General features: G+C 40.1%; 1 protein-coding gene across 5 annotated transcripts; it reads left to right on the forward strand.

Annotated features, from left to right (window-relative positions):
• Positions 1-5,868: 5,868 nt before the first annotated feature.
• On the forward strand, positions 5,869-106,627 carry tcf12 (transcription factor 12). Of its 5 annotated transcripts, XM_054770159.1 has the most exons (21): positions 5,869-6,065; positions 6,781-6,869; positions 7,098-7,170; positions 19,924-19,997; positions 25,454-25,556; positions 49,257-49,318; positions 53,711-53,843; positions 55,866-55,918; positions 84,867-84,966; positions 85,330-85,469; positions 88,093-88,234; positions 88,364-88,434; positions 90,684-90,828; positions 94,266-94,339; positions 96,004-96,075; positions 96,505-96,696; positions 101,033-101,141; positions 101,231-101,381; positions 103,072-103,301; positions 103,636-103,789; positions 104,897-106,627. In XM_054770159.1, exons 2-20 carry the CDS (start codon positions 6,798-6,800, stop codon positions 103,776-103,778), a joined length of 2,139 nt encoding a protein of 712 aa, XP_054626134.1. In that variant the 5' UTR covers positions 5,869-6,065; positions 6,781-6,797; the 3' UTR covers positions 103,779-103,789; positions 104,897-106,627. The 5 variants fall into 5 exon arrangements, with proteins under 5 accessions (XP_054626134.1, XP_054626135.1, XP_054626138.1 ...); XM_054770160.1 differs by lacking the exon at positions 96,004-96,075; XM_054770163.1 differs by lacking the exons at positions 5,869-6,065; positions 6,781-6,869; positions 7,098-7,170; ... (2 more) ...; positions 49,257-49,318; positions 53,711-53,843 and having other exon boundaries at positions 55,890-55,961.
• The last annotated feature ends 574 nt before the right edge of the window (positions 106,628-107,201 follow it).

A 107,201-nucleotide genomic window follows, 5' to 3' on the forward strand; every position in this document is an offset into this window, starting at 1 on the left:
AATGATTATTGCATCATGCGTTTTCCGAAATCGCATTTCATGTAAACTTAATTATTATTATATATTATTAAAGTAATGACTGGCATGATGTGAATACAAGGTAGTGTTTTTATTGTTTGTTTTAAAGCCACTCAATAGGCAACAGTATTTAGTTCCATTTTCACGCAGCAACAATCCATCCATCCATCCATTTTCTATTCCGCTTCATCCTCATTAGGGTCGCGGGGGCATGCTGGAGCCTATCCCAGCTGACTTCGGGCGACAGGCGGGGTACACCCTGGACTGGTCGCCAGCCAATCGCAGGGCACATATAGACAAACAACCATTCACACTCACATTCATACCTATGGACAATTTAGAGTCTCCAATTAACCTATCATGCATGTTTTTGGAAATGTGGGAGGAAGCCGGAGTACCCGGAGAAAACCCACGCGCACACGGGGAGAACATGCAAACTCCACACAGAAATGCCCAGGGGAGAATCGAACCCAGGTCTACACGATTTCCAGGCTGTTCCTGTATTGGCCAACGTGCTAACCACTGGACCACCGTGTGGCCGCGCAGCAACAAGACATTTGATAAATGTGCAAAAACAACAACTTAACTTGATAGAAACAAACCATTTAAGGCATGCTGTACGGTCCAGCATACCCCCCGAATTAGTGGCATAGAAAAAGAATGAATGAATACTCTTCTGTATGACAGCATTTTTTTTTTACAAACTTGTACAAGTACAATTCCGTATTGCAACTGACTACAGCCTTCCAGTTCCAAAAAAAGTAAACACCTACAGAACTGAGCTGACCTAATGTGCAATGTGTATTTTACCCCCAGTTTCCCAGTGTCACAGGAGCAATCGGATTGTTTTCAACTGGGCCAACCTACTGTGAGTGTTACATGGGGTGTGGCTTGCTTGCGCTGAGCAGGAAAAAGGCAGGATATAGTATGTTTGAATGTCACTGCCCCCATTGCAATACCCAACCATGACAGACAGCAACTTTAAGGTAATCACTAACATTTAACAACTGTTAACACAGTTTCCAAATAGAAGTTCTTCAGGCCCTGAGTGATTTAACCTGTTTCTGGACTTCTTTGTTCTTTTATCCTAATTTTACCAAGGGAATTACTGCAGTTAATCTAATAGCAGTGCCATTGGTTTAGCAACTAAAATAGTATACTCTGTCATGTCTTTTGACGATTGGATTTGTCAATGAATGAAAATATTTACAGGCATTTTATGATTTCATGTTTACAGTGTTTACTAATGAATGTATTTATAACACATTTAAGATACATGGTGCTGAAATGTACTGAATAGACAACTCTATAACCTCAACTAACCCAACAAGAGCTTTAAATAACTCCAACCCTGAAGGTTTGCAAATATCTTGCTTGTGATTGTTCACTGCTACCGGTATAATATTTACTGCTAGTGAGTTGTCCATGCAACAGTCAGCATATAGTATGCAATTCACTATTTGATGCAAGAGAACATAACAAATGTGCTAAAGGTCACCTTTTACAGTCACACTCCAAAATGTTTTTAACATTTATGAAAGACGTCATAGTACCCAGTACATTAACTTTTAAATCTGCCAACAAGAAAATAAAGTTGAAATGGAATCATTATGTGGAAATATAATTCGTCATCACAAAAATATTTTTTCTTTTTTTGTAATTCTCACAGACTCCCTGCAATGATACTACGTGACATGTCATTGAACACAGTGTTGCTCACCTTCTTCACTGGGACAGGGAAGGGTAAAGTTATGGGGAGACAGGCTGCTGCTGACTCATCTGTTGTTAAAGCTGGTAAATGGGGGCGGGACAGCTGATTTAATAATAAATGCTAAAAATTTACCTGTGCTGATTAAATGTTGGTTAAAAAGGAGATGTAAGCTAATGCAACATGCTAACACTCAGCTTATTTCATTGTGGACATTACGTTAACAGGTTCATTTCCACTATAGACAAGCTAGGCTAGGCTACAAAAAAACGGGTTACATATTGACACTCTTTTCAATTGTCTCTCTTCTCTTTCATTTGTCTCTTCCCTTTTTTGACTCCCAGGCTTTATTTTACTTGCAGTATAGTTTCACTCTGTTCTGCTGCAACTGAGACTGACAGGCAACACGCTGCAGTTACGAAACAAAGTGAAAGCAGTAGTGGACCAGTCAGTCAGTGGTCAGTCAGTATGGAAGATTACTTTTGGTCAATGTAGATATTTAACTGTTACTACGAACTACCATAAGTTGTTTAAATTGTTGTCTGACTATATTAATACAAAAATCATAACCTGAGAGCAAAATTATTTTGCGTATTTACTGACAGGGACCCTTGGAATTGTCCTAACTTCCCCCCCTCCTTCCGGCCCCCTGAAAAAAGACATTCACACTTATGTTTTCACAGTCTCCACTTAAGTATATGTTGGACTGTGGTTGAGTAAACTCATACAAGTGAATCAAAAAAATGAATCGTCACTATTAACATAAAATAACAAAACAGAGTTATTGAAAAGAAAGGAAAACACCTCCATCTGGTGGTCTTTAAGGGAACTGTTCATAATGCAGACGTTACCATTGAGTAGGCTCCACTGTGGTTGTCCATAGTGACGCATTTTTTAATTGGATGGGTCTGAATGATGAAGTGTGCGTTTATTCAGTGAGCTGTCTGTAATCCATTTAGTCAGTTTGTACAGATAGACATGGTCTGACTTTCAGTAATGTTGATGGTTGTAACGCTTCTGAGTGATTTGTCCAACAGGTGGCAGTCTGGAATTATGATTTCAATACAGCACAAGGCCGAGGGCTCCCACTAACCAATTTCTACGTAAGTAAAATACACAATTTGCTGCGAATTGGTTAGATCACGTGTGTCAAACTCAAGGCCTGGGTGCCACATGTGGCTCGCTACATCATTTTATGTGAACCGCTAAAGCCAGAGTATGTGTGTTCATAATGCACTTCACCTTTTCCCTTCTAAATGTATTTGTTCTTTTAATTTTGACAGGAAATTTGTACTACATGCAGCTCTTCTGAACTTGAATATGATCTAATCATGAAACAAGATATTCCAAGCGTTTTTTGTTATCAAAAATAATTACTTGAATGTCTACTTGACACCTTCACATGCCCACTTCTCTTCTCATTTCTAAGCAAGTTATCCACCAGTTTGTTTGTAAATTGTTTGTAAAAATATAATAATCAAATGCAATTGAGTAATAATACCATGAGCTTCTATTCATATTGACAATCATATATATTGACAGTTACAAGCAGCCCTATGAGGGCAACCCAAAGTGGGTTCATGTGGCCTTCAATGAAAATGAGTTTGACACCCCTGGGTTAGCACATTGGAGGGTGAACATTTATGACATTACACTCTTTACTGTACACTGTTGCTGACTGTCTTTCCCTGACTGAACTCGTTATTTCTTTAAGCACATTTGGATAGCATTTGGCTAGAATAATCAGGACATGGTGTACTCCAAGCACAGGACGTTGGCATTGACAATAATACTGTAGAACGCTATGTACTTTATACATAAATCCCCCCCTAATTTCAAGTGGGGAGGAATACTGGCTTTGTGCAAGGGTGAATGAATGAATGCACACATAGACACAGTGCATTGATGAGTGTACTGGTAGCTATAGTATACCTTCAACAGCTGATATTCATACTCCTTTTACATCAAGTTAGACTGAGCGTCCCGCTGGTAGCACCTTCATTTAGCAGCTTTTCCAGCACTGCTTCCAACTGTATTTACTGTGAAGTCAGCTTCAATACAAGTTCGCATCCACCTTGTAAGTACAGTACATGTTCATCATGATGTCATGCAGGTCTTTTCAGCCTCCCCCAGGGAATATAATACATTGATTTTCTTCTTAAAGGTTTTCTCTTCTGCCATAAGACATAAACACCAATTCATTTTGTCTCAGACATAATTGAAATTAGCTTTGCACATTTGAAAAAGATATTTTTCTTTATTTTTCTCAAGCTTCACCTACCCTGAAGTCCTGTGGCTCTTCCCAGTGGAGGCCCGTCTCACACTTTGGAAAAACCCTGATGTGATGTACTGTATTTTGTTGTTATTGTATGGCATCCTGATATGGTTGATAATGAAGCCTGTGAGCGAAAGACCACAGGTTTGATTCCCCTACTGGCATAGTCACTCGCGGTGCTCTTGAGCAAGGCACAGACGTCCTTGCTTTTTTCTGTGATGGATTAAATATCAACGTCCAAATTTCACGCAATGGATATAAAAACATGTGTTCACAACAATAAAAGAGTCATTTTAGGCTCAGGCTTAACGATGAAACACACAGGCCACATAAAAGAGTCTTAAATGAATGTACTGTAGTGTTATTTGTGGCTCCAAGCCACTGTGTACTTCCTGTGGGTGTATACTGGAGTGCCAAAAATCTTGGTGGACTTACTCCTCCTCCTTAGTGTAATGGACCTCACTCAATAAAACATCTGTAAAGAACAGAAGAGACAACTGTTGCTGTTGCTTAAAAGGTTAACACATGTTTTAGGCCTTACTGTATATGCACACATACAATTATTTCAACATGGGCAGTTTTTATCAACCTTGCAGGCAAACCTTATTAGCATACCTACAACTCCTAGCATGAATCCATCTGCATTGCAAGGTCAAGTTTCTTTATATTTCAATGGTTAGTCAGCTAAAAGGGGTACATTTAAATCACATTTGGGTGAAAATGTTTAACAGTAAAGCAGGTGATGTAAGTTTGAATGAGAATAGAACAAAATGACTGAATACAAATGCAGTTAAATTCTTTGGGCAAGCCAAATTCACTGCAGTCCCTGTAAGATCATCCATCACCCACCCACCAACCCTTTCTGCACTGTTTTTTTTTGTTTCATTTGCTTTTGGGTCATTCAAGGACAGCTCTTTAACTTCAAACAACAAAGAAGGCAAAATACCCCGATGAAAACAAAAATTAATATATTTTTCATCTTTACATTTTGAGAGATTATCTATGAGACGTTGAACCAAACTATTTCATAGAGCAACGTTATCTATCTGTAACAAAATCGGTGCAAGAAGCGTGTGTCAAATCAGTTGTCAGGTTGCGTAATATTCTTATTGTGTCCTGTTTTGTCACTTTTTCCAGTAACTTAACTTTTTCAATGTAAAATGCCCAATAGCACCAAGCACCCCCAATGTGAAGCCTTCAGCCAAAGCCAACATGAAACTTTACTGCAGTCCTCTGCTCTGGTTTCTCGCCAGCGCGGAGGAAAAAGTAGTTCCAAACAGTTTAACTGCGCCGTGCTCGTGTGCCCGCTTAAAAATACATTTAATTGATTATTATTTTTTAAATGTACATTTATATGCTACTCCAAAATGTAAATCTGGTGTTTTGTTAGCAGAATATAGAAATTAGCGCCGATCTGTCAGTTACAAATAAAAGATTTGCGTAAGGTTTGACTTACATATGGACACCTTTTATCATATTTGTGCTGGAATGACACTTGATTGTGTCTTGTGGCAATATAGGACTTTTATTTAAATAAAAATATTGCACCACAATTAAAAACACTATACTGTATGTGTTTTGTGCCTCACTGCCAACCACATCACATTAGTTAAAATGAACATTAGATGTTTATTCAAATGCACTAACTGGGACTTGATGATGACCAAGCTGTGTTTGCAAGCATGCAACCTGCATATATTCGACCGGGTCCGAAAGTGACCCAAGCGAGACTTCGAAGGTGATCATGCCGAGGTGAGACGAGTCCCCGCCGGTTACTTGAGCAGCATCTCCCACTGAGAGAGAGAGAGTGAGAGTGAGAGTGAGAGAGTGAGAACCATGTTCCCGTCCGCGGCGGAGGGATACACTAACCCCACCATGTCATCGTGGTGCTGGGGCTCTCGCACAGCAAAAATGTCTGCCTAAGGGGAACTCTAACTGGTACAAATACAGCATATTCCCCCTGCTATTGCCGTTTAAAGGCACATTTTACGCGTTTAGAGGTATTCAGCAAGAAAGCGAGTCTTTACCAGATCACCCTAGTTGGAATTTCACTCGGAAAAAAAGGTAAGATAACAGGAGGGGGGTTGGCGAAATGGGCTCTCGGACCTGTGAAAGAAGTTGGGAGTTGAGGAGGACTATAATTGCGTTTTGTGGTGTTGTGTCGAGGTTTGACATTGTCGCTCGTTCGTTTCTTTTCGAGTGTGTTGCGTGCATTCAAACAATAATGAATTAGTGTGTCACTCGCTGTAAGGAGGCGCTCTTCTGTGTACTAATGTCCAAAAAGCGCCCTGACAGCCTGCTAGCGCGTTACAATCCTTATCGAAGCTGTAATTGCAGCTAAAGGAAGCCACTTACCAATGTTACTCATTAGTAACCTTATTGCTAACACAACCGACAGCCTTCTATACATAACCGTGTTAAACTAATAACCAGTTTGTCACATAACTAACATAACATGCACTGTTCGATCAGGGAAGCGATGCTGATGCAGGTCCATCTTTTGCAGCGCTGTCATCTCTTACTTTAATTAACATGAATAATACATTTGAATGTGTGCAACATGCACGAATATTTCTACATTATGTATAACACACCTTTGCCACACACATTCAACTTTACCCCACAGAGAGTATGGTCTGTATATTACACTCACAATAAACACCTCCTGTGGCACTGATTCATGTATTTAATTAACAAAGCAAGTCAGCAGTGATGTGACCTGATGTGAGCGAGTTTGTGTGTGTGTGTGTGTGTGTGTGTGTGTGTGTTTTCTCCACAGGTCTCCAGCTCACCAAGATGAATCCTCAACAGCGGATTGCCGCTCTTGGAACAGACAAGGAATTAAGCGACCTGCTGGACTTTAGTGCGGTAGGGAAAGCTTTTTGCACACTTTTTGCAGCATGGTTCTCATTCTTGCAGCTCTGGTTGCTCAGATTTGTGAGAGCAAATGAAGTTCATACATCAGTACGCATTGTTAGTGATGAACAACATGAATGCGATGCTTGATTCTTGCTTGTTTCTGAACCACTGTAGTTGGATGTCTGTGAATGAATATGTGGATTTTTTTTGTTTATGTCCACACTCTCCCTTTCACAGATGTTCTCTCCACCTGTCAGTGGAGGGAAGAACAGGCCAACAACACTTGGAAGCAGCCAGTTTAGTGCACCAGGTAGGCCCGAACACTCATATCAGTGTTTTATACCACATGGCTCGCACACTAGTTGCTTACTGACTAGGGCTGCTTCGATGGTTCGGCCACCGGTTAGTATCAGCTAGGGATGTAAATCTCTTTGTGATAGATGATTTGATTCGAATCTAGATACACAGGTTACGATATGATTCAAAAACAATATTTTTTAATAACAGAACGATCGATATGATTCAATGAAGTGTACAAGCGTTACGATACGATTCAATTAGATTCGATTCAATTCTATGGTTAATATTTGTTGATGGAGACATGAATCTCACATTATAAAATAAAGATGCCAATCATATGAAAGTGGCATTCATACAGTATTTTCTAATGTGTAAAAGAGCACATCAGATCCCCAAGCATGCAATAAGGCACTGGCAAAAATACAGTCAACAGAATAACATTTCAAATGTATACTGTATATTGTTTAGACACAAACCAATAAAAAAGACCTGCGCTTTTCTTTGATGAGATGAATATTTTACATTGTGTATTTTATATCTATATTTTTATACCTGTTCAATTTGGATTTGCAACATTTAAGTTTTAACATGTCTTAATGTTGCTTGAAATGGAACCGAGGCAATGACAATATCCATCCATCCATCCATCCGCAATGAACACAACTCTTAACCTTCTGTCCAATTAATAATACAAAATAAATAAATAGTGCAAAGCCTAAGTAAATAGAAGTGCTTGCCACATGAGTGCGATGAAAATGCTGTTTTAGCTTGGAAAAGTAAACAATCCCATACTCTAAATATCATAATCATGGTAATCGTACAACATTTCAGACTGAGCGTAGTGTTTTCAACACACCCCCCTAGAAATGTTTTTTTTTTTTTTTACATTATTAGAGCCTTCTAGACATGAAATAACACCCCTATAGTCACTTTTACATTCCTATTACCCAATGTAGTAGACCAGGGGTCTCCAACGTTTTTTCTTGTGAGAGCTACTTTTACAAAATGAAAATGGCCAGGAGATGCTCATTTTTGTAACATTTATTTTCATAGCTTATTTCAACCCAAACAAACACAATATGCTTGCATTACCAGAACATTAACAAAATGGTAGTAACTACAACTCACATTTTGTATTTCAGAATGCATTTCTTTCTAGTGTTCTCACATGATTAAAAACCTGATGGAAAAGCAGTCTTGCGGGCGCCTCATGTAGTTATGGAGGCTACCCGGTGCCCGCGGGCACAGCGTTGGTGACCCCTGTAGTAGACATAATACTAGAAAATATGACATATTAGACATAAGACATAACATAGACTCACATATTAGCATTGACAGTGTACCTCCTGCGGTGGCGATTGTCTCATCATTGTAACCTTACTGACACCTTATGACCAGTATCCAATATTGTTTGTGGTTAAGACGATACTGACGATGCACTGCAATGGCTTTATTAACAAGCAGAGAACACATAAGCAGTGAACATTCACACACGAGCTGCTCTCAGTCACAACTCAGGTCAGTCTTGGAGCCACATTGCTAACTCAAGACGCTGCTGCTAGCAATCAGCTAAAAGAGTCAGCTCTAGTTAGCTAGTTAGCTGACGTCACACACATGTCATTTCCCAGGCCCCGTGGTCACAGATATTACGTTACAACATGTCTTCTGAATGTTTAATTGTATTTTTGTTAATTTAGTCTTTTTTATGCTTCAAAATGCTTAATTTAGACCAAGAATATTTACAATTTGCTTAAATATACATATATATTTTTAAATAATAGGCTGTAATCCTCCACAAAACAGCAATCATGAATTAATTATTTTGTTTAGAGTGGGGACGTGATGTATGTATTAATGTATTAATTAAAAAAAAAAATGAAGTAGCGGTGGTCTAGTCCATGGTTCATGGTTCATGGTTTTAATTCATCTTGAACATGCATGTAAGTCAAACAGTAGCACATCACATAATACAGTTCAGTTTTGCATGTCCAAAAAGGAGTAGGAAGAAGCAAAGCTTATTTAATCCTACCCCTCATCAGTTTCACATCAATTGCAATACATTTATTCACCTCTTGTTCTTCCAGGTATGCTTTGTAAGACTACATGACTATGTAGTGCGATCATAACCAAGGTTTTCACTTACTAAAAGGAAGCTACAGGCTTAATAATAACTGATAGAATGATTGAAGAAGTGTTTAATTGATAATGAATGACTACAGACCATGTACTCACCACAATGAAGAGTTAATAGTCAGTATAGTAGTGATTAGATGTTGTATTGTATGTACACAGTGGTTCAGGTCTCTTCTTCTTTGTATTTTGTGAACATCAACTGGTGGTACTTTTTCTTAAAATCGCTCATTGTTGTGCATTGTTTGAGTTCCTTACTCAATCCATTCCACAACTTGATTCCACATACAGAAATGCTGAAAGTTTTCAGTGTTGTCCGTGCATATAGGTGTTTTAGGTCCATGTTAGCATGTTGGCCACACAGTCAGGAGATCGGGAAGACCTAGGTTCGAATCTCCGTTGTGTATTTCTGTGTGGATTTTGCATGTTCTCCGGTTTCCTCCCACATTCCAAAAACATGCATGTTAGGTTAATTGGCGACTCTAAATTGTCCATAGGTATGAATGTGAGTGTGAATGGTTGTTTGTCTATATGTGCCCTGCGATTGGCTGGCGACCAGTCCAGGGTGTACCCTGTCTGTCCCCCGAAGCCAGCTGGCATAGACTCCAGCATACCCCCACGGTCCTAATGAGGAGAAGCGGCATAGAAAATGGATGGATGGATGGATGAAGAAGATGGATAACAAACATATAAAGTTAATATTTGCCATTACGTTTGAGATGCTGAGTTTACCCGGAAAGGGTTTAGTGGGTGAGGATCTGTGATGCTAATGCTTAATTTTATTAATGTATGTAATTTGGTGTGCGTTCTTACGGTTTCAAAACAATGTTTAATTATGTCAGAAAAAGCCTTCAAACTTGCCACTGTGTTTATTCTTACTTTTCCCGGTCCTCCTCTGTCTGTTTACTTTTACGTTTCTTTACCTGCACGGTGCGTAAAACTACTTCCGGGTGAACTCGGCGTATCAAATGAAATCACAAAAGTTAAGTCTATACGCTTGTATACATCTTCATTTTTGATATAATTTAATAGATGTAAAATAAGAAAAACAAAATGTTATTTCGATTTTTGTTTTAGTTTAAGAAATGAATTCTGAAAAAAACATGTCGTTTTGTTTCTTCTTTTTTTTTTTTTAGTATTTGGAAAAACAAATGAACGAATGAGATGCGGCTTTATAATAAGTGTGTGTTCCGTGTTTTGCCATGACACATGACATGGCATGGAAATACAAGTATTTTTGTAAATTTAGGCCCCAGGAAGAAAACTTGATTTATAAGTGTCCCTCTTTTATCACGGTTAATTGGTTCTAGACCCGACCACTATAAGTGAATTTTGGCAAAGTAGGATTTAATATTAATAAATGGAATAGTTTTGTACTTTGAGCATAGAAAACCCCCCCAAAAATCCCAACTATCCCTTTAAGCATATTAGCATGCTACCGAGCTAACTAGTTAGCCTCAGTTAGCCTTTATTTTTGCTAAAGGGTTTCAAACGGAGTGTGGAAGAAGGACAAAGAAAGAAGCCAAAAACTTGCCGCTTCCACACAAAATGGGAGAGCTTGTTTTCACTATGTCATGTCGGAGATGCCATGGCTGACTCCATGCAGTAATAAGGTAATGTAATATAAGGTAATGTCTCTTCCCTGTAACATTACTGACGCCTAGTGACCAGAATACTACATATGACTTATCTTTCAATATTTTTTGGCTAATAATACACCAACCACGAAACCGCAATCATTAATTGATTAATTAATAAATGATAATTAAAAATGCGATAGAGTGAGGGAGCGATGTTCGAGCCATGAAGTGGTGAGGGATGACTGTACACTTAAATATAAATAAGTAAAGTAATAATTTGCATATGTAGGTATTTCTGCATATACAGTATGTAATCTAACCTTTCACTGTAGAGTGCTGGAAAAGCTTGAAGTTGATTTTTTTGCTTGAACTCTCTAATTTCATCTTCATCAGTCATCTTGTTTGCTTATCAGAACAAGAAGGGGTGTGTTGTGGAGTGGGCATGGCGTGAGAGCAGCATTGTGTTTTGGGCCATAAGCATATGCAAATGTTTTCTTCTTTAATTGATCGAACAAGAATGGTGATGTAGATCACCCACCCCTGCCTGGGCACTGATAAAAGGTTGGCTGTGTTTTAGTGAATCACTTAAGATTATCCTCCCTTGGACCCATTCTCCAACAGTTTGACAGACATGTCTGTAACAGGATCATACTTGGAATTTGTGATCTTATGTTTGGTCAATTTTGCATACATTACTATAATGTTATTTCATTGAACCTTTTGATCTTGTCTGCTCATACAACGGCTCATTCGTTGTCTAGAAACGATTGCTCCTCTGATCTTAGAGCACCTTAACTGACAAACAAGTTAGTGAATGGTTTGTTTGAAATAAACAGAGGTCAGATTTCACATCTCGGCATCACTTCCTTGCCTTGAATTCTACAGGACATTAAACCGAGGCACATCTATTGTGTGACGCTAGAAGGCAAAGTCAACAAACAAGCATTATGTTTACTGAGAGCATGTTTTGTGTGCGCCCACAAAGCCGCGTTGTCCTCGGTTATCTGTGAAATGAAAGACACACATCGAGTGGAACTGAACAGAAAGACAAAGGCAGGAGAAAAGCGCTGTCATGCATGAACCGTATTGCCAGGGTGAATTTTAGAACACCTCATTCCCCCTCAGGAAAGAAAATTAAGTCACTCCCCACTGACACAGAATATGCATACAAGAATCCTTAATTTAAATTGAAGGGCAAGATCCACAATAGACTCATGGATCATGTGAAACTTTCAATGTACTCACTGATAAAGACAATACCTCTGCAGAGGATGTTGTCTCTGAAAGGAAAATCCCATGACCAGTTCACTGTTTCCTATGGCATTTATAAGGCAGCCATATTCCTTGATTACAGTTAGTAGGCTAATGCTGGTTAGTTTGAGCTTCAGTCATAACATGCTTGAGGTGAATGTGCAACAGGAGATGAGCTGCTTGCTATGTGGATTGTGTGTGTGTGTGTGTGTGTGTGTGTGCGTGCGTGCACATGTGAGTGAGAGTTACCCCATCCATCCTGTGCAAAACAGGCTAAGAGAGAAATTGTCTGTCTGGAAAAACAATAGCAGGAACTTATCATTGATAAATGTTTTCATTCAAAATTGGACTTCCTGAGAGAAAGATGCAATATAAGGATCTTCTCACTAGAGCATCAATTTTTTACAATACTGGGAAAACAGAACTGATAGCTTTATGCAGTTTTTGTATAGGATAACAGAACATTGTTATAGTATGCAAGCTGTTGTTGGATAACCTCAAGAAACAGAAAAAAATCAACATCTCTAATACAGTGCCAACTAAAATGTCCTACTAAAGTAGGGGTGCTCTGGGCAGGGTTTTATGCTGATGATTCCGGTATCGATCACCCATGAGTGAGATCGGGTGATAGCGATCGCATGGATTAACGATAAATTTCTTAATTTATTTATGAGTGCTATTGGCCAGGGGCGCCGTCTGGAGAGGAAAAGTTAGGACCCCAAAAAATGCTATTGGCCATATGATCTGAAAATACAAACCATAAAATCACCTTAATTTAGACACAAACATGTTTTTCATGTATCACTTGTGAAACTTACAGAGGATGAGACGCCTTCTTTATGAAGATTTTCAATGTGAGAGTACATTGTCTGATGGAGTGCTTCATGACAGGACTTCCAAGTAGCACGCAGTGGAGCTCCAAGTGAGAGAGCAGTCAGCGGAACCTGGTGTCTTCCACTGCTGAGGTGGTCATCTGGTCTGATGAATTCAAGTGTTTTTCTGGTTCTTTGCTTTGCCTTCTCACCCACATATGGGTGAGTGTTGCCCACTGTTTTGGCTGCGTTAGCTGCACTTTCACTGATGCTGCACCGTGAGCCTCGAAAACTCAGCATATTCTGTCAAGTGTTTGTACTTCAAATGCTTTATTAAATTACAGCTATTTACCGTGCTGCCCCCGTGAGATCTTTTTTGTGGCATGTGTTGCAGGATGCAAACTTTACATCACTCTCACAAATGGTATGTAAGTTCCACATGGCATTTTTGGGTTTGCTGCCACACACCTGCGCAGTGTGGAGAAAAGGGGGAAGGGGACACTACCACAGATATTAGAGCAGGGCACTACACTGCACACAGGGGTCTCTACAGGCTCCCATGGTACAAGCCAAAGGGGATTGTTTTTTCTGATCGAGAGGCATTGATTGGCATATGCCAACCACGTGATTTTCCACGGAAATTGTCCGATACTGATTGCTGGCCGATTGATCGGAGGATAAGCGGTATAGAAAATGGATGGATGGGTTTATTAAACAGCGGTTAACGTTCTTTTGTATATGTGTGACAGAATCTTAAGAATGTTAAAAAGATACATTACAACACTGCCTCTACAGTTAATAAAGGTTTTATCACAGCATCACCTACACTTTAGAACAGATAAAATTTCCATTTCTTTGGGAAAAACACAAACAGTAATCAATCAGTCAAACGTCATCCCAGAACCGAGTGTTTTCAACCGGAAGAGATTTTATATAGCTGTTTTTTTTTTTTTTTTCCATTCGAACGTAACGTGCATTGGGAGTGTCTGCATTGCCACTGTTGGTCTGCTCACACCTGACACATTGTGATTGATGTGTTCTTATGTTTTAAAAGCAGGGCCGAACTGCCACATTTATTAGAACACTGTTATGTTGATGACATAGTGCTGTGTAACTTCTTAAATTCACCTCCATGATGCATGGTTCGGAGACTGTCTTGAGGATGTGCGTAAGAGCCATAGCTCAGCACCCCAGTTACATGTTGTCTGGTAACCAGATTTTCTTTAGAAAATTGAAAGTGTCTACAAACTAGCAGTTGATTTCAACACTGAACATTGCAGTCTTTCTATGTATAACATAATATTCTGCTGGTGTGACAAATTCTTGCCGCATTCAAATAATCAGGATTTTTATGAGGGTGTCAGTAGTCTCCTTTTATGACTAGCCTATGCATCATGATACTGCAGGGTGACAATTTACTCAGGGTGTTTGTGTCAGACCTGACCGCTGTTGCCCTAAACACCATGATTTAGCATTGCATTGGCCACAATATTAGGAACACTTGCACAGTCTAATGAATGAATACAAAAGAGCTGTTCCTTTACAAAGTTAATAAGGCTCAGTTTTGATGGATGTTGCCAAAGATGTATTGATTTAACTGTTTATTATTGTGGTTGTTAGGGGTGCAACAATACGTGTATCTCTGATACCGCTCTGGAACACATGCTTACCGAACCGTAACCCATGTATCACACAATACACAGTTTCGTATTTATTTTATCAACTTCTGACGGCGCTCTGTGCTGAAAGCTCAGTGTATCTGCGATTGACTACTCTGGCTTAGGTTGCATTGTCCGCCTCCCACATTCATACCATGCTGAAAATGTTGACAGATGAGAAAAATGTTGGCAATTTCATTAAAATTCAAATTAAAAAAGGCAAGGTCATTTATTTTTTTGTACTGAACCGAAGCGCAAATTTTGTGTATCGTTGCACCCCTAGTGGTTTTACTTTGCAGCAGTGTAAAACTGTGACTGAGTGATTCTTCCTGAGGTTTGATATTAGGTTAGGAGTACTGAGGGGAAGATGCCTTAGTTTCCCCTTCACGTAACCAGCGCTTTATATCTTGTTCCTCATGACAAGTTGTACTTGTTTTTCCTTGGTTTTCACATTGTTTCCTGCGTTTTGCTCTTATTTTGGTTTCCTGTTTCCTGTTTGGCATGATGTGCAGCTGCTTTGCGGTCACTGGAAAGCGTGTCCAGCGCTACTATTTATGTGGAATCCCATTACGTGCAAAGTGCAAAATGTAATACCTTACAGTCATTGCTAATTGCATATTTGCTATCTGAAGGCGAAACTTGGAAATAGCTCCAGACTGCGGACATACTGAGCTTGTTGCTGTGTGGAGCATGTTATCACTCACTTGCCGATATCATTATCAGCAGTCAAAAATGATAGCTACTGTATATGATCCAATGTGTCATTTTTATGCTGAAAATATCGGTCGGTCAATATTATCGGACAGTGTTGACAGTCAAAACAAAACAAAGGTGCAGTGATTTAGTTGTGTATCTTTGTGTAAAATCCAATGAGTACAGGTAATACATTCATTTTTATTATATAAAAACTTAAGATGGTAAATCGTCTTTCACTTGTATAGCACTTTTCCACCTCCAAGGCACTCAAGGCGCTTTGACGCTGCTAGCACATCTACCTACTGATGACGCAGCATCAGGAGCAAGTGGGGGTTCAGTCCCTTGCCCAACGACACTTCGACACAATCACGGGAGGATGGAGAATCGAGACGACCACTCCACCACCTGAGCCATGCCGCCCCCTATTTCTTCGGACTATTTCTTCTCTTGCCTGGTGATTTGGTTTTCAGATAATTTTTTTAAAGGTGCTATCTGTCACGGTTAGGGTCGGGCATTCCGGTTCCTATTCAGATTCCTTGTTTCGATTCCAGGTTCTAACGATTCTTGAGTTTGATTCTTTTCAGAGGTAGGGTCATAAAAGTTTGCGTGGTTTAAATGACGGCGCTAACCAAAGTTCTTGGATGAAATGTCTGAATGTCTTTACTATGAATTTCTCACAGGGCCATTTTAAACCAATATATAAATATTAAACCATTGAACTTGAACATGTTATGTTCAATGTTTTGAAGTCTCTTTACATAGGGGTACACATTCACAAATTATTTTTATTTTTGGAAACCTCATGAAACGTCATGAAAAAACATACATAAGTACACAGCTTTACATTAGCTGGATTTGAGTTGGCCACCGTATTTGCAGTAAAAAGTATAATTTGTTTGCTGCTTCAATATTAGCATAAGATTGACAGAATCTGTTGTTTTACTTACCAGACTGGTTGGAAGAACTCTGGCGTAGCCTGTCAAAAACAGGGCACTGTACACCGTGAATCTGGAGGTGTTCATTCACGTTAGTGGTGCACACTCCTTTTCATGATATGGCGTTGCAAATGTTGCACTGTTTTTTGCAGAATTTTAGCCAAACCTTTGCGTGCTGCCGCACACTGTCCATGGTTGAAATGGATGAACACAGACGCGTCATTGATGTTATGCAGCCATTTTTTGCGTTCGGTGGGCTGGTCAATCATCGAAAGAAGGAATCCAAATAAAAAAAAATTAACGATTCTGGAAGAATCGGAACGTTAGTCCCAGTTCCCATCGATGCTCGATGCCCAACCCTAGTCATGGTTTGGTATTGCAATGGGGACGCTAGCGCTCGAACATACGGCGTCTTGTCTTTTTCCTGCTGAGAGCATGCAAACCACACCCCACATAACACTCACATGCAGGAAAAGGTGATGTGATCTTCTCTCTATGTGTATAGGTATGTGTATGTACACAACTAGTTAGAGCAGGACTGTGCCTGTGCACGAGCCATTGAGTGAGTGACAGACATTAACTCCACTCCACCTTTTCTAGATGAACGACGAACTCGTAATTTTGAAGAAGACAGACTTTTTATTGTGCAATCTGTTCTCTGAAACCAGTATGGTATGCCAGTGTTGTATTTTTTGGGTGAATAAAGTGTAATTTGGAGCCAAGGAGGGATTACTATGCTTTAACCATCTCATCCATCCAATTTAAGTAGATTTTGCTGTCACTATACTGTGAAGTCATAATATCCTCAATACCAACATATGCATTTTATATCTAAAGACAAATATTTCTGTAATCAGTGTAAGAGAGCACTTCCTGCATAAAATTATGACGACAAAATAAAGTGCTGAACCTCCAAGTATTTTATATCTAGCCAACAGCGTGTTACATCCCTCCTTCGGCCAGCCTTCCAGTTTGTCCTACTGTGTCTGTGATCCTCAAAGAGGGAAGAAGCGCCTACATAAGTGATTGTGAACATAAGGCGAGTGAGTGTGCAGACAGAGGTGTGGAAATTGCCTGGAATGAGAGTTTGGACTATTGCATCTCAGCTGGGCATGGCCAGATAATTGAGGCAGAGCGTGACCGTCAAGACGCGCCAGAGAAAGATGGATTGGAAAAAAATAGCCCCTGACAGAGATTCATCGCATCTCTCTTCCAGCTGTGTTGATGATGCACGTTTTTGAGAAGTAGCGACTGGTATTGCTCATTTTCATCTAGTGGGGTGCAGTGTAGTTTGCTTGGTAAAAAAAAAAAAAGGAACCGTAGGGTTATATGAGTCACTTGTCAAACATATTATCTCAAGTCTTATTTCATGAATTTAAGAAGTAAGCAAATATTAAATCAACACTATATGAGATGCAACAGTGTTAAGTCAGTTAGTCAGCTAGTTCTGGGCAGATTGGACCGAACTGTATGACATCTTTATGTAAGACACTTTTAGTCTTCAGTTGATCACAGTCTGTGTAGAATTTGCCTGTAGATGCGTCTATAGGTGAGTTTTATGCGAGCTGTGTAGGTCATAATCCTCCTGACACCATTGTCTTTATGGTTTCCAGGGGTTATTTAATATTGCCATTGATTTTTTTGTTGTTTGCATCTAATGCATTATTAATGTTTCACATAAAGATCTGTGTATTTCTCATAGCCACTGATTGATCAAACGCTTTGAAGACAATGTTGGACAAATGATATTGCATTTTTCTGAGATGTATAAAATAACATCAGGGACAAACAATAACCTGGAGACTTTTGATGTCACCCTGCAATTTCTTTGTCTGTTACAGCAAAAACAATATTGCAATACAAACAATCAAACATTTTACTGACTGTATCTCCCAAATCATATTTAAAAATCACATATGTGTAACTTCAACATATGCCAGATTGTCCGCTTTTGCAGTTATTGATGTTATTTATTTGTCTTTTTGACTTTTGCAACAAAGATTTTCTTTCATTTTGAGTGGGTTTGATCTAGTTTTAGTACTCAGCTGACTCACCTGGCTTCCATCAATGACACATGATTGGTTTTTGGCAGCTGTTTGTTACTTTTAGGTCGTGATTTGGAAATGTGCCTTGAAAAATAAATGAAATAAAGCTTGAGGTTAAACCCCTGGGCACTTTTTATCTCAAAGGAAATATTTTGCACTAATATTAAAAGTTAGTCCATTATTCACCCGGCAGGACAGCAAGCACAATTTCATATGGTATGCAATTTTATGTAGTCAGAAGTTAGTTATCATACCAATTTTTGATACCGTTCTGATCAGGTATCAACGCGGAATGGTCCAGTGGTCAAGTTGACTGGATGGTAAAAACCCCCCACAAAAACCCTCCGGTCCTATGCAAAAGACCACATTCACGTAAATGGTCAATTTAAGTTTGCAAGCCATGCTGTAAACAGAGACACTGCAACGAGCGTGAGTTAATTCGCTTAGCACCGTTGACAGCTGTGTTTCTTTGTGTTTCTCTGAGTTTCTTTCCGTGCAAAGAAGAAAAGTAGCTGACTGCAATTTGTCCGTCGTGAATGTCTCAAGGGATGTCAGCAGTATTGGACATTTCAACGCCACAAATTTGATAAAACATATGCAAAAGCATCAGGGTAAGGAGTATGCCGAGTTTTTACAGTGAACTAATGTTAAGAAGAAATTTGAGCCATGGCAATCATTCAAGCCACAGCTGCTTTGAAAGTTATCGAACGTATCGAACATCAGTTCATCCCTAGTATTGTCTGTAGTTGTATGGTCATGGGTTGATCTTAGAGCTGCAACGATTAATCAATTATTAATCGATTATCCAATTCAGCGACAAATATTTTAGTAATCGATTAATCGTTTCATTTAAAAATGTACTGCATATCCTAATTTCAGCCTCTCAAATGTGACTTTTTTTAATTTCCTTCGTCATATGTGAAAGCAGACCTATTATCTTTGTGTCAGGCAAAACCATTTAGTCACGCACATCAGCTTTGACTTTGGAAAAAAACAATAGTCATTTTGCCTTTTTCTGATATCTTGCAAAGCAAACCACTGCAGAGATATATATGTAGAGCGTTATTTCTTATTTATTTATTGGTGATGCACATGTAGCAGTCTGTGACAGTGACTCGTTGATTTGAGTGTTGATGATTGTCAGTTGATTGTACTTCTCTAGTTGTTTATACTTCTCTTCTTCAATTTTGGTGTCGGAGAAATTCCTGTTCCTCGCCTCTTTGCTATGATTTTGGGCAGGGAAAAAGTCCATTCACGCATTCTTAAAGGGACTGCTGCCAAGAGGCGGTAATTTAAAATGTGTGTGTGTTTTTTTTTAACCAGATTAATCAATTAATTGAAAAAATAATCGACCGATGAATCAATTATTAAAACAATCGTTAGTTGCAGCCATAACTGATCTTTGAATGTGATTGTGAATGGTTGTTTGTCTGTACGGTATGTGCTCTGTGACTGACTCACCTCTTGCACAAAGTCAGCTAGGCTAGGCTCCAGCTCACCTGAGATCTGCATCCCTTGGAAGTTGGACATAGTATATAGCGTGGATTCTGTGCTGGTGCCGCAGGGTACCACTGGGCAGGATCTTGGCATATGCACATTGGAGCACATGAGTCATCCTGACTTGTTGACTGAGTTGTGCTTGTTCTTCTCTGACAGGTATGGATGAGCGGACCAGCCAAGCATCTTGGGCCTCAGGTGGCGAGTCTAGTCCTTCGTACGAACCCTCCCGGGTAAGATGACCCACACCTTAACACCTCTGAATGCCCTTTCTGCTTCACAGCACATCATTTAACAGTCATCCCATGGAGGTGGTATATTAACCAGTGTAGCACCTGAATAGATATACTGTTTTATTCTGTGACAGGGAGAGCTGATTGAACATGAATGTACCGTAAATTCCGGGAATAAGCTGCTACTTTTTTCTTAGACTTTGAACCCTGCGGTTTATACACCGGTGCGGCTAAATTCTAATCTTGTGACATCGCCTTTACTTTAGAACTACTACTAATTGTTTAAATATTCTGCCAGTGAGGAAATGATAGCTCTTTCTTTGGTAGGAGCCAATCACTATCTAGTGATCAGTGCATTCACAGCGGGCTTGTCAACTCACTGGGGGACAGTGGAGGCCAGTATATACTGTATAGTATACCAGTATAACAACATGACAGTTGTTAGATCTAATGTTGTCATCTTTCAAAGACTTTCAAGACTTTACTAACGGAACTAAATTCATCACACAGCAACTTAATACTTAAAAGGTGTATATACAAACATGTCCCAATATGCGTTAAAAACATTTTAAAGTTTTCCCATAAGGCATTGCATCTGATGAACACATTCATTGGGGCGCTGCAATGACATCAGCTTCCCTCTGGGCTTTGGGCTCTGGGTCCTCTGACTCCCTCTGGTGTAGAGAAGCAGCACTATCCAATGCCCTATGCTCCTCCAATGAAATGGTTTTCTAAAGCGAAATGCATTATGGGAGCACTTTAAAATGTTTTGTTTTTCATATTGAAGTCTTATTGATAGATGTCTTTATATTTCTGAGGTATAACGTTTCAGTGTTAGTTGCTGTGTGACGAGTGTAATGTTTGTAAGACGAAACCATGAGTCAGACACTTATATTGAGCCTCCTGCAATTTCCAATGGGTTGACAAGCTCGTCGTGAGTTTTTTCACAGCTGATGATTGGCTCCTGTCAAATAAAGAGATTACTGGTCCTCACGGTCTTGTGCGTGCCACAATATGCCACTTTGTGACGTGGACACATGCGGCAAAATCGTCAGTCATTACTTTTTATTTCAACAACTCTGGTGTTTTCTCTCTTCTGAAATATATGCATTGTTGTACATCATCCAATCATGACACAGCACACCAGTGAATTGCTAACATAGAAAATGTTCTTGTGTTGATTAATGGTGTCCAGCATCCAGACATGCTGTGCCACCAGAAACTAAACTGTATAAAAGCAGCTATGCAGATTCAAACTATTTTTGTAGTATCTTTGCTGAGGGGAGTAATTTAGTGGACATTTTCAGCAAAGTACAACAGTCATTGCAATTTAAGACCTCCACTGTGGCAAAACTTCTATGTACTGTAGGCCTGCTAAGTTAGCGCACAAGCTACAGAAGTTAGCATTACTTCAGCTGTTTACATTTGCTAGACTAACATTCAGACTCATTCAGTAGATCCAGTAAGATATAGGTACTTTATTACATTAGCGGTCCATGCTTGGCTAATTATGTACCTAGAAATTAATCAATTAAATTGTTATTTTTTTCCATGGTTGATCAAGGAAATGTAGTCACATGTCAGTCCCTCCTTTTAATATTGAATCCTGGTAGACAGCTACAGGGAATGAGGTGTCACACTGAACCTAATTAAATTGAAATGATTGCTTTCTTTGTGTCAATTCACAGGTTTTCCAGAAATTCAGTATAGTTGTGCAGCCTTTTATTTCACTGATAAATTTAATTTAGGCCATTTATTTTTCCACAGCATACTTGTTAAACTCACATGCTGTATCATTCACTTTAACAAGAAATCTATGTATCAAATCTAGTCTAATCATAAGCAGGTGTACAGATGTACCTGGATGGGCTGTATGGGAATACATTGAATTGGTATTGGAATTACACAGGTGTTACCACTTGGCAAGAGCAAGCAGTTTGTCTAGTGGGTTAGAGAAACGGTTTTCAAAATGTGAGGCGGACCTCCCCTGGGAGGCGACAGAATACCTCAGGGGGAGGCACAGCAGTTTGAGAAAAAAATAAATAAAAAATTCAAACATGCTAAGCTAATTTCAGTCACATTTTAAAGGCAAACTTAATTGGTTTTAGTTCCTATGTCAAGAGAGTAAACGGGTGAGCGGAAAACGTAAAATATGCTCCAGAAAATCAGTTTTTGGGGAATAGAGGACGCCCCAAACAAATTATATTCTCAGAGTTGAGGCTAACTGTGCCACGGGGCAATATCTACTGTCTGCTAGGGAACGTCTGGATTGAATGTGTAGACACTGGCTGCAGTTCATATGAACAAGCGGTTAAATTCAAAGGAGAGGTGTGAGCAAGTGTGAACAGTTCTCTCCTCCTGTTTGTTTGCCCCTCACATATTGGTTGTTCTAGATGTCCTGTATGAATTTCATTTAATGTCAGTCTCCTGTCACTTTCTATCAGAATTCAGTTAAATGTCAGAGCTTCTCTGGCCGCGGCGCCTTGTTTATCCCTCTGTGCCCTTCCCGAATGAACATCTACAGGCAATGGTAACACTGGCAGCTTGATTTGAATTATAAGACAGAGAAGCTTGGGATATATTTGCTCCAGGTGCATATAAATGAGTGTTTGTGACATTGCAAGGCACAGCATCAGCCAGCAGACAGCTGTTTACTCCATCAGAAGATGTGCGCACACACACAGCTGCATAGGCAGCCGACATTGATAAAGACTTGTTTTACATAGCCTAGAAAGAATTACGGCACATTTTAAGACTTGAATGGCATATTTTCCTAAACCCAGGAAATACATTATTGGGAACGTTAAGTTCTTCCATAGTTAATTGTGACATACAGCCCTTAAGCACTTACAAGGTCACATTGAATGTTTCCAGTGCATTTTTTTAAACATCTCATGTAGCAAAATAAGCCATCCAAAATATGAAGTTTCACACCTTTCAGTAATAACACTGAACCCATCAGTTCTTCTCAAAGCTCAAGGATTTGGACAACAAAGACGTTTTCTGTGCTTTGTCTGCTACAAAGGGAATTCAGACTTTCTCAGCACTTGTTTGAGCCGTAGAGCCACGAGTATGTGATCAGTCGACTGTGAACAGTCCTCAGTCCTGCCGTGCTGACCTTGGCTTCCAGCCAACCGCTGTATCCTGGGCAGTTGTGGCTGTAGGCTGGCGCTCTGACAGCCAAGGCTGTGCCCGCCGCCACAGCGCGACAACCCCCCACATCCCATGGTGCCTTGCCCCGGCTTGATAGTTGACCCTGCACACATCCATCATGACCACATCATCGCCTCTCAAGCTGCAGTCACACACTCACCTGGGATATACCAGAGCGAGATGCCTTTTTAAGCACTGCTGTTCTAAGTAATTGGAGGGCAGGGGTTTGAGCTTCGGCCTACTGCGACAGTGATCTGACAGTTTATTAGCCACAAGTGCTAGCGTTGCCCCGTGGCAGCGATGACAGCATGTGTTAGCATCTTGTGTGGATGTAGGCCACCAGTCTTTGAGAATGATGAGGGATCTGTGATTGATGATCCAACAGTTCCAGAAGAGCAAATATAAGACTGACCATTATCCCCGCCCACTGCCTCCTTTTTCCATCCCTTCTCCAGCAGCCCAAGCCAGCCTTTTCCTGCTTCACACTGGCAGTCATAACAATTAAAGGTGACGTGTTGAGGAATGATTAAATTGTCCAGTACCAGAAGGTGCTTTCTTTCTGTCTTTCTGTCAGTCTTTCTTTCTGTCTTTCTGTCTTTCTTTCCTTCTGTCTTTCTGTCTTTCTTTTATTTAATTATGTCAGTAGTTTGGCGTCTTTTCCTGTGGAGAGGAAATTCTACTAATGTTAATTGTGGGCTATAAATCTGTATGTGTCTGTGTCTGTGTGTGTGTGTGTGTGTGTGTGTGTGTGTGTGTGTGTGTGTGTGTGTTTGCTCGATCTTCTCACAAGGCTGTTGTTGTCATTGACTGTTCATGGTGTGATTAACAGTGTGTGCGGCCTGGCAGCAGCACAATAGGGAACCTCTGAGGATTCCCTCCACACAGAGCAACCCTCCACTGCTTTTGACATTCCTTCATTGCCATCCACTCACAAAAAAGATGGATAATAAGATTTGGCTTTTTTCACTGTATATTTAATGCAAAGGATCTGAGTTGTCCAAAATATGTCTATAGAAATGCCAGCTAACTGCTGCTGGCGATCTCCCTGGTGGTAGCTAACGCAGCTTGGGGAGCTGTGTTTGACTGAAGCACATACGGATTTTCACAGGACTTGGGATTAGCACAGTAACAGAGTGTCTTTTATTACTTTGGACCACGAGTTTTCAAAAACCATGCTGTGGCCGATATTTAGACCTAAGCCTCTGAAGCAGATAACTGTCATGAAAAGGTACTGTTAAGCTGCAGGAGGAAAAAAAAGCAATTTTTTAAAGCTGCAGGTACCTTCGGATGATGTCGGATTGCATCTTTCAGATTCTTCCCCTTCTGTGCAACAACACTTTCTTAGGGTGAATGATACTTTCATATATGAAAAAGTGGTAGAATCAAAACTCAACACAATTCAGAAATGCTTAACATTTCAAATATGCAGTGGAACCTATGAAGTCAACCACAATCCCTTTCAGGATGATGGACAACATCAGATTTGCTCATATTTCAAAATGTTTCCTATCAGAAGTAATATAAATTGAATTACAGTCGTACCTCAGCACTTTGCGGTTTGAATTTTGATTTCATTCTATTATGGTTTTTCAAAAATGTATTAATAAATCATGTGGTTTTGTGGTAGAATACGGCCTGTTAGTGAAAGCATATGCACATTTAATCAAATTTTACGTACTTTTGTCTAAATCAGGACAATTTGTAGCATTTGTAGCAACAGTCTTATTTATGACTTACATGGCTTATTAAGACGAGTGTAAAGGTGACTGTGGGCTGTTAGTTCATGCTGATAGGGCTCTAATAATGTTAAAAACCTTATTTAGAAGATCACAAACAGGTTTTCTATGGTCTAACTACGAAAATATTCCACTTATAAATATGGAATCCTATTTCGTGGAAATTCACTTATTACGGTCGTGTCTGGAACCAATTAACCATGATAAATGAGGGATCACTGGACTTCATTCTAGGGTCAGACATGGACACCGTCAGGACAGAGATTCAAGTACAAATGACCAGCTGTGTCGCAATAAGATCCATTTTCAGCTTTATGGTCATCCCTGCTACAAAAGAAAAAGAGCAAAATGAAGAGAAAGCTACTTGTGGTGTTAATCCTTTAGACACTCACTGGGCTGAAGTCTCACCTATTGCACCTATTTTTTTTTCCCCACACGGAGCGTACACAACTGATTTATGCAACAAACCTGTTTTGCACTACTCTTATCTTAATTAAGGGTATGTCATAGGACTCAATTAGTGAAGTTGCCCGATAATGTTCTTAGTATTGTGATCTCTTCCCCCAGGCTTTCACAGATAGCCCTCATTATGGCGATCATTTGAGTGACAGTCGATTAGTGTCCCATGAAGGATTGTCCCCAACACCTTTTATGAACTCCAACATAATGGGTAAGTAAGTGATTCTCTTCAACTCTCTCTTGTCATGCCCTTTGGTAGTGGAAAGACATTGTGTTAAAAAAAGCCCTAATGGCGTTAGGGCACGTCATTCATCTGGCAGTAGCATCACTGAGGGGCTTTCCAAGCTACTGGGATATTTTTTCCCTCTCCCGCTGTCTTTATTCCCTCTGTTAATCCCCTTCGCCTTTCTGCAACTCCCCCTTCCACCTCATGCGATGACCCTCCCCCAGGCTAGAAGTCACACCATCAGTATAGCTTTCCATCATAAGAAGCTCTCCTGACCGTCACAAGCTCCCTAAGCTAGTAACATTGTCAACAGGGTGGAGGAAGTGGTGTGAAGGGTTAAACAAGTGTATTGTACCAAAGACCACATAAGCGTTACATGCTGGGAAGCTATTCTAGAGATTGACTGTTGCATTCCCTTAATTGGATCATCTCTTGGTTTGCTGAGATGTGTGTTTCTAACAGTGATTGAGATAAAAATAGTGTCTTCTTTTTCAGTTTTAACAAATTCATAATATTACTGTTTAATAGTGTTGCTGAATACAAGGTAGAGCAATTGTACTTTAAATGCGCTTTCGTCCACTTGCCTTATGGAATGCATGTGAAAACCCAGAAGATGTCAGGTGGGATAAATTGTGGTTGTCCACTGTTATGCATTTCTATTTTTTTCTTGCTAACTATAATTAGCCAATTAAAAGCTGCATGTTGTCCTGCACGTGTTTACATGTGTAACCACTCAACAGTTTTATGGCTAACCACATCTCTGCTCATTATTTCATTATGTAATGGCCCCAGAGAATGATTTCCTCGCAAAGTGATTTGTCCACAAATAGATGTTGCTGAATTGAAACAAAACATTATCTTTGTTGTCATTGAACACACACATAAACACACACTGTGCCTGTAATTGTGTGTATGAGCTGCAAAATATATAGTTACTGCAGTGACATATCAGGGCCAGGCAGCTTGATTGTAAACGTGCCTGTTGCTGTTCATGCCTGGCCTTGGAAAGGATCTTATTAATACATTTATTTGCAATGATTGGCGGATTTCTTGCACTCTGATGAAATCATGAAATGTTAAAGGTAGTTGCAACCAAATGGATACAGGACAATGCTGATCCAGAGCACTTAGCCATAACACTGTTCCTTCCAGGGATAAGTTGATATTTTTGGGCTGATTATGCACAGTATCTGTTGTTGTCATGTGTGTCGACGCTCCACCCACTTGTGCTACAATCCTCTCCGACAGGTGAACACCACATTGCTAATGTTTATAGTGCAATATATGGACAAGGCTTTCCTCATTGTTTTGATATGTGATACAGATGGTATCAACGAGCTGTCAGATACTGTCACAGAGGATAAAATCCACTGCAATATACTTCAAAGTTACATCAGGATTGCCTTAGATACTACAGATATTTGGATTACAAGGGTTTTACAGAATGTACCATTTGGAAGACTGGTTATAAAGATTACAAGGTTTTGAACACATGCTTTGCATCTCTCATTGTCTCATTTTCATACTGATGAAATTCACTGACTATCAGAACTTGATCTTAATTGTTTGACTTTTTAAAGTGGAGATGTGGCCCACATTGGTGGGATAGTGGGTTCATATTTCCAACAAGAAAAACAGGGTTTCCCCTAAGATTTTTTTTAAGATGTGGTGGTGGGCTGCATGGGAGGCGGACTGCCGCTACTGTGTCGTGCTGCTGCTCCGTCGCTGTGGCAGCAAATTTTTTTAAATATTTAAATTTACTGTCTGTAATAATGTCAACATTAGGGTCGTTTTCACAGGCTTGAACAAGAAATGCATTAATTAAATTTTAAATACTTTTCTCCTTGCCTTTTCCGCCTCTCCTTATCTGTTAAGTACCAACAGGGCAGACAGGCGATACCAGTGCACGTTTTTCAAAATAAAGCGTAGTGAAATATTTTTATGATGTTTGATATTGATATTTAATTTCAAAGTAATTGTCTTCAATCAAATCTTCAGGATCGGGATCGGCTGCTGATCCGCTGTATTTTGAAGATCGGATAATATCGCAGGCCATCAGACTGCTCAACGAAGCACTCACACACGCCGCACGCAACACACGCACACACTTATAGCACTTTATTGATTTATTTATTGATTTATTTATTGATTTGTATTATTTATCTGTATTAATGTCTCTTCTGTTGTTGCTTAATTTATTGGTACATATGTTTCTTATGTTCTTATTCTTTTTCTTGTGTTTTCTTTCTTTTCTTGGGAGAATGAACAGAATAAGAATTTCATTGCATAGTATAACTGCCTGTTTTACTATGCATATGACAATAAAACTCTTGAATCTTGAATCTTGAATATCGGCTTCCGACACTAAATCAGGCCCATCCGGTTGCCATATAATGTTCGTAACTCTGGGTCACACTCTAACATAGTAGGTGTGATAATGCGCCTCAAAGTTGGTTGCTACTCCACTCCCGCCACTCGCAACACCACCATGCAGACATGTCTGCGGAGTACCGTGGTGAAGTTAGTTTCACGTTGGACATTGGGTATTTGGCTACAGCGGTAATCCCCCCTCACGGTGCACGAACTGCTGTGTCATGGTGCGGGGAGCTCGCTTGGGAAGTGATTGTTCATACTTGGGGCCGTCAATAAATTACTATTGCATTTGTTAAAAAAGAATGTCAGATATTCTAAATCACACCACAAATGGATCTATAACCATGTCAAATTATTAGTCCTACTCTAAAAGTATTTTGCACGCCCATTTTTTCCTTTTTTATTAATCTTTTATTGGATGGAGTTTTATTGGATCTTTTATTGGATTAGGGACCTGACTCAAAGAGGTTTGTTACAAAAGCCAAACAATATTGTTGGTCATGCTGTGTAATAAAAAGTAAATTCAGCAATACTTTGGTTGCATTATTTTTAATGCTCTGAAGAGCTATTTTTATAAACATATTAAATTTCACAAATTCATGTTTGTAACAAAAGCTTATAAAAAAAAACTTGAAAAAAACAATAGGGATTGGATCAGATGGGAAAGACTATTTAAAAAATCAGATCAGAAGCCAGGGTTCAGTACTGGGGCCAAAACTGTATCTAAAACATAAACGATATCTAGAAAGCCGCAAAAGACCTAAATCTAGTATTATTTGCAGATGATACTACTGCATTCTGTTCTGGAGGAACCACACAAGAGCTAATTAAAAATAAAAAAAAAGTCACAGATGAAATGACTATACTAAAAAGATGGTTTGGATAAAAACTGATTATCCCTGAACCTAAGTAAAGCTAAAATAATGCTATTTGGTAATAGCAGAAAGGATACTTACGTGCGAATACAAAGAGACGGCGTGGACATTGCCAGAGTGAATGAAAATAAATGTCTAGGCGATATAATAGACGACAAAGTGAGTTGGAAATCCCACATTAAAAATTTACAACATAAAGTGGCAAGAAATACCTCAATAATGAATAAAGCAAAATTTGTTCTGAATGAAAAATCACTCCATACTCTCTATTGCTCTCTAGTCTTACCATATCTAACTTATTGTGCGGAGATATGGGATAATAACTACAAAAGCAGACTTCACTCACTAACTGTATTGCAAAAAAGATCAGTTAGGATAATCCATTATGCGTTTATAAAGAACATCCAAACCCTCTATTCCTAAAATCACAACTATTAAAATTTGTCGACCTGGTAAACCTTCAAACAGCTAAAATTATGCATAAAGCAAAAAATAACCTGCTACCCAAAAACACAATACAATTCTTCTCATCAAGAGAAGAGAAATATGATCATAAAAAAATGAAACTTGAAACACTTATTCGCCCGCACAACGCTAAATACCTTCAGCATATCAGTATTCGGAATCAAATTATGGAATGGATTGAGTAAAGAACTCATACAATGCACTAAAATTTGTCATTTCAAGAAACAGTACAAGCAGTTGATGTTTACAAAGTATAAGGAAGAAGAGAAAAAGGACCAAAATACTGTAAGTATTACATGTTATCATGAATATACCTGTTACTACATGGTCACAGCATGTATATAAAACCTTGTTGGCGGTTTTAGGAGGTGTTTTAATAGCGGCCTTTGTAGACGGTATAGGTGTGTCCCATTATGTACAGTAATGATGAGCTGTCTCTTTTTATCTGTTTTTATATCTTAACGCACAGAAAAAAAGAGACGTGTGTTCATGTCTCACATAAGGATTGTGGATGATGGGCAAAATTCCCCAAAAAGTGCAGTTTTCCTTTTACATTGTTTTCACGTAAAAAAAAAACAACTCAAGGTGTGGCACCAATTTATTTTACTGTGGAGTTGTGCCACGATCCATTACATGTGGCGGAAACCCTGGGATAGTGAGATGTAATTACCTAATATGATTTTCTTTCCCTGTGTCAGCTAGATGAGGGATATTGGGGTGGGATGTTGGAGGTGCTTAATATCAAGCGATGTGGATAATTACCATACACAATAAGCTCCCACTTAAAGAGCTGCACTCGCTCCCTTTTTACACCTTAATGCTTGCTTTTTAGTTTTTAAATGATTTACCTAATGGACTGGTATATTTTTGGTTTCTCGGGCTCTACCAAAGTTGATGCTTAGTCCTCACACTAGCAAACGTACAAAGTTATGCTTCATCATTGTCTCACTCTGTGATTGCCTTTACATTACCTGCTTCCATCCATGTGCTCTATGGCGATGATACAACTGCTGATTCAACATCACGTGTGCCTCTTCCATATTACACATGCAGCTTTGGCTCTGCATGCTAACTAATCATCTTAATGCTGTCCTCAACACTCATGAATCACACTCCTACATGAGAACCCAACTTGAGTACCTGTTTGTTACAAACATGAATTTGTGGAATTGAATATGGTTATGAAAATAGCTCTTCAAAGCATTAAAAATAATGTAACCAAAGTATTGCTGAATTTGCTTTTTTATTACACAGCATGACAAACAACTTGACTTTGACTTTTGTAACAAACCTTTGTGAGTCAGGTACATTATCCAATAAAAGTCCATCCAATAAAAGATTAAATTGGAAAAAAATGGGCTTGCAAAATACTTTCATGGTAGGACGAATCATTTGACATGGTTATAGATAAATTTGTGGTGTGATTTAGGATATATTACCTTTTTTTTTTAACAAAGTCTCTAAGGGCCCGATGAAATCCATTTTATTTTTTCCCAAATTCAGTTTTATTTTTGCTCAAATTCTGTTTTTTCCATTTAAATTTTTTAGAATTTCATTTTTTACCCTTTCCACTTGTTTTACCAGCATAGAGTGTGTGCTATTTGGGTTAGTGTATAAAATGTTCATGAATGAAATGCCTTTTATCTTGTAGTTAGGACTACTTGTTTCATTTGTCACACATCGTTCTTCCATCATACAATCTGACACACTGACACGTAAGTGGCCGAGTCCCAATGAGGCATGAGTGTAATGAGTAGCTAATGAAGATTAAAAAACATTTACGTTGGAGATCCTGCTCTCTAAAACACAGCGAGATCCACCCCGGTGGCATCGCCCCTCGAGGATGAGTGGATCTCCACTATGCAGTGTGCAGCGGGGGCTTTACTTTCACTTTTAATTTTCCAAATACCAGAAAACTCTCCAACGACGGCAGGAAAAAGTAGCTAAATTTATCGCTAGTCGCTTTTGAGAAAATATTGTATGTCGCCAAGAGGGTTTGGAATCTAGCCAGATTTAGCATGGACGGGGGCTGGGCGGTAGCCTCGCTCAGGGGCGCTGACACACACAGCAGCGAGACAGACCTGCGTGTCATGATACAAGAGAACAGCGCAAATCCAGAATCCAGAATGATACGTTTGTTTTTGTATATTGTGCTTAAAATAAATGTTTTAATAATATCGATACATCGCCTAGCCCTAATTCACATTCACACCCATTAACAATTTAGAGCCTCCAGTTTACCTAACATGCATGTTTTTGGAATGTTAAAAAAACCTATGCACGTGAGAACATGTAAACTGCACTCAGATGTTCATCATCAGATGTGTTGGTAATGAATATTTTTCCATAATGTCAATTTAAAACTTCCTGGACACAGCCTCCCTCTTCAGTTTAGTACATTTTTCAAAAGCCACATCACTGCACACATACTGTACATCACACTGGGGCAGGTCTTATGCGCAGGTGCTCTGTACTTTAAGAGCCACCTCTAAACTAGACTGTGGTAGTGTCAGGTGCTGTTCTGGCATCCACAGCACTGTGGGTCATTGGTGATGGCAATGCTTCTTGCTCTACCCCTCACCCATGCAAATTCACATTTATACACAGAGAGACACAAACAGCATGCACATTTTCTTACAATATGTGCACCGTTTCTCCCGTGAACTCGTGTTAAACATTTGTTTTGCATGGATGATTTTAAGTGACAACCGCAAAATGCACATATCTCCAGTTTATATGACAGGAACAGAGAGCTGCGATTGGAAGACGAGGCAATGTGGTGCAGTACAGTTTAGAGGATGGAGCCGGTCATTATGTTGAGCTGCAGGGTGTGCTTATCTATTACCGAGGTCAGTGGAGCATGAAGAGCTGGAGACGAGCTGAAAGAGTGCAAATCCTTTTTCTCCATCCCCATGCCGCCCACATCTCAGACCTCCCCTGCCTCCTGCTTTTCCTGGCCCATCTTGGCCTTGCCCGGCCTTTCCCTCCTGCGGCCCCGGCCCCCAATTGACTGGGGAGGCGAGCCAGCTGCAGAGGATCATCTGTAGTCTCAATGGGCCTCGGGGGGCTCTGTCTTTAAAGTGGAAAGAACTGAGGTTTGATCAAGATATGATGACTTAACGAGTCTCTAGGAATCAGCTGCATGGGTCACAGCTTCATGGTAATTATTATCACTGCAAAGGCGTGTTCTTTTTTTTTTTGGATCGGCTACATATTCTCATGGGAAATTAGTCGAAGATGAGCTCAAAAGTTAAGACTGTATTTTGTTTCTAATTCCTAATGTGACAGTCCAGCGACATCACCATATCTGCACCTGCAGTAGCACACGCCAAAAACATGATGGGCATGTTGTTCGTATGAGTTCTGTTCCAGGTGTAAGTCAGATCTTGTACCTAAATTATACTTACATTAACTCAAACCTTTAGGCGCCAGAGATTTTTTCAGTTTTGACATTACTATTTCAAAAATCATTTGCAGCGGAATCTTGAACACCACAGCTGCCTCAGCGGCTGTTATTACTGCTATTATTACATAGATAGATACTTTATATCTATCAATTATCCCTGTGAATATCGTCATTGTATTTTCAGGTCATATCTATCTATTAGAAGTGTATTTTTTGGCGAGGAGCCTCCCGCAGATCATACCGCGTATGCCACTATTTTTGCGTTTTTTAATTTTTTTTTTAACATTCCCGCTACCACCCTCACCAATAGCTGTGTTTTGACAACCCACCACATCGCCTACAGCCACCCCAAACACGGTTTAGCAAAGCATCAGCTCAAGTATGCTGCGTGTGTACTGTCATGGCGAGCCGACTCGCTGCCGCACGCACAAGGGGCTTCAAAGTCTATAAACTGATTAACTTTGCACAGAAACGCCCACAAATGTTGCTCAGATTGAAGTAACAGATGTTCGCCATCTCCTGGTGTAATGTATTAACTTCATGAGGCACCATATCCGCAGAAATTGCTTGTTGCAATTTTGCGACTTTGATACACAGAACACAAGTAATAAAGGACAAGTAATAAAACTCTAAATACAATAAATTAAATACAATAATTCAATGAAACAGAAATTTAAAAAAAAAAGCCAAAGCACGAACATTTCCTTGTCAATAATGACGACACTACACTGCTTGGGTATTACTGCCGCTTTCATAGGATCAGCTATTTGTACTGTTGAAGATTTTTTTTTTTTTTGTTTCCGAATGTCTGTGAACTTGACATGGGTCCTGAGTACATGTGTGTGGGTGCAGAGTGGACATTTGAGTTTGCTGATGTTGTTTTGGTGTGGTTCGGCTGACAGTAGCCTGTTTTGTTTTTGCGCTAAACAGATTGTTTATTGACCACCTCCTCATCGCCTTTACAGCATCCTGTTAGTCCAGGGATGAGCAAAGTGTTCGACCTACAGCTGGTTTGTCATTGGCGCGCGACATATTCTGAAATTTAAAATTAATTAATTGTTGGTAAATAATTTATTTAGATATGACGCAAATTTACTTTGGCATCTATAACACAAAGCTAAGCTGTTTTGTTCAAATAGCTTAGCATATTTTGAGCTACATTGTATTGGTGGTAGCATCTTTAATGCACAAAATGTATGGCACCCCGCATCCTTCAATTTTTCTGTATGTGGCCCTTACTAGAAAAAGTTTGGCCACCTGTGGGTTAGATGTTACACTTCGATCTTTAGCCTTACTGATGGCTGTGACAGTCAAGCAATTGAAACAAGTGCAGCCAATATTGAGCACAGTGTATTCTCACACAGCACACCGCGCTGTAACTAGTTCTTGAGCAAGTTTTGTGTTTACTGACCAAAATTAGTTTTTTCATTCATTATGGGAGTGCATATGTAAAGACAAAATACGGTAATACAGAAGGCTGTAAACCGAGGACCACTTGTTTCTAGACACCAAAAGGCTGTATTGTGGCATAATTTCAAAGCATGGTTTTGGAGACAGCACTGAAACATGTTATGATCAAAATAATGGATGGAATAACAAAGGAACGCTAAATATATGTGAGGTGTCGTGTTACTGTCTGCGGGAAATCCTAAAAAATGTTTGAGTGTAGGTTTACATTACAGACCTTGCAGCATTTTATGTAGGAAAACGCTTTTTATACGTTACAGCGTTATAGGGTAGAAGAAGCTGTTTTGTTGGGTATAAAGGCTCATCACATTTTAAGTTTTGAAACTGTTTTAAGAAGTTGGCTTTGAGTAAATTAGATTCCGCCCAAAAATTTTATTTACCTTTCACATTTTCACAATTTGGCAAAATAAAAGTTGAGGTAGGGGCTGGAGCCTATCCCAGTTGACTTATGGTGCACACACACTTACTATAATGGGATAATGGGTACTGCCCCCAACTCCCCCAACCACAAATTGACTATTGTCAGATGTTTGCTTGGGTTTTTTGCATCAAGAAATATACTACATTGTATTTGAAGCTGGAGCAGCATTCCAAAGCCATGTGTGGATCCCTCCTTGTCCTTCACCTCAGTTCACTGTTGTTTCACAGGCCAACAGTTGTTTGGCATCTGATACCAAACATTGACAAATACTTGATGTTTCATGCTGACTGGATTGTAATATCCAGCTGGGAGAAATTTCCTCGACTTGTTAAATGTGCGCTGGTTCCCTTGGACAGCTGGGAAAGTGATGCAGGGGAGCATGTTAGTGTCCCTGCTGAAGAAGCATCCATTACATCGTTGGTGTTAAAATGGTTGGAGGCGTTATTAGGGAGTGCATCACCTCTCACCTCTTAAGAGAATGGGCGTGTGATTATGAAGTCATCAGCCGTGAACCTGTGCGGCTTTGGAGAAGCACCCCTCCTCATCGGTCCTCAGGGTGCCATTGATTGGTGACCATGTGTTTGTGCCTGATAGACTGTGAAATGGTGTGTTGCTGCACGGCTGTGTCACACCTGCGTCCCACCAATGTGATTGATTGGTTTGGTCATGTGGAATGTTCCCATCTGGTCCACAGTAATGCATTTTTTTCCCTCATTTGTGAATAAAAAGCGTTGGCGGCAGAATAGCGGGGCTTGGGAAAAAGGCAAAGGCCATGCGAAAATATTTTCCCCTTTCCACCTCCCTTTTTTCCTTTTTGTCTTGTTAGACGAAATTTAAATTGACCAAGCTATGGCACCTGATTATCCAGGAGTGGGATAAACATAATCAGGAAATCCGCATTTCTACAAGAGATGGATTTTTAAGAGGAAATAAACATTTATTCTGGAGCTCGTGCAGCTGTAGATATTGAAGGAATACCTTCATTAGCAGTGGCGATAATCTTTTATACCCCCAAGCCGAATGTGTTATTTTTAGAGCTGTAAAATGATGAATAATGGTGTTTTGCATAATAAGTCTTTGAATCACTTAAGCAACCAAAAAATGGTGGTTAGATCAATGTCTCATAATGCCACATCTCAAGACATCTGAAAAACAGTGTTCTAGTATCAGGCATCAGCAACAGTTAATCAAAAGGTTAATGCATTGCAATTATGAGTCTGGTTAATGCCGTCTGTGTTGATTATCTGACGTTAACACAACAGCACATGTTTTTTGGTTCTCATTGTCACATTCGCCCGGCTTGATTTCTCTTAATCCTGATCCTTCTCCTTAAATTGATCTAGTTATTCAACCTAATGGCTAATTACACATCAGGCTGCATGAGCAAATGCATTTATCATCATGGTACATAATAATCAGTGACATTTCAACAAAAAAAAAATGCAAATTAGGAGTCATTAACATTTGCTCTCGCTGTGTTGAATAAGTCACTGCTGACAAGGCTGTATGCAGAAATTGGTGTTGAGCTTATGGCAACAGAGACATGTTTCCTCTGTATTATTAGCTCATCTCTTTTCAGTCTACATGTGCTCTTAGTGGTGGACGGCGCACGGTTTGAAGAGGAAGTTTATTTGATATCCTACCTCTCTCCTCTGCTTCTTCATCCAGACAGGCCTAACCTTTAACCCAGCCTGCTTTCATTTACTCTCTAACACAACTTAGAAGCATCAAAAAGCTTTGTACGTATGGATGGCGGAACAAAAACTCTTAAGGGAAGAAAACAAAGGGACTTTTTCAAAGGTAGAATGGTGCATACTTCCATCTAAAACAATTTCATTGAATAAAGTCCGAGATATCCCTGGATTATGTTTCTTACATCAATACGCAGAAACCAAGGCTTTATCCTCATGAAAACGAACATATATAATGGTCAAAACGTATTTTATATGTAGCTTCTAGTGTAGACAATGGCAGTAACATTTTACACACCAGCTGTTCCTTCAAAGACGTTTCTTTTTCAAGAACATTTAGATGTAGTGGTTCCTCAGTTAACGTCCTCCCCACGAAATTTTTACTACAATTTTGCCTTGTCTTGCGCTTGCCCGCTTGGTTAGTGTGTAATATGGGGCATGTAACAAACTGTTGCATCACGCCCCAAGACCAAATCTCGCAGTACTTCGTTCATCCTTCACTACGGTAGCCAGTAAGGCACATGTAAGGCATCCAGACAAACAATGGACTGATCATTTTAACCATATTCACAAACTCAGCAATTTTTAACATTTAATTTGGGATGTGCAGTTTTGACATTACGCGTGTTTGTTATTTAAATACACAGTCTGACCATTGATTGTTTGGCAAATTATCAGGCCTGATGGCCCCAGGGCCTCCAGTATGATGCATTAAATACTCACTGAGCTAAAGTCTCACAAGTCTCCCACAATGACATTTTGACCTTCAAGTTTTTGAGACATATTTTTGATAAATCTTTCCAAATTGTATGACTATGTACTCTGTGTTTTCTTGACTGACACTGTGTAATATCGCAGACTTAAATTGCAGTTCAATTTTTAATTTGGTCATCAGGTCTCATCTTGTTTAGAGCAGCTAGCATGCTGTCTTTTTTTGTCGGTTAAAGGCTTTTTTTTCACAAGGATCCATGCTATCCAAGCTAAGGTTGCCTTTTGTTGTGTAGAGCAGGACAGAGACAAGACAATGCAGCTTCGCTTGTAGCACGTAAGTTTACATTTTTTTAAACAATTGATTTTTTTTAGCGTTGATAGCACCATGTCTTTAGCAGGCATCGACTCAATCTGCTGCTGCTTCAGTGTCACGTGTAGGCATCGCTCTTGCCCCCTGCAAAGTGGTGGAAATACTGCATGAATGAGCATCTCTAGTTTGACTGAATGGTTTCATTATTTGCGTGGTGTTTGGCGATCCAAATGAAAAGCTTTGGTGTGCCGGATTTGGCCCAGTTGAATAGCCCTGGTTTGGACAGTCATCTCCACCAACACCACACAAACAAACAAATGCTTAGAGAGAGCAAGGAGGGTTTAGAGAAAAATACACACAACAGTTTTTAAACCTGCTAAGTATGGATGCTCCGATCAATTGGCCACCGATCAGTATCGGCCAATTTCTGAAAAAAAACACATGATTAGCATATGCAGATGAATGCCTTTCAAAACCGATCACCTGTGGCTCGTACTATTGCTGCCTGCAGAGAGCCCTGTGTGCAGTGAAGTGTAGGGCCCTATGATTTCCATGTTAACAGAATCTACTGTGTAAACACGGAATCTCGTGGACATTGACATAATGTGAATGAAATACTGTCATTGTGAGGAGGAATGCTTGTGTTGGGAAATATTTACCCAGCGGACCGCTCAATCGTGATGGCATCTCCTCACAAACACTTTGCCACCCCATCTCAAACTAAGCATGTAGAAACGGCGACCTGAAACACCTGAGAAAGTAAAAAAAACAAAACAAAACAAAAAAAAAACCTTTGAAATTCACCTCATACGGAGCATGAGTGGAATCTAGCGGGGTTAGCTTAGTTTATCAAAGCATGCTAGTGCTAGTGTGGCTGTGTGTGTGTGTGTGTGTGTGCGTGCGTGCGACTCATGCTGTATGAGTGTGTTTACACCGTGTGTGTTGTACTTCTTGTTAATGCAAATAAGCATTTTAGAATGCCTGCTTATATCATCTTAGTTCAGAGTGAAATAAGGATCAAAGCTACGGCAGCGGGGTTGCACTTTTATATCTACATGTCCAAGCTTGTTCCACTTAACAGTGAAGAGACAATCTCAACACACAGCACACCCCACCAAAATTAAAAATAGATGCCGAAAAACAACTTGCATTAATAACGCAATTGGAATTGCATCAGTCACTACGTGTTCTGAAACCACAAACATGGCCGTTACAGTTTGTTGAGGATGTTGTATCAAGTTTATTAAATACTGGACAAAATTGTCCAATGATGAATTGAATCAACTTAACAATATAACTTTCCTTCCTTCACACACCCCTGGCCAATAGCACTCATCATAAATAAATTGAAAAATTTACAGTTAATCCATGTGATCGGTATTGGTGTCGGCCGATCTCACTCATGGATGATCGGTATCGGAGTGGGCAGCATAAAACCCTGATTGGAGCACCCCCACTGCTAAGCTACCTAACCTACGTTAGAGGTTATCGTGATCGAATTTTACTTCCTGCAGTGTGAGAGTCTGGGAAGAGCAAAAATCCCCAGAAAAGTGACACTTAACACAACTAGGCCTGTCACGATAACAAATTTTGCTGGTCGATAATTGTGCTACAAAATATCAACGATATGCTATAATTTCGTCATATATTTTTGATGCCATTTTTCGTAGATCATGAGAGGTGTAACGCACATTTTAACCACTAGATGGTACTCAAGTATAGTGTACTCGTGTGCGCTTGTCAGTCACTTGCTTGACAGAAGTTCTGAGACCATTTTTTAAAATAATTTTTATGGCATAATGGGAGTACATCATATCAAATGCAATAAACTTTAATTACTCAAGAGTATTTAACATTATCGGAATGTCAAGAGGTTTTAAGTACAAAACATTAAACAAACATAATAAACAAGTTCTCCCAGGCAATTCGTACTGTCTGTTAAGCGTTTCTAACATTTTTCAAAATGTTGGCTTTTCCACCGCATTGAATTGGCCGTGGGGACGAAGGGTCTGTTGCACCTCCAGCGGTATTTTTTCTTCTCAGTTGGGAAAACTGAAAATGATGGTGGTGTTTCAGGTGAGCATATAAGTTGGTTGTGTTCCCCTGCTTCCTCGTGACTCCTTTCGAACAAATGCGACATGTCGGTGTTTCTGCGCCCATCTTGTGCATTCTGTTTGAAACAAAATATTCCCACACTACTGATGTTGTATGCGCCTTAGAAACTACCGCTTCCGTGCCTTGATTCATGCTAGCATATGCTGCCTCAAGGCTAATTTGGTCCTCTAGTGTCGCCACCTGCATCGGCTCACTAATAGCCCCGCCTCCACAAAGATGCTGAATGAGAGGACAGAGGGATCACTTTCAGCATTCATTCCACGATAGAATCAGCGCGCACAGACAGATGCAGAGTGAACCCTCTTGTCATCCAGCTTGTGTTGCACACAAAGACTAGCAGATGGAGCACACATACACGTGCATATCTATTTATCGAGCGCTCATAATTATCGACCCGGGTTTTTTTATCGTTCGATAAAATGATATGTCCATTATTGTGACAGGCCTAAACACAACCATTGCTTATACAGTGGTACTGTGATTTTGAATAGTTAATATTATTTATTATTATTTATTTTGTGGTAATTAAAGTCATTGGGAAAAATTATGGACAGCTAAAGTAAACATGAGCACCGTGAATGGAACATTTGGTTTCCCTGTAAACAACATTCATCTTGCCCTATATGTGTTTTTTTTCCATATCTTGGCTTTCTTCAGAGCAAGGGAAATCGACTCTATTGCTATGGGGGAAAAAAGGGCTCTTGGAATGTACCTCACGGGCACCGAAGCATGCTCTCTAATTGCTTGTTTTTGTGGTGAGGGTTTTGAATTGATCCCTGGAGACTCTTAGGTCACTACCTCTCGTGTTATCAAAATATGTGTGGCTCAGTACAATGGAGCTCTGTGCTGCTCTGCAGCCCTCAGATCGATAAGCACACTGAAAGACTGGCTGCCTTTGATTTTTCATCACCTCTTGTTTATTTTGTCGTTGAACTCTGTTGAGTCAGTTCGAGACTGTTTCCCAAAATTATTTTATATGCAAAATTACATTCAACCTAACTAACGACAAAACTATGTACAGACTATGTGAGAACTTGTGTGTTTTTGTAACGTGCAGTCATTTTGATTCATTCTTTGCAATTTAATCAGCAAAATTTTACTCTTAAGTCAATTGCTGAAACATTGAAACAAATCATTGCATGAAACATGACAGTAATTTGAGTTGAATATTTTCTTTGCCTGTGGCTTAAACACACCACAACACAACTTGAGCTACTTCTGATAAAAGACACATGACAGCAGCCTGCAGTAGAGAAGCAACGGCAGAAGTCTCAGAGCTTGAGAAAAAATCTTCTGAGGTCTGTAGGAACAATAGTTATGCTGCAACACAAAGTGCTATATTTAGCTTTTGGACTGGGCACAGACTCATCACTTAGACGACACCATCCCTGCTACTGCAACAGAATACACGCTCGGCACAGCACACTGTGGGAGACAAATAATGGTGCTGGTACTGTGTAATTATTAAGGCCATTTCTTTCTGCGATGTTTTCCATTGGTGTCATTTATCGCCTTGCATGAAGTTAACTCCTCAAGGGGGAGTTATATTCCGGCGTGCTTGCTCCTACGTGCTGGCTACGTGCAAGAGACACGTACATTGCCTGGCCGGATTTTCAAACCCACAGACAGCACGCAAAGCCCGTAGGAAGAAAATTGGGATTTTATTTTCTGCGTGCACGCAGGAAAGCCTTGCACGCAGCCAGGTCGCAAGAGCAAGGCAGAGGAGGAGTGCGTGTGTCGCAAGTTTAGAAGTACATTGTGTACTTAGCCCGACCACAGCAGCCTTCTCCCGACCTTCCTGGATCTGCGGAGGCTGCTCACAAGCCTTGTACGATGCCCACGCACTGTACGTCCCCGGTGAGTGAAACATACGACAGCCTTGCATGAAGCACACTTAGCACGCACGAGTCGCACACCGCACTCACGATCTAACAGCTACCAATAGAGGCCGAGCGACAAGCACGTGGGTGTCACGCATCACTTGCTCCCTAAGTATGACATACTTGCAACCCCTGTGATACCCTACTTCCTCTACGTGCTGGCCATGGCCAACAGATTTTCCAAAAATTGCAGAGCCTGTGTGTGCGGTAACATGTACGTCGGGATGTAACTCCCGCTTATGTTTAGCGATAGTAAACTTACTGGTAAATATTACTTTTAGGGATAAACATAGTAATGGCTTCAAGAATAGCTTGAAGAAACTGAGACAAAATGTAGTGCACCTCTTGGCTAGCGACAGCAGAGGCGGTATTGTTTAATTCAGCATGAAAGTACATAGCCGTCCCTCACCACACCGCGGTTCGAATCTTGTAGCTTCAGTCTATCATTGTTTTTCAAACAAATATTAATTAAATCATGCTGTTTTATGACTAGGTCTTATTGGTTAAAAAAAATGCATATTTAAGCAAATGTTATGTATGTTTTTGACCAAATTAAGCATTTTTGAGGATAAAAATGGCAAAATGAACTAACTAAATGAAATAAAATATAAATACAAGGCAGAAGATGCATTCAAATTGTGAATGTAGTAGTCTACATTGATCATTAGGTGTCAGTAATTGCTCAGTGAGACAAGCACCAGACTTGTTTGCCGGAGCAACAAATTTATTGCAGGTTTAAATTATCTCACAACAGGCACAATGATAATAACACAATAATCACAATAATAATAATAACACGGGCTACTGTTGTGGCTGTAACCCATGACAAGCTAATTCTCAACTTTGAACGCCCGTATCCCCACCCCCAGAACACATTTACTAACACAAACGGACACAAGTTTTATTTATGTCTTAAATGGCTTATTTTCTTTGATTATATCTACTATATTGGGTAATACTAATGTAAAGGTGACTATATGGGTGTTATTTCATTTCTAGAGGGTTGTAATCATGTTAAAAATTGTATTTAGGAGATCGGAAACTGGTTTTCTCTGCTCTAACAACAGAAATATTCTATTTACAAAGAACGAATCTTACTTTGTGCAAATTCACTTATCACAGTCTGGTCTGGCACCAATTAACTGAGATAAATGAGGACTCAATAGGAAATATTTTTAAAAGTAACAATCAATTGATTCATTTATTGTCACTGATGGTCTAGTGTAGGGGTCGGCAAACTTTAGCATCTAAAGAGCCATTTTGCCTCGCTGAACTATGTAGAAAACGTAGCCAACTCTAACATAAAAAGCCCATCAGAGTTCACATGTGTGTATGTCAGTGTGTCTGCTCAATATCGTTTACATCACTTGACTCATCACAGGAAATTCATGTCATCAATTTGCCAACTGGTGATGTTTGTTGCCATTCCATTGGCCCTGTTCTTGACTGTCTTTTGCAGGGAGGGGCATTTCTTTCATTTTCTGAAGAATTTCTAATAATTTCTTTATTTTTTAAATTCAGACAATAGATGCTGTGATATTTATATGAAAAGTTCTTTCATTTATTCTCCATTCCTTCTCCAACTGCGAATGGCTTCCTCCTACTTATGATCTCCAGTGCAGCCACAACGCTAGCAGCTGCAGTTGAGTTTGGAGCCTTCATCCACTCCTTGAAAGTATGTTTGCTCTGCTGAACCTTCCATAGTGGTTCCGAAATCGCTCCCTTATGTCCATCTGCAGTTTGGTACTTTTCAGAAAAAGCTGAGTGCTTGTTTTGAAAATGTCTTTCAACGTTACATTTTCTTGTTTGCTAATTTCGCCACACATCAAGCACACGTGTGGGGAAGCCAGTGCCATTGGCAGTGAAGGAAAAGGAAAATATGCACTCAGAATTAAACTCTCTGTTTTCTTGCAGTATTTTTAATTTTAGAGACTTATTCATGGTTATGGATAGCTTACCACGGGGCTAGCACACTGTCAAGACGTCTTGACACCTCTTCCCTTGCTCATCCAATCAGCAGTCAGAACGCAGTGTACAAGAATTCACGAACTAGCGGTGAGTCTGATATTTGAAACTCTTTTCGATAACGCACATCATTTCCTCTGTGTTAAAAGAAATCACAGAGCTCAGCATGGGAGTTGCAACACGGCGGCTGAAGAGCTGCATCCGGCTCCGGAGCTGCGTGTTGCCGACCACTGGTCTAGTGTTTGACTTGTCTGATTTCCGTTGCAGGCAGCTCAGGTTCAGTCCGTACGCAGTGACTCTGTGAATGTGTGTGTGAATCTCCATATGTGTGTGATTAACTGGCAACCAGTCTAGAGTATCGTCCGCCTTTTGTCTGAAGTCTGCTGGGATGGGTTCAAGCTCCCTGCGACCCTGAACAGGATAAGCGCTACAAAATGGATGGATGAATTGATGATTAATTTGATCAGGGAAACGTTGTCAATGCCTATACCTAATTGTTGAGGCTTTTTGAGTAACAATTGATGAGTCTCTAATTGGCATATTAATGGCAAGTCTGTTTGAGTGGATATACAGTACATAAGTGATGCAGGTGTAGGCCCGATTGTTCAGTTTTCCTGATACATGTTTTGACCAGCTAAAGATGGAAAAATACCATTGGTTGCTACAGACTAGAAGGGCAGATGAGTTCAATGCAGGAAGTCAAGTCCATATAAATCGGAGGAGTGGAAAGAAAAGATCCAAGATAAGATTAAAAAGGTCAGAGCTGCTGCACGTGGCCTGAGCTAAATGGACTAAGAGATCTGTCAATGCATGACCTCTGTACGTGGCGTAGTGGATTAATGCACTGCGGCCACCTCTTCATGGTCGGGTTCCATTCCTCTCTTCCTGCAGCAGATTTGTCGTGTGTGGGAAGGCAGAAAGTGTGCCCTATAGCTTATACTGGTACTCTTTGTGATTGTTATCCTCTTACATACATACATCGTGATCTTGTGCGCTACTCATGTCGCCTCACCTTGTTATGAACAAATACATTTTTACACTGAACTTGCTGTAGTACAAGATTACTGTACATCTCTCGGTCCAAATTTAAATCAGTGTGTGAGCTTTGTTGGATTTAGCAAATCTTGTTTTAAGTCCAAAAACCTATTTGTTTTGCTAGTTTGGACACACAAGCGATTACTTTATGACAATCCAGCTCGATTGTGTGATTGATTCAAACTTAGCACACTGGATTGATACAAGTTGGCAGTCAAACTGCGTATGAAAGGAATCATACTCTTTCTGCGTAATAATGGCGGCACGAGAAAGGCTCTCGGTGAAAGATGCCTTGTTGGCATTTCAATGTTTACGTTCACACTTAACAAACTTAATATGTGCACATTGACAATAAATACACAACAAATGTTGTTATGTTGTTACTAAGAAAACTGCATTTTTTTGGAACGTTGCCCATCATCCACAATCCTTACGTGAAACATGAACACACGTCTTTCCCTTTTCTGTGCGTTGTAAAGAGATAAAACAGTTCACACAATGTACACGTCATGCACACGTTTTTTTTAGAGGGCTTTATAGTCTAAATAGGTGACACACCTATTTTGACTATAAAGCCCTCTAAAAAAAACCTCCAAATGTTTTATTGTTTTATGCACATGCTGTGACCATGCAGTAACAAGGTACATTCATGATAACATGTACTACAGTATTTTGCTGTAGTTTGATCATTTTAAACATTACCGGAACTTCTTTCCTGGACGCATAGATTTCACAGAGCCCATCAATACGAACTAACGCTATTTCTGTCAACAATAGCGGCATAGAAAGCACTTGTCTGTTTGCAACTACTAATCATGGCAGACTTTGTGAGAGCCGCCACCGCCAACTACTTTTGGACAAATGAGGATCCAGAACCTTCTCCTTTTGAGCCTGAATATATGGAGGATGAGCTATAGGCTTTTAGAACCTGAGCCTGCAAGAAGAGAGAATGAAACTTCGTGGCAGATGGGGGGCAAGTCATTACACCGGCATGACTTGGTGGTGTAAATGTGGAGCTTGCCAAGCCATGCCGATAGAAATTGGGTGTTTCTGCTGCACTAAGTGGCATACATTTAAAAAAAGGTACAGCTTTCTTTTAATGTCAAGCTGCAACAATGAATTGATGATTAATTTGTCTAGGGCCTAACCAATTACTTGATTAATCAAAACAACGAGCTTCAGATTAACTCAAAAAAATAATTGTTAGTTGCAGCCCTACTTTATTGTTATTTGCCTTCTGTTTATCAATACTAGTTTCACAGTACGGGTCAGTATACAGTGCAAGCTCTCCTACGCTATCAGTAAACACCATAGCTAACACATCATAGCTTTTCTCAAGGCTCTAAATATTTATGTAAGGTTGTATACACTGTATTTCTTTGGTTTAACTCTGTTTACACAGAGTATAGGTATTGTTGTTTATTGAGTAGATTTGGGGATACTTCTCCTTGTCTACGCCTGATCTGAGTGGGTGTTTTATAAAACATGTTTGTGCCCTGGTGGGACTTGAAATTGCAGCACTGAGCATCAATTATTCACATCAGACACAGTGTGTTTGACAAAACACATGCTGCCAGTGAATATTTTACTCTGAACTTGATCACATTCAAACCTCTGAGGACATTTGTGGAATGACAGCAGACCCAGCTAGAAAATCAGACATTTGAAAAATAATTAAATAAAGTTCTGTGAAATGAGTTATTTTATCATCCTGCCATGATCGTAGTGCAAGGTGGTGGTATCCGACAACTTAATCCTTTTTTCTTTTTCCAGAGTGGTGGCTCAGAAATGTATCATATTACTGTTACAAGAGAAGCGGCTTTGCGAGATAAAGTTCTTCACTGATATACTCAGCTCTCAGTGTCCACAAATGTAGTTTAGCCTGAAAACTGCAACTTTCTCCTGTAGAACTGCTGACATGATACACGAAGCTCTGCTCACCTGCACTTGTCCTACACTTGTGAAAGCAAGTGTAGCAGAACATCCATGCAATGCAGGTTTTAGTTCACCAAAAATATTTACATGCCCCCTCATCTAAACAGAATTTAGCACCAACATTTATTATTAGTGGAAGTCTGGCCAATTTAATGTATGATGCCGTTAAAGTGATTCATCTTTCTCACGTTTCTTGGTGTGTTTTGTTTTTCTCAGCGACTAAAACAGCTGAGTTTAGATATTGTCATGTGTGTGATTAATGTACTTGTGTGTTTTTCTTTCTTCCCTGAGGGCTACATGTGATGCGTCCTCTGCGATGTGTGCACTGGATGTCACACTGATAGAACAGTAATCACTAAATTACTCAGTAGTAATTTCAATTTCATAAGACACACAATTAAAACCTCTAAATATTGTAGCACAAAAAAGACTTTTGCCTTTTGTGTATTTATTAGGGCTGTCAAAAATAGAGCATTAATGGCGGTAACAAATTTATTTCATTAATTACATTACATTTTTTTGAGTAATTAACGCATCCCCATCATGGCTCTCTGTTATGACGGCAGACGTAGTACAGTGTAGTGTAGTGTGCCAGGTGTTGGGTAAATAGATTTTCACACGTGTGCCATCTCTTAACTTGATTTGAATTTTCAATTAATTTGGCGCTATTAATACATATAAATATATAATCCTGCCCTGTCATTTATCTTTCTTTCAATAAAATACACTTAAAATGGGCATATTTCAGACAGAGTGTGACATGGTGATTAATCAATTTGACAAACGTGATTAATCTGATTAAACATTTTAATCATTTGACAGCTCTAGTATTTATGAAACACTACTTTGTGTTACATTTATTTTTTGTTTAATACGATTTAAGAGTAATTTATTATTAAGAAGAATAAGGAGGGAATTTGAGCGCATTGTATCAAAGTTGGTCCCAAGGTTTTTCTTATTCCAGTGACTCTTGAGTATTTAGTAGAGGCTGACCGATATGGGATTTTTGGGGCCGATACCGATATTGGGGGCAGAAAAAAGGCAATATCTGATATATCGTCCAATATCTGACATATTGGCCGATAACCGTTATATCAGACGATATAAGAAAAAAAGAGCATTGATATACACAGGATATATACTGTATATGAACATAAAATCTTGTAATACCCAAAACACGATTCAACACAAAGAAGCAGAAGGCTACTAAATGAAAATAAGGAAGTTTAATTAGTAATACTGCATAGTAACATGCCTCTTTGCGATTTGCTTTTAGGTGCTGTCACAAATTTGTAGTGTTCTTTGCTTTGCTGGTGTTGGAGCCCTGCCTAACCTGCGCAGTGCAGATGTTGCATCTAACGTAACGCCTGTTGAGTCTTTTGTGAATTTGATACTACAGTCGAGCATTTAAAAATAAAAATGAGTGGCTGCATTTGGCTGAAAGTGATAATACATAGGCTAATGTGAGGTGTTTTTAAACCAATACATTATGCATTTATACAAGGCTTATTTACAAAAACATCTTCCCAATCTAAATCAGTCATATTTACTAGCCGTTGCAAAGTTCCATCTGCAGCCACTGAGTATTTGCAAACAACTCAAAAACAAATGCTGAAACAAACATTAAAAAGTGGGGAAAAAAAGTTAACAACAAACAAAATAAGAAATAACGTTACTAGACTTAATACAAGGGACTAAACTACATTTTATGTAACAATTTATCTGCTTTCAAAACATGCACTTTATCAAATTACAACTAAATAAATTACGTGGAACATTTTCAAAATGATTTGATTGAAGACATTAACTTGTGAATGGATGAGCCCTTGTAAATCCTCCATGGAAGTGTGAAGTGAAGTGGGACGCTGTGTATATCTGCATATATCTTTACAGTGTTCCCTCGTTTATCGCAGGGGATAGGTTCCCAAAATAGCCCACAATAGGTGAAATCCGTGAAGTAGCCAACTTTATAAAAATGTTTTTTTTTTTTTTTTTTTTTTTTTACAATTATTATTTTTATTTTAAGGCTGTAAAACCCCTCACCATACACTTTATACACTTTTCTCAGACAAACATTAATTCATCACTCATATTTCACTTCTCTGACCGTGCCTCTTCGTCCTGTCGCCACTCCGCTGAAGAGTTTTTGTATTCTTGTTTCAACATTGTGGGTCGTCATCGTGTGAGAAAACTTGCAAGTCACACTGCAAGGCAAGCTGTTTAGTAGCGACAAACACAACAGGAGACACGGCCGTGCGGGCCGGCATGAAGGAGATTGATTGACATTGAGTGGTCTACAGCTAATCGGGACGCAGACGACAATGGGCGGGTTGTTCCTTAGCCAATAAGGACGCAGAACACAAAGCGCAGGTTCTCCCTTAGCCAATTAGGTCACAGAACACAATGCGTGTTCATACGCTGTAAAAAACAACAAAAAACACTAAAATTGCACTTTAAAAAACCTGCAAAACAGCGAGGCCATGAAACGTGAGCCGCGATAGAGCGAGGGAACACTGTATTTCACTTTAAAATGCTGTATAATCGTCTTAGATAATGGTGGACGTGTGATATAAGTGTTGCATCTATCTTTTTTTATTTCACAGAGATGCAACTTAGACGACTTTAAAACACTGCATTACGCACACTAAAACTTGCGTGAAAAAACTAGAATGTTCTCCTTGACGGGCCCTGACAGCGTGGCACTAAAGTGTTGTGTTTTACAAAGTCAAAGCTTACCATGGTGTAACAAAATTAAGTTTCTTTTGACGTTCAAGTACATTGGTCGAGCTCTAGTGTTCAAATAACATATAGCTTTACTTGCATCACGTTATCCATAAATAATATTCCTGAATTAAAAGTCCTGTTAATTATGCTCACTTTATTTTATTATTATTTTGTACTTATAAACAGTGTGTACGTTGCATTATTCATATAGAATCGATGAATGCACCAGTTTTAACATTCAGCTAATTTCCGTCTGTAGTCCCTATTGCCATTTGTGTTTCACAAATGTTAACAAGGTACCTTATTTTCCAGGGAAATCAGAGAGGGCTACATTTCATGGCTTTGGGAGGGATCCTGGAGCATCAGGGTGCCAGGTGAGTTTCATATCACATAATGATTGCAAGCATATACTGTTTATATTTGAATATTCTGTATATGAACTGTACATGTACAACAGTACATTACACTTTACAAAAGTCCATCTCCTGAATTATTTTCTAATATAGATTCTGTATATAGGTACAGTCCTTCTTTCAAATACAGTAAAGAAAGTAGTTGTTACCCTTCAGGTAATATAAATAAATTGATAAAATCAGAATGATTTAAATAATGAAATAAAAATGATTGTGAACAGATGGATGATGGTTCCATTGATGCTATCTTTGCTATTAATAACTTAATGTACTTTATCTGCACCTTTTTATCCAAGTTCTCACAAAAATGTAATAGGTCCTTCCCAGACCCTTGAACAACCCCACCACAAAATGTAATTTATATTGAATTGAGAATTGTTTTTAATTTCTTGTAATCCTGCTAAATGAATCTGTCCAACTGGGTTTCACGCGACGTCACATCCAATTGTTGTCGTCATGGGCTCAAAGAGATGGAATGCCGATAAGTGTATTCCTAGCTAGAAATCATGCGCAAATGCCGCATACATGCGCTGTTCTTGCATGTGGAAATCCTTCAAGTTTGGATTTTGGAAAACGTTATTATTAATATAGACCATCATATAGAAAAAAGTTCCAGAAACAACAAAAAAACGACGAGAAGGGTGGTTGCTGAACCTGTCGCTCTCATCGAGAGGAGCCGAGTATGGACAGGCTCCAGTTTGCAGTGAGCAACAACAACCAAAATTTATACTACTGTAAAACCAAAGTGAAAATATTGTTGGAACTCGAAAATGTGAAATGCAGAAAGAACTGCCTCATAATAGAAAACTATAAATTTGTTATTTCCTCATACTGCTTCATCTAAATCAGGGGTGTCAAAGTCATTTTTATTGAGGGCCACATCGCAGTTACAGCTGCCCTCGGAAGGCCACTTTTAACTGTCAGTATATATGAATAGAAATATGAATATAACCTCATGATATTATTACACAATTGCCCGTGCATTTGATTATTAGATTTTTACTAACAAATTGATGGATAACGTGTTTGAAATGAGAAGTGGAGTGAGAATGTCATGGTGACAAGCAGACATTCAAGTATTTCTTTTTGAAAAATGCTTGGAATGCCTTGCTGCATGATTAGATAATACTGACGTTTAGAAGAACTGCATGCAGTACAATTTTTCTGTCAAAATGACAGATCAAATACATTCAGAAGGACAAAGGTGAAGTACATTATTGACATGCATTATTCCCAGGGTTTCATGGGCCACATAAAATGATGTGGCGGGCCTTGTGTTTGACACCGGTGATCTAAATGCTCCAACTGTATAAGTGCCCAATTATTCAATAAACACCATAAATATTCTGCCAAAATTACAAAGCCTGCTCTGTTGCAAGAAAACAGAATGTAAAAGTAACATATACAGTAAAGAAAGGGAAAAGTCTACACCATGTATTGGAACTTGATACACGATGGTGTGGTTGACGCATGCCTGCACCTTTTTACGCACCTTGGCCTGCCTTCTTGGCCATGCCGCCTCATGAGGGCGCAAAGTTGGACAGACCAGGTGTCCCTAGACCCTCTGTACCCTGTTGAGCGCTCTACAAGGTGAGCGCATGAACACCAACGACTGACAGACAGTTTTCTCAACTGGGAAAAAAAACAACCGATGGAGGTGCCTCAGGCAGTGGAGCCTTCATCCCGACAGTCAATGCTTACTGAAGCGTTTGGTCGGCAAAGTAAATATAAACAAAATAGTGCAAAATGGTGTGCGCTCACAGACGGTGTCGCTCGCTATATTGCAAAAAAATGCAACCATTCAATACAGTTACATGGCACATATGGCATACATTTTAAACAACATACATACAGGCAACTTCTGTGTCAAGCTAATGTGGCTCACACAGGCACACTTGAGGACCAACTAGTGGTACAAATGTCAATTACACCTCTCATGACAATAATTAATGAAAATGTCTCAAAAAATGTTGACGAAATATCGATTATCGCCGATAATTTGTAGCACAAATATTGACCAGCAAAATTTGTTATCGTGACAGGCCTACACCATGTACACACACACAAAATTGGAGCAAATAATTTCAACGACATGAACTGTTATTTGCTTTAAACTGCTGAATATTATCCAAACATACTGAGTGTGTATGTGTGTATGTTCTTTGTTTGACCCTTATCTGCTCACCAGAAGTGGCGCGGTCTAGCTCTAAGTCATGTGGTTGAAACCCAGCAATTTACTGTTTTACAATGACACTGTAGCTGCTATGAAGGGTCATTAAAACAAACAAAGCTAGTGGTGACTTAAGACTTATTCACAGTAAAATTCAGAAATGTTAGAGGTCAAACACCAAAATATTGACAAAAATTGTTTTTATAGTCACCGATGGTCTAGTGGTTGACTTGCCTGACATCAGTTGTGGTGACAGTGTGATTGTGAGTGTTAGTTGTTTGCTTATATGTGCCCTGTGATTGACTGGCAGCCAGTCCAGGGTGTAGTCCGCCATTTGGCCAAAGTCATCTGAGATGGGCTTCATCTTCCTCTGACCCTGAAAAGGATAAGTGGTAGAAAATGGACAGATGGATGGATTCTTCTTTAGCCATAGTTACAGTCACTGTTTTCTCATATTTTTTTATGATAAATATGTATATCGTTGACTTGGCCACTCAATGATTTTTAGCCTGCTTTGCACTTCCAACATTTCATCTGGTCTTTTGCCAAGCGTTTAATCCAAATAATTGAATTAGATTATGGTTCTGTTTGCCACATGGCTACTTGCCACTTTGCTTGACATTGCTAATAGGGTTATGACTCATAGTTAAAAAAAGATGTCTGCTGTGTATTGATTCATTCATTCGGTTCCGTCTGCCAGTCTCAGGTACACTTCACCTTCACTAACAGCTATCATTTTCATAAATTTTTATTACTTCTGTGAACAAATCTATTTAACTCCTAAATATGTTGTTTATAAGCCTTTACTTCTCAAGGCCAATAACCAATAACTTTTTATAGAACTTTTTTTTTTAACATTTAGATTTAACTGTAGTTTGCGTACACATGGAGGTAAGAACAACTCAAACAAAGTTGGATTTGACAAAATGTACCTGTAGATTTGTCCTTACCAAATATCATGACATCACTACTATTAACCAAACATGGAAAAAATAGCAGCGGCTTTGAATTACAAACTGTGGCTTGTAGTGGTTTGCGCTTCTAAAATTTTTAAGAAACGCTTGATTTGCTCAGTCTAACCCACCTACAGCACAGTACATTTAACCTCGCCTCATTGAGGCATTTTTAAAAATGATTGGTTATCGCAGCTGAGCAGTCCACCGCTCACCTGAAGACAGCAGGTTAACCTCCGGCATACCCTCGACCGTAGTGAGTACAAGCAGCATAGAAAATGGACCGCTGGATGGATGGTTGTCGGAGCATTTTTTTTATGGTTTATTGGATTTATCGGTATGGTGTCGTACTTCCGCAAATACTGTATTTACTGTGCACCCCTGGTTCTTGGGTTAGAGATGGCCACAAGAAAACAATTACGCTTCCTTAGTGATTTTCTCTTGAAGAGTGAGAGCAGACAGAGTTGACGCAGTGGTTCAATATCATTGAACAAAGTCAAACGCAGACGTGGCATGTGGCATCTGTGACAGGTTGTCATTTTACAGAGCCAGTTTGTTCCTTTTGCATTACATTTTTGTCACCATGTCCAATACTTCTGATGACCTACCTTTTACATTGAGGAAATGATTGTTACTTTCAAATGAACCACCTATGTAATGTAGTAACACAGCTTTTAACTGATTTGTTTCCACATCTTTAACACCCATGTAAAAAAAAAAAAAAGAAAAAAAAATCTGTGCTCTTTTTAACCACTAGTTTTATCTATTAGGTTTGAGAGTTCACGGGTCAGCGTGTCAGTCGTTATCCTGTAAAAGGGGATTCCCAGAGGCATGTGCGCCAGTTGGCAGGCGAGCTGCTAAACATAGATCGGAGTTGTACTCGCCATTGTGATGCGGCTTGTTGCTGATTACTCTAATTAGATCAAGCTCCTAATTGGCCTATTAACCCTGTTTGCTGGAGTTGTAGGGGTCAAAAAAATATTGGTCTTCGGCATAGTGAAGGCTGGTAGGGTATTTTAGCACTGAATAAACAATTACACCCTTTAATAGTATGTGATATATCACTGTTAAATGGGAGGAATGTGAATGCTTGTTTTGTTTAGCTGCTGATTTGTTTTATTTGTGCGTCATTTGATCCATAACAAGAAGGCACCTTCAAAAGAAAGTAATACACCACTGAAAATTATGTCTTTTGCCTTTATTTTGATGCAGTTGTGTTTTCTCTCGCAGCCATCTGTACGCTCCGATGTGGGATTGACAAGTCCGAGTTCAGTGACAACGTCAACAAAGTCACCTGCTCCGTTTTACTCTTTCAGCGCAGCCAATCCCAGAAGACGCTCTTTACAGGATCCTCCGCCAGTTGGTTAGTATCACTTTGGTGAAAGACTTGATGAAAAATGTTTTTTTTCTTTTTTCTTTTGTCTTTTTAGAAATCAAGTTTTGTCTTTAGGTGCCCTTGCTACATTGTGGTAATTATTTGTTATTATGTTTCATGGTTGCCTATTATTAGTCAAAAATATTGAAAGACAAGTTATATATAGTGTTCTGGTCACTAAGCGTCAGTAATATTACATTGATGAGACATGACGATACTACGTTACCCTCACACTGCATGGAGTCAGACATGGCATGTCCGACATGATAGAGTGAAAAAAAGTTATCCTCCGATTCTGTGTGGAAGTGGTAAGTTTTTGGCTTTTTACTTTGTCCTTCTTCCCCACTCCGTTTGAAACCCTTTAAGTTTACAGTAGAATAACTAAATTGGAGTGGCTAACTAGTTAGCTCGGGATGCTAGCGGTGGCCTTCTCTTCTGTCCCTGCAGTGATCCCGTAGTCTGAGCAATGTGGTGTAAACAAAGAATAATAGGAGTGTAAAGGTGACTGTCTTCATCTATACATGGCTTTTATAATGGTAAAAACCTATTTAGGAAGTCATAAACAGGGTTTCTATGATCTAACTACAATAATTTTTATTAATTAATATTGAATCCTACTTTGCAGAAATTCACTTATTGCGATCTGGTCCGGAACCAACTAAATGAGGGACGACTGTGTAACACACGTATAACAAGTGTTTCATTTAATCAAAGCTAAATTACTTTCTTTTGCTGATGTGATCAATTAAAAAATAATCAAAATACTAATAATTATAACTACGGATGTTTGATATTGGCTTTTTCGCCGATAACCAATATGCCAATATTGTCCAACTCTCAATTTCCGATACCGATTTCAGCCGATACCGATATGTGTAAATGGGAGGTTCTTGCAGCTCAGGCTTCTCGCTTGCATTTGCCATGATGCCATCTGTTACGCCTGCAAGCTACTAGCATTCTTCCCTCTCAGTCAGTGGTTTCCGACACTCAGAGGCGTCCGTGCGGAAACTCGCCCACACAACTTCCGTGTGAAGCGCTTAGATAGTAATAAATGTAATGAGAAAACTACCATAAAATATAACCGTAACGGTATGCAAGTGTACCGAACCGAACATGCAGAACCGAAATGGTTCAATACATCCATGTGAACAATTACACCCCGACTATATACAGCATTATGTTTATTATTGGCTTTCTTTATAGGGAAAAATCCCAATACAAATCGATCCATCCATTTTCTATACCGCTTCTCCTCTTTTAGGCATGCTGGAGCCTATGCCAGCTGACAAGCGACAAGCGGGTTCACCCTGGACTGGTCGCCAGCCAATTGCAGGGCACATATAGACAAACAACCATTCACACTCACATTCATACCTATGGAAAATTTAGAGTCTCCAATTAACCTAAGCTGCATGTCTTTGGAATGTGGGAGGAAACCGGAGTACCCGGAGAAAACCCACGCACGGGGAGAACATCCAAACTCCACACAGAAATGCCCAGGGGAGGATCGAACCCATCTCTTCCCGATCTCCAGGCTGTTACTGTGTTGGGCAACATGCTAACCACTAGACCACCGTGCGGCTCAATATTGACTGATATTACATTTTTATGCCAATATGGGGCCAATAATATTGGTGGGCCGATAGTATCAGACATCTCTAGTTATAACACTTACAGTGTTAAACAACGAAAACATTTTATTTTATATTACTACTATAGAGGCATATCCTTGAAATGGAAATATATTCAGTGAGATTAATTTTCTTCAATTTCTTGTTGTATTATTTCTGTTTCTTTTTAAAGGTTAACCTTTATTAATTGTATTACTAGATGATTGTTAATCATTAACTAAAAAAATATGATGATAATCCCTAATCCAGGCAATAAAAAAATATTTTTGTATTGTGGGTGGATAGGAGATAGGAGCCGTGCTGTGTTATAGAGCACACTCAATACTTTTGTGTGTTTGTTTTTGAATGGATAAAATGTGTGTCTTTCATCTCTCCATAGATCCTCTACAAACAAAAAAGGTTCGCAAGGTCCCTCCTGGCTTGCCTTCATCTGTGAGTGGAAGATCATCTACCTCTCATATAAATAGATTTCACAGTGAGCTCACCTCGAAACACACACACACACACACCCACACACACACACACACATACACACATATAGATCTGTGCTGATCTCAGTCGGCCAACCTGTCAAGGCCTGTACACAAAAGAGCGCCCTCGACATCATCACCACAGCCACTGGATGGGAATTGCAGTTAAATTGTGTGCATATTTGTTGCTTAGCACCACTGTGCTTGTTTACTCACAAAGCAAAGTTGTGGCATCTTTTATTTGCTGTTGAAAGGATTGTTTTGTATGATTTTATGCTGTTAGGTTTGCATGTGTCTTTGTATGTATTTATGTATGTATGTGTGTATGTGGGTGTGTGTATGTACACGTAAACACGGCTGTACTTGGAGGTGATTGATTTTCAGTGGTGCCCTGTCACAGTCCAGCCTCCTCACAGGCTCTCCTGGGAGAAAGAGAGGCTGTCAGAGCGGATCCCCAGCTCTGCTCTTTTGATGTTTAATTAGTCATTACGTCGCTGAACAGGAGGACAGACAGAGATTAATAGCACAGAATATCTGAAAATTCTGCTGGTAATGATCCCGGCGGAGCAGAAACCATTAGGATGCAGAGAAGTGTGGAGCTCAGCTTGCGTTCACTTTGGCGGAGGGGGGTGTTTGGAGTTCATTAATATGCATAAATCACTAAGTCAGATGTTCTTTTGTAAAACCTTGGTGAATTCACAGTTTTTTTAATTAAGTCCTTGCTTGAATTGCCTCAACTGGTACGAGACAATTATTTCTTTCTTCATAAGAAGCAACTGGTTTGCTAAACTCCAACTTTCTTCTGTTAATAAATAATGTTTCTTATTTTGGTAAGGGACCCTGAGACCGGCTTTATCCTTCAAAGCTTTGAAAATCGTCACCTATGCTGCCGTTACTCAGAGATCAAATATGGAACAGGCTGCGGAACATAAAAGGCTGGCATGTGTTTTGTTTCTGGATTTGTATTTGAAAAGAAGTTTGTCAGAGCATGAGGGAGAGAAGCCGTCTCAGGCAGCGGCAGGAGCGTGTGCTGCCTTCTTCCTCTTAAGTAAGTGATATATCTGAGGTCTTGTCAGGCGGGGGGTGCGGGGCAGGCAAAGAACACTTGCCTTGCGGGTTACATCTCTTTGTTGTGTAAATGGACGCTGGGCTTTTATTTGCCACTACTTAACACATGGGTGCAGGTGCGCTTGTGTGACTCATAAGAGTACAATCAAGCAGTACAATGGCAGAGACGGAGAAACAGTGACAGAGCATGGGATAAAATACAGCTTCTTCTTGTCACTCAGTGCTGCTCAAGCGATAAAAGACAGGAGCTTGGCAGGATTATCCCCGTTAGTCTTTGATCCCATTTGAAAGAATAGAGATGCCAATGTTGAATAAAAGGCTACAGACCTTTTTCGAAATGTTCTACGGCTTGTCTCCTTTGAATGACATTACCGTGCGCACCTTTTTCCCTTTACATTGTTTTGTTTTTATTGTTTTTTGTCCTATCTCAGTGCAGTATTCAGAAGACACATATTTGATTCCATATTTCATTTATACATCATTGCCAGCATACCCCCGCAACCCTAATGAGGAGAGGTGGTATAGAAAATGGATGGATGGATGGATACTGTTAAGACGCCTTTGCCTAAATAATTTTTTCTAATCAGATAAAAGGCCTTATGTTTTCTCTGGTTGCCTGTCTTCCTCCCACATTCCAAATACAAGCATGTTTGGCTAATTGGTGACTCTAAATTGTCCACAGTTGTGAATGTGAGTGTGAATAGTTGTTTATATATTTGTGCCCTGAAACGTCCAGGTTGGTTTTCCCAAGAAGAGATCAGGCAGACACACTTTTCAGTCTTTTAAATCTTTTAGTGAAAAATGTCTGGAAAATGTACAGTGCACAAGTACAGCACGCTGGACTCCCGCTCACATTAGCAGGCAGTGATGAATACTAGGAAGTTTCTAGGCTATATGCTTAGCTTGCGACACGCCTATGCAGAGGTATGTACTCCTCCTGAGTGGGTCAGTATGTGATTTATGTGTAGGTATTTAACTGGGCTTGTGTCAATCAAGGGTGCATGGCTGTAAACTCGTGTGCAAGCAGCGAATGTGATAAGGTTGCCGGGCAACCTGTCTGCCCCGCTGGCCTCACCTCCGCCCCTGCACAGAGAGGCCTTCAAACAGCCTGACAGCACAGAAGCGAGAGCAGGGCCAGCGAAACCCCAGAATAACTCCACAATACTACTTTATCTATTTCTATCAACTCTAACCGACCCCCTGTTGGCGGGTCACAAAGGCACGCCACTAAATGTATATGAATGTAAGCCACGACTATGCTTTGCCAGTCCCATTCTGGCAGCCACACACGTGGCTGCCAGACCCATTCTGGTCCACGTTCTGGTGGACCAGTGTGTGGTGTAACAATGTGGAAAGCAATTAATAGTCTATATGTACACAAATAAATCAAGGGCCACAATAATAAAAACTATATGTGCGATAATAAAAAATGGTGCAACAAAATTGGAAAACATCTACCATGCTAAATGTGCGATTAATAAAACATGGTGCAACAAAGGTGGAAAACATCTAACATGCTAAACAACTAATAATAATTATACTGATAAAATCACAGCAGCCCTGTAAAAGCAAAACTTATATGTGTATATGTTATCAGTTTGTAGACCCTACACTGTCCCTAAACTAAGCAGTCGGCATCCCCAGGGTCAGGATGTTCAGGCAAAGTTGGAGGACCTCGTCCTCGGAGAGGAGAGGATGACTTCTCCAACACGGTGAGCTGGTAGGCAGGTGAACAGCCTTTGCCGTCTCGGCTGCCCAGGCAATGCACTTGAGGAGAAGAACTCAAATCCAGGGTATACAGAAACAACCACACACCATAATCATAATAGTGAATATTGCAATGGAGACAGACACGGAAGCAGCAAGACCTCGCCACTTACCAAACGTGTCCTCAAACCACTTAGCAATGGGGTTTGGAGCAATACCAGATTCAGCAGTCAGTCGGTGGGACAGGAGCTTGAGTGCATCCAGAGCCTTAGTGAAGGAGCCATTTGGAGCTGTATTGTTGGGAATAAAGGCACAGCACGACTCTCCAAACATTTTACAGATGCTGCCCTTCTCTGTCAACACACAACCTAGCGCGATTGGATTTTGCATAGTAATAGCGGAAGTTGCTTGCAGTTCAGAATGTACTGCATTAAAAGCTTCGAGGGTCAAATTGGTGAGTCGTTGCACATTGTAGTGGATGTAATTTAAGCGGTCCTGGGGACACAGGGTGATACACAGTCCTGAATTTATGTTGGATGCTGAAATATCTTTTCACCTCACCTAGTGACTCAGAAGTGAAGTGGGTGCCATTGTCGGAGAGAATGGCAGAAGGCCGGCCATACCTTGGAATGAGGTCACGAACTAGCCAGGGTATGACCTCTTTAGCTGACTCTGTTTTTGTGGGTATGGCCTCCACCCATCTGGAGAAGGTGTCTATAGCCACCAGCAGGTAGCGATGGCCCTTCACTTGTTGTGAGCCCATGTCAGTCAACTTCCTTGTAGGGGCCTGAGGGCGCTGAAATTCTCCCATTCCCAGCTTGAGAGTTGTTCTGGGGTTAAATGATGAAGACCTCTCACATGTATCTATATAATATTTACAAACATCTGACATATAAGGATGCCACCACTGCTTTTCTATCATCTCTGTCAATCTCCTCTCTGATTGGTGTCCCCTAACATGGCCTTCCTCACACAGTTTTGTTGACACAACGATGTGTCTGTCGTGAAATCTGCAGATGCTAGTTAGCACGCACTTGCTGTCACCTTTTTCTAACCATGCTTGTTGTTCCTGTGGAGGTGCTTCACTTTGCATGTCAACCACTTCATTTACAGCTAAACGTTCCATTGCTACAGTCATCATAAGAAAATCTGTACATTTATTTACATAACCTGCGACTGCATTAGCAGCCAGGTCAGCAGCGTTGTTCCCTCTGGCAATGCGCGATTCCCCCTTTTGATGTCCTGGACATTTGACAATGGCCACTCTGGCGAGGAGCGCCACTGCTTCTTGCAGCCTAATAATATGCTCAAGATGTTTTATGGGCTTTCCTGTCGATGTCATGTAATCTGTCCTCATCCAGTGTTTTATCTCAATGTTTATTGCTTTGGAGGCATAAGCCGAATCCGTGTATATGTTCACTGTCTCTCCCTTACCCAATTCGCATGCCATGGCCATAATTTCTGCAAGCTGAGTGGAGGCTGGCGGCGGGATGACATTAGCTTCAACAGTTTTGAATGTTCCTCCCTCGTCTGTGACGATAGCGTAGAAGTCTAGAGTGGCTATAACCATCAGTATACAAGTTTTTGGCATGTTCAATCTGCTTGGTTGTGATGTGTAGGAATACATCTTCCTCTTGTTCTGTAATTTTGGCACAATGGTTTGTCTGCAGGCATGGGATTTGCCATGTTCCTGTCTGTGGCTTCGAAGTGAACGTTCGGCGCGATGAGTAAATGAGTAATGAGTAAATCTTGCAACTTGTGTGTTGTGTTGTTGACTGAGTATAAATTTGCTGCTCGCGATGTAACTACTTGTAGCAACAGAGTAATGTGTGTGAACTATGATGTCTTGTCCCCTGGTAATGTGTGCCCTTGAGAGCCTTTGCAATCGCGCAAACAGCCTGTGTGCATATAGATTGTCCAGTTTCAACAGTATCGAGTTGAGTGCTGTAATAGCACAGCAACCTCCTCCCTGAAGATCCGGGCTGCCATAGCACGGAGCTGACAAACCCGTCCTTCACAGCCACGTCTAATTGGTAAGGCGAGGTCAAATCGGGTGACTGTAGGGAGCAGGCTTTGCCTAAAAGGCGCTTGCTTGAGTTTGACAAAAGCAGTATCGGCCTGTGTGTTCCACATCATAGGAGTGGACAGACATTTATGTCCAGCGTCTGTGATGAGTCTGCGAAGGGGAGCCGCCACCTCAGTGTAATTTGGAACATGATTTTTGCTGTAATTAGCCAAACCGAGAAAAGACATCGTTTGTAGCATCTTTGTGGGCTTGGGATGAGCCAAAATGGAGGATTTTTGTGACGGTGTCAGGCCCACCTCGCTGGCAGTGATGACCCTTCTCAAAAAAACAACATGAGGGCTACACAGTTGTAGTTTGTCGCAGGACACCTTAAAACCTTGATCACCGAGCCAGGTCACAAACGGCGGGGATAGAAGAGCCATGTCATGTTCCGTCCGGTCGGCAATCAGAACATCGTCGACATATTGGAGAATGCTCCACCTGTCCAGCAGATGATGATGAAACGTCTGCAGGAGAGATTGCAGCACCTGATTAAATAATGATGGGCTGTCAGAGAGGCCTTGAGGCAGACGGGTGTATGTGTATTGTTGACCCTCAAGTATTAAGGCAAAATATGACTCAGCAATGGGGATGCAAAAGAACGCATTAGCGAGATCAGGCACAGTAAAGTATTTGTGACAAGCTTTGATGTTGGAGAGCATGGTATAAGGATTAGTAGTATCGTACAACGTTGCATTAAGTGCCACATTAACACGACGCAAATCATGCACAAGACGGTGGTCTTTTTTTGACAGACTTGGGTACAGGCGTGATCGGGTTAAGAGAGAACAGTGGAACCCAGGACCAGGCCCCAGTCACCCGAAAGGGATGCCTGGCGGACCATAGGACCCAAGTTCCAGGCCTCCCTTCTGTCAGCAACAAGCAAGGTGATGTGAGGTGCCATGTCAGGTTGAAGTTGGTCATGAGCAGGGGTCATGAGCAGGTCTCAAAGCATCGAAACACGGTCGCCAGGAGTCGAGCCTCCTTAATGAGGTTTGGGTGGGTTCTTCAACCCGACCCCACCGTGCCTGCATGTATCTCCCAAGTTTGCAACATTCTCCTCACATGGCCGCATCCTGACTCACCTGGGTTACGCGTGGTGTTACTTAACGCCATGGTGTCAGACTTGGTGGGGTACAGGGCGTCTGATACAGTACTCAAACAAGTTGAATCTGCAAGAGTGGAGGTACCAGCCCTCACCTCTATTCTGGCTAACTGCCCAGGCTCCAGATGTGCGGTGAGGCAAGTGCGCAGGTCTCCCAATTGTCTGTCCGGCCATCATTTTGAGAAAGGCAGATCCACATGTGGCCTCCATTCTGAGGGTGCGGTAAATTGTCTCTCATGAGCACCTTATCAGCATAAGACAAGGAAGGGACTGTATTGTATTTTAGTGTTCTGGCCAAGTCTGTTTTTCTCTTCAATCAAAGGCAGCTGTAGGTGCCCTGAGGTCACGCCACCTCCTGAGGGCAAGTTGGGGGCAGGGATAGCAGACCGGTTGTAAGCCTCTTCACTTCATGAGGAAATGATATTGGCAGGATAGAGGCCATAGGTCACTGTTGAGGGGAGCGGAGCGCTGGCAGTTGAGAAGCAGTCTGGGGTTAACAGTGTCTGGCTCCCCACTAAATCTTCATAGCGTTTAGATAACTCAGCCTGTTTTTCATAGTTACTTTCATCTGTCACAACACCTCACTATGGTCAGTGCCCCCATCTATTGTCCCATCCTCATAAAATTGACTTCTCCTGTTCTGTTTTCGTCTACGTAATTCTCTTCTTATCTCAGCTTCCTCCTCGTCCTCAAGGTCTGACATCTGCATTCCCATACCCTCTCTTTTCACCAAGACGCCATCAGAAGGCTTAGTGACGACACTGAAGCATAATTCAGGCTTTAGGGGCACTTTTTTTTTTTTTTTTTTTTTTTTTTTTAAACCTACTGTACATTATGATGCGTAGTGGATTTAATGGTGTGCTATGTCAGGACACAGCAGTAACCTGTGGACTACCCAGGAGGTACAGACCTTCCTTGGTATAAGAAGAAGAGGTGCAGAGAGATCTTGATGGCTTGCAAAATCATAGTGGATGTCCAAGCAATGCCGGACAAAATACAAGAAGCTTCAGCCTGAATTCATAAAAGTAAACCTTTTTTTGAGAAGGAAATGAGTTTCTGTGTACATGTGGATTAACAGGAAGCATAAGCAAGGGAAGGTGGCATGAAAGTGTGAAGGAGTACTTGTAGTGCAATTAGATGGTTATCAGCCCAGATCTGTGTTTGTGCTGCCGTCAACGGTGGCGGTGCCTAGGAGTGCTGAAGCGAAGGCGCACCTGAAGCCAGAGGCAGCTGTGTGAAGAGCCTGCAGTGTACCTGTTAAAGCATGAATGCAGCTGCAGATGCCTCTGAAAGCTTTTGCTGGTGTAAGCAAGCGCGAAACCCTCACCAGAGACCTGAATAGATGCTTGATTAAAAAAATACACACATACATCCACACAGTGCTTCCTATCATTTTAGTCTACCACTGTGAATTTTCGTATTTATTTATTTAATTCAAAATCTTTTCCTGCCCGTCTCTTTGGCTCATCTTAAAATAAATGCAGTTTTAAATCTGACAGGCAATGTAAGTTGCAAGTCCAAGCATGATGTTTTTGTATACTTCATGATGGGCCGGAGTCAAAATATTTACTGGAGCACATCCGCGCTGCATTTAGGGTTTGACACTGCCGTGCACCAGGATGTGAAGGCTATCTAGACGGGACAGCTGGTGATTGCAAACACTCAACTGTTTATGGGTCTTTTTCATCTTATACTGTATACAGACACCCACCTCTCTTCGCCACACACATACTTTCCCCTGTGGTTCTGCAACACTACACTGTACATGCGGTTGCATTTTTTGGAAATTGTATTAGCCCTTATTATTTTAGGAAGCTGGCTGTAAATTTATACCGCAGACAAAAATGAATAATCTGCACATGTGTGCGACTGATGAGCAAGTTTTCACACCTGCAATACACTTTCTTGTATTGCTGACAGAATATATACAGTCTGAAATTGTACTAATTATTGCACTACTGTATATAAAGTCAGTGTTGAGATTGATCGTCGTACCATGTTGTCATTGCACAGACAGTCTGCTTTGCTGAGGGATGCTGATGGGCAGCTGCGTGGGCACCTGTGTGACAGGAGCACTGAGGAGAGATTCTGTCGCTTGTGGGGGAAAGTTGCATCTCGCAGGATATTTATGGGAAAGACATAATGTGAATGTGCGGATGTGTGTGCATGTCAGTTTATTTGGGTAAATACTGTCTCCACCCCCCCACAATTCCCTGTCAGGAGGCGCAGAGGCTTGATGTGACACTTCTCCCCAGCTTCTGTGTCAGCATGGCCGCGGGATAAAAGAGAGAAAGTGGTGGGCTGCGATTCAGATCCCCTCAGGGACTTTTGCAAGTGAGAACCCTGAGTGGGGATGACAAAAAAGATTGACATTTGCTTGTGACAGATCACTCAGACGTCCTTGTTTCTGAGGGATTTGAACTGTGCGAGATATACAAAAGCAGGTGCGCTCTTTGCTCTGATGATCCAGAAATGTTCCTTGCAGTGTAGTGAGAGGAGTGACATTAGATCATATTATTGTACTGCTGCGGCAACACGATGTTTTCATTTCTAAGAAAGCTGTTCAGATTGTTTTTATTCGCAGACGGTTCGATTTTGGTATGATAAAATCAAATGTTAAAGCCTTGTGACAAAGTCAAGCAGGCAAAATTTAAAAACTACGCTGCAATGTATTATGTATTTCTGATGAAAGCGTTTCAAGTGGATGCTTTGTTCAAGGTCTCTATTCCGTTGAAACATTCCCCCCCAATATTTTCTTCGTACCTGATGCTCTTAACCCATTGTAGTGCTTCTAGTCAAACACGTGGCCATTCCAAATGTCATCACCATTCAATTATTGGACTGTACTAGAGGGTTCTTTTTGTGACTTTTTCCCAATATGTTTCCATATTATTGTAAGGTCACTGTTAAGTGTCTTCCTTCTTGCTTTGTGCTTTTGGCTGGTTGAAATGTTCATACAAGTAATTGTTTTAGTTATGCCGAACATTCATACAAGGTTACATTGGAGTCGATGACGTGCGATGAGGTTCGTGGCTGGTGAGGAACTGACTCTTCTGGAATGTTTAAAAATATGAATACAGATTGCTCATAAAGAGGATAACAACAAAAAGAAGACAATAATTCACTTTAGTTACAAATTTTGTTACATCTTCATCCCATTTATTCTATTTTTTTTATTGCTGAAAACATTTGTGGTCTTACCTCTTGTATACAGTACATGCGCCCTGTTTTTCTCTACCAAAGGTTCTGATAAGGTCTGATTACCTTTTGTTCATTCATTCAGCAGAGCATAATAATACTTTGCATTTGACTTGCTGCTGTTGCTCTCCATCTGGTACTGCTGTCAACAACTACACATACATTACACATACATTTCATTACTTCCTGTGTTCAATATACACTATTCACAAAAAGCTAGGGACATCGGGCCCCCAGGTGAAAACCCAGTATAAAGGCGCACCACGACCTCTGCGGGCGAACCCAACCAAAACCCCCCTTTAAATCCCGAATTCACACATCCAAATGCCCAAATACCCGCAAGAGTGTTTGAGATCCATGAATGACAACAAACAACAAATGATGGTTCAATTAGAAGGGCACTTAAATGGTCCTCTTGATCATGCCACCCACATCTCAACACTATGAGACCAAGATGGCACCCAACAACCCTCAGTAGCTCACAACTGTGAGGCTCCAAACAGGATGCTCCCCGAGGGAGCCCAGAGCCCCGACCAGAGAATAGCAAAACGGGCAAAAGGCACCGAGCGGCCGGGCACACACACACACAAAAGCTCAGAAAAGGCCAAGCCAAGCCCACCCGCAGAGGCCACAGTGCATCCCACATCCATCCTGAAAATTCACCCAAAAGCCCAACATCTCCAACTTCCATCGATCAGTGATTTGATTTGACATTTTGCACATTTGGATCTTAATGAGGTTTTAAGTAGAGCTGCAAAAGCAAGAATGGGGAGTGAGACAAAAGGCACTTTGAAAAAGTAATGTATTGAAAACAACAATTAAACTGAAATAGGCTGTTTATCAGCTGATCAAAACCATCACTCAAAAAATAAAAAAAAAATCTCCAAACCAGAACAAAAAATGTTCTCAGTAGGACTCAGTAATAAGTAGCTCCATCATTCTTGTTAATCACTTCAAAAATAGCTTTGGGCATGCTTGATGTGAGAGTTTCCAGGATTCTGGTGGGAACATTGCTCAAGTGGTGAAGATGGCTTCACGAAGGGCATCAACTGTCTGGGTCTGATGGCGATTTTTATACACTTCCCTTGCCATCCAACCCCAAATGTTCTCTATGGGATTTTAATCAGGGGAACATGCAGGATGGTCCAAAAGAGTGATGTTATTCTTACCGAAGAAGTCCTTGGTCAAGCGAGCATTGTGAACTGCAGCGTTGTCCTGTTGAAAAACCCAGCTGTTACCACACAGACGAGGGCCCTCAGTCAAGAGGGATGCCTGCTGCAACATCTGCACGAAAGCATCCGCCGTTTGACGACCCCGCACCACCTGAAGCTGTGTTCATTCAGTTCCACTGAATGAAAAAGCACCCCAGATCATGATGGACCCCACTCCACTGTGCTGGGTAGAAAACATCTCAGGTGGAATCTCCTTGTCATGTCAGTAACGTTGGAAACCATCTGGACCGTCAAGGTTACATTTTTTCTCATCAGAGAATAAAAATTTTTTCCACCTTTCAATGTCCCATGTTTGATGGTCCCTATCAAGGTCTAAACGGGCAGTTTTGCGGCGTTGAAGGAACCTTTTTCCCGCAGATGCCGTCTGATGGTTATTGCGCTGCAGTCGGCATTAGTAAGGGCCTAAATGTGGGTGGACGACCGCCCTGTGTCTTGATGGACAGCCATCTGGATCCTCCAGCTCAGCGCAGATTTTTTTGGGTCTACCATTTGACTTTTTTGTTCCATAATGCTGAGGATCTTTGAAATGACTGTCTTACTGCACCCAACCTCAGCAACAATGGCACGCTGCGAGAGGCCTTGCTTATGCAGCTCGACAATCCGACCACATTCAAAAAGAGAAAGCTATGTATATCTATATATATATGTGTGTGTGTGTGTGTGTATATATATATATATATATATATATATATATAGCTCTGTCCTGGACGGTCCTCTGGACTCCGTGGAGGAAGTGGGGGAGAGAAGGATGTTGGCTAAGCTGACATCCATCATGGACAACACCTCTCACCCGCTACATGACACTGTGGTTTCCCTGAGCAGCTCCTTCAGCAGCAGACTGTTACACCCACGGTGTAAGAAGGAGAGGTTCCGCAGGTCCTTCATACCGACCGCTGTCAGGCTCTACAACACCTGCACCACCTGAACCATGTTGTAGTCAATATGTATTCTTTACACTGTATTCTTTACTTGCGTATCTTGCTTGCTGCTGTAACAAGTGAATTTCCCCGCTGTGGGATAAATACATAAAGTACAAATAATATATATATATATATATATATATATATATATATATATATATATATATATATATATATATATATATATATACATACACACACACACACATATATGTGTGTGTATATATATATATATATATATATATATATATATATATATACACACACACACTGTATGTATAAAAATAAATTAAATACTGTGATTGGCTGGCGATCAGTCCAGGATGTACCCTGTTTCTCGCCCAAAGTCAGCTGGGATAGGCTGCAGCATACCACCGTGACCCTAGTGAGGATAAGCAGCATCGTGTCACTCTCTCTCCCTTTTTCTTTCGCTTGTCCCTGAATGCTTTTTGTTGCTGGGCGAGGCATGCACTGTTATCGCTGGTCGGGTTTTGGGGACTGGGCTGCTGGCTGGAGCTTGTGGCTTGCGTGCTTGGAGGGCGGCAAGGTGTACGGACATGTTCAGTGGTCAAAATGTGTGCCTGTTGGTAATTAATTTGAATAATTTTACAGTAATGACATACCAGCAATGATAAGGAATAATAAAATGCACATACCAGCAATGGTAAGAGCAGAGTCGTGAATGCTAATAATATGCTTTGTCACCAACACTATACAGTTTATAATGTACCACAAAGTTGATATGCAGGCTGTTTTTTCTTTTATGATATAACTTCTTATCATATATGTGTAGGATTGGTTTTAGCCAGCTTACAAATTTTAAAAACAGCAAAAAGGCACGATGTTTCAGTATGCAGCAGTCAGTGAAGTAAGTTTGAGCACCTCTGCTTTAAGCTTTTTTTTGTATTGGGTTTACCTTGGAAAAAATGCTTGTTAACTTTGTAATGTTGGAGTTGAGAGAAATAGATGAAGTAGTATTATGGAGTTATTCTGTGGTTGCGCTGGGGTCAACCCCACCCCTGCACAGAGAGGCCTTAAAACAGCCTTCCTGCACAGTAGTGAGAGCAAGCCCAGCGCAACCACAGAATAACTCCATATATTCTATCAACTCTTTAGGTGTCTCTAAAGAGTACTGCCACCAATGCTTTTCTATCATCTCTGTCAATCTCCTCCCTAATTGGTGTCCCCTAACATGGCCTTCTTCACACAGTAACAACAGCAATTTTGTTGACAACAATGACGCGTCCATCGTGAGATCTCCAGATGCCAGTTAGCGCGCACTTGCTGTCACCTTTTTTTAACCATGCTTTGTTGTTCCTATGGAGCTGCTTCACTTTGCACGTCAACCACTTAATTTACAGCTAAACGTTCTCTCGCTACATTCATCATCTGAAAATCTGTACATTTATGTACATAACCTCCGGCTGCTATCGTAGCCAGGTCAGCAGCATTATTCCCTCTGGCAATGCGCGAAACCCCCTTTTGATGTCCTGGACATTTGATAATGGCCGCTCTGGTGGGGAGGGCCACTGCTTCCTGCAGTCTAATAATATGCTCAAGGTGTTATCATCATAGCGTTTAGATAATTCAACCTGTTTTTTATAGTTACTTTCATCTGCCTCAGCACCTCACTAGAGTCAGTGCCCTCATCTGTTGTCTCGTCCTCATAAAATCTACTTCTCCTGTCCTGTTTTCGTCTACGTCATACTCTCCTAATCTCAGCCTCCTCCTTCTTGTCCTCAAGGTCGGCCATCTGCATTCCCATACCCTCCCTTTTGCGTCGCTGCTGCCCTTCCCTTCCCGCACTTGTTGTTTCTTTCCCTTGCTTTCCTCACCGTGCCTTTGTGACACGCCACTAAATGTATATGTACAGTATGTAAGCTACGACTTTATGTGCTTTGCGAGTCCCCTTCTGGCAGTCACATGGACCTGCCCCTGTCTGTTAGAGTTGATAGAAATACATAAAGTAGTATTATGGAGTTATTCTGTGGTTGCGCTGGGCTTGCTCTCACTTATGTGCAGGCAGGCTGCTTTAAGGCCTCTCTGTTCAGGGGTGGGTGTGAGGCCAGTGGGGCAGACAGGTTGCCCGGCCCCATTATCACATTCGCTGCTTGCACATTAGTTCACAGCCATGTACTCTTGATTGACACAAGCTTGAACCAGTTAAATACACATAAATCACATACTGACCCACTCAGGAAGGAGTACACACCTCTGCGTAGGCGTGTCTCAAGCTTAGCATTTAGCCTAGGAACCTAGTTTTCATCACAGCATGCTGTACTTGTGACATTTTCCAGACATTTTTCACTAAAAGATTTAAAAGACTGAAAAGTGTGTCTGCCTGATCTCTTCTTGGGAAAAGCAACCTGGATGTTTCAGTAATTCAGTGTGTAAACATTGTTATGTGCATTGTGCATGCTCTTCTAGAATGGCAGGGTCATGAAATGTGGTTATATATAGTGCTTGTGACTGATGACAAAATTGTAAAATTGGCCCGTAGAGATGAGAATGTTAGTCTCTTCCCTGACCCCAGTTAGCAGGCTCCCTGGGGATGTTTTTCTCAGATGGCAGATTAGATAGACACCTTTGGTTTGACTGGGATGATGCTGAACAGTCACAGTCTTCCTCTGGGAGCATGCGCTTTGTGTTTGTTTGGGTTGCTGAAATTTACCACTGACATTAGAGGCTGGAGATAATGGAACAGGCAAACAAGCCAGAGGCCTGACCTCTTTGGTCTGCGAAGAGTGGAATGAGTTAAAAGGACCAAGAGTCTGACAATAATGCACAGATTAAAGTCATTATACACGAGCTGGCCTTGTTGGAAGTTATTAATGCCGGGCTTGCGTGAGTTTACAGCATTAATGCAAACCTTGATTTCAGATTGCTGGCAGGCTCGAGAACACAGAGCCTGACCACAGTCACAAAGGTAGAGCGTGTTATACAGAAATCATCAAAGCCTGACCACCATGACCACCAAAGCAAGCTTGTATGATGGCTGATGTTCAAGAATGTGTTAGCGGTATCTTAGATGTACTCAAGGTGGGATATAAAGGCATGGTAAAAAAAAAACACAAAAAAAACTGGTTGTTTGTTTAGATGGTCTGTTTTTAGTAATATACAAAGGAACCACAAAACAATTCATTGTGGGATTCTAGTTCACCTCTGAATTGTTGGGATTTTGAAAAAATGTTCCGCACTGGAAATAGAAAGAAATCCAGTGCATTGTCCAATTGTCACCATTATAAAATATTTAATTTATGTTGCAAGTAATACATGTAAAAACAACAAAGCATCAATACAAAACCTTAACTTTGACAACAAATAACAACGCATACTTTATGTTAATGCTTACTACTTTGAGTATGCAAAGGTTACTTTGAATGTGAGTCTACTTCGTGTTGTTACTTCTTGTGTACAATCTTCTCCTAATGCACATTGATGAAGCTTGTCCATCTTTTAAAATAAGTGTTGCAAAAATCATAAAAAGCCAGACATAAGGGCCATTTGTCACAAGCATTTAGGCCATATTCCGAATTGTATGACCTCATTGTATGTGATTAGTAACATACCAGTATAGCACGGCCAACAAGTATAACATACAAGAATACATTAGCTGTGTGAATTGTACATCACTTCATGCAATTTGATACGTTATATGAGCATAAAACAAGTGCTAAGGGTGTATGAGCTTGTCCTCAAGTGGTCCACCAGGCTTAGACCTAAAAGCTGTCAGGGTCCACTGGGTCTTTTCTTTAATAAGCCAGGTCACTCCTTCCCCTTAACTCCTGTCTTTTCTTGGGCCCCTCTGTCGCTGTGACCTTGCTGATGCAGCCAGAACTGAATAATAAATTGGGATAATTTTTAATTCTGCTGAAACTAATCCTTGCAGAACTACTCCCACTCTGTTTAACAATTGAACCCTCTGTTCACATTTTGTCTTGCTCTGCTTGATGTAGCTCTTCCTTACTTACTTCCTTTTGTTTTCCACCAGGATGCATGGGATTTAGAGCTGTTTGTCTTCTGCACCCACCGCAGAGTCTAACATAGGCACATTTGTTTTCAGAGGAAGTTCACATTTTGTGTTTTTATATCACAATTCTTGACATCTCTTCATAGGTCAAAAAATTAGTACCCTTATTTTTTTTGAGAAAGGATTGGAAAGTTGACGACTGCAATTTACCAACTTCCCCACGAGGTAGAGCAACCACACTAATGTGCTATCATTCAGATGACATGCTTCCATAGGATGTCAAATGGATGTGTTTGTGGCTTAATGCAGTCGTCCCTCGTTTATCACAGTTAATTGGTTGTAGACGCGACTGCGATAAGCGAATATTTGTGAAGTACAATTCAATATTAATAAACTAAATATTTTGTAGTTAGAGTATAGATGACTTATGACTTTCTAATGCGTTTTTTAACATTATTAGAGCCCTGTAGACATTGAATAATACCCCTAAAGTCATCTTTACACTCATATTATTTTTTGTTTACACCACATTGCACAGGCTACGTAATTGCTACAGGGACATTAGGGACGGCCGCCGCTATCATAGCAAGCTACTGAGCTAACTGTTTAGCCTCTCCAGTTCACTTATTCTAAACTTAAGAAGGTGTTTCAAATGGAGTGGGGAAAGACAAATAATCGGCCATAGTCAATCAACCACGAAACAGAGATCTTTTTTTAATTAATAAAGTTTTTAAAAACTGCGATAAGCGAGGGAGCGATGCTCCAACTGCAATGTAGCGAGGGACGACTGGAGTCATAATTTCATAGTTTGTGCATATGAATGGATATTCTTTGTTTAATCATTTGTTTTCTTGTGAGTGCGTTTAGCACTGCTCGGTTAGACCTTCTACATATTTGCAACCAATGTTCCCTGTAATTTTTCAAGTATCTGAGCATACACAAAAAAGACCTGAGCATTCCTTGGACCTCTGTGAGCGGCATCAGACGTGCACACTGTAGTATTGCACCTGTCCAAAACCTGAGTACTGAGAACTTTCATTCTGTCATATTTTGTATATGAGTGGTTTCAAACAGACGGCAAGGAGGATTCCACAATGTAGCTTTCTTTATTCTACTTGTATACCTCAGACAAAATAAGCCATGTTGTTACACGTACTATTCGGCACTGTTTAACTAGCCGTGTACTATTTTGCGCTGTTTAAATAGCCGTGTTACACCACTATTTGGGGGAAAAAAACATTTATTTTATAAAAAAATTTACAAATCTTTCTGTGTAACGTCTTTCTGAATATCCCTTTTTATGACGTGCACACCTGCGGCTTATACAGCGGTGTCCCTTTAATAGATGCTGGTTGAGTTGTTCACAAATAAACACCTCCATAAAAAATACACGCCTCCTTTTTCCTCTCAAGGAAAAAAAAAATAGTAACTATAACTGTTATTGCCACAGTTAGAGTCTATTGTTCACAAGGACAATTAGTCCATTTGAACTCGGTTGCCACAGCAGCACCTACTGAAACACATAAGCAGAGGTAGCTTTACGAGAACACCCCTTTCTCTGCATTTTCACCATAATAATCTGTCTTTGTTTTAAACTCCTTTCTCATCAGTTTCCATAGAAGAGTTTTCCATCACATCGTTACCTACAGTATAGCATTAGTTTAGTGACTATTAAATCAGTGACTTTATTGGAAAACTCTTGACACAAATAAGTAAAATCTTGGGCTTGCTGACACTAGCAATAACCGTATTGCTTGAAATGATTTATTTTAAGTCATAACAGAATAGCTGTGTTTGCATTTGTTTTTAAGATTCACATATTAAATTTGGTCAATTTAACGGTTGAATTTACACAGTTTTTGGATACCACAATACCGCATGTGGTGTCAGGGTTTTAAAAAGTATTAAAAGTCAGTAAATGAATTTGCAAAAATTAAAGCCATTAAAAGGCATTGAAAGGTATTAGTATTTGACCACATTTGACCATGACTACATTTTCTATCCACATTAAAAAGTGTAAAACCTTTATTTATTTGAAAATATGATTCAGTATTTGATGCAATATTCTTTGATGATTGCTGTTGGCATCAAATTCATTGGTCATTATTCGTTAAATTTGTTTTTTTGGCCAAAAGTATATAGTTTCAATATTAATAGTTCAAGTTTAGTTCAGTATGAATTAAAAGGGTAAAGTGGAAGTTAGCGCCCGCTTTTCGGTTAGTGTACGATATGACGCACATCTTGTCGTGTATTTAATATACTGCGTGAGTCCAACTGTGTTATTAATGTATTTTTAATGACAAAACATCTTTGTTAGCATCCTATTATCTTGCCACTACATGGAAATAGGAACCAGAAGTCAACTGCATCACCCGTTTATGTCGTCAGCCATTGATTCTCAAAAATGTTAATGCAAAACACGTTTTTATAGTTTTACAATTATAGCTTTACATGTGTGAGTTATCTGTTGAATTCAATAGTGTTTCTCACCTTCTTTGTCAAATGCTAGCACTTGCAACATTCTTTGGCTCCATTTTGGGTTATTGGGGTGAGAAACACTATTCAAGAAATAACTCATGGCAAAACATGCAAGTGTTGTCCGTGCTGATCTCGCTGCCACTTCGTGTCTTTGGGAATAGTTATGTCAAGAATCAGGTGTTCACTGAAGGTAAAAGTAACTTTAAATGTTCATTCATCCGTTTGATTCATAATTTATGTATTTAGAATGATATCCATCCATCCATCCATTTTCTATACCGCTTCTCCTCATTAAGGTCGTTAAGGGCATGCTGGAGCCTATCCCAGCTGACTTCGGGCGAGAGGCGGGGTACACCCTGGACTGGTCGCCATATATGTATTATATATGTGTACCCCGCCTAACGCCTGAAGTCAGCTGGGATAGGCTCCAGCATACCCCTGCGACCCTTATTAGGATAAGCGACATGGAAAATGAATGGATGGGTATTTATATGCATTTCTAATTGTTTATGCATGTAAAACTAGAATTGAAAAACTAGAAAAATGTGTTTTGTATTAACATTTTTGGCTTTCTGGAGCGCATTAATTATTTCTTATGGGAAAAATGTATTCGGTTAGCATCTGTTTGGGTTAGAGTCAAACCTTCTGGAACGGATGTAGTAGTAATGGCATGGCATTGTCATAATCCCGTGATGCAGACAGGCATGAAGTGCAGGTAACAAGGTGCAAACCAATCACTGCAGTTTGAGTACAGGCAAAAAGGCAACCAAAAGGAGATGCAGACAAAATGCGAACAAAAGCACTTACAAAACGTTTCCTCTAACCACACAATGGGCTGCATGAAGAGAACAATGAACCAACAAAGACTAAGTGAATATACTGGGCATAAGAAGCCTGCTGATTGTCAGTCAATGTCAACTGTGTTCAGCCGCTGACAAAGTGAACTAAAGAGAAAGTCAAAAACAACCAAAACAGCAAACAGAAGACAAAATAAAAGCACAAAACAGGAAATTGGGAGAACCAACACAACAAAGTCAAAACTGTCATGCTGCGCATGGGTTCAGCAAACAACTAAATGTGCTTTTTTTTGGTCCTATGATTGCTTTACCTTTGGCAAGGATTTTTTTTTGTTGGGAAGATGGGGGGCTTTATCCCCAAGTGCACCCCCAATCCCCCATGTGAGCCCTCCCTAATTAGAACCAGAGCTTCTTACAGGAAACAATCTTCCTGTCTGGTGACATCATTGCTAAATCCATGCTTGAGATGGAGATGACCTCAGCCTGTGGATTTGCTCATTGTTTTTGCAACAGCTAAACAAATTCCAAGAAAAGCATGCCGCAATGACTTGTGTGCCTTTAGAACAGGTGGGTGGAGCGTGCCCTTCATCTCCTTTGGGGATTTGAACTGTTGTTCACAATGTCAATGTTACCTTTCTGCCATGACTCAAAAAGATGTCGTAAAACTTTTCCCTCACATTGACTGGAGACATGCTTACCCGCTCTGCTGGTGTAGAGGTGCTGTGAGTCAGTGAGCACTGTTACACTGTTACACTGTGCACGCGCTCCTAAAATTAATGCCCGTTTTCTTTGTCCTTTTATGTTTCCTTCCTCACTAGACAGAGCCGCGTCTGGACTTGTTTTAGCCCCCTTCAAACACTTCTATCACAGCCATTTTCCTTAAAGCATCAACTTGAATCAGATCCAGATATAAAGCGGTTACAGAATGTAGAGCCAGTGTTTTGGAAGAGTTTAAAAGAAGTCGGTGGGTTGTGGGGGGGGGAATAAATAATAACACTACCAAAGGCAAAGCATAATAAAGGCCTAGTTTTCTAGAGATGTGGAGGCTTTAATCTTTCTATAACAATATTGTCGTAAATGAGTTTGCAGGCCTGTATTTAGTCCGGAAAGCTTTGAGTGGTCCTCATGAAAGGCTCCAGTCAGGCTGGGCTTTCAATGGAATATCGTATCAATCCTCTCCTTTCTTCTGCTGTCCTTTGCCCTCCCCACCCGCTTCCTCCCACACGATAAAGGTGGCTAAATTGGAAGCTGTGTTGCTTGCAGTGACAGTAAACCATAATAAAATGGCTGTTGATATTTTTGCTTTCCCCTCCGGTGCTCCCCCTGCCTGAGGCCCCCGGGGGTTTGGGAAATGGAGCATTATTTTCCTGTTGCGACGTCACGAGCCAGCCCCTTTGCAGCTGTTGCATGCTTTACAGTTCTTCCTTTCTTCACACTTCCACAGTGAATCTCCCTTTCGGCCAACACCACCACTCATATTTTACATCTCTCGCCGCAAATACACATTGAGTCCATATGCGATTTCCTTCTGTGTTCACACGCTTTCTGTAATGGCTGTAGCCTTTGTGTGAGCAGAGTGTGGTCACACAGGTCTGCTGTGTTGTCAGATAAGTGGGTCCATACAAAAGTAAGTTTTTCATCATCAGAAGAGGAAAAACCCTCAGGATTCAAATGTATGAAAAGATGCTGGTTCACTTCTCTCATACTGTATCTATGAGTATTTTAATGCCAGTTTGTTGAGGTTCCGCTGCAGAAAATCTTGATTTTTTTAATGCTCAGAATTAAACATTTTGTTTCCCCTCTCGCTCTAAATCGGCTCACACATTTGTTTTCTGTTCCACCCACTTCTCTTTATCTTTTTTATACCCACCTCGTCGTTGCTTCCCTTCCCCCTCGTCCCTTTCCTCTTTGCCTCAGCACTCAGCGGCTTAAGAGAGGGACGTACCACACGAGCCACTCCCTCCTGACAGCCTCCCCTTCTCTTCGTGCTGAGTGGTACTGTCCTGCTTTGCATAAGTTTCCTCTGAGTGGGCTGTGAGTGGAGGCCAGCACTGAGAGAATTATTCGTCCCTTTTGAACGGTTTGGATGTATGTCCAGAGAGAAAGCCTGCATACTTTTCTAATATACCTTTATCCAGTAATTTGTTAACGCTATAATGTATTGCGCCTATCCTGTCCCTGGAATGGGCAGTAATTCTTTAATGTACTACTACAACGGGAAATCGGTGAGTAATTCTTTTTGGAAATGTGTGGAGAGTGGTGCTGGAAGAAGTGTGTTTGTTTACTGGACTCAACTTGTCGGAGCTTTTTTTTTTTTTGAGTGTTTTGTGTTTAATGTAAAAACATGGATCTTGTGAGTGAGTGACTTTGCACATGAGACTGCATGCGTGAGATTCAAGTTTCCATTTCAGTTCTCTCACCAAGCTGACTTGAAATGAATTTAAAGTTGTGGAAATAAATTTGACAACTGCAATTATATAGTTTTTATCCTACTACCCACTGCAGGTCCTAAATTGATTCAAGGCTTCAACAAAGTGTTCAACAAAACAAAAACAAAAACAAAAAAAGTTGTGCTGTGGTCAAAACTTTTTTCCATAGAATGAAACACCGTGGCTTTTTTGGATGAATTTATTTTTAAGGGGTGGTTGCTGGAGCTTGGAGACAGGGTTGAAATAATAACAAGTGGGAGTCTGGGAATGATTAGGGAAAAGAGGCTGCCTGTTGAGGTTAGACTTTCCTGTTTGCAGATTGAGCTCCAAGCACCAGTGTTTGCTGTTATTCCATCTGCTTTTAATCACATAGGCATTCTTGACACCACAGGGATCTTAATGTGATTTCTGAACTTCTCTTTAATGACCTCTTTGATATTTGTTTGTGTTAAAAAGTGTGAGAGTGCTTTTTGTAAATTCATGGAGGCTCTGTTTTATGTGTGTGTTTGATTTAGTTGTGTTTTTAGGATTGTTGAAGTTGCTTGGTCAGGATTGGTTGTTTTTCTGTTGTCGAGTATTTCTTATAATCTTGTGGAAGCACATAACTCAAGAACCTGAACGAGATTTACATTTGCCATGTTGTAATCCTTACATTATCATTCTGTCATAAGCATATTACACCTGCAGATTTTCACCTGTCATTGGTTGTGTTATTTGCACTTACTTATTTGCACTATTTTGACGATGCTGCAAGGTCATCTTTATGAACTTGCATTTAAATTGTCCTTGCAACCTATGACTGCATGTCCCCAACACATGCACATGACTTTGATCTCTTTTTATATTAAGTATTAACAGGCTTGCGTTACAGTCAGTGAGGGGGAGGAAATTGATAGCATGTGGACAAAAAGGGTTCTGATCAAAAGCGCTTGTTAAATAACTTTTTTTCCCTGCATTCCTTTGCAAGGAAATAGAAATGTGGTGCTCATTCTGTGAATCTAACTTGATTCAAAATTAATTTGTTCACCATCTGGAGCACTGGTAGAATTTATAGTGGGCTCTCAATGACTTGTGAGCTGGTGGCGCTGAGCTAGTACAGATGAAGAAGCTCACTGATCTTTATTATGTCTCCTATTAATGACAAATAAAACATGAAACAGACGTGAAACCGCTGTAGTAATTATTCCGTTTTATGTGTTGTTTCATTCCTTAAAAGTGGATGACATAAAGTTGTATCTGCATAATTAAAGGAGGGGACATGTTGCCAGCATAGAGGGAAGTGGCAGTTGTTGTTTTGTAGTCTATCTCACGTTTCGAAATGTTAACAAACCCCTTAGTGTAGATACTGTATATGTTGCACATGTAGGGACACTTGCTGCCTAGAGTTCACGTAAAACCCATAAATGAGAAGGCAGTTGTACGTGAGGGACGGGCATGATAATCCATTTGTTGATTGAATTCATTTGATTGTGAGGATGGTGACACATTGAGGCATAACGGAGTGTGCTACTTGGCCGCAACCAGCAGAGGCACTGTTGATTCAGCCTCCACTAGTTTACAGTCTAGTCAGTGTGTCCCGTATAATATTGTTTTATACAAAGCCCAATGTTTACATTTGCTGGCTCCTCCTCCTTTACTCTGTGTGCTTTCTAATCACAAGATTTTGCAGCTTTGCTAGTAGAACATGCATGTTTGAATTTGGGCTAATTGATGACACATTTTTCGGAGTATAAGTTCTATTTTGATCTGCTGTACCCAGGTCAATGACTTTGGACTTTTTGCTTGTTCCATTTCTATTTCTAGTCATATCTTTTTGGAGAAGATTTTCTTGTTTACAGTATCTTTCAGGTTCATATAAAAAGCATTTAACAGATGGTTCATATCTAGATGAATCGGATGTTTAATCATTTTTATGGGGTTATTCCTTGTTTCATTAGAATCTGGCCTTCTCAAACCCAAGCATACAAGCATGAAGTGTTCGTCTATTAAAGGAAATTCCTGGTGCCAGGTATCTTCCGAAACACTTTTCCGACAAAATTTGCCCTTGTTGAGACATTTAAGTGTTATTGTTTTATGCTTTGAAATTCCGTCATTCACTGCGTTTGTTGTAATTACATATATTTACAGTCACTTGTATGCAGTAAATATTGTTGTGCATGTGGTGTCATTACATCTGTAACACTACGACCTGATGCACTATCATTCTATAGGTTTTGTATGTCACACAGTGGTGCTAATGTTCTAAGAATGATTCCCCAGTGATGCTGGAGGGACTGCTTTATATCTGTGTTGGCCTGCTTAACTGTGTGAGTGACGGCTTTTAATTAATGGTCTTGTAAAAGGAAACCCAGACGGGCCTCCTTCTGCATAGGCTGGCGCATGAGGCTCCCTGTGTTTGGGATGGTTTATTAATGCTTTGACTGGTTAGCCTTGGGTTAAAAAAATAGGACAATTAGCTTTATCCAATGCCATATGCTGCCCATTGAGTGAGAAAGGACAAAAGCCTGGTCTCCCGTGTGAGACTAACCTGAGATCTCCATGGAACTAATATCACAGCCACTCACATGTGTAAGCCAGAAGACCCAAGAGAGCTCCACCCCTACTGGAGCACTTTAATTACACACCCTGACAACAACATGCAGGAGTCATGCTCGCTCGGCAAAGCAACCCTGAGTCTCACTCGAGCCGTGTCCTGCATTTATATCACGTTTACATGTTTTGTGCGAGTGCATGTGTGTGAATTGAATTAGCATATTTTCCATCACTTTAGTGACAAGCCATAAAATGAAAACCATTTCAACTATTGTGGTCACCAAAGCTTACAGAGATAATAAAAGCTCATCCTGAGCGATTACATGACTTACTGAAATTGTCCAATAGGCATCTTTTTTTGTACCAGTGTGTCTTAGATGTCTTTTATGTGTTACCATCAACAGCTACTGCCGGACTCTTCTCTTATTATCATGTTTGTTTGATGCATGATTGAAAATACAATCCACCGATCAGTTTTCTACAATACATGTCCTATTCAGTGTAATGGCAGCACCTAGCCCAGCTAACATATGTAGACTGCACCCTGCATTGGTCGCTATTGTGAATAGGAGTTTCAGTGTGAATCAATACGACACCAGATACATGAAAAGCAGTTTTGTGAACCACTACACCACCAATGGCAAAATGCCTTTTTTCGACTGCACGACACCTACTCTATTTGCTCTTGATGCATTTCCAGGGGTCAATTCTAGGACCAAAACTATTCAATCTATATATAAACGACATCTGTAAAGTCCCAAGAGACCTAAAGCTAGTATTATTTGCAGACGATACAATCGCATTATGTTCTGGAGACAGCACACCAGAGCTAGTACAACACATCACAGATGAACTAACTCTACTAAAAAGATGGTTTGATAAAAACAGACTATCACTGAACCTCAGTAAAACTGAAGTAATGCTATTTGGTAAGTGTAAAAAAGAAACGTACCAGCAAATACAAATTGATGGGGTAGACATTGACAGGGCGAACAAAAATAAATTTCTCGGGGTTATAATAGATGAGAAGATGAACTGGAAATCTCACATTAAAAATGTAAAACATAAAGTGGCAAGAAACACCTCAATACTGAATAAAGCTAAATTTGTCCTTGATCAAAAAGCACTACATACGCTCTACTGTTCACTGATATTACCATATCTAACTTATTGTGCCGAGTTATGGGGCAATAACTATAAAAGTGCACTTCAGCCACTAACTGTGCTACAAAAAAGGTCAGTCAGGATCATCCATAATGCTGCCTACAGAGAACACACAAATTCCTTATTTATAAAATCACAATTATTAAAATTTGCGGATCTAGTAAACCTTCAGACGGCTAAAATTATGCATAAAGCAAACAATAACCTTCTACCGAAAAATGTAAAACAATTCTTATCAACAAGAGAGGAGAAATATGATCTGAGAGGAAAATTTAACCTAAAACACCTATATGCACGGACAACACTGAAAACTTTCAGCATTTCTGTATGTGGAATCAAGTTGTGGAACGGATTGAGTAAGGAACTCAAACAATGCACAACAATGAGCGATTTTAATAAAAAGTACAAGCAGTTGATGTTCACAAAATACAAAGAAGAAGAGACCTGAACCACTGTGTACATACAACACAACATCTAACCATTACTATACTGACTATTAACTCTTCATTGTGGTGAGTACATGGTCTGCACTCATTCATTATCAATCAAACACTTCTTCAATCATTCTATCAGTTATCATTAAGCCTGTAGCTTCCTTGTAGTAAGTGAAAACCTTGTTATGATCGCACTACATAGTCATGTAGTCTTACAAAGCATACCTGGAAGAAAAAGAGGTGAGTGAATGTATTGCAATTGATGTGAAGCTGATGAGGGGTAGGATTAAATAAGCTTTGCTTCTTCCTACTCCTTTTTGGACATGCAAAACTGTGAACTGTATTGTGTGATGTGCAACTGTTTGACTTGTATGCATGTTCAAGATGAATTAAAACCATGAACCATGAACCATTGGCTTAAGCAGGCACCATGAAATGCTTTGTCAAGTACCTGGTCAGCTGGGGTTCCAAGAATGCTGATACTACATCATTAATACACATACACATACAACTGCAAACACTAGTTTACTGTGGTGCTGTGCCTGAACGCCAGGCATTGCAGTATGATACTCCACAGTTTCATCTTTGTTGTAGCACTCCACTCTTGTTGCCATCAGTCTCCTCTCATACAAATAAAATGTGTCTACTTACAGCTACTAACAGCCACATGCCAGGAAGTAAATATCGGAGACCCTTGGTTTCCATCCATTGTTGTTCAGTACTGCATGGATTTTAAAGTGAAAAACTGAGGCAAGTAGATGTGGCATTAATAATTACATAATGTCCTGGTGAAAGTTCATTGTCATACCAATCGGTGGTTCTGTGATTCCTTTAAAACGATAAATTAGGTCAGCACATTGAAAGAAGCAATACATACAAGACTGTTTCTGCTGAGCTCTCCACTGCTTACATTTGGCCCAAGGTGTGATATGAGCCTATTAAAGGAGGAATTTACCCTACAAGTGAGCACAGACGAGGGCATTTACTGGGAATGAGCAGGTGGAATGTAGCTTGCAGGTCTGGCTCTGATTAGTGCGACATGATGAGGGTCAACCAGTGCTCTCTACGGGATGGAGAATGTATCCAGACCTTCGATCTTTTCCTTCCCTTGGATGTGCTCTGTCCCCTTTTTCCTCACCCGCTCTCCCTCCATATGGAGTGGATGAAGTCAGAGACCACATCGCTGGTGTTTGGCCCCCGGTCCCTTTTGATCCTCCCACCACCTTGGCACACATACGGCCATACAACAGCATGCCCATTGTGTTCTCCTTTTACTCTACCGCCCGCTTGCAGGTACAAATATAAAGAAGGAAGAGCAGATTGTTTTTGTGCCATTTATTTGATTTCTGCCTCTCAGGGAATGCTGTAGTTTGCCACAGCCATTTAGAGTGTGCAAGTATGCGGATGTCATTATACCTCCATTAGAGGCTGTGTTGATCTGAAATGCAAATACTGCTGTTTGATGCACTTCTCCCTTCATGGGCTTGATTGCTTGCTAGTCATTAAAGTCTACATTTGCAGCTAAACATACAGAACTACTGTACAAGACAGATTTTACATACACAGCAGACTACAGTAGGCTTACATTTTGGACCAAGAATGGTATCTCTGTTCTCAATTTTGATATAATTATGATAATATTAATTATATAATATGATTATGATGATAAGCGGTATGTGTACCACAATTGGAGAATCCCTGTTTTTTGCCGGCCTCGATATATTGACGTGTGCATGCGCTTTTATTTTCCTCTTCTCTCCACCAAAGAGACTGGATGACAAGAGGTTTCATTCTGTGCATCTGTCTCAACACCTGGGTGTGTTGGTTCTATAGCAGAGTGAACGGAGTGAGTGAACCTTCTTGTCAGTCATTCAGTCTCTTTGTCTCAGTTAGTTGTAGCGGGGCTGCAAGTGAGCGCACACACACAGCAGCAGCACTCTTGTGTGCACTCGGTGGCTGTGTGTGTCTTGTGCCACACGATGGAATACTTTCTTTGTGCTTGTTTGTAAAACATGATCTGATGTCAATTTCAGCCCGTTGCCGCATCGTTATTTTGTGACACGAAAACGTTTGTGACAAAGACAATTAAATGAATAATACAAAACGGTGGAACTTACGTTTCAGCTGTTTCCCGAAGTATAACACATCATTGTGCACCAAACGCATTTTGCTGCATCTGAAACATGTACTGTGACCATACTCCGACAAAACATTACACATATTAAACGTGTATTCCACACACAACATTGCTATAAGTGAATGAAGAAAGTGTATATGCAAATGAGATGATGTCTGCATTGACACACAATGTGAACCTCAGAGTATTTCCGGGTTATGTCTACATTTTTCTCCAGTATCAGACAAAACAATAAAAGTGGCACTGATTCAAAATCAGAAATATTGTGATACGGGATCGGCTGCCGATCTGATGTATTTGTGAAGATCGGATAATATCGGCTTCCGCCATGAGACCGGGCCGATCTGGTTGCAGTATCACATTTGTAAGTCTGAGCCACACTCCAACATGGTAGGTGCTGTAATTCACCTCAAAACTGGTTGCCATTCGACTCGCGCTACCCGCAAGAAGAAGAAAATACAACACCAACATGTAGACATGTCCACGGTGTACTGTGGCGAAGTTAGTTTCACGTTGGCGCTTGGATATTCGGCTCCATAGCGACAGCGGTAGTTCCCCCTCACTCTGCCCGGAGTGCTGCGTCATGGTTTAGGGAGCTTGCACTGGAAGTGCTGCTTAACTGCTGGTTGATAATAGGGATCTTACAAACACTACTAAACTGGTCGAAACGGCGGCGAAAAACCTTGGAAACTCCTCTGTTACGCCGCGTGAATGGAAGCTAGCAGGGTCCGCTTAGTTTAGCTAGTACAGCTGTGTGTGTACGTGACTCAGGCTGGATGAGTAGATTTTCACTGTGTTGTGTTTTACTGCTTTAATGTAAGGACCATTTTACATTACCCACTGACGACGTGGAGGTTCTGAGTGAAAAAAGACAAGAGGCACGTTTATCCTTCACCCAGCGCGTATCAACCGTCAATTGCCATTCTCAACACACACACAACACATTCCGACCTTCAAAATAAGAGTGCTCTTTGTCCATTTGTCTAATTGCGTAAACAAAATTAAAGTGTCATTAAAATATCTTACTAGTAACAGAATTGGAATTACATCTGTGACATCTGTGTGTCCATTTGAGTTTTGTCTTTTTTTGTTTGTTTAATTTATTATGTTGTTTGTTTGTTTAATTTCTTTTGTTTAAAATTTCTTGACATTCCAAATACAAAGTTAAATTCTCTTGAGAAATTAAAGTTTCTTTCAATACGGTGTACTCACATTTTGATGACATATTTTATCATTACTTTAATGAAAAAAATTATCTCAAAATAATGTTGACAGTAATATCGTTTATCGGCAATCATTTGTGGGACAATTATCATCCAGCAAAATTTTTTATCGTGACAGTCCTACCCGAAGTAAATTTACTCAACTATATCAACATGCATTAAGCGAGTGAGAGTGAGAATGCACCCATTAGTGCTACTCTCTTGCAGTTGGATGTTCAATGCCTTGCTCAAGGGCTAAGCAATAATAGGATCTCACCCAGCAAACTCACAATTTTTATATTTTGGTCCATAAGCTTGTGGTCTGCAGAGGGTCTTGAACATGTCTTCATCCAGTCCCACAGAGTGACTGTGGATTGGTCAATTTGTAATTTGCACTTGAATTCTGTTTATTCTGTGTACTATGAACAATAAATTGCTTTATAACTAATAATACTGATGTTGTGTTTTTCAGGTGTACGCACCATCTCCAAACTCAGAGGACTTCAACAGAGATTCGCCCTCTTACACTTCTCCTAAGCCCTCAAGCAGTATGTTTGCCAGCACTTTCTTTGGTAAGTGAGGTAGTATTTTTTGTTGTAAGAATTGTAAAATTAATCATCAGTTAAAATAGCATTGACAGTCTGATGTTGACAGATTCATGCAGCTGCATTGTTGAACTTGGTCAGTATTCCAATTTTCCTGACCCGGCATGATCAAGACATTAAATAAAAACTTGCTTCTTTGTTTTCCTTATCTATTGTCTCAGCTGTGTTCAGAACCAGGATCATGTTTCAACCCCAACAGTGAAAAATAAAACCCTGCATGGTGGATGATTCTGTGTTGAGGGTTTAAGGCTTCATTGAGTTTTGTGTTGATACTTCACTGCGCTCTGTGGCCTTCACTTGTGTAAATCTATACACATATTTTGTCATTAGATGGTACCCACAATTCATCTGACCCTTGGAACTCGACCAATGGGATTAGTCAGCCCGGCTATGGAGGGATGCTTGCAGGATCTTCATCTCACATGCCACAGTCAGGAAACTACAGCAGCCTGCACTCGCATGACCGTCTGGTAAGACAATCAACTGGGGACCCTTGCTTCACACCAATGCATATGACATGTTTGTGACCAATTATACAGTGGAACCTCTGAATTTAAACGCAGTCTGTCATGTGATACCAATCAACATTTGCCTCATTCAGATTTTGAAAAATAATGAATAGAAAATAATAGAAATAATCTGCTCCAGGGTCAAACTCAGGTCATCATACCATCCAACATAAAGTAATGCATTTTTTTTTTCATAACATAACTTTGTATTTGTTGTTGTTGACTGGAAAGGACATACATGTCAAGAGGTCTGCTGTCGATACTAGAGTTTTGAACTATTTTAGTACGTTCCTGACTACACTTCAGGAACACATGATCAGAACAGCTTGCTGACACCCTCAACTTGCACTCGGTTAGGCGAGAGGTACAGATTCTTTGAAATGAACGAGTTACAAGTGCTCACAGCTGCTAGCAAGCCAGCTAACCGGCTAACTGCTAAAGTTCAAAGCGGATGCCTAGCAACAATGCCAAACAAAATGCAAAATGATGCTGGTCCGGCTCCACAATCAGAAACAGTGCCATACTGGCTTGAATGAGGAGGAATTTATATTATATGGCAACTCGAAGAATGTAAATCCGGGTCCACAATTAGATGTGGAGACAGAGAAATTTTGGATGTTATTTTGCACCTAGAAGGATGAGATGAAAGAGCAACAGCAGGAAATTGTAGCACAAATAAGACAATATCTAAGAGGCCTGCAAACAAAGATTGGAAATGTACAATCACGCTCTGTGCTGTTGGTTCTCCCTGGGCCCCCCTGCCTCTGGGGGTGGGGTGTGGTCCGCCCTATGTCCTCCTGCTTAACTGCCGTGTGGGATCATCTGGTGCGGGCTGTTTGTGGGGGGCGGAATAGAGCATTAGGCAATGATACCGAGGTACTACAGGATGATATCAACCATTGGATTATAATGATGCCACTCTTGAGGAAGAGAAAGAAGGAAAGGAAAGTATAATTTTGAGCAAATTAAAAATACAATTGATGAGATGGATAAGAGAATGAATGAACGATGTGATCCTCACAGAGCTGGAATTATACCCAGGTCCAATGACAGAGCAGTCCAGAACAGAGGAGAACCAGATTAAATGGATGATGCTTCAACAAAGCAACAAATTGTCAAATTTGTATCCCACTGTATGGCAGTGGTTTTATGTTGTTGTTGTTTTTTTTTTTTTTGCTGTAACCATGTAGTAACAGGTACATTCATGATAACATGTAATACTACAGTATTTTGCCATATTTTGGTCTTTTCAAGCATTACTGGAACTTCCTTCCTGGGTGCATTGATTTCACATAGAAACATAGAAACAAACGCCTACAGCTAGCATTAACTTTTCCAAACTTAAAAAAACAAAAACACAGCAGCAATAGTGGCAGCTCCATTACGTAGCGTTACCTTGTGTTTTTATACACAAAGCACTTTTTTATAGATGTACAATTATAGTCTTACAATTAGTGTTTTGCATGCGCAAAACAATTCAAATGGCCTATACGTAAATGATGAAAGAAAGGGATACAGACACTACCTTGATGGAAGACTTGATTGTTATGCAAGGGACAAGCAGAGATCCACACTGGCACCACCTTTGTGTTTTGCTATGAATTATTTCTTGAATTCAATAGTGTTTCTCACCCTTTTTTATCAAAATGCTGGGACAGTACTTGCAACTATCTCTGGCTCCATTGTGGGTTATTTTGCAGCCATAATCAAAAGAAAAGCAGAGACTTGCGGTGTAACTGTTAGTTGGCAAAAAGTCAAGAGTCAACGCCTGATGACATCATTGACGGTCAACGGAGCTGAGGGACAAAGACTTCTGTTAATTTGTGATAATATGTTAAGAACACAGTTGGACTCAGGCCGTGTATTAATAACATGACGAGATGCACACCATATTGTACGCTAACCAGGAAATGTTTGCGAACTGAGGCTAAATATTTGAAGAATTTTTTAATTGAATACATTTTTTACGTTAACCTAAAAATACTCTAACCAGGGCATACGCTAGCCGAGGTTAAACTGTAATTAATGACAGCCGGAAACTTCCACAGTAGAAATAATCAGAGTGACTCAAAATAATTCAGAAAGTCGGGGAAGTGATGGCACAAGTGGGCATAGCATGAATGCTCAGTGTGAGCGTAGGCCAGCAGGGCCAGGAGAGGGAATTGGAATCGCGCCCAGGTCCAGCACGGCACAAATGGCCTGCCGTGAGTACGCCCTGAAAGGCTGTTTTTAAAAAAAAAAAAATCACATTCCAAATCATATGACCTTGGACCATTCTGCTTTAGATGTTCCCCGGTGTTTTTCCATCACAGTTACGTTATAATATATATTGTGATTAAATGTAAGCATTTTGATTATATTATTTGATTATATTGTTTAACACAGCCTCCAGTAGGAGGACGTGTACAGTATGTGCCAAATGATGTGTCTGAACTTTATCAGTCAAGTAGCGTCTTGACTGATGTCAGTTTTGTTCTCTTCTTATCCCTCCTCCACTTTCTCTTTAACTTTGCTCACTGGGTAAGAAACACAAGTAAAATCTGTCCTACTGTAAACTTTCAAAACAAATGTGTTCTGTTTTCAGAACTACCCAGCACACTCCGTTTCTCCAGACATCAATGCCAGTCTTCCTCCCATGTCCAGCTTCCACAGAAGCAACACAACCACTTCACCATTCGTATCTGCAACACACACCCCAGTGGTCAACAACGCAGATGGGGTCATGGGTATGTTCTAGCAGCTTTTGATGCAAATGTAGTGGCTCATTTGAATATCCGCTTAATTCAAGGGTTACTATGATTTGATTTCATTTGTGTTCATTTGCTTATTGAACGACTCACTCTGTGCTTATGAAGCTGCTGCAAATCGGGGGAACGCCACTGGAAGCTCACAGACCGGAGACGCACTTGGCAAGGCTTTAGCCTCGGTGAGTTGCAACCACACACATTTAACTGGAAGCTTGGTTTTATGTGATATCTGATCTAATAGGATCATACTAGATTAGTGTAGATGTGCAATCTTTGCCCTAAACTGAATTTGGTGAACAATTGTGCTTCTTTTTAGGTCAAAGCCTGTGTAATTGAGAGCTTTACTGTCTGATGTATTACTCCTTTATGTAATAATCCACAAAGATTGCCTTTCTCCAACTCTGTCTGACCTCTTGTGTGAATTAAATGAAAATCATAATTTTTGTAAAACGTTTGCAACCTTTTTAAGATAGACACATATTTGTGATTAAGTTCTGTTAATCACTTGGGGACTGGGCTAAACTGGCATAAAATCCCTTGTGTGGCACTATTTGAATTTCTGCTCTTCATATACCATATTGGGCTTTGGTCCTGAATATTGCTTTTGATTTTATAAGCTCCTCCAGCATTCGTATAATTTTTTGCATGTAGTCAATGTGTGAAATGACACATTTGTATTTCAATGAAAATTGTTAATTTTTCATCACCAGTGCAGTGGCTGCACATGTTTATTCTGAATTAGTGTGAAAAATATTCGTTTAGGGATGGTAATAACAAATTAAGTCTTTTATATTTTCAGACTCAATTCTATTAGCATGACAAAGCTGGAATGAAATGGACACGGTTGGACAGGGTGGGGGTGGTTGGGTGTAGCAGAGGCACTGGGGAGTTTATAACTGCTGTGGCTCAACTCCACGGGCCGCCCTTTGTAGAGCTTTTGTTCAACGCCCTTCTAAATTGGCCGCGCTTATTGGCCCCTCGCTGCCTGCAGGAGTGTAACTGATGATGAGGCGTGGCTTCATTTGTTCCAGTAAAATGAGCCGTGTTTTGCTTTGAATGCCGCGTCCTTGGCCATATATTGTTTGGTCAGAAGTCACAGTTATACACAACTTGCTTTTGAGAAACTGCAGCATGTTGAGGGATTTGTGCTGGGTCTTGTTGGTATCTGACACAGTGATGACCACATTGTTAATCCTACTTAGTTTTCAACTGAATTGCATCTCTGACAGTGGAGAGGAAAGTGAAGAACCAAGCTCTCTGTGTGCAGACAGGCTCAAATAACCATTCAGTCCCACCATCCTTTTCCACACTTGGTGTTACACTTGCCTGATACTCCAAGTTGATTGAAAAACTAAAGCCCAAAGATCAAGATTGACTAAGGAGATTAATAATGAGGGCATTCTATCGTTTCCAGAAAAGTCAAATGGTTTCCCGACAGCTCAATTTGATCATTACTTAGAGGAGAGATCTCAGTCTGGCTACATCTTTTTTTCTGCTAATTAGCAAGGATCCAATTCTTCTTACCCCCTCTTCTCAGAAACATGTTCCATTATGGCACAATATCCTCTGATTAAAAGCAGGGGAATCAAGGATGTGTTTGTGCTTTTAATCCAGCATTTACTTATACAAATGAAATCTCTGTGGGAGTTGAAGACACAATCTTCTTGTAATTGATGTTATCGTAAAACTCTGTGTCCTCACTGTAACCCAAATAGGTGCCTCAGACAAAATAATGTTGCTGCAATTTGTCTTTTACTGTCAATGCATTTAACCAAGGAATGTGTGGAAAAGCCTTCTTATTAAACATGAACCTAAACTCTGTTTTACATTACTAATAAAAACTAATCAAGGCAGGCCTTTTCTACTTACACAAGAGATTGGCAAACCTATTTTTATTTGTATTATAATCATACATGTCCAGGATATCCATGAGGTCTTAAAAAGTCTCAAATCCAATCATTTGAATTTTAGGCTTAATCATTTTCTTAAAATCTCCCTAATCGTTTTCTTAAAATCATCTTAAACACAATTTTGAAAGGTCTTAAAACTGTATTAACATTACTTAAAAACACAAAAAAACATGCATAAACTTTTTTTTTAAACAAATACATCAAGCCGCTGGAATCCCATGGCGTATCAGAAAAGTGAAATGGGTCTTAAGTTGTCTTCATTGTTGTCTTAAAAGAGTAAATTTGACTCTTTGTAACCGGCAGAGACCCTGACGTCACTTTTTCCATAACCTCACAGTGAGCAAGACACAGGCCTAAATCTTGTATACGAATCATTTAAAGCCATCATTGTCATTACACCATTGGTTGAAAAATACCCACCAATGTATGGCTTTTTTTTGTATGGTGCAACATGTGATTGTGTTTAAAGCAATATCCTCCGACCTCAAGATGCCTCCATTATTTTTCTGGCTCCGCAGATCTACTCACCTGACCACACAAGCAGTAGTTTTCCCTCCAACCCGTCGACACCTGTGGGTTCTCCTTCACCTCTCACAGCCACAGCAGGCGCTGGCTCAGCAGGGACTGTGGTGACAGCTGCCGGCAATGCGTCTGGAAGGCCAGGTAGAATGCTAGTCTTTCTGTATGATGTCATCCACACAAACTTATCATGGTACATCCTTGAATAAAGCTTGAATTACAGTCTGTTTCAGAGTCAAACTTTTGACATCACGATGAAGTCAAGTCGACTTCTTGCATCACATTTTTGAACATTCTTAACTGTCATACAAACATAAACATAAGATAACTGGAGAATAGTTAAAGTTAAAGCTAGTTTTATACATTTATGTTTACAAATGTGCAACAGGAGATTTGTTTGCTTCGGAGGTGAGTCTCTGTACGAGACTAAACTAAACACAGCTCACATATTGCTTTTTGCATTCTTTTTTTATGTCGCAATATTGTCCTGAGCAGCCATGACAGAGACCTTTTCTGTCACCATGTCACCATAAGTTAAAACTTTCCTTTTATGGTCATCATCACAAATTCTCTCTTTGCCATCGCTTGAACGTTTCTATGTCGGCAGCACAAAAAAGCTAATGAACAAACAACACACAGTAGTGGAATTTACCCATTAGATGTTTGCTGAGCTGAAGTCTTGCAAGATTTAGATGTTTGGACCTTCAAGTATTTGCACAACTCCAAAGACGTATTTTTTCCAAATTGTACAACCTTGGGGGCTTTCAGTTTTGGAGGTTCCGCTGTACTTGGGCTTCCCTAAAATGTTTTGATGTGTTGTTACCTATTAGACCGATCATCAGACTATAGCAGTACTTCTCAAGTCGTGGTGCTTGGCCTTTGGGGGGCCGCGATGAGGAAGGAAGGAAGGACTTTGAATATTAGTGCAGATCTGCCAATATGTATGAATTTGGCATACTCAGCATGCAATTTGACTCTTGAATATGCTTCACTGCTCTCCATTTTGTTGCATTTCGCTAATTTCATTTTCGAGTTCAGTCTGTACAGTACAGATAAATAAGTAGATATCAGTTTTTCAATGGTATTTCAAATCGTTGGGGGGGGGCAAACATTTCTCTCCCCCAGTGAGGGCATGACAGAAAATAAATGACAACCACTACACTATAGTAATTGTCTATGTTTGTGTACAGGTGGGCAGTTTATCCACCTCTTTCAGTCTGTGTTAGGGCTGTATTTGTCGGTTTTGTTTATCAAAAGTATTTGTAAGTGAATGTGAACAGCAAAGACAGGAGAAGGTGTCGAGCAGATTTAGTGGCCAGCTGCCCGTAATCTGCACATCTTGCTTATGATGCCAGTTGTGCAAGGTACCCCAACAACTCCCTTGCATCTTAAGTCAATACCTGAATTTTTGTGCCCAGTATCCTCTCGGAGTCCACAGAGCTTCACCAGACGGATTCCTGCTGGTGACATCTTTTGCTCAAAGCTTTCATGCTTGTAAATCTAGGGCTGGTTGACACGTACTGTTTGTATTACAGTTCTTTTTGCTTAGATTTTTTTTTTTTTTTTTTTTTTGCAGTGATTGAAATGTTAATGACAAGCCCCAGAACAACAATGAAAATGAAAAGTACTGAGGCTGTGGCTTTTGAGCTGCTTAAGGATTAAAAAAAATTGCTTGAAGTGGTTTTGAATTACATCGATGAAAAGCTCTTCATATTTAATTTTTGGACTGGGCAAAACAGTGGCAGGTTTATGAAAGTCAGCCTGTGGCTCGTAATAGTAATGTGTTACACAGATTTTTAGTGTTAGCCTCAGTGAAGGCTTGTTTTTAAATGGGCAATGCGGTCAGTCTTAACTTAATACACAAGCGACCGTACAGTTGATAGACAGTCTTTAAAAGGCTGTTATGAGGAATTGTAGAGGAGGGGTAGTAACATAAAGAGAGAGAAAAAAGGGGAAGACACTATGCAGGAAAGCCCAGTGTGCTTGTTTTAATGGACAGTTGTATCATGTATGGTAATGGACTGGTGACAGCTGTCTCTGCCTATGCTCCCCTCATCCTCAGCTGTTGCCCTGCCCTGTGGACAGCTGTTCCCCAACACACACATGGCTGCAAATGGTCTCATTTATCTGCCAGCGGGTGAAAAGTGTGGCTGTGACTCAGCAGACTTACTGACCTGTCTACTGTACATGGGTCATAGTGTAGCTCAGAAGGATACCAGTGGCATTCAAATGTCACTTATACAGTAAAATGCATATTTGTCGTGTGAGGTTTGTATTGGAATGGTTGAGTAAAACACTGACATTAAGCACAATACCCATGCAGAGCATACACATTAGATGTTTGCGTAATTAACCCTGTAGTCTTTCTGTAGCCCTGGGTCAGTAGAGGCATGTGTGTGGTTCGTGTCTCACTCATCTGGCAACAAGATGAGGCCACACTCAAGCTTTTTTTCATCCTTTCTTCAGGAGTCTGGAGTCTTTTATACCAAGAGATGACAAAGGACTACATGTGAAAGGAGACATTTACTGGAACATTTGAAGGACATTTTGTTTGAAACATTTTTAAGGACCCCTTATTAACTGTGCCGGCAAGTAACATTTGAATTAATCATATAACCATCATACAGCTATAAAAGTTAAAGACGACTTTATAGGAGGAATAAGTATGTCCCACACGCGCAGTAATGAGCTGGCACTTTTTATCTGTTTTTATGTGTTGAAAACACACCGAAAAGAGAAAGACATAAAGCGTGAGAAAAGTGTAGCGGCTTCTACAGCGGAAATGACTGTATATACATTTATGTGGACTTTTTTCATTGTGGTAAAACTTGTTTTGAGTCTTGGTTCTGTTGAAAGTACTGTAGATGTAGACGACATATTCCTTGCTTTCTGTCAGTATGTTGTATGTGTGTGTTTGTTGGGTCTTTTTCATGTATAGGGGGCATGTTCCAAAATCTGCTCCACATGAAACCTGCCTTGAGATAACTTGTACTGATGTAGTGTCGTTAAAATTTAATTGAATGTAAGTAGAAAAAAATTGACAGAGACAGAAAGCATGACAAGCTTATGTAAAAAGGATGCACTTTATTGAACCTACATGGTTGACACATTGCCTTTATCACCAACCCTGACTAAGACCATTCACAAATAGACAGTAAAAACAAATGTAATCTCTCAAATGTGCATTTTAAACAGAATTATGGGGTGGGAAGGAAATTTGTTAAAAGTCTGATTTGTCACCGCTCATATTCTTCTCCTTCCTTTCTCTAAACAAGCTGGAGATGGAGGAGATGGAAGTGGGCGTTAGACAAACACCCGGCCAGCTCATGTGTCAGGGTGCTGTTTAGCCGTTGGCAAGTGATGCAATTGAGTCCTTAATGATGAAAATATCTCCTGCAGATCAAGTCGACGCCAGGAAATTGGGACGTCGCCGTGCTATGACTGTTATCGTGTGTGTCAGTTACGTGTTGTGTTGTTGTAGTCAGTGACGCAAGGCGAAGCTATCAGCCATGTTGATGTGAAGCGGAAGCAGCTGCATCACTCAAGAATCGGTCTACAGTGTACCTCTGTCTCTTGCTTAGGTACCAACCAGTGGCCTCGTGCCAGTGGACAGACCCCGTCTTCTCCAAATTATGAGAATTCACTTCACTCACTGGTAAGCCTCTTTTTCTTCTTCAACTGGATGTGATAGCTCACTTTAGATAAGTTACCAAGCTTGCATGACAATGAGATCCCTGCAAAGGATGACCGGGAGGGTTGAAGGATAACCAAACTGAACAATACCTGTCCCTTGGGGTTTGCCATCTGTCCTCCACTCCACCAGTCAGGATGGGGTTGGGGGAGGGGTTCAGTTCCAGGGGCTGGTGGCAGCTATATGCTGAGCTACATTTCAAAGATTCCTTTGCTGACATTTAATTTAATCAAAGAGATGATGTACACAAATCATCTGATGACATACTGTCTTGATCTTGGCAAAAAAATTAAAATATGGGTCAGAGTTTCCAAGTAGCTGAGTTAAAATTGACTGAGGACTTTGGAAAGCCCCATGACTTTGACAATTGAGGCTGAGCAACTGTCTAAACATGCCAGTTGAGGATTAGATTAGATGAAGTGACTAATAGCTAATGGATTGGGACACACTTGGTCATATTACACAATGTTAGAACTTTGCTGTAAAGCCAACAAGTTTCACTTAACTTCAAACTATTTATCAAGAGTATACAATACAAAGTTATACAGCTACTACCTGCATATTCCCTATTGAGCATTGGCAACCCTACAAATGTGCATATTTTTGATCAAATCTTTTTTATTTGTGGGAAAACCTGCTATTTTGGTCGTATGGTGTTTAGTGGGAGAAAAACTAACCAATTTGCGCTACATCATAAAGCTTGAATTGCAGAGAGAGAAGTCAGAAGCAAACTTCAACTTGCTTGAGTAAGTGATGTCTATTTGCAATGCATTAGCGTGACATTTACACCCATACTTACACAACACAAACCGACAAGAGGTCAAACCAAACACCTCCATCACTCTTGGTGCAACCAAATTAACACGTGCGGCACACAATGTAACTGCACCACACGGACTAACCCAGTATTGTAATAGACCCTTACACATGCAAAACAATACTATTTTATACACGTTTATAACCCACAAAGCGTAGTCCATGTGGTGCGGTTACATTGTGTGTGTTGTGTTGTGTGTGTTGCACATGTGTTACTTGTGTTATTTTTGGTCGTATCTTGAGTGTGGGACGTGTTTGGTTTGATGTCCTCTTGTTTGTTTTGGTCTTATATACAGATGTCAATGTCAAGCTAATTCATTGCAAATAAACAGCACTTCCCCAAGCAAATGGATGTCTTGTACATTAGCTACATAGCCCAGGCCTGATTAAAGTGTGAGAAATAAAGATTTATATGGGATCTCAATTATTAGCTGATTTCGAATCATTTGCTGGTGTGTCCGAAATGGAATTCCCATGAAAAGCAGGGATCTACTGTAATACAAGGTGAAATAGAGAGATACAAGCTTTTACCAATGATGTCATGTATTCAAAGACAGCAAATGATGGGGGAATAAATAGGAATGTAGGTACCGCAGGACACATTATATGAATGTTGTAAATATGTGGTGCACAAAAAAGTAACCACTACTGTGTTGCAAGATCTTAAAATTGCGCACACCAAAACATTTTCATCCTTACAAAGTGATTGGTCAGCAGATGTGAGCAAATCCTGTTTCTTCTCAAGTACAATCTCTTCTCAGGGTATTTCTGCTCTTTTCATAATCCTATTCTTATTTATTTGACTTTGCCAGAAAAACAGAGTTCATCAGCAGTTACATGAGCATCTTCAGGATGCCATGTCTTTCTTAAAGGATGTGTGTGAGGTACTACTGCCCTTTCAGATAGAGCTTTCTTGTCTATTACATCTTCCATGCGTCGTCCCCATTTTTGGTTGCTCTCACAAAATCAACTTGCACTCATCATTCCTCACAATGAAATTCACCTTTAAATTTTTTTATTGCCTTTGTTGTCATATTCTTATATTGTTAGGTTGTCTTATTAACCATTCTTGTTTGCCGTAATCTGCTTCATTGCCGATGTTAAATCCACGCTTTATGAATACTATTCAGTTTCACACACACAAGTTGATGTGATCATGTGTTGAAATTTTCTTTATCTTCACTTTTCAAGTCCACACCGTCCAATCACTGTTTTCAATTTGTGTCCTAATGTGCTTATACTAAGCTGCTCTGTCCTTCTTTTCCTCTCCCACACCCTGACCTTCCACTCTACAATCCCTCTGGTCCCCTCAGTCTCGAATGGAGGATCGCCTGGACCGACTGGATGATGCAATCCTTGTTCTGAGGAACCATGCAGTGGGCTCCACCGCCAATCTACCTAGTGACATCCACAGTTTGCTAGGACAGGCACAAAATGGGCCAATCTCAGCCATCGGAGCAAGTTTCCCAGCCTCTGCATTGGCTGCAAGTCGAACAGCTGCCTTGGTATGAAGACCTCACACAACATTTACATATTCCTATTTGCATAATTAAGATATTGTGTTAAGTGCTTGGAACGCATAAGAGAATACAAACATACGCTGTTTACCTGCATTGGGCAAAAATATTCCATTGCCGTGTGATGAAAGTACACTTCACACGCAGAGCAGTTGAGCTAATCCTGACATATTTTCCGTAAGTACAATTGCTGGCAGGCGCTCATCTGTTATATACACAAGAGTTGAATCTGACATTAGAGGTGAAGTTGTGCTTACTCTGCTATACTGTCAAACCCCAAATGATCATTTAATTATTGTTATTGTGAATCTTTGAATGGGTATATTTTTGCCCAAAGTGACACAAGAAAGTGTGTTTTTCATAAGTGAGATTAATATATGTTAATATATATTTTAATTAGGGCTGTTTATGTATTTCATTAACTACGTACATTTTTTTTTGCGTAATTAAAACATACACATCATGGCAAGCCACGCCGCTCTGTTATGATGATAGACGGAGGCACAGTGTCCCCACAGAGTCACACAGTCTGACGCTCTTTAATACCTTTATTCTAACCTGAAAAGATCAACAGCGGTGCAATTCCATATATGTATCTCCACAAACACCTCTCAAGTCCCTTCATCAGAACGACAATTCCTCATTGTCACTAGACGATGCAGAAATGCATTCACGGACACTCAGAACATCACATCAACATCTTTATTATGCGTGTATGTGTGGTCGAAATAAACAGAAAAAGAAAAACTACATGTGGATATTCTTATCACTCACTTCGTAACCCTTAATACGAAAGTACAATTTGCTACATTTATGTATGCTCGGAAAACCCAAAAATACACTCAAAACATTTCAATTCAACTAAAATGATGTGGTGTCTTTGAACGCAACCCCTCATTGCTCATAATAAGGCGGTGTGATTAAAATATTCTGCTACTAATAAAGAAACTAGTGTAATAATGTGAATAGATTTTCAGATGTGTGCTATTTTTTTTAGCTTGATTTAAATGTTCTGTTAATTTGGAGCCGTTAATACATACAAATATATATAATCCTGTCCTGTCGTTTATCTTTTTATTAATAAAATACAGTAAAAATGGGCATAATTCAGACACAGTTGCAAATGGTGATTAATCATGACAAAGAATACTGAAAATGTAAAAACATTTTTTCAATATCTGGCAACTTCTTCCAGTCCATTGCCACTTTTATGTCGCAGGTCCAGCCATAAGATGCACATTCAACAAATAAAATCCAGATAATCTCAATACTTGGCCTAACTGTATGTCAGGGTGTGTTCACCCATGCGTCATCTTTGGTCGATTTTAATAGACTGAAGAGCTATTTAAAACATTTACAGTAAAAATGAAGTGGGACAGTTGCTGTCACAGCACCATATTCAGTCCTCCCTTGTTTATCACGGTTAATTGGTTCCAGACCCACCTGCGATAAGTGGATTTACGCAAAGTACATTTATAAACGGAATATCTTTGTAGTTAGAGCATAGAAAACCTGTTTACGACCTTCTAAATACGTTTTTTAACATGATTAGAGCCCTGTAGACATGAAAAAACACCCCATAGTCACCTTTACACTTGTATAACCCAAAATATTAGACAAAATAAGACATATAAGACTTAAAGAAAACATAATATAGACTATCACACACACATGCCCATAGCCTATGGTTTGTTGCCTTTGATACACTTACTACACGCTTATAAGTAATACTACTTACTGTATGAACTTGTACATTATAATTACACACACACATACACACAGTTCTCTGACACAATGACTAACCTGTGAAATACTGCAACTTGTTCAATGATGATGATGCTAAATTAGATATGTGTCAGTGTTGCCATGTCTCGCGAGAGAAACAAGCAACTAGCTCTCTGAAAACAAGCCAAAAACAGGGAACTTAGGAATTTGTTAACAACTTTACAAAAAAACAAGCCCAAAGTTGCTTAGAATAAGCGGGCGTGGCAACGCTGATACACGGGCCTTTGTCTTTGAATGTGTGAGTACAGTATGTCTTCTGTATGCGTAGTTCATTTAGCCATTTTTATGCTTGAAAATTGATGTAAAATGTGCATAATTATGCATACTTTTGACTTATAAGCCATAGTCTACAGCGAAACAAGTGAGTCACTGCAATATGATTTTTTTTAATGAATATACAGTATTTGGAAAAACTGTGATAGAGTCAAGCTGTGGTTTTTACCACTCCTCACCACAAACTTGAATGACATTCCGTTATATTTGTGTTGAATTATGATAAAATTGTGTGTGTTGTATCATTTCTAATCCAAATAGATGCTGTGATGTTGTTGAGCCCTTGCAAGTTGTTTGCTCAGTTTGTACGAACTATTAAGTTGTTAAGCACTGAGCTGCGGCAGTGAGCTTAACTGTGACTGCGACATAGAATTTACTGTGTTTGCAGTAACACAGCACTTCCTGTGTGGGAAGAGCTCCCCTCGGACGAGCTCGCCAGCTTCGGCACAGCCACAGGCTTTTAGTCTGGATGACACCCGCCTTTTTATTGCTTCTTTTTAACAAGGAAGGAAATCTGAATGCTTGGGAGCGTGTGTCTGCACCCAATGCCTCCACCCAAACAGAGGTCCTCAGCTGTATGGTAATTAGGCTCAGCCAAGAAAATGGCAGTCTTCTTTTCTTGCCAGACCCCCCCCCCCCTTTAGGCACCTGTTGAGAGCACAGCAGTGATTAGCGTAGCACTGAGGAAGGGGAGGGTCTTGGGGTAAAGGGGTTAACAGAGGCCAACAGTGACATGGGATTACATAAATAAGCCTTTGGAAAAGAAACAGTGGAGAGATACCCTGCAATGTTAGTGACACTTTTCTGCTCTCTATTTGCACATATAAAGAGAACAGAACATATGGTGAGCATCTGAAGTCTTTGACATTGTGGTACTGCATGCTGGGTGTTTCACTTATGAATGTGGACAGAACAACAAGGATACGTCCTAACTGGGCAGTCAGCTTAGTTTGAAATTTTTGAAAGTCAACACCAAAGAAAGGTACAGTATCTGTGTCTCATACTGTCTGGAATTGCAAACTTCAGTGACTCGGCACATCCCAAAGTGTTCTCTATAAATACATGTTTTTTTTAGAAGACATTTTGACATGTCTCATTAGGGTCATGGGTGGGCCTACCCCAGCTGATTTTGGGAAAGAGGCGGGATACACTGGTCACCAGTCAATCACAGGGCACATAAACAAACAACCATGCACACTCACCTTCACACCTATGGACAATTTAGAGCAGGGGTCTCAAACTCAATTTACCTGCGGGGCCGGGCTGCTACAGGCAGAGTTTGGGTGAGGCTGGGCCGCAAGTGTTGTGATCTCCTGTGAGGCCATCAATGGCCTCACAGGAGACTGAGGCTTTGAATCGCCATTTGGGCGATGTATATGTATATTTAATGTGTTATTTTCTGTTATTATGTCTTTACCCGCTGAATACGTCACTACTGCCCCTGAGAGCAACATGTATCTTAAAACGGCTCCATCCACTTAATTCCTCCCATAAGTTTATCAGTTTTGATATTATAAGATAAGATGCATCCGTCAGCATGTCCACTGCAAGGATTTTTTGTGTGCACACAGATACACTGGTTGCAGTTCATTTTGGAACTTGTTCACTTTTTGTGCGTTTGTAACAGTACTGAAAATCTCAATATCTGCAAGTAATTGTGGATAGAGCAACTCTCCCACATAGCAGTGGTAAACATTGTGGTCATCTACAACCATGTATATGTTCAAATAGCTTTTCACGCATTGTACAAAGCATTTGTTTGTACGAAAACTATGACATCACCGACTCACCGCCGCCTCGTCGCCATCACGTGACCAGAAGTGAGCTTTGACAAAGAGAAACCGACATCATAGCTGAATATTTCCACGCACATGACTCAACCGAGTCGACATTCACCTCATATTTTGTTGCCGTATACTCCATAATGACCCGCAGAAGTAATTCCTCTTCTTGGAAGTCTTGAAAAGCAGAAGATGACAGACTTTCTCTCTTCTTCTATGATTTGGTGTGCCACATGGTTCTGCTTGTGTGTTTTTTACAGCGCCACACGTAGGTGTGCTTGTGTATTACATTGTTTTCACTCTGATTTACTAATCCGGCACAGCATGGACGCAGCTTTTTTTCAACCCGCCAAAAAAAAAAATCTCGCATTTCCCGCATGGACAGAGCCTCCTAAACCATTAACCATTCTCTTTCTTCCTGTATTGTTTTATGGAGAGGATGTCAACTTCCTGTCATGACAATGCGCCTCCTGTTTTTGTTGCAGAGTTCTGCTCATGCTGATGACGCTGCTAGCCTGAACAGCCATGGAGGTCTGCCAAGCGCCGGCTCCACATCCAGCACAGAACTCAACCATCAAGTTGAAACGTTTAGAGGTCTGATGCTCACCAACAATGTTTTTTTTTTTACTCATTTTATGGCGGCTCGTCATCTTAACTTAGTTTATCTTCTGCTCCTGCTACAGGCTTGGCTGGACAGGTGGCCGCCGCCTTGGAGCTGAAGATGGAGAAGCAGGACAAGGATGACATGAACGATTGCCTCTCGGGTGACGACAAGTCAGACGATGAAAGTGACAAACGAGACCTGAAAACACCTCGGGCTAGCACACGAACAAGGTAAAAATACTATTTACTATTTTATTTTGTCCTGTTTTTCTAAAGACTGTACTGTAATGATTCAATTTTAAAGAGTTTGTATTGGTGTAAATGCTAATCGATTAACGAGAGTCTTCTATGGTAGCTGGGTGCATGGGCTACAAAAGCAATTAACCACCAGGGTCTCTAGTGCGGATGTAATAGTGCTGATGTAGGTTTTATTAACTCCAGAAGATGGCAGTAGCTGGATTTGAAGTAACATGAGTGGTCAACATCCAGCAACTTTATCTACCTCTGCATGTGCCTTAAAATGTTGGTTGCCCTCCTTAGCTGTTGCTGTGAAACTCATGTAATAGCGCAATCATCAGTGGTATTGACACTGGGTAAGCAGTTTGCTACTTACCTGTATATCAAGATAGATTCTGTTGCTCCTTTGTTGTGTTTATTAATAAATGTCTACAGCATGTGGTCAAAGAGAGCTATGTTTTCCTTTCCACTTTCTCATGCATTACAAACATTATTATGAAGTTGTTATATATAAAGAGTATTCACATATGGAAACCTCTCACCTCTCACATTTCACCAGTAATGTTAAAAAAAAAAAAAAAAAAAAAAACCCTGTTGGCTATAATTACAGCATATATAGTATATGTATAATTTTGCTTAATTAATGCAATTATTTATTTATGTATTTATTTATTATATAGCTATACATAATCCCTGAGAAAAATCCATTATTAATAATAATATCCCTCAAAAGCAGGCAACTAGGAAAAAAGGATGTCATCTTAATAATAATAATAATAATAATGGTGATGACGGCAATTATATTTGTTTACTATTATTATTCATAAAAGTATAATAATAATATTCTGAGTATTTTTATCTATCCATCCATCCATTTTCTGTGCTGCTTATCCTAATTAGGGTCACAGGGGAGCCTATCCCAGCTGACTTTGGGCGAGAGGCGGGGTACACCCTGGACTATTTTTATTGACCAGCTATTTATGAAATATTAACTTGGTAAAAAGAGGGCAATATCAACATAAATCAAATTTAATTACAAATATTATCTCTATCTGTACTACATGGATAAAAGTATTGAGACGCATAGGCATTGTTGTAGGCGTCATATTCCTTCGTGGAATTCCTCAGTTCTTCCCAAGAAACTTGGCAAAGCCTAGCTGCGACAATGTTATACTGTATATATTATACAGTCATGGAAAAAATTCTTCGACCTTTTCTTGTTGCTTCAGTTTATTGATCCATTTTAATGCCTGGTACAACAAAAGCTACATTTATTTGGATAAATATAATGATGATAACAAATATAGCTCATAAGAGTTTAATTTAAGAGTGGATATCTAGCAATTTCCATGGTTTTCTCGATAATAACCAAAATCACTTAAGTTCTTACATGAATAGCTAGAGCATTGCACTGCCCAAAAATGTAACTCTTATGAGCTATGTTTGTTGTCGTTGTTATATTTGTCCAAACAAAGGTACCTTTAGTTGTATCAGGCATTAAAATGAACAAGAAACTGAAGAAACAAGGGTGGTCTAATCATTTTTTTCCATGACTGTATTTATATCCTACATTTTCAGTTCTTATAGTTGTAACGGTCAGAGGTACCATTACTTTTTGACCATATACTATACATTATGTATACTATATGAGGCTAAAATGCGAGTGTTTTCTTGTGTCCCACAGCATCACAGAGGACGAAGACTTGAATCCGGAGCAGAAGGCAGAGCGGGAAAGAGAGAGGAGGATGGCCAACAACGCTCGGGAACGCTTGCGGGTGCGAGACATAAACGAAGCCTTCAAGGAGCTGGGTCGCATGTGCCAGTTGCATCTGAAGAGCGAGAAACCTCAGACCAAACTGCTCATCCTCCATCAGGCCGTGGCTGTCATCCTTAGCTTGGAGCAACAAGTCAGAGGTCAGTTTCACAGTGAATGCTTCATCTTACTGTTACAATAAATATTCCCAGTGAATCTTAATTTATATTCTGTGTAATAGTGAACAGTTGGTCACACGTCCTCTGCTTGCCAACTCTTACAAAGTATGTCCTAGTTTTTCATCTGTCTGTCCACTCTTTGCTCTGCTCCCTTTGGCTGCAACCTCAGCTGAGTCACCTAAAGTTTTGGCTCATTCCATTTTCTTTCATGGCCAGCTGACTCACAATATACTCCTCTATTGTAACATTAGCACAGGTGGCAATAAGTTTACTAAAAAAAAACAATGTTTGAATTATCTTTTGACTGTCTCTACAGAGCGGAATCTGAACCCCAAAGCAGCCTGCCTTAAGAGAAGAGAGGAGGAAAAAGTGTCTGGCGGCTCCGGTGAAGGCCAACAAGGTCACACGGGGGTCCACCCAGGTTTGACGGACACATCCAACCCCATGGGCCACCTTTGAGGCGCTGACAGGTACACACACCTCTGTGGTTGCATGCAGTCTTTTTATTGTCTATTTTAAATAACTGTAAGGATCCTTGTGTCATTAAACTGTCTTTGTCACCAACAGTCCATAAGCCAAACTTTGTGTGTTTTATGTCATATGAAACAACAACAAAACATAACAGCCCTTCACATTGGACAAAGCTACAGTAGGACTAGGTAATGTGTGGACATTTAACTTGATAAATCAATACATGAATCATCCGACATGCCAATTTATTTACTTTTGATCAACCATCTGATTGCACATCTCCCCGGGGGTGGCAGACAAACTAAATGAAAAGAAATCATTTGCCATGTTTCTGATCAAAAAAGTATTGATTTCAGTGGATATAAGAAGTGAACATACCGCTGTGTAAATATCAGCTTTATTTGATGAGAGGAGAAATGAGGGGGGCGGAATGGCTCAGGTGGTAGAGTGGTCATCTCCCAACCTGAAGGTTGTAGGTTCGATCCTCAGTCCTCCTGTGATCGTGTTGAAGTATCCTTGGGCAAGATACTGAACCACCAGTTGCTCCTGTACGTAAATGTGCTAAGAGTGTCAAAGCGCTTTGAGTGGAAAAGCGCTGTACAAGTGAAAGACCATGACCAAATGAGTCTGACATCATTTTACATAAAAGGGAAGCAATAAAAATGCTTTTTGAGGGCAAACAACTTAATTAAATAAGTCAGTGGCTTGACCTCAATGCTTTCACTTACCGAAGACTGAAGTGAAGGCAGCAAAAGCTCCAAACAAAGCAGCAAGTGAAGGTGTCTACAGTGAAGACTTAGGAACGGATCTCCAGAAACAAAACTCAGATTTTGGTTATGTCCATTGGCTGCAGACATTAGGCAGTTATTGACTGTCAATAATTTTCATCTAAGTATTATAAATTCTGGTTACAGATTTGATATTATGTCAGATGTTCAAATACCATTGAGCATGGCTATGGTTTGTCCACCAAACCTTTTGAAATAGTTGTCAAAAAGTGGGTGTGTTCACTATTTATATCCAATATACAATAAATGTATTTTTTTCATGTTGTTTGATGACAAGCGGGCCATCTCTGATGATAGTATTTCTCTTCTCTCTGACAGATCAAAGAGATCCCAAACATTTAGTCCCGTCTATGAGATGGCGACCTGGCCTCCCAGTGATGGAGGGGGGCTCACGGTCTGTTACGCCACTTTGGAGGAGAAAAGACCACCTGAAGCGAAACCACAAGACTAACACAATCCAGTCCCTAGACTGACGAGGAGCCCAGCGGCCCATGTGCAAATTACTCCCCCAAAACCGAGCAGAACCTAGAGCACATATCATGCATATCTGCATGGAGGTGTTGCTTCTGAACAATCAGAGACTTCGCAATCTCCTCCGACTCCATGTGGAAGTTGTCTCGTGCCTAAACTGAATTGACGAATGCATTGTAACACCAACTTTTTTTTCTCTTTCTATTTATTATCTTAATGAGCTCAAAGTGTATTGTCTGAAGGGAAAATATATAGAGTACAGTTTCAAAGCGGTATGCAGCTTTTCAGTTGACCTATAGTTTGCCACTGTCGTTCTTACAAACTGGAGTGCTCTACTCTAGCCCGGTAAGTCTAAATGAGGGGAAAATTAATTTATTGGCCATTTTAGAGGCATGTTTATACAAAATTAGCAAAACACTAAAGCCCCCCCCCCCAAAAAAAGGAGATGATCTATTTATTTTTATATTTTCTTCATTCTTCCACCTCAAACAAGTTTGTGTTTGTTTAGTTTTAATAAGGTTGCGTGCGTCGACTATGCTGAGGTCGCAGACCAATGGCAAACTCTAAGTTTACTGAAAGCTCCCATTTCATCATTTTACATTACAGATTGTTTCCTTAGGGAAAAAGAACTACACATCAAATCTCATTCGCATTCCCTGCATATTTTTAGTGTCTTAACTAAAGGAAAAGGGGACTTAATTGCCTTTGGCGTTCTCTGCCATAGAGTGTTCTATGTAAGAAGTGACATACTCATGCAAATCCTGTTATGTTTAGTTGCTGATATAGTCCCAGCTTGTAGTTTTTTCCAGCCATCAATTTACCACATTGCTTAAAAAACAAAAACGACGACCACTTTTTCTTCTGGCCTGATTATCTTTTTTTTTCTCATAACTTTAAAAAGCAGGTATACATTTATGTCATTGTTGTTTGCTTGGTTGTAAACAAGTCACTTCATTCAGTTTCTACCCTCACATATATTTTGCTACATCCTATAACAATAAGCCAGACTTGATATTTCACAAACGTTGCTGAATTATCACAAAAATAGGTCTTTTTTTTTTTTCTTTGTACGCAAATAATGAACAAAGTAAGTCTTTTGTCTTTGGTTATGGCTTTATTTTGTATGTTTTATTATAAGTGTGCATGTGTTATTTTTCTTTGGTCTTAAGACTTTGCTTTATATTCCCATTTAGTTAATTGTTTGTATGTTTTGTTGTACCTGTCATGATGTACACCCCAAACAAGGCTGCCACATTCAGAATGGAGCGTATTCTGTGCAAAAAGGGACTCAGTTTAAAACAAAGATGCCATAGCAAAAGTTTACATTTGGAATCTATTTGTATTTGTGTGTCCACTCTCTGTATGTGGCGTTGCTGTTCATTACAGTATTCACACATGTGTATTCACCTTTATGGATATTATACACGTGACTTCCTGCTTCATTTCCTTCATTTGATATTTCCTTCTTCTTATTTCTTTCACGTTATACTTTGCTGTATGCCCAGATACGTTCCCCTTGTATAATATATGAAAAACGGAAAATCAAAAGGAGGAAAAAAAAACATTTGGCTTATTTTTCACTGTAGTTAGTCTTTTATACAATAATACCGTAAGAATATTTCTTGAACTCTAAATATTACTCTTTCTAGATTTTTGAAAGCAAAAGTTTTGAGTAAAAAGTTTCTTACTTTATTTTACTATATTAGATAGTAAAATGTACGGTTACTTACCATAAAGTCTTTGTTATTACCGCAAATTTCAATCTGCTTCTCGGGAGCCCACGGCTGCTCGTATGGTGTAGTAGCTAAAAAAGGCCTCTATATGAGCCCACCATTCATTCACAAGTCTCTTCGTTGTTGATTGAGAACCATTTGTGTCAAACTTTGAGGTGTTGTCAATGCACATCACAAAAAAAATGTGGCAACGAGAATTTGAATTTTCTGTCTTTTTTTTCAACAGAAAAACATGTATATAACATTTATGTTGCAATAAATGTGCCATCTTTTTTAAACTAAAGTTTGACATTTTATTTCCGCCTATATTACTGGCTCTTGGTTTAGAAGTAATACAATAGTGGACCTTTGCAGTCTGCTTGGTATCTACTCTTAATTCCTCTGGTGTGATTCTACACTTTTCTTTGATGTTCACAACT

Source organism: Dunckerocampus dactyliophorus, chromosome 3 (genome assembly GCF_027744805.1).
Source record: "Dunckerocampus dactyliophorus isolate RoL2022-P2 chromosome 3, RoL_Ddac_1.1, whole genome shotgun sequence".
NCBI classification, from domain to species: domain Eukaryota; kingdom Metazoa; phylum Chordata; class Actinopteri; order Syngnathiformes; family Syngnathidae; genus Dunckerocampus; species Dunckerocampus dactyliophorus.

Coding starts and splice junctions, on each gene's coding strand:
- tcf12 (XM_054770159.1), top strand. CDS start 6,798: ATGAATCCTCAACAGCGGATTGCCGCTCTTGGAACAGACAAGGAATTA. Junction 90,829..94,265: donor CAATGCGTCTGGAAGGCCAG/GTAGAATGCTAG, acceptor TCTCTTGCTTAG/GTACCAACCAGTGGCCTCGT. Junction 96,076..96,504: donor TCTTAAAGGATGTGTGTGAG/GTACTACTGCCC, acceptor TGGTCCCCTCAG/TCTCGAATGGAGGATCGCCT.